Genomic DNA, 144179 nt, shown 5'->3' on the forward strand with positions numbered 1-144179 from the left:
AGCAAACAAGTAGCTCAGGAAATCAAATCCTGTTTCAAGCTTGGCACATTAAGGGAAAGGAAAGGAATGAATGGGGTGTGAAAAATGTCATCTGAAGCCACAGAGGATGCTGGCAAAAGCCAAATAGTCTCCAAACCAACAAGATAGAAAGGTTAGAAGAAGTTAACGCTTAATGTGTGGTCACCTTATATACAGACCTCTAACAATTTTGTAGAATCATCTCTTTATCTTCCCTCAGTCATCCCAAACGTCAAGGAGCTTGCAGGAGATGTAAGCCCAGTGTATCTCCATAGCCATAAAGCACTTAAAAGTTACTGAGAAATCCAAACACCTCCCTATTCCCCATACGGAGAGAAGATACTGCCTTTTAAGGTCACTTTAGCTTTGTTTGGCCTGATATTCTGATTCTTCAGCAAATCTTACATGGACGCAAAAGGAGGAACAGAGAAAAATCTACTGAAAGAGCACAGGACAACAAGGACTGGCAGAAGAAGTCAGAAGAAATCTATAAAATAGCCACAATTTTCTGAACATTCAGGGGAAAAAGCCACATTCATCAGTTTAATAGAAACTTTTTTTCCTTCCCACTTAGAGTGGATAGGGGTTAGAGGGACACAGTAAGGCATATGGTTTTCAACAAAAATTCAAAGAAAGCAACTGAATTGTCTGTTTCAGGAAATCATATTAATATATATTACACATGTAAAAGGGTGAGGGGGCTGAGCCAATGCCCAGGCACCAGCTTGGAAGAAGAGAGCTGAGTGAGGTGGAAGCTGCCAGCCAGGGTGAGCAGGAGGGTCAGTGTTAGGAGTTAAGAGGAAGAGCGCAGCAGGAGAGGGCGAACAGTGCTGAGGAACAGAGAGGAGCAGGGGGGCTACCCCAAGGGCCTTTTTCTCTCTAGTCCCCACACCCCCATGGCCTTGCTGTGATTCTGGCTGGAACTGTGGGGGCTGACAGCACACGCGTGCTCCCGCAGAGCTGCAGTTCTGCTTTAGGGGGGAGAATGCATCTGTTGGTGAGAATGATTTCGAGTCATCATCTGGTCCAACAAACATACAACAGCCTAAGCAACTCGAGCCCTGAGTCAGTTTTCTGCCAAGATGGCCTTAATGTAAAGGCCCTTTTTGGTTTTGTTTTTATATATAGAAAACATATATGCCGTCTCATTTTCCCAACTTGGAATCTAGTTGCAGCTCAAGACTGTTTAACAGAGAGGAAAAATGTTAAGCTCCCATCATTTCTTCAAGATTTTTTTTTAAAAATACAAATCAGAATGACTTGTGCCAAAAGAAGAACATGTCAGATCCTGAGCTTCTCCTGGGCTGGGTTGCCTGAAGAGGACTGTACTGCTGTGTTACAAAAAGTACAGTGCAGTGCTTTCAGCTGACATGCCAGTGTGAAATGAAGGCTTCTCCCTGGAGGTGGGGGCCCCTTTTCCCAGAAGGTTGGGGGCCTCCAGCAGGTTTCCCCCATCACCAACTGGATGTGATAGCTAGAATTTAGCATCTATACAGGTGGGTCTCACAATAGGACAGGGCAGGTAAGGCCAATGGTGCAAACTGTGCCTTAGCACAGGTAGTCATCGTGGGTGAGGTTCAGCCAATAAAACTTGGAACCTGCAAGTGACCCAGAACGTTGAGGCTGGTGAGGGAAGACCCCTCAGGTATGCTGCAATATTATACGGTTCAAAAGCACTGACAAAATGTTCAGTTTTGCCCAAGGCCGCACATGAGAATCCATTCCAGTGAAATGCTACATTCATCGAAGTGCTGTTCACCCCAGAACTGTAGCCCAGAGGACTCAATTCTGGCTGTGCTGGGAAGTGCTGAAGTTTCCTCCGTGTCTCTTTGCACACTGAAGCAGCCCTGTGTTGGGGGGTTGTTTAGATCCTCTCTCAAATTTCAGCATCACGGACGGTGGTAGCTAAAACAAATGATCAGAAAGAGCCAAGTTACCAGATGTTGTGGACTGCTTTGCTATGACAGTTGACTCTTGAACAACAGGGTCCAACAACTGCACAAGTCCAATTTTATGTAGACTTTTTTCAGTAGTAAATACCACAGAACTATATGATCGAATAGGATGTATAGGAAATGGAACCATGGATACAGAGGAGCCACATATAGGGAGGGCAGCTATAAATCATATGTGGATTTTCAAGTGAACTGCTTAGAGGGTTGTGGGCATCCCAACTTCTGCATTGTTCACAGGTCAACTGTATTATCTTAAAAGTAATGAAATGTTATGTTCTAATTAAAAAAAAACTGCCTCTCCTCCACTCTAACCCAACCTGACATTTCTGTAGCATCTGATACTCCTGACCATCTTTTCTTCTTGAAACTTCTTTTGACTTCTGTAACACCATGTTTTCCCTCTTTTTCAATTGCTTTTCCTCAATCTGCTTTCCTGATTCATTTTCTTCTGTCCATCATTTAAATATAAAGCACTTTTCTCTGTAAGAACCACTATCTTTTCTCATAGATTTGAATCTTTGTATCTTTTTTCTCTCCCTGGACTCTAGGCTGAATAGCCAACTGTTTCTAGGCAGCTCCCTTCAATGTGTCACAGGCTCAACATATATAATTGACTTTCTAGCTTGTTCACTGTCTGTCTTCTTTTAGAATAAAAGTTCCTTAGGGATAGGGACTTTACCTTATTCTCTGCTATATCCCAAGCACCTAGCACTGTATCTATCATGTAGTGGGTGCTGAATAAATATTTACTGAATAAGTGTCCTAAACTGTTCACCTGAACTCCTTATCGACTGAACAGTCCTCAAAAATCATGTTAGAAATCGAACAGTCATTTCGATTACTTTCTTTAAAATGTCCCTGTAATCAACAGATTGCCAAATCTGGTTGATTCTACGCGTGAAATGTCTTTCAAATTTATCTTCCCTGGTTTGCACTAGCAGCACACTCACTCTATTTCAGTTGCTTCCTAACTGGTCTCCTTGCTGCTGGTCTCTTCATTCTTCCAAATCCCTTTCCAAACTTCCACCAGGGTTTGTTCCCAAATACACGAACCCCAGAGGTTCCAACATCCTCACATAAGAGTCAAAGCTCTCCTGAACCTGACCATAACCCATCTTGCTAGTCTCACCTTTACCATGCTGCCCCCATCCGTCCTCTGCTCCAGCTCCAGGTTTTGTTACAAAGAGCACACATTTTCCTGCCTCTCAAAGTCCCACTAAAGCTGGCAGGTTTGCTTACAATCTTCCTTCCTTCCTTCTTTTTAATAAAACATTTATGGTGGGGCTAGGTCTTCACTGCCGTGCATGGGCTTTCTCTAGTTGTGGCGAGCGGGGGGCTTCTCACTGCAGTGGCTTCTGTTATTGCAGAACACAGGCTCTAGAGCTTGGGCTTAGTGGCTGTGGCACCAAGCTTGGTTGCCCTGGCGGCACATAGAATCTTCCCAGACTGGGATCAAACCTGTATCCTCTACATTGGCAGGTGGATCCTTAACAACTGGACCACCAGGGAAGTCCCCTTCCTTCCTTCTTGTGCAAATAAATTCTTTTACATAATGTAAGACGTAGCCTAAACGTCACCTTCTTTATGACTTTCTTGTACTGTTGCTCACTATGGTACTTTACTGCTACTACTAATAAAAATAGCTAATACTGACACAGGCAGGAAATGGTGGAGTTGGGACATGAAACCTGACAGATTCAGCCCTCAGAATGATTGAGGCATTTATCATATTGACTGTACAGAGTGGTACACAGGTCTCTTCCCAGCTTAGACTATAATCTCCTTACTGACAAGTATGGCTTGTTATTTGAGGTCATATTACAGTGCCCTGAATGGCATAACTGTTGTTCAAAGAAACTGCCTTCTCTAATTCTGTCATAGTTCAGTACAAAAAAATTCTGTAGTTAAAATAACCATTTGTTCTGTACTTTGATTGAAAAATGTTTAATATTTTGTCCTCCAACTTTGCTTGTTCCTTCTTTTTATAGCAAACTGTAATTGTCATCATACTTTCTTTCATTCAGCCTCTTCTTATAAGTGTTTTGAGAGTCACCTAGATACTTCTACTGATTCCATTTGTGGCTACCTGAGTCTTTAGGTATGGGCTGGGGCCTTAATCACACCAGTAATTCCAAATCAAAATGCTTCTTGGCTGCTTCGTGGCTTTTTTCATGATGTTTATACACTGAACTGGTAAGATCAACTGCTAGAAAGGACTGAAACCAGAGGGGGCAGGTTCCTTTCCAGCTTAGCAACCATCCCGTATCCATAACCTGGGACAGTGAGGTGCAGAAAAGAGAGCACCCAACTGCTTTTAGTCATTCATTCCTTTTCCCACATCCTGGTCGTGCAAGTCAAGCACCTTACTTAACCCTTTTGAGTCTATTTCTCATTAATAAAATGGGGATATGAACACACCTGGTATGTTTACTGCAAGTAATAAGTAAGATATAAAATACATAAAATGCCATACTCCATAAGGCATGAACTATGCCTCTTAGTTCTCATCTCTTTCTCTTAATATAGTCTTTGTGCAATTAACACCAAGTATCGTTCTTTTGTTGTTGGAGAAGGAAATGGCAACCCACTCCAGTATTCTTCCCTGGAAAATCCCATGGACAGAGAAGCCTGGTAGGCGTCCATGGGGTCACAAAGAGTCATACACAACTGAGTGACTTCACTTTCACGTTAGAATCCTTCCAAGCTGAACAACTCTGCCTCGTTTGCTTTTTGGTGGAGTTCTACTTAGCTTCCAGTATTTAGGTCTTACCGTGTAAAATGTTTACTCTCCTCATGAACTTCCATCTCTGAGCTTTTAAACTCATTTAATTCTTTCCTTATGGCAGCCTGTAGAGTAGAAACAAACATGTTTCAGCATCTTCTGTCTGCTACAACAGCAACAGCGTGCTTTGTCATCTGGTCTCTACTGTGCTTAACTCTGACCAGGCAACCCAGGGGGAGGGAGGAAGTCAGGTGAACACACAGTTCTCTGTGCGGCTCTGAGCATGATGCACATTGCCTTCCTGACAACCTTTGTCTCATAATAAACCTGAAATCTCCAGTTAAATCAAAACCCTTGAAGAGCTCAAAAGAGAGATTGTAGCTTTTACAGTTTCCGCAGCATGTAAAAATGCTTTCCCTGTTGTAAAAGTGAAATATGGGTAATTACTAAAATATACCACTAAAATATACAAACTCCTTCCAATGAAACATAACTCCTGTTAAAAAATATGCTTTATTTCCTTGCAGCTTTTTGTACCCTGCAATACAGCAGGGATTTTCTCTTCTGTAAGTTTTGGTGAAGAAGTCCATGTTTTAGTTTGTACCTCTTGGTATTTTGTATCTTAATTAGACATTTAACATTATACAAGAAGTAGAAATTTTGTTTATGGTTCCCCCTTCTAGTTGATGTCTTGTATCCTTCAAATAAAGAGAGACAGACAAATGACAGACACCTTGTCAGCAGGGGTCAGTTTGGTCCAAGGTTTGTCAGCTCGCCGGTCATAATCATGAGCATCTGTTACTTCCACGTATTCATTAAACCTCAGGATCTTCCTGGCAAGTAGTTCAGCCACAGTTGGCCTTTGACTGAGCTGAAAGAAATGGAGGACCTCAGTTCACTATGCCAGGAGCCAGGCATCAATCATGCATTCAAGCTGCCTCTAATCCAGAGCTTCAACTTTCACTGCACAACGGAATCACCTTGGGACCTTTAAACATGACTGATCCCTGGGTCTATCCTCAGATTCTGGGTATCAGGAATTTGTTTTTTTAAACTCCATGATGCACAGCCAAGATTGAGAACCAAGAATTGCTATTAAACCAGTATAACCAGTGCTTCTCAAACTTTAACAGGCACACAAACCATTTGGGGATGTGGTTGAAGTATAGATTTGACTAAGCAGATTTGGGGTGGGGCATGGGATTCTGTAGCTCTTACAAATCCCAGGTGATGCCAATGCTGCTGGTCCACAGACCACATGTTAGGTAGCAAAAGGGTCCAGGCTATAAACTCATATCTAATACACTAGAAGGTGAATACACTGGATATGAAAGCAATATCTATTAATGAGTGACATTAAGGGTGAATTTCCTTTTAACATGAGTAACACCCAAGATACCAGATTCCATAACAAATTAAGATTTAAGGTTGAACAATCAGTTAACCTGCTCAATCTGAAGCCTTTAAAGTCTTGTGATGGCCTTTAGCCACCCCCAATCTATCAAGGATAATTCCTCTGGTCCTGGGGAAGGGGAGAAGTAGGAAAAATCAGGAGGAGAATGTCTATAGTTTCCTCGCTCTCCTGGGGATTCCTGTACATTTTAAAAAATATCTACAGAACTCAGACCAATTCCAAGAATCTACAGGAGGTAATTACCAACTAATAATAATAATGAGGGAGGCAAAGGAAAAATGGCTTACTCCCAGAGTTTAAGGGCTAAAACAAGCCTGCGACAGAAATGATTCTACCCTAACTGATTTGGGACCAATGAGAAAATCTTACTTGGTTTTTCACACTTTACAGGTGTAACTAAGGTCAAGTCAGTTGTTTCTCTCATTAGAATATGACTGGTTTGCCTTGCAAAATCAAACACTACACACTCTTCCTGTTACTGTTTCCATACTTCCACAGGTTTTAGTTGATACCAAAATTCCAGGTCTACAAAAGAAAAGGTCAAAACTTGTGCAAATATTTACTGAGCACCTTCCTGTGCCACGCTTTCTTTAAATAGTTAAAATGAAAAAAAAAAAAGTTCTTATAATGCTGTATTGTTTTCTATACTTTCATCATGTGTTCTATTTTCACAGAAATCTATGGCAATTGAAGTCAAATTCATTTCTTTCCAGTCAAACAGGTCATTCACATACCAGACACAGACTGAGACTGACTACTTGGGCAGCATACCTTTCTAGTGAGCCGACGTTTAATTTCTCGTTTTTCTGCCTGACGATCAGCTTCATTTTTAGCTACAGTTGATATCAGAAACAAAGAATGTTACTTCAGAATGGCAATCGGCATATCAAACTTTTCAATGATTACACACAGATAATTCTTACAGGCTCCAAGTCAGAATAAATACTAACTTTGGGACTCAAGACAATTTTCTTGTCAATAGGTGTAGTCAAACATTGGGTCGGCCAAATGCCCAAGGTAGGTGCAGGATACTATGAGAATATTAAAATACAATTTTCTGGAGCATTCCAGTATACAAAACAGTATCATAATGATTTTCTATAAAGGAAGCTTGGGGAACTATGTTCCTTCAGGGGGAAAAATTATGAATACTTCTTCCTTGGCTGGAATACTCTCTGCTCGGCCCTTGCTGAAAAATGCTTCTCTTTTCTGTTATGTATATTAAAGTCAGATTTACACAAAGAAAATCTACACTATGGAAATCTTCATTTCCATATCTGGACTCACGCTGTAGTATGTTCCGTTGTTCTAGTTCTTCTGGTGTTGGTCTCTGACTCAGTCGTCTAAAAAGGAGATAAATAAGGGTTTTGTCTGTGTTAAATCACCCAATCCTGTTTATATGGATCTGTTCTGGTCTTAGTTTATGTTAGTCCCTACACTAGAAAGAAATCAAAAAATTTTCAAAGTTTTGATATTTTATTTGCTTAACTGATTGTTTATGAAACATTTTTCACACTGAAAGTATTAATACATATATTACAATGTAAAAAGGGCCTGTACCGGCAAACAGGAAACTAGCTTTGATGACAACAAGTTCTGTCACCACAAAAAAGCTTGGACTCTGAGTGAACTCATGTGTAAAATGAACATTTGGACTGCTTTTGTGACTCCCAAACAGATCTGCTCCTTCAGCATATGGGTTAACACAAATCCCAAAGATATTAATAAAGATTCTGATTTTGAGGACTGAGATTTTATATGGGTATGTGTGTATATATACATATATAAATATTTGTAATGCTTCCCATATGACTCTGATTCCCCTCTATTTACTTATTTATTTAAACTTGTACTTTTTGGCCATGTCTGTAGCACGTGGGATTTTAGTTCCCCAACCAGGGCTCGAACCTGTGTCCCTTGCGTTGGAAGCATGGAATCTTAACCATTGGATACCAGGGAAGCCCCTCTCTTTTTTAAATTTTTATTTTGAAGCACTACTTTTTATTATTTATTTATTTTTGCCTGTGCTGGGTCTTCATTGCTGCGAGCAGGCTTTCTCTATTTACGGTGGGCAGGGACTTCTCACTGCGGTGGTTTCTCTTGCTGTGGAGTATGGGCTCTAGGACGCAAAGGCTCAGTAGATGTGGCCCAAGGGCTTGGCTGCCCCAAGGCATGTGAGATCTTAATTCCCTGACAGGGGTCTGAACCTGTGTACCCTGCACTGGCAGGAAGATTCTTATCAATTGGTCCACCAGGGAAGTCTTTCTTTTGATTTTTAAACCAGTGGTTTAGGAACCACTGGAATTTAAGGTTCTCTCTTTTGGAGTTATAGTCTGTAAAACCTATGATTTTAATTTTGGTCCTCTCGGAAATATTGATGAAGTTTCTTATCTCATTCCCAGATCTGAGATGTTATTCACCAATGAAAACTTGTCATTTCTAGAATCAGAAAGTTCTCCATTTCTTACTCTTAATGTATAATTCTCAACAGTATCTAATTTTGTGCTAGTAACTCTTTGGTTGCATGTAAAACTCCCAGGCCCATTTTATATACAATTTACAATTATATGTATTTCAAAGTTTTTCTTTTCTCTCTGAACAAGACCATCTTTTTTCAACATTCATTAAAAAACATAACACCACAGCTTTACTAAGGTATAAATGACATACAATAAATTGCATGATTTGATATTGTGACATATGTATGTACCTGTAAAATCATCACTACAATCATGGGAAGGAACACATCCATCATCCTTGGAATGATTTCCAGGGCTGTGGTAACAAGTTACCACAAAGTGGATGGCTTAGAACAGATATTTATTCTCTCACAGTTCTGGAGGCCAGAGTCCAGAATCCAAGTGTTGGTAAGGCTGGTTCCTTCTGAAGGTTCTGAGGGAGAATTTGTTCCCTGCCTCTATCCTGGCTTCTGATGGTTGCCAGCAGTCCTTGGTGTTCTTTGGCTTTTAGATGTGTCACCTTAGTCTCTGCCTTAGTCACCGAGCATTCACCCTATGTGTGTCTGAGTCTCTTTGCCCCAATTTCCCTCCCCTTATGAGGACACCAGTCACTGGATTAGAGCCTACCCTAATCTAGTAAGTTGTTGTTATTTTTCACTCGCTAAGTCACGTCCAACTGTTTGCAACCCCATGGACTGCAGCATGCCAGGCTCCATTGCATTTCACTTTCTTCCCAGAGGTTGCTCAGATTTATGTCCACTGAGTTGGTGATGCTATCTTATCCATTTCATCCTCTGTCGCCCCCTTCTCCTCCGGCCTTCAATCTTTCCCAGAATCAAGGTCTTTTCCAATGAGTTGGCTCTTTGCATCAGATGGCCAACGTACTGGAGCTTCAGCTTCAGCATCAGTCCTTCCAATGAATATTCAGGGTTGATTTCCTTTAGGATTGACCTGGTTTGATCTTGCAGCCCAAGAGACTCTCAAGAGTCTTCTCCAGCACCACAATTCAAAAGCATCCATTCTTCAGCACTCAGCCTTCTTTATGGTTGCACTCTCATATGTGTACATGATTACTGGAAAAACCACAGCTTTGACTATATGGACTGTTGTCGGCAAAGTGATGTCTCTGCTTTTTAATGTGCTGTCTAGGTTTGTCATAGCTTTCCTTCCAAAGAGCAAGCATCTTTTAATTTCATGGCTGCAGTCACCATCCACAGTGATTTTGGAGCCCAAGAAAATCCAGTATGACTTCATCTTAAATTGATTATATCTACACAGACCCCCTATCCAAATAAGGTCACATTCATAGGTACCAGCTTTCCAGGCAGTGCAGTGGTAAAGAATTCACCTGCAATGCAGGAGACGGGGGAGACATGGGTTTGATCTCTGGGTTGGGAAGATCCTCTAGAGGAGGAAATGGCAACCCACTCCAGTAGTCTTGCTTGGAAAATCTCATGGACAGGGGAACCTCGTGGGCTACAGTCCACGGGGTTGCAAAGAGTCGGACACAACAGAGCACGTATGTACCGTATGTACCAGAGATTAGGATTCATTTTGGGAGGTACAACTCTACCTACTGTGACCTTCCTGACAAAGTCTCATTTCCTTTGTAATCACTACCTCCCTGCCTCTAGGCAAACACTCATCTGCTCTATTTACTCTCAACCCTCCTGCCCCCAGGCAAACAATGACTTGTTTTATGTATAGTTTCCATTTTCCAAAATTATATATAAAACCATACAGTATGTATTCTTTTTGTCTAGTTTTTTTTCACTCAGGATAATTACTGAGTTCCATATAAGCAGAGGTATTATTAGTAGTTCATTCCTATTTACTGCTCTGTAGTATTCTATCCATTCCTTTCCATTTCACATTATGCTCAAAATCCTTCAAGCCAGGCTTCAGCAGTACGTGAACTGGGATTTAGAAAAGGCAGAAGAACCAGAGATCAAACTGCCAGCATTTGTTGGATCATAGAAAAAGCAAGGGAGTACCAGAAAAACATCCACTTCTTCTTCACTGGGGCTTCCCTGGTGGCTCAGACGGTAAAGATTCTGCCTCAAATGCTAGGGGACCAGGTTCAATCCCTGGGTCGGGAAGATCCCCTGGGAAAGAAAATGCCAACCCACTCCAGTATTCTTGCCTGGAGAATCCCATGGACAGAGGAGCCTGGCGGGCTACAGTCCATGGGGTCACAAAGAGTCAAACACGACTGAGTAACTGACACTCACTTTTCTACTTCACTGACTAGGCTAAAGCCTTTGACTGTGTGGGTCACAACAAACTGGAAAATTCTTAGAGATGAGAATACCAGACTACTTTACCTATCTCTTGAGAAACCAGTATGTGAGTCAAGAAGCAAAAGAACCAGACATGGAACAACTGATTAGTTCAAAATTGGGAAAGGAGTATGTTAAGGCTCTATATTATCACCCTGTTTATATAACTTACATGCAGAGTACATCATGTGAAATGCCAGACTTGATGAATCATAAGCTGGAATCAATATAGCTGGGAGAATACCAACAACTTCAGATATGCAGATGATACGATTCTAATGGCAGAAAGTGAAGAGGCACTAAACAGCCTCTTGATGAGGGTGAAAGAGGAAAGTGAAAAAGCTGGTTTAAAACTCAACATTCAAAAAACTAAGATCAAGGCATCTAGTCCCATCACTTTATGGCAAACAGAAGGGGAAAAAGTGGAAGCAGTGACAGATTTTCTTAGGCTCCAACATCACTGTGGACGGTGACTGCAGCCATGAAGTTAAAAGATGCTTGCTCCTTGGAAGGAAATCTATGAGAAACCTAGAGACTGTATTAAAAAGCAGAAACATTACATTGCTGACAAAGATCCGTCTAGTCAAAGCTATGGTTTTTTCAGTAATCATATATGGATGTGAGAGCTGGACCATAAAGAAGGCTGAGCGCTGAAGAATTGATGCATTTGAACTGTGGTGCTGGAGAAGACATTTTTTTTTTTTAGTATTTTTATTTATTTGGCTGCACTCCCTGACCACGGATCAAACCCAGGCCCCCTGCTCTGGAAGCATAGTTTTAGCGACTGGACCACCAGGGAGGTCCCTGGAGCAGACTCTTGAGAGACCCTTGGGCTGCAAGGAGATCAATCTAGTCAATCCTAAAGGAAATCAATCCTGAATATTCACTGGAAGGAGTAATGCTAAAGCTGAAGCTCCAATACTTTGGCCACCTGATAGGAAGAGCTGACTCACTGGAAAAGACCCTGATGCTGGGAAAGATTGAGGGCAGGAGGAACAGGGGGCGACAGAGGATGGGATGGCTGGATAGCATCACTGACTCAATGGATGTGAGTTTGAGCAAAGTCCAGGAGATAGTGGAGGACAGGGAAGCCTGGTGTGCTGCAGTCCATGGGGTCGCAAAGAGTCGGACATAACTGAGTGACTGAACAACAACAAATGATTAATGATGTTGAGCATCTTCCCATATGCTAACTTGGCATCTGTATATCTTTTTTCATGATGTGTCTTTTAACGTCTTCTGCTTCTTCCACCTTTATTTCTGGTATGTTTCTAAATTTTTTAAAAAAAATTATTATTTTGGGCCAAGCTGGGTCTTTATTGCTGCATATGGGCTTTCTCTAGTCGTGGTGAGTGGGGACTACTCTCCAGTTGTGGTGTGCAGGCTTCTCACTGTTGGGGCTTCTCTTGTGGAGCACGGGCTCTAGGGTTTGTGGGCTCCGTAGCTGTGTCGCATGGGCTTAGTTGCCCTGGGGCATGTGGAAAAAGTATTTTTCACAGAACAAAAAATTTTGATAAAGTGCAATTCATCAATGTTTTTCTCTTAAGAATCATGCTTTGAGATCATATCTAAGAAAATTTTGTCTAAACCATATTCTTCTAGAAATTCTATAGTTTCATATTCAAGTCTAAAATAAAACTCAATTTTTAAAATATGATACACAGCATGAATTGAAGCTGCTTTTGTATCAGGTCCATTTGTTGAAAAGATCCTCCTTTCTCAATGAAACTGTCCTTGTACCTTTGTCATAAATGAGTTGTACATATATGAGTGAGTCTCTTCCTGGGCTCTCTCTTCTGTTCCACTGATTCTTTGTTCATCCTCCTTCATGTCAATTTCATAGTGTTTAGGTAACTTTAGCTTTATAATATGGTTAAAACAAGACAGTGTTAATCCTCTAATCCTGTTCTTTTTCATAGTTGCTTTATATTTCTGACAACTGTAGAATCAGTTTGTCAGTTAAAGTCCACTAAGGGGCATTTTGATTGGAACTGCATTAAATCTACTGATGTCTTGATAATAATGAGACTTTTGATCCAAGAAAATGTTATTTCTCTCCATATATTTAGGTTTTCTTTATTTTCTTCACCATTATTTTATATTTTACAATGCACAGGTCTTACATAATCTTTCGTCAGGTTTATCCACAATATTTAAAGTTTTTTTATGGTATTGTAAGTTGCTATTATAAATGTTCATCTCTCATATTTCTGCATTTCAATTTCAGACCATTCATTGCTAATATCCAACAAGCTCTTCTAAGACTATTATGACCTGGGAAAAAATACTCAAAGATGAGCAACTATCTATGCAATAAAGCAAAAAAGTAATATATTATCAAAGATTGCCATTTTTGGATAAAATGTGCAATCTGTCAGGAATATAGTCAATAATAATGTAATATCTTTGTATTGAGACAGATGGTAACTAGATTCATTGTGGTGAGCATTTCACAATGTATAGAAATATTAAACCACTATGCTGTGTACCAGGAACTAACATAGTATTGTAGGTCAACTATACTCCAAAAACCAAACAAATTCATGGAAAAAGAGATCAGATTCGTGGTTACCAGAGGGAGGGGGTGGGAGAGAGGGAACTGGATGAAGGTAGTCAAAAGGTGTAAACTTCCAGTTACAAAATAAATACTAGGGAGGTAATATACAACGTGATTAATATAATTAATATATATGTTATATATATCAAAGTCATTAAGAGAGTAAGTCCTAAGAGTTCTCATCACAAGGAAAAAATATTTTTCCTGTTTCTTTTATTGTGTATCTATAGGAGATGATGGATGTTCATTCAACTTATTGTGATAATCATTTTATGATGTATGTAAGTCAAATCATTATGCTCTATGTTAAAACTTATACAGGGCTGTATGTCAACTATATCTCAATAAAATTAAAAAGAAAAAAAATCCCCATTTTTAACTAATTCCTAATCTTGATGACCTGGTAATACTCAGAGGGCCACAGGTCTGCATTAAGATTGCCATCTTGGCCAACAGCAGAGCCTGGTGTATGAGGTAGGAAAGAATATATTTTAATGAACAGGCATCCTTATGTAATTATTTTTAAGGACTATGCCAAGAGTTCCACCTTCTTTTCCTTACTCTACCAAGAGAAACATCTGAGGTGGGCAAACACTTGTCTGTATACCTGGGCTCTACTTATAGTACATATGCAGGAAGCTGGCTTGCATTCAGTTTCTCTATGCTTTTGGTTCCAGTGACTTGAAAAATATATTAATACTAACACTTTGAAAGGAGGCAGTTACATGGAACATGTGAAACAGGTACAATGGAAATCATGGGTGTGATATTTAACTGGGCTGGGACCTCAGGGCTGAGCAACAGGATAAATGCCAGAAAAGCCTTGCTGTCCTAAGAACCACCTGAATTCTTAGAAACTAAAATAAAAAAAAAACATACTTATGTCTATCTTGGGGCTTCCCTGGTGGCTGAGTGGTAAAGAATCCACCTGTCAATGCAGAAGATGTGGACTCTGTCCCTGAGTCAGGAAGATCTGCTGGAGAAGGAAACAGCAACCCACGCCAGAATTCTTGCCTGGGAAATCCCATGGACAGAGGAGTCTGGCGGGGTACAATCCACGAGGTCACAAAAGAGTCAGACGTGACTCAGTGACTAAACAACAACAACAGCATGTCTATCTTATGGTATAAAGCTGTGAGAGCCATCTAGTTTCTTAATTTCCAAGTTCGTTGAAGATACCCATCTGTGTACAACATGTATTTTTTTTTTTAATTATGCTGTTTCTAAAATTAAAAAAAAAAAGGATATATGAATGCTCCACCATCAAGGAAGTCTCTAATACATTCTCCAGGCTAGAATACTGGATTGGTTAGCCTTTCCCTTCTCCAGGGGATTTTCCCAACCCAGGGATCGAACCCAGGTCTCTCACATTGCAGGCAGATTCTTTACCAGCTGAGGCACAAGGGAAGTCCAAGAATGCTGGAGTGGGTAGCCTAGTCCTTCTCCAGAGGATCTTCCCGACCCAGGAATCGAACCGGGGTCTCCCGCATTGCAGGCAGATTCTTTACCAATTGAGCTATCAGGGAAGCCCACATATACTGGCATAATCAAATCAAATCAATCTATTCTAAGAAAAGGCCTACCTGATCAGTGTGTTCCCAATCTGGTGTCGGATTTCATTCCACTCCTCTTTGCTTTTTCGAGGCCAAGAATTCATGTTCATTTCTGGTTCACTAGGTTTGTGGTTCAACTTCATTGCTAGCGTGTCTTTCCTCTTCACTTTGTTGGCCAGAGCACCTTTGCACAAGAGAAAGAAAAACATGTAGAAGGTTCAGGCTCAACCTTTCCTGGAGCTAGGTAAGAATCTGAACAAACATTATCAGAATCCCAGCTTTCTAGTTGGCCTCCAATGAGTGACCTAACATAGAGGTGGGGGTAAAGCTGATGATATCTAAAAATCTTTGTAGCAGATGGACTCAGATGGGTTAAATATACCTTCTCCCTTCTACGAGTTCTCTCTCTACATTTTCTTCTTAGTAAGAGCTGCTCGAGGAGGGATCATCTAAGCAGGGGACATTCTCTGAATTACAACACAGAGGCATTCGAACTAACACACCTCAGAAGGTTCCTACTCCTACAACTGCTTTCCATTTTCAGGAATCAGGATTCTATTATTCGCAGATGTGTACATATGAACATATATATTTTTTTTTCCTTTGCCCCATGAACATAGTTAAGTTTATCAGGCTGAAGGAGAGTATCACTTTTGGTTTTTCCACAAAGCCCAAACACCGACTTGACTTTACTCCACATTCTTAATACCATCAAGATAAACATTTTTAAAATCAAAACTAATCACATAAAAACCTGATTGACTCAATCTACTGGGCTCCCTCTCACTGGCTTGTATGATGGGAACAGCAGGGATAAGCGTCTTTCCCAGAGGCTTCCAACAGCAGTCAGCCAGACGACTCGGTGGGAGAGAGTGTCTGCATCCATGCATCTTACACTTGCTAAGACCACACATATCTGTCTCGGTAAGAGAGCCTTCTCCTTCTCTTTCTCTCCCTTTCTTACTATGATGGCTTTCATCTTCATCCTCTTCATCTCGGTATTGAATGGGACCTTCTGAATCAGAGTCACTCTCTTTCCCTTCTTCTTCCTCCTGCAGACACTGTGGTAGTTTAGGAACAACTGAGGTAGATGCTACATCTTCATCGAATGCAAATATTCGGCTTTGCTCCTCCTCTTCTTCATCGTCTGGACTAACAAATTAACATAATTACATTTCCCTTTCAGAGACATAAAGAGTAATTGATTTGCAAGTCAAATTATTAAATAACTGTAAAAAGTTCATGAATGAAATAATTTATAGTTCTTTTCCTTATTTTTTACAATCTTGCTAAGAAACTTTTTAGCAGTCATTAATCTGAAGGGCTCTGGTTTCAAATCCCAGAGCTACAACTTATTTACTAGATTTTAAGTGACCTAATTTTTCTGTAAATGGGGATGATACCTACCTTGTTGGCTTGTTGTGAGAATGAAATAGACAAATTCTAGAATGCGCTTGTGTCTGGCACACCAGGACTTCATGATCTATATATAAGATGCAAGTCTGCTTTGGTCTGATTAAATGAGAAGACTACACAGCATCTAACACAGTACTTGGCTCATGGAAGATACTCAATAAAAATATTGAACCCATTTCTTAAACCAAGGAAGCAAAGAGAAGTAAAGATGAAAACTACCTTTTTCCCTTTACATTCTGGAGGCATAAAACTATGACTTAACCTACTTCAAATTCCTAACTGTCTCTTTCCAGGATATGAAATAAATAAGACCAGGAAGTACAAGAATTTACAGCAGAACAAATAAAAAGGAGGATACTGCAACAGCTCTACAACAATTATTTTAGTAAGACAAATTTCCAGCTTGCCAAGAAATGTTACTCTTCAGTCACAATTTGTCTGAATTTTAAAAAGACAGACAAAGTAGGAATAAGTACCAATGCTACTTTGAACAGACTGAGTGGGGACAGATGAACTAGAGAAAAGATGAGCAGTTCCGGTCTATGGGGCTGGAATACTGAGCCATCTTTCAGAGCTCCCTTCTTTTTCTTCAGGCTTCTCTCTGCCCTCTCTACCAAGATCATATGCCAGGCACTAGAGCTTTCAGATTTGTCTAATTGACTCTCACAAGCTTATGAGGTCGGTATTATTCCTGTTTACAGGTTGGACAACTAAAGAGCAGGAAGGTAAAGTAACACACACTACTGTAAGCTAGTGAATAAGAGGCAGAGCTGGGATGTGAACCCAGAACCATCTTACTCCAAGGTCAATGTTCTTAAGCACCATGTTACACTGCTTCCTCTATATGACATAAAAATACACAGTGGTTTTAATTTTGAAGTAGAGAAGTTTGTAATTTATGTATCATGGAAATTTCTGCCATGGAAACAATGTTATAGAAATCAGGAGGGTAAAAGTCCAAATTCAAGAACGTGTCTTATTTGTTGAGTACACTTCTTAATTTAAGTTTATTCACATTTTCTCTGTAAGTAATTTTTCCCAAGAAAGGCTAGCTAGGGTAAAGAGGGAACAAGAAGCAAGCTTGAAAGGCACTCACACTTTTAGCATTTCAATAGTGATGGGAAGTGACCTGGTCCGACCCAGGGTACTGCTGTCCTCAGAAAAGTTGTCACTGTTCTCGAAGAGCAACGAATGAGCTCTATGAGAGCCCTCCAAGGGAGGAGTCATGGGAAGTGGGCTGGTCAGGGCCTGCTGGATTCGGATGTGCAGCGGGACTGGGGGCAGCCTAGGGGGTACTTGGGGCTCCCCAAAGCTGTGGTCCAACATCTTCTTGGGTACTTCCCTTTTCTGACTTTCCTGCTGGGGAATCTCCTGGGGTAGGTCCAAGGAAGGTGGAAACTCAGTTTCTGGCACAACTTGAAAAGTCTTAGCAGGGAATGGAGGGGACCGAGGGGGTTCCGGAGGTATATGAACAGGCAGTGGGGAGGACGGGGAGGGAGTCAGCAGGGGTTCAGAGCCCACAGCGCACGTGCTCTTCTCTCTCTGATCACTTGGTGCTTTTGTGGTGGCAGCAGCAGTAGACTCAGAGGTGGGTACCAAGGCTGATGGAATGCCTCTCTTCGGTGGTAAAGGTGGGGACGGCTTTGATAATAACGTACCACTGTTTATTGCTTGGGACAGTTCAGCTGGAAAAGAGAAAGCAGTACCTCAATTTAAGATGGTTTGACAGTGCTTTGAGGGGCCAGCCCAGGACCTAGAATTAGAGCTGAGTTCAGTCTTCATCTTCTGTGCTAATTATATCATTCTATGGCTTTGCTATTCTCTATCTCATCTTGAAACAAAAAATTAATATTTAAATATGTAGACGGTCCAATAGACATATAGCGGTGTAAGAAGACCACTACCTTAATACTCTAATGAGAAATTTCTTACTTCTTTAATAACAAACATGACAACGTTTTATGACTTGATTTTGGTGTAGATAAAGTTAATACAAAAAGAAACAAAAAAAAAATGTGGCTAATAAGTTCTTTGGTCTAACAACACTCCATATTCTTATATAAGAGATCATCTTCACCATCTTACAGAAGGAAAACCTGTGGCTCCAAAAGTTAGGTGGCTTGCCCAAGATCATACTACAAACTGGTAAGGACTCAGCTAGTTCCCAGGACTCATTCTTATGAGGGTCCATCCTTTGGATTCCCCTGACTTTGTTTTTTACTAGTGTTCACATCTCTTCCTGTCCTTTATGTCCAATCTGCCATCTCCACTCTTTAGTACACCATGGGCTCCTTGACAACAGGGCATCCATTGTCTCCATCAGCATATTCACAGGGTGGGGCACAGTGCCTGGCGCACAGTGGTCCTCAACACATGTCTATTAGATGAGAGGCCCCTCCCCTGCACCATGACAGTATGTATCCTGATGTGATCCCCCCCGCCAAGCCCACATGTCTCAGGTGTCGACTGAGCAAAGTCCCTTTTAGAGCTCCAAATGGCTTTTAAGAAGTGGATCGTCACGTCACAAAAGGTCAACCTGGCAAAATAATTAAACAGTAGTTCTCTCTCTCTCTTTTTTTAACTTTCTAAACAGTAGTTCTCTTGGTCACCAACCTCCGACCCTCTACCCAAACCCCTCACTTTGGTCCCACCAATTGTTTACAAAGGTTTCATATGTCTTACCTAGACAGCAACACCTCAAGTTTCCCTAAAATAAAAAAATTTAATTGCTCTAAATCCCATTCCATTGGCAGTATTCAAAGTAAAAGTCTAGCTAATATGATAATGTTTTAATGTCACTCTTCATAAGTAAAATTTTAAAAGGTATTTCTAGAAAAATACTGCATATACTTATAAAAAAGTATTCAAAAATGGAAATTTTAGGATCAATGAAAGAGATATATTCTGGTAGATTGGATTTTTGCTGGCTGGCTAAAAATTGTTGCTGTTCAGTTGCTGGAAATGGCTAAAAACAGTGGTTAGCTATTCCATCTACAACAAAATCCAACCCTGACAAGATCAAATCTGAGTGTTTTAACAACTGAATTGATAAAGCAAGTTACCTTTAGTGATTTAAGGGAAACATTTACCTGAAAAGGAAAGGACCTCAGGTATACACACTGTGATAATGGCATTTGGCAGGGGAAGGATGCAAAATGTTCACTGGAGGGGTTACAATTTCCTTCATCAGTTATTTATGGAGGTCCTTCCTTAGTCCCAACACTCCTAATTAGTCCTTAGTCCTAATTCTATCATGCCTGTTAGAACACACAGCAATGTCTAAATACTGGGTTCCAAATGTTTGTGTTTCATGGACCAACATTATTAAAAAGACATTCTCAACCAATCTCAGGTTGTTAATCTTTACATTTTAATTATTTTCAACTAAGGGTTTTTTGGCCATGCTGCATGGCTTTTGGGATCTTAGTTCCCCGACCAGGGACTGAACCCAGGTCCCCAGCAGTGGAAGCATGGAGCCCTAATCACTAGACCACAAGGGAATTCCCTCAACTAAGCCTTGATATTCAGTAAACCACTCATGAACATAACCCTTTCATGAAAGAAATGGCCTTTTAACGCCAAAGAATCAAGAAGGTCCATAATTTCAGAATAAAGGATAATTTTTTTTTTGGCCGTGCCCTGCAGTCTGTGGGATCTCAGTTCCTTGACCGTGAATTGAACCCAAACCATAGCAGTGAAAGCCTGGAATCTAAACCATTAGGCCACCAGGGAACTCCCTAAAGAATAGTTCTTTAAATCTATCTAACTTTAATAAAAACTCTGTGAACTATCCTATTTTTCTCTTTCAGCTGAGGACTGCTTATGGACTGCTGTCAATCCCTTAGTCACAGGGCCTATTGCTTTGGGCTATTCACCCGAGGCCAAGAGTGGCCTCTATAGTAGTTTAGCCCAGGATACAGTACAGACAGCAGTGGTTCCTTATGTGTGGTTCCCATATACAGAGCATCAGCATCATCTGGGAACTCATCATAAATGTACATTCTCAGGCACTACCCCAGACTTACTGAATCAGAAACTCTAAGGGCAGAGCCCAGCACTCTGTGTTTTAACAAGCCCTCCAGGTGACCACAATGAGAACCCCTATATAAACAACAGTTTGAAAACACAAATGTACAGACAGAGGCCTGCACTCCAGAGTTGAAAGGCCTGTATTTGTTTTCTATCTCTCACTAACTGCAACCTTGAGTCAATCACAACTTCTTCACTTTCTTATTTCCCTAACTATACACTAGATAAAATAGATAAAACTTCATATGGAGGTTTTGAAAATAAGTATATGAAAGTTCCTTAATCCTCAGAGATAAGTCAACATGGCACTATCTATACAAGGTGGTGATAATAATAATAACCTCCATCCTGTTTTTCTCAAGCTACTCCAACCTGTTATACTCGCAATGAATTCTAACCTGTTTTTCAAGGTTCTAGTCACTCCACCTAATTTAGTTAATTAGCCATTTAATGAGCACACTTTTTCTTTCTTCATTCAATCATTAACAAAAACTTTAAGCAGTACTAAACCTAATATCATTTTTCTTCAGAAACTACTTTTTTCTTCTCCCCCCTTTCTTAAAAATTCCTCTAAATTTATATAAGGAAAACCAATCTAAATATGATTCCTGTACATATAAAAAACTTACTAAAACAATAAAAAGTTACTGTCTTCCCTGCTTTAATTCTTTTTTTTTTTTGCTTTAATTCTTCTACCACTCATTTTATTAAGAGTAGCATCCTTAACTCTCCCAAGACAAAATGTGATTTTATCAGGACAGTTTAAGTAGCTTTGCAGTTCCCCATGAACATACTGTGCTAGATACTGAATCACAAGTTACACAGGCGCCTCCACAATCATCATTTTACCTACTGGGTTTATGTTGAAGGAAGGCATGCATTGGCAGTTTAAAGTAGGTTAAAAACAAACAAAGAAACTTTCACCATATAAGTCAAACCCACTGTGGTCTGTTCATATGTCTAGTCCCCCAACTATAAATAGCAGTTCAGAAACACTGCTTTAGGAAAAATGAATATTAATCTCCTAAACCTTGAACCTAATTTCAGTGCTATCTGACCCCACTCTGTTTCCATTCATAGCCATCTGTCTCATTTTCAAGACTTTTTTCTATACTGAGGGCATTCAAAGGGACAAGCTATGGAGAACTCTCTCACAGACCAAATCAATATTGTACCAATTCTCCAATAAAACAACCATCTAAAACCAAACCAAACCCCAAACAATGGAAAGCTAAAGACTTACGTACCAATGACAGGGTTGCTGTTTCTGTGAGTTGGTTTCGGGGGTGGAATAGGGGGCTGCTTGGCAGGGCCTGTGTGAGTAAGGCTCAGGGTAGCAGTGGTGTTAGTGCTGGCAAGAGCAGCGGGCAGAGTCCTGGGTGCTTGGGAAGGGGGGCCAGAGAAATGGACAGTTTTTGCTGGGTTCGTGGCAGCCATAGTAGCAGCAGGTGCTGTGGTGATGGCAGTGGTGGAGGCGGACGAGTTGGGTCTTGCCAAGCTACCAGAGGAAGTGGCATCCTTTGCTTGCCCTTCATTTGCTTCATCAGAAGAGGACAAGTGTCTTTTAGGGGGAAGTAAAGGCTGTTTGGGTATACTCTCAGGAACGAACTCTGCTTCGGAATGAGGCTGGCTTCCAGTGGAGCCTGTGAAATAACATATGGGATTTAAAAGGAAAGAGAGTTACAAGACAGGCTGAAAAAGGTAACACATCTACCACTTATGGTCAACTCCATCTATTATTTAACGTACAGGTTGGTTTACAGACAAAGTTTCCCAACCTCACACACTTTAGGTATATAACGCTTTCTCAATCAGTAAGAGAGGCTTGTTATGATAGTGATTTTTCACACAAGAGCCAGACAACTGGACACAGAGTCCCTTGGGTGAAGGAGAAGGGATGTTTAGCTTGAAAAAAACCCTACATACATCCGATATTTAATAGCTTCTTCCCAGTTGGCTCATACGGTAAAGAATCTGCCTGCAGCACGGGACACCTGGGTTTGGTCTCTGGGTCAGGAAGATCCTCTGGAGAAGAAAATGGCAACTCAATCCAGTACTCTTGCCTGGGAAATCCCATGGACAGAGGAGCCTGGTAGGCTACAGACCATGGGGTCACAAAGAGTCTGACATGACTGAGCAACTAACACACCTCAGTCCTTGAGAATCACAAATTTAAGTATTTTGTGAATATAAGAACGAGGGGAGAAATTCTATTTCAAGCGGCAACTAGTTGAAGAATTGCTAGAGGGTAACAGAAGTCCCTCTGGATTACTTCTCCCCCGGCTCCTGCAATCCCCCGAGATAAGTGAGAATGACTGGTCCATGGCTCTTAAACTAAAAAATCCAGAGTTGATTACCTAGTCGCTTCTTCGGCTCCTCTTCTGGAACAGGCTTTCTAAGACTTGCTATTCTTCCCGACTCTTCCTCTACCTGGACTGGACTAGAAGATCTGGCGCTCCCTATGAGGGTGGTATGGCCATTCTTCAATGTGGCATGGCTCAACTTCCCTGGATCCTCACCACCTGCAAGGTCCAAAAGAAAGAGCAAACTGGTGGACTGGCATTGTCAGGTAGGGAGAAGAGCTGGCAATTTCTAACCTTTCTTATCCCCTTTATCCAACCCTGTTCCTATTTTAGCTTAGTATTGAGATCTAAATTATTTGGATTTACAGTAGTAATGAAAAGAAGTAATTCCTTTTCCAATAAACATTTGATTGTCTATTGTGTGCTTTGTTACATGAATAAGACAGACTCATTAAACATAGGTAATCACTACACTAAATGTTAAAAGCTGTAATGAGTAAAGTGCTATGGTAGGGATGGAGAAACAATTCTCCTGGGGGTGGCATGGGGTTAGAAAAGCTTCACAGAAAGTGGTGGCTAAACTGGGTCTTGAAGGGGGAGCAGGAGCCTACCACTCAATGGCAAGATGAGGAAAGACACGTAGGAAGAAAGAGTAGCATGTATGAAGGTGTGAGATTATTTGACATGTTTGGGAACTGACAACTAGTTTGGCCTGGTAGGAGAACAGATGCCCAGAAGAAAGCGTTAATAGGAATGAAAACGCAAACAAGAGCAGAGAATGGAAAGGCAAGCAAAAGCCAGGCTATGAAAGGTACCAAACACCAGGTAAAGGAGTCTGGACTGAATCCTGTAAGTAACAGGAAGCCGGAGAATTCAAGGAGGAGAGAGAAATGATCTGCTCTGACTTCTAGAAGATTAACTCTGAGAGCTGTGAGAAGGACGCATTAGGCAGTGATTGGAAGGGGAAATCCTGAAAGATGATGCTGTGAAAGAGCTGCACTCAATATGCCAGAAAATTTGGAAAACTCAGCAGTGGTCACAGGACTGGAAAAGGTCATTTTTCATTCCAATCCCAAAGAAACGCAATGCCAAAGAATGCTCAAACTACTGCACAATTGCAGTCATCTCACATGCTAGTAAAGTAATGCTTAAAATTCTCCAAGCCAGGGTCCAACAACATGTGAACCGTGAACTTCCAGATGTTCAAGCTGGTTTTAGAAAAGGCAGAGGAACCAGAGATCAAATTGCCAACATCCGCTGGATCATCGAAAAAGCAAGAGAATTCCAGAAAAACATCTATTTCTGCTTTATTGACTATGCCAAAGCCTTTGACTGTGTGGATCACAATAAACTGTGGAAAATTCTGAAAGAGATGGGAATACCAGACCACTTGACCTGCCTCTTGAGAAACTTGCATGCAGGTCAGGTAGCAACAGTTAGAACTGGACATGGAACCACAGACTGGTTCCAAATAGGAAAAGGCGTATGTCAAGGACGTATATTGTCACCCTGCTTATTTAACTTATATGCAGAGTACATCATGAGAAACGCTGGGCTGGATGAAGCACAAGCTGGAACTAAGATTGCCGGGAGAAATATCAATAACCTCAGATATGTAGATGACACCACCCTTATGGCAGAAAGTGAAGAACTAAAGAGGCTCTTGATGAAAGTGAAAGAGGAGAGTGAAAAAGTTGGCTTAAAGCTCAACATTCAGAAAACTAAGAATGTCCCATCACTTCATGGGAAATAGATGGGGAAACAGTGGAAACAGTGGCAGACTTTATTTTGGGGGGCTCCAAAATCACTGCAGATGGTGACTGCAGCCATGAAATTAAAAGATACTTACTCCTTGGAAGGAAAGTTATGACCAACCTAGACAGCCTATTAAAAAGCAGAGACATTACTTTGTCAACAAAGGTCTGTCTAGTCAAGGCTATGGTTTTTCCAGTGGTCATGTATGGATGTGAGAGCTGGACTATAAAGAAAGCTGAGCACTGAAGAATTGATGCTTTTGAACTGTGGTGTTGGAGAAGACTCTTGAGAGTCCCTTGGACTTCTAGGAGATCCAACCAGTCCATCCTAAAGGAGATCAATCCTGGGTGTCATTGGTAGGACTGATGTTGAAGCTGAAACTCCAATACTTTGGCCACCTGATGTGAAGAGCTGAGTCATTTGAAAAGACCCTGATGGTGGGAAAGATTGAGGGCAGGAGGAGAAGGGGACGACAGAGGATGAGATGGCTGGATGGCATCACCGACTCAATGGGCGTGGGTTTGGGTGAACTCTGGGAGTTGGTGATGGACAGGGAGGCCTGGCGTGCTGCGGTTCATGGGGTCACAAAGAGTTGGACACAACTGAGTGACAGAACTGAACTGAACTGGAAGGAGAAAGCTAATAATGAGCAGAATGCAGGTGAGAAATAGCAGAGGTGTCTGAGGACATCAGGATTGGACAGCAAGGGGGAGAACTGATAGACAGATCAAAGGTAAACGTAACACACATGACGGATTCCTATAAGCTAAATGGCAGGAATGATCACTGGGCTGCAGGCTTTGGGATGACCATTCATCGCTATTACACTTGTAGGTTAAGAACTTTTCATGGAACAATTAGACAAATGTTCCCGGTTACTGCTGAGGTTACCTAGACTCCTTTGGAGGAGAGAACTGAAAAACTGAGGTTAGAGTCTGAAAACTGTCTCACCTCCTAGCGTCATGGGAACTGGAACTAGTTACTCTCTTCATTTTTCATAGGGAAGATTCTCCTTGTAAACTCCAGCACCCCAACCCAACATTTTGTACGAAGAAATTAGACGGTATCATTCTTTACACAGTCTCAGTAAGAGGTCGAGCTTGGGTTAAAAGTAGTGAAAAAAAAGTCTAAGTCAAATGAGCACTGAATGAAAATGTACTTCTAAAGTGAAAGTATTCTGACAAGTATTTTTTTTTTAATTTTAAAACAGAGGAGGGGGCAAGATGACAACAGCTATGCAAATGTAGTAAGTTACTACTCATGTTAATACAGCACAGCTTTAACAAAAACCAGAACTTTCTAGAATGTAAAGCAATGAATCATTTCAAAGCCAACAAAGACCCCTAGTTTCAAAAAACATGTAGTGAAAGTTTAAGACACATTATTAACTAGTTTCTACTCAGCACAAACCAGCAAAAGTGATCAGTCATTTCTCAAGTTACTTAATCTGGACTGTCTACTTTGAAGTAAAACTTCTTATATTTAATGCAAAAGGTTTGTACTAAATGCTAATGGAGTAGAATAGAAATATTAATAGAATCTGGCCTGAACATCTATGGTGCTTTGCAACCCCCAACTCAGAAAGTCCATGATATATTTTATAATACAGTCAAGTCAGAACCATAATCAAGCCAAAAGCCGTTTCTGAGTATGAAAAGAATTGCAAGGTTCAAACACTGCTTTTAACCTAAACTGGAGATCCATAAGCAGGCCGTAAGGCCCATCTCAGTTTCTTCTTACAGAATAAAGCTTAGGTCAGTTCTCTGGTTAGCATAGGGGCATCTTGTCCAATGGTTACAATTTCTGAATCAACTAGACCTTCAAGCTTGCTTCTAGGCTAAAAATAACTTGGATCAAAAGCCAGTAGGAAGCATATAGCAAAACTGACTGAATGAAGGTGAAAAACAAGAAGGAAGCAATGTACGGGGTTTGGTGAGTGAGCAAGAAAGGTGAGACAGGAGAGGGCATGGGGTAAGGGACAGCTATTATCAAAAAAGCAATGGCCAAAGGTGCTGTAAAAGAGGCATTATAATTGTAGTTACCCACCTAAATACCTAGAAGATTTTGTGTCCTACTGTAAAAAACAAATAGACTCATGAAAAAATAAGTTATACATGCTCATTACCTACCATGCAGAAAATTTAGAATAGAAAAAATCCTCTATACTCCCATTCCAACATCCAGAAATAGCTAATGCTAATAATATTTTAGTATATTTCCTTCAAGTTTGTTTTCTCCACTTAGTTTTTATATAGTTGAGATAATAAATACATAATTTAATTAAAATTTGCAAATAAGCAACACAATCACATGGTTCAAAACCTAGAGTATAATATTCCATCAGTTTGGTTCCTTTCTCCCACCAACCAAAGAATACGATATATTTTTAAAACTTCGCTTTCAGATTTTGTCTTATACAAAGTAGCTCTAACGAAGAGAAATGAAATGCAACCAGTGTACTACAGTCTTACTCTTCTGATAAGCTGCTTCATATAAGTCACACATTGGAGAAAGTTCTGACATTATTGAGCCAGCAGTGAGCATTGAAATACCAAAGCATGATCTTCATGACAGACTAACAAGAAAGATTAGGGCAGCAATATAGGCATGGAGATGTATTTGATAAAAAAAGAAAAGAAAATGACACAGTACTACAGCTAGCACAAAGCTGAGGATGTACAAAGAGAAAGAGAATGTTTGCCCCAAGGATCCTTCACCAACCACTAAACTGCAATTCCAGAGTTAAAGACCACAGGCAGATAAGGAAAGCACTTTGAGGGAAGGTTGAAGGAAGTTTTTTTTTAATTCCCCTTGGTAAGAAAATGGACTTTAATATAGAAAATTAGGAGGTAATTATTGGAAGAAATAAAACCATTTTATGTTTACCCCTTAAGTTGAGATTCTTAAAAAAAAAAAAAAAAAATCAACTATCCTCACTTTTTACGTTTTATTATTTTTTCTTCATTAGATGTTTTCATACCCACAAAAAATATATGCCCACTTATATGCAATAAAGGGGTGGGGAGTGGGAGGTACAAATTGTGGGGTATAAGATAGGCTCAAGGATGTATTGTACAACAAGGGGAATATAGCCAATATTTTGTAATAACTCTAAATGGAAAGTAACCTTTAAAATTATATTCAAAAGGCTTTCTTTAGATAAATAAAATATAGATGGTATGGCATTGAATTTTATAGAAATATCTTAATCATTATTTAGTATTTTTTATTGTCAAGTTTAACACCAGTAGAGAGAACTGTACAAAATAGAAATGTAAATTTCAAAAACATATTACAAGGAAAACACCTGAGTGAGCATCATGGACATTAAGAAATATTATAAAGTGTTTCCAGACCTCGGAAGCATCCCTCTGTCCCTAGTAACATACTTCTCCTTCCCCCACAAAGCAATCACTCTTCTAACTCCTATAATCCTTTCTTTCTGTTTTTATTATAGTTTAACCACATAATCATGTATTTCCAAACACTGTTCTTTCTTTATACTTATAGAAATGATACAATATATATCTTTTCATGACTGACTTCAATTGCTCAGTATTACTGATGAAATTCACATTAAAGGAAATAGGTATAGTTAGCATTGTCATATAACATTTCATTTTATTAATGTATATCCCAAGTTACTTATTATATATTTTACTATTGAGGACATTTGGGTTGTTTCTAGTTTTGCTCTACTGTTAATCAACATTGCGGCTATGAGCATATTTATAATATATCTCCTGATACACATGTATACACGTTTTTGTTCCCTATACACCAAAGATTGTACATAGGTTTACATATTTCGTAGATTAGGTTAAACTATTTTTCAACGTGATCATTCCACTTTAACATTTATAACAATAGTTGTATGTAAATTCCACTTATTTCACACTCTCTCATCAATTCCTGTTCTTGGTCATCTGGTTAATTTTAGGTTTTCTAGTTTATGCCTAGAGCTCTTTTATTTTGGTTTTAATTTGCATCTCTTAATTACTAATGAAGTAAGAAACCCACCTTTTTCTTTGTTTATTGGGCATCTGTATGCACTCTTCCAGTGAACTGTCTGTTCAGTGCTTTTGCTGACTTTTCTACTGATTGCCTTTTCTTTTTTAATGGAAGTTTTAAAAATATATATGCTAGATGATGAAAGCTTTTTAAAGTCCCCTCCCCTCTCAACAACAGCAATGATAAAGAAAGAAAATTCAAATACCTAGTCAGAACCAAAGACCAAGTGTACAGAAACAGGCATAAGCTATTTGAGTATATGCATACTCACCCTGCTCAGAGTCTTCCAACAGAACCCCTCTTTTAACCAGCTCTTCTCTCGGTTTTCGCATAGATATTTTTCTCTCTAAAACTAACATTAAATTAGAAAACAATACTCAGAAATGTGGCAGACAAAAGTTAACACCTTAGGTAAAAGAATAAAGTGGTTCAATTTTCTGTTCTTAGGAAAGAAAAGAATACAAAACCAAACTTCAAATTTTAAAACTTAATTTCTCTGGCATCCTGTGCTATTGGGAAAGTATCATTTCCAAAAGGAACTACACAAGTTCAGCTTATCCCCCCCTTTTTTTGGCCACGCCATGAAGCTTATGGAACCTTAGTTCCCTGACCAAGGATTGAACTCTGGCCTTTGGTAGTGAGGGGAAGGAATCGTAACCACTGGACTGCCAGGGAATTCCTTCCTTTTTTTTAGCATTATTTATTTGGCTATGACAGGGCTTAGTGCTCTGTGGCAAGTGGGATCTTAATTCCCCAGCCAGGGATGGAGCCCGAGTCCTCTGCATTTCAAGGTCCCTCCTTCCTTTTTTTATTGAAATTTCAATAATGAGATATTTATGGACAAACTTTTTCTGGGAGGAAGTAGCCAGAATAGGAAAAAAGAAGCATCTTTGGGCTTCCCTGGTGGTCCAGTGGTTAAGAATCTGTCTGCCAATGCAGGAAACATGGGTTTGATTCCTAGTCTGGGAAGATCCCACACACCACAGGGCAACTGAGTGCGTGTGCCAACACCACTGAGACCAGGCTCTGGAGCCCATGCTCCCCAACAGGAGAAGCCACTGCAACGAGAAGCCTGCGCACCACAACTAGAGAAATCCCATGCACAGCAATGAAGACCCAGTGCAGCCAAAAAAAAAAAAAAGCATCTTAGACTTGCTGTAGTTCAGGAGCTCCATTCACCACTCAAATGATAAACATTAATTCCATCAAAATACTTAGTGAGTGACCACTTGGTTTTTTAATTCTAAAGGATTCAATTTCCTCTTCAAATAGGGGGTTATAGAAAATTGGGAAGAGAATGAAAAAGTTAGGTACTTCCAATGGGGAACTCTTTGACTCAGAACATATACATAAATTTTAACATCTCACCTTCCGATGTCTCTTTGAATTTATCACTTTTTTTTTTCCGCCATTTCCAGGGCTTGAAGATCTTGCCAAAGCCTGAGAACTTGCTCTTCCTTTTGGTAGGAGGCGTTATGTCTCCTGCTTCCACACAGTCCATGACCATGCCTAGGTCTGCAGTGGGCTGACCTATTTCTTCTGTTGCATGAGAGGGAGAGAGGGAAGAGAACAGCCAATTTATTATTTCAACATAATCTTGATAATGTCCCTTCCCCTCTCTTCCTGTGGTAGTTGGAAAGGATCAGAGCAATGATGAATAATCATGCAGACAGACTCCTTGACATCACATGGACACCAGACATCAAAATCCGTAACAGATAAATTACTAAGGGGAAAAAGAACCAAATGGAGCTGACACATCATTTTAGGACAAAGATTCAATGAGATGATCATAATCAGCTCAAATCTCTTAAAGGCACATGCACACACAAATGTGGATCTCTTCCCAATATGCATGAGATCTTGCCTCAAGGTAGGCTTCTTGGCATGGGGGAAGGCCAGTTAACAATACTCACTATCTCTTGTGTCACCGAAGCAGAGAATTCCACCACCAATGAGTGAGTCATTTTCTCTGTTAAACACTGCCCTCTCCCTGCTCTCCTTTCTCAGGACATAAATAGTCAGGGAGGGATAACACTCCCTGCTCTCCTTTCTCAGGACATAAATAGTCAGGGAGGGGATAAGTATTACCACCTTACTTGTATATGTTATCAGATTATTTTCTCCCTTTGCAAAAAAGACCTTAGGTAATTTGGGAGTACTGGAAGGGACTTGGGGGGTGGGACAGGGGTGTTAGAGATGCTTCAACACAAAGGAAAAATTTAAAGTAGAGATGAGATTTCAGTCTGTTTATCACAAGATTGCTTTAGGGACAATCCTGATTCTAAAGATTTGACAAGAAACATAACTGACATGATAAATGTGCAGGACTGAAATGAAAGGCCATGAGTCCCTCATAAATGACCACACATGCAGGGTTTAGTGAGTGAGCTTTAGTGGCAGAGAAAGAAGCAGCCAAGACTGGGCCAAGAATAATAATAATAATAAAAAGCAGGAAGGCAACAACAAAAAAAAAGCAGGAAGGCAACACAATACAACTTTGCACTCCACCTACTGTCCCAGGGCTCTTTGGAGAAGTCTAGAGGAGAAGAAAAAAAAAGAGTCATGTGGAATAACAATCCTGGAATTAAAGTGGGGCCTTTACTTTGTAGAAATACATCAGGGGCCACATACTATATAGTCACACGTAATAAGTTAATATATTTATTGTAAATAACTTCACATTTGAAGCAAATAATGCATTTGGAGGTGGGGAGAAACAAAGGGGCATAACATAGGCACTAAAAAAACTTCTTAATAGATATTTTTTCACCAGAGAAAACATACAATCAACAAGCATTAATTTTTTTTAAGAAACACATGCCCAATTCAATCTTTTTTCAGTTGGTAGATGTTGAGTCTAGGGAAGTCTGTTGATAAAGGTCAGATTTACACAATCGTAATTAGAGTGATTGCAGTGATGGCTGCTGATACATTACTTTGCCTAAAATGACAAGGGGAAAACAGGGGCCTGGTTCCTGAACTGCAAGAAGTGAAAAGGACACCATTGATGTCTTTACTTGAGGGCATCTTGGGTCTTGACTATTCTAATTCTTTACATGAAATGCAATAGAATATAACGCTGGATCCTATTTTTTCAAGGTTGGTTGCTCCTGTCCTGGGACAGACCACCAAGAGTTAGCACTAGCGTGAACACGTGGTACTGCTTTTAAGAGTGAGTGCTTTAACTAAGACAGTATTCTACCAATTATAGAATGTCAGTGAGACCTGAAGACATTGCAGAGCATTCATGATATAATATTTAACATATGTTAATGATAACACTTTCAGGAATGGAGCTAAGTAACATAAGCTGTTCTTTCTCAAATATTAGCCTTCCTTACTGAGGCAAGGATAGACTGAAACTTTAAATCTCTTGCTAACCCACCCAATGACTGAACTTCACTCAGTTACAAAAGACACATAGGAAAATGCCTGTTTGGTTAACAGTAATAGAGAGGATAAAATAAAAAACCAAAAACCAAGCCAAGACAAACAAACAACCCCTCAAACTAACAATGCGAAAGTAAAAATTCTAAAAAACCAAAAGCCAAGCCAAGACAAACAAAAACCCCTCAAACTAACAATGCGAAAGTAAAAATTCTAAAAAACCAAAAACCAAGCCAAGACAAACAAAAACCCCTCAAACTAACAATGCGAAAGTAAAAATTCTAAGTGCTATGTGATGCTTTTACAAAGAAAAATAGCCAAAAAACTTTATAGAAATCTTAGGCAGTAACAAAATCACAGCAAGTTGCTGTCTGTGAAGTCTTAAAATGAAAATACATCCAATCTAGCCAGCTTCCACTATCTTTTTGATACCTAATCACCTTCTTGGCAAATAGATGGGGAAAAATGGAAACGGGCAGATTTTATTTTCTTGTTCTCCAAAACCACTGCAGATGGTGACTGCAATCATGAAATGAAAAGACGCTTACTCCTTGGAAGAAAGGCTATGACAAACCTTGACAGCATATTAAAAAGCAGAGACATCACTTTGTGACAAAGGTCAGTATAGTCAAAGCTATCGTTTTTCCAGTAGTCATATATGGGTGTTAGAGTTGGACCATAAAGAAGGCTGAGCACCCAAGAATTGATGCTTTTGAACTGTGGTGTTGGAGAAGACTCTTCTGAGTCCCTTGGACTGCAAGGAGATCCAGCCAGTCAATCCTGAAGGAAATCAACCCTGAATATTCATTGGAAGGACTGATGCTGAAGCTCCAATACTTTGAACACCTGATGTGATGAGTCAACGCATTGGAAAAGACCCTGATGCTGAGAAAGACTGAGGGCAGGAAGAGAAGGAGGTGACAGAGGATGAGATGGTGGGATGGCATCACTGACTCAATGGCCATGAGTTTGAGCAAACTCTAGGCGATACAGGAGGACAGGGAAGCCTGGAGTGCTGCAGTCCATGGGGTCACAAAGAGTCAGACACAACAACTGAACAACAAGAAATCACCTTCTAAAGTAGGACTTAGTTTCTCCGTTTTAGTCCTTCACTATATTGAACAACATATTCATGTATCCCCTTTTTCTTATACATTCAAAACAACAAAATCATGATATCCTTTCAAACATATTTATGCCTGCTAACATATGAGCTCAAAATAAGTTCAGTTTATATTAAGTCACAGTGTATGTGGAAAATATCAACAGCTCATGATAAAAAGGAATGCATCTGCCATCCAGTCACTGAATACAAAAAGCAAAGACAGTTTTTTTCTTTGATGCTTTATGCAAATGTGCTTAATCTTCACATCCATTAAACTTTTAGAAGCTGGCATGCCTCTTACATCATGCAGTGAGGCTCAGCCACACCCAGTCCTAACCCAGTTATTATTATCCCCAATTCATTCATATTCTCACATTCTCCTTTCCATATTTTCATATTCTCCCTTCTCTCCTCCTCACTTTACATGACAAACAGAACATTATTTCTGTGACTCCCAAATCTGTTCAAATACTTGGAATCAGTTCAGTTGCCTTTTCAAAACATGGAATCTGCAGGAGGTGGGCCCTAGAAATCTGTTTTCAAAAAATTTCCCAGGTGATTCTTATGATCAGTCAGGTTGCTAAATTCAAATCCAGATTCTATCTGGAAAGCTTCTGCATGTTAAGAGAGACAGAGGCAGACATTATCTGCCCGCAACCTAATTCTTTGTTGAATAAACCAGAAAATCATGGCACCATTCCAGAGTTTCCAACTCAGGTAAATTATTCCCACAGAAGAATTGGGAGGATCTTCCCTGTGTTTCCTAGACTCAGACAGAATTTAAATTATAAATAAATAAAAAGTTTACATTAATTTCCCCCTAGATTTTAAAGAGAATTAGTCATTTATTATTAATTTTTTTTAGAGACTAGCCACTTATTATTAATGTTTTTTTTCTTTTCCTTCTCTAGATTTATAACATACTATGTTCCATGTGTACTTGGGAATATAGTGTATTGGTCAGTTAGTGAGTGTAGTGGTCTATATAAGTCAGTTAGGTCAGGTTGGTTAATAATGTTATACAAATCATTAATAAATATTCTTTTTGATATGTTGTCAGCTTGTTCTATCAGTTACTGAGAGAGCTATGTTGATATTTCTACCTATGAAAGTGGATCTGTCTCTTTACTTACTTCTATTAATTCTTGCTTTATATACTTTAAAGCTGTATCTTCCTGTTGAATTGACCCTTTTATCATCATGAAATTCTCTACATTGCTCTAATAACATTCTTGCTTTGTTTTTCTCTCTAGTTTGAAACTGCTGTCGTTTAGAACGTTCAGTCCATTTATACCTAATGCTTTTACACACAGCTGGTGGTTAGAGGTCTACCATTTTGCTGTTTATTTTCCATTTGCCTCATTTGTTCTGTGCATCCTTGACTTACAGTCTACATTTAAGTTAGTACTTTCACAACATATAAAACAATGCAAGAACTTTACATTTCAACTCCATTATTCATGTTGTCATATTTTACTTATACACATAACAATAAACCATAGAAAACATTATTGTAGTTTTAACAAATACTATTCTTTTGTATTTCCTGAATATTTGCTTTTTCAGATATTCTTAATTTCTTCCTGCAACTCTCCACTTCCAAGCAGAATAATTTTATTCCATCTTTTCTGAAGGATATTTTCACTGGGTATAGTAGTTTCAGTTGGGGATTGAATTTTTAAATTTATGTCAGGACTTTATACATGTCATTTCATTGGTTTTTTCTCTCCCCTCCCCTCCACCATCGGACTGCCTTTTGTTGTATGTTTCATTCTTTGGATACTTTCTATCAAAATATATGAAGGGTACAAATAGTAAAGCTAGGTATCTTATTAGAGCTTCCTTATAAACTAATTTGGGCTTCCCAGGTGGCTCAGTGGTAAAGAATCCGCCTGCTAATGCAGAAGATGCAGGAGACTTTGGTTCGATCCCTGGGTTGGGAAGATCCCCTGGAGGAGGAAATGGCAACCCACTCCAGTATTCCTGCTGGGATAATCTCATGGACAGAGGAGGCTGGTGGGCTATAGTCCATGGGGTTGCAAGGAGTCGGACACAACTGAGAGACTTAGCACATAAACTAATTTGCCACCCACTTATAATGACTTCAAATTTCAACAGGTACTTTATCAATCCTTTGTTCATTTCTGTTAGAAGTCATTACTTTGGCAGCATTATTTACAATAGCCAGGACATGGAAACAACCTAGATGTCCATCAACAGATGAATGGATAAAGAAAAACAAGAATGAATAAAGAAAAACAAGTATCGTATATTAATGTGTATATATGGAATCTAGAAAAATGGTACTGATGAAAATATCTGCAGGGAAAGAATTAAGATGCACATGTAGAGAACAGACTTGTGGATACAGAGAAGGAGAAGGTGGGACGAATTGAGAAAGTCGCATTGACATATATATATATATATATATACTATCATATGTAAAACAGATAGCTAGGGGGGAAGTTGCTATATAATACAGGGAAACCAGCCTGGTGCTCTGTGATGACCTACAGGGGTGAGATGGTTGGAAGAGAGGGAGGTTCAAGAGGGAGGGAATAGATATATATATATAACTGATTTGCATTAGTTTTATGGCAAAAACCAACACAACATTGTAAAGCAATTTTCCTCCAATTAAAAAATAAATTTTAAAAATGAACTTATTACTTTGTACTTAAATTGGACACAGCAATCAATTTTTATGATTTAGATCATTATTGTACAGTATTTTTACATTGGATTATAGATTTTTCTTTCTTATTCATGACTCATATCCTGTATTTGGAGTCTTTCTTCACTGACTGTTGCGCATCTTATTTCTTTCCATCTTGCTTCAGGACTTTTCTGGCAGTCCAGTAGTTAAGACTCTGCGCTTCCAGGGAAGGGGGCGTGGGTTTGAACCCTGGTAGGGGAACTAAGATCCCATGTGCCACTGTGGCACAGCAAAAAAAAAAAAAAAAAGATTCTGCTTCAAGCTGAAACAGATTCTTCATGTTGTTGATAAGATATGTGGGAGAGAGGACTCTGAAGTCACACTCTTAGGCATTTCTAGAGGAGACTAGTTTGAAAGTGCTCTAGAAACTCAACTTTTAGCCATTATTCAAAAATAATACCTATAACTGTTTAAAATGAAGTGTTGATAAAGTTATTCCCATGTACTCTTTGCTTAGGTACCTGCTGAAAGATATAAATTCTGAATCAAGGGAGTGTTCTCATAGATGAAAGATTTCAGAAAAAGAAGAAAGAGAAGCAGATTAATCATTCTTAATGAAAAGGGAAAAGGGTAAATCATCTCTTTTCCCCCCAGATAACTATACTGACACCAGAGGAAATTCACAAGAACTTGACTCCATCAAATGTCCTACATACGAACAGTAGGATCTTTCAGTAATTAAACGGTAGTAAGAGGCAGCCAGTCAAGCCTTCCCTACTTACATTCAAGAATATTCCCAAGAAGGAAAGACCTACTCAGCATCTGCCTAAATCCAACTTTGAAGAGTATGAAACAGGTATTAGCCTCCCATTATCAAACTCCACTTGGGCATATATTCTTCTTTAAAAAACAAAAACAAAAAACTAGCAAAGTATTATTTAGAACCAGAGGGGCCAGGATCAAAAAGCTTAAGTCCTCATTAACATTCACACAAAAATCTAGTAGACTCAGCTTTAGAAGATGGAAGCTGCCTGAAGGTATTCTTTCTGGCAGTGTTCTTTAGAGCAGTGTATAACTGTGAATGGCTTAATGTATAACAATGGGTATATAAATACACTGAAAATTTTATGTGAAACAATATATAATCATTAAAACTAGGTTTCTAGAGTACTTAATAATCCAAGGTTAAAAACAGGGTATATACTTACACATATTACATTATCTAAACTCGACTATACGTTTAAAAGGAGAATAGAAGGAACTAGTCTAAAATGTAAACATAATTTGATGGTAGGATTACGGGATATTCAGTTTTCTCCTTTCTAGCTTCTTACATTTTGTGTGTGTTTTTCTTTTACAATGAACATGGATGGCTTTTATAATTGGAACAAAAACAAATTCACTTTGAAAGTGGGAGCCCATGACAGTTAATAAAGTCCACCATATACATACATACACAATGGAAAATAACTCTTCCTAAACATTAAGTTCCTATAAAAATGAATTATTTCCCACATAAAAATCACAGTCTGAAGTATTAAGCAAATTAAACCATTTAAGGCCATTTTCTTTGGTATTTGGAATAGTGATACATGAAGCTAGAGAACAAAGTTAATGGTAATCTAAATTCACCAGGTGTGAGCTTTTCAGCTGTGGAATGAAGGGTTTTAAAGTATGCACAAATCCTTGATAGGGGTGGCTGATTAGATCTAATTGAAGCCACTAATCTCTGTAGCATTCTCGAATCCACTAAAACTGTTCAGGTTTCTTACTATGAATTTTTGTCTGACATGAAGAAAATTCAATTGCACCACTTAGAAAACTGCAATAGAAAGAAAGAAAAACTGATGGATAAATAAATGATACAACAAAAAGTATAATTCAGATGTCTAGAAACCATTTTTAAAAATTTTAATGATACAATTACACCTCAAATATTGTTTCTGCACTTCTAAATGAAGGACTTAAGAGCACTGAGTTTGAAACCACTCATAAGCGAATTTGCACATCAACCAAACATTTGTTCTCAACAACCCTGATTTTATGACCATCTCCCTCCTATTGTCAATTTCACAGGAGAAATACAGGTTTGGGGTCACATTTGGGTATCTCATTGTTTCTGTTTAAATTAATTACGGAACTTAAAATGTGTTTATGGTCCCATTCTGTTTTCCATGAGAGCCAAGAGAAGGTGGTTTCCCTCCTTGTTTCCCTGTGTTTGCCAGAAAACAGGGTGTCGAATGCTGCTTATAGTTTTATGGTTGTGTATTCCAAAGAAGTCACGTAGCTGCAGGCCACTAGGAAAGCTGTGGAGGTCCTGGTGCTTTCTGGCGGGGGTGGAGATTAGGAGTGCAAGATACCTAACTAAATTACAGTCTGGAGTTGGAAGCTTCAGTAGTATCTTGAAACTGTGCCCCAGTGTTTAAACTACTTACTCCCTCCTTCAAGTTGTAGCACCTCACATTTCATCGACTTGTTTCTTTTTGTAAATTTAACTAATTAAGTTATGTATTATTTTTGGCTGTGCTGGGTCTTTGTTGCTGCCTGCTGGCTTTCTCTCGGTGTGGTGAGTGGGGGCTCCTCTCTAGTTGCTGTACACTGTGCGTGTTTTTACTGCAGTGGCTTCTCCTGTTGTGGAGCACACAGTCTAGGTGCATGGGCTTCAGGAGTTGCAGCCAACAGGCTCAGTAGTTGAGGCTCACAGGCCCTAGTGTGCAGGTTTCAGTAGTTGTGGCGCACAGGCTTAGCTGCTCTCTAGCACCTGGGATCCTCTCGGACCAGGGACTGAATCTGTGTTCCCTACACTGCAAAGCGGATTCTTAACCACTGGGCCACGAGGGAAGTCCTAGACTTATTTCTTATGTATGATGTAGAGTTCTAGCAGTTCGCTCTTCAACCCTCAGTTTTTTCCTGGTCAGTATTTAACTCAATGTTTTCAGTTCAGGCTCAGTTGATCCAGATGAATTTCTGAGGTGATTTTTAAATGTATAGTATTATTAAAAAACTACTTAACACTTTTCATCTTCAGATAAAGTATTCATTAACTAGTTGCTGTGGATACATATTATACCTACATTACTTGCTAGAGATAAAGGATAAAACAGGGTTAAACAGTAAGCCTAGTTCATTTTAGAATCTGATTTACAGCCAATTCTTAGTCATCCAAGTTGGAAGGCAAGTTAAGGCACAGGCAACTGTAGTTGACAGATAACCTAGTTTTCAAGATAGTCTTCTTTACCCACTACCCTTCACTAGGTTTAGTAATAAGCAACAAACTTACTGAACTGTCTTAGTTCGAGATCTATTTCTTATACCTTATTGAGTTTTTAAAAATATATAGAATTTAGTGTATAAAATTCTCCTTTTACCCACAAAGCTTTTAATAATCAGTTATTGTCCAAAACTTAAAAATACATAGCTTTGTGCAATGAGGTACACACACTCCATTATCAAGAGGCACCAATTATCTTTTTTTTTAAGTTCAAGGAATACAGCGTAATGATCTGATTTACATATATATTGTGACCAATTACTTTTATAATCTCATGATTCTGTTTAATTTCCTTTTATGCCCATCTAACTTGAAACAGATCTTGCTTTTATACAAGCATTTTAACAGCATTAGAACTCTGTAAATGGAGAACACTAATTTATGGTACTGACACTATTGTACTTATACTTGCTTTTGCCTTTGAAAAGAGGATTATTATTGTATTTAAAAAACTGTTTTAGAAAACTGCAACAAAATTACAGAAAGCAAAACCTGCCACTAATGAACAAAGCAGGCTTTGTCTGCAACAGGCCCATAACTTCCCTTGGAAACACTGCATAGTTCTGACCTTTGGGAAATAGAATTGGGAAAGCACTCAAGAAGACAGCTCTCTTCTGTACCTCTCTCTGTACCTGCAGGTACAATTAGGTCTGAGATTCCAACTCTAGGAAAACAGTTCTTTGACCATAATTGCACCAAGAAATTATGGTGCTTTACTCTGGCAAATTGGATGTGTATAATTTTTTGATAAAAGTTGCAAGTTGAAAAAAAAAAAAAAAAAGTTGCAAGTTGAAAGTTTTTATAGTGAGGTGCCAGATAATATATTCTCTCATGGAAAAAAACTTTAAACCTCCCCAAATTAACCAGCAAGTAGAAAGAAGGAATACATTATTGTGACAATGAGCTATTCAGAAAATAATTTTTGATTGGTATTCTACATTCAATAACAACAGAAAATCCTTTAAGGAGTTCATGACAGACCCCTATCACTTTCTCCTGATTCTTGTATCACATGAAGAAAGTAATCCTGTTCTTTCTTTCTCAGAAGCATTTATTTTTAGATCTAAATAGGTATGAGAAACATCTGATAATTCTGATGACCATGTGCCAAGTGTTCTTTCAAGTCTCATGAAGAAGTTTATTTTTAATTAGTCCATCTATTATTCATTTCTATGTTAATATTGTTATATAACTATATTAAAATTTGTTCATCCACCAATCCCCTTATTGACATTGCTTCCAAATAACAGTATTATTTCTAAAGCACCTTTCCCCAAACCACTCCTATTTTCATGTCTAAGAACACACAACAACAAATTTCAGAGCAAAATGAATCAAATACTGATGGAAAAGGAATGAAGCAAAGAGAAAATATGACAATACAATATCTTTTGATGCAGCATATCCTTATACAAAGGAAAAGTCGCAGGGGGGAGAGGGCAATTAGTGAGTGAAAGGTACATGATGGGGCCAAAAAAAAAAAAAAAGAGCTAGACAGGGGGAATGGAAAGGCAGAAAGAGAAGGACAGTTCTAGACTAAATGGTTGGGTAGAATTTACTGAAATTCTTTGTGCCTAATTTAGGGACATGTGATAATTAGCTGTTTGTTTTAATATGATAACATAGTAAAGGATTCTAGTGAACACAGAAACAGCTTTTACATTGATTGAGAATTACAGAGTATTATTTGAAAGTTTTATCTCAGTAATTTTTATTTTTGGCCACAGAGCATGGCTTACAGGATCTTGGTTCCTTAACCAGTGATTGAATCCGTGCCCCCTGCAGTGGGAGCATGGAGTCTTAACCACTGGACTGCCAGGGAAGTCCCTAACTCAGTAAACCTACAGACCTCTCCTATAGATATATTTCATTTTAGGATTTTTCTCTTAATATGAACTGCTGAGGAAAATTGTTTATTTCCTTGAATGGACACCACAGCATAAATTCTTACTCTGCATCCAAATTCTCTACTGGCTCACCTATTGTTAGAAAGAACCTACAGTAAAAACACTTGTTTTTACATAACATCTCATAAATTTGCATGTGAGTTCTCCTGTAAAGGTTACTTATTGGAAAGCGGACTCTTCTTGGTTAACACCTCAATACTTCCATTATAAGCCCTGGGCATCTGACAACCTTAAAAAATGGAATATGTCTTATACAAATTTTAAAATATGTAAAAATTTTACTTTTAATATTTTACATTCTTTTAAAATTTATTTATTTATTTGTTTCTTTTTGGCTGTGCCGGGTCTTGGTTGCTGCGCAGGCTTTTCTCTAGTTGTGGCAAGCAGGGGCTACTCTAGTTGTGGTACTTGAGGTACTTGGGCTTCTCATTGTGGTGGCTTTTCTTGTTGTGGAGCATGGGGGCTCTAGGTGCTCAAGCTTCAGAAATTGCAGCTCCTGGGCTCTACAGCACAGGCTCAACAGTTGTGGTGCATGAGCTTAGTTGCTCCACGGAATGTGGGATCTTCCCGGATCAGGGATTGAAGCTGTGTTTCCTGCATTGGCAGGCAGATTCTTTACCACTGAGCCATCAGCGAAGCCCAATATTATAAATTCTTAACTAGAAAGTAAACTTCTTAAAGGCACAGACAGGAATTATACCCATATAGTCTGCCACATTCACAGTGCCTTGAAAATAATAAGAAATCAATACATTCATTCATTTATTTTTGCATCACTTGGCTTGCCAAGCCCAGTACCATCAAGTTTGAAGCTCAAAACTAACTACTATAGTACAGGCCGAGAACTCTGAACAAACGACTTAGGTCTTAATTTACTTTCTACATTTATCTTTCCAAAGAACCTCGTAAAATATTCTTACCAGACAACTACCCATTGAAATGCTTTTAAAATTTCATGAAGAAACTGTTATATTTGGTAAAAGACTTTATAGCAATGGTATAGTCCTCAAAGTTGTCAATGTTAAGCCTTCAAGACCTGGTCCTGATTTGCTCAAATAGAATACATCCTGAACTATAAATGATAAAATGATGTCTGTCCATGAAAATAGCTTATCGTTACCTTTGAATTACATAGATAATAGGAAATAAAATCCAAAAATTAAACTCAGAGAATATAAAAGCCTTAGTCAGGTACCCAAGTGATGTCTATTTCTTCTTCATAGGTCTTTTTTTTTTTTTTTTTTTTTTCCGGCTGCACTGTGCGGATCTCAGTTCAACAACCAGGGATTAAACCAGACCATAGCAGTGAAAACCCAGAGTTGTAACCACTAGGCCACCAGGGAAATCCCTACTTCAGAAATCTTTTATTAGGGTTGTTGGTAGGCAGAAAAACTGATGAATGATGAGTCCTACTTTTTTTATAGGCAGAAAAGATTATGAATTTTATCTATTGAGATGAAATATTTTGTCCAGTATTAGATGTTAAATGGGCATTCTGCATAAATATCACCACTCATTAGTAAGTTGTACCTGCTTACCCATTTCTTGCTTTTCAAAGACCTTTCATTTCTATCTCATAGATAAATGCCTGGCATGATTTAACACCATGACTTACTAACAAAGAACTATCTTTGCAGTAGAAACCACAGGAAAATTTAGTGGCCCAAAAGGGAATTGACTAAATTATGGACAGTGGTTACCTCTGGGAGCAAAGAAGCAAAATGCTATCATAAGGGAATGTGGGCATAGAGAGAGGGGGTGGGGGGGGAATATCTCTGTTTTTAATTTCATCTCTTAAGATAAGTAGAAGCCCCAGAGGGTCCCTTATATTTTCCTCTATACCCTTTTCTACCTATAAAATATTTCATTAGGAAAAAAAAGTGAGCTACTGAATTGATATGGACTCAGGCCTGGTGATCAAGGTCAACTCAGTCAAGTTCTGATTTCAGTTCTAAAAATCTGTGGCTGAATGGCTTACTTTGCAATTGACGAGCCAAAGTTTCAATAAAACATGAAAATTACTTTGTAGGAATTTCATCTGGCAAGTTGTCAGGGGAAAACACACCTCTAGAAATGAAATTACATTAAATCACAAGACACACTGGGAGTACCTGTGTTCCCACACTTTATGGCTTTCTTTAAAGTCACTAACATTTTTTATTTCTGGGGGAAAAAAAAGTAGCCTGGGACTGAACATATTTTATGGTGCTTCATAAATCAAAGAGAAGGTATAAGAAGGTATAAACCTTTTTTTAAAAAGTATGTCAAGAAATGATTCACAGATTTTTCCCCACTCTGTTTATATTTAACAATCCTTTAATGAATATCCTCTTAAATCTATCTTTTCCACCTTTCCATCTTCGTCTTATACAAAACCCCACAATGTTAGGAAAATGAGTCTCAGTGGCAGTGAACTTCCATTTCACTTATATTCTTTGAAACTCTGGCTACACTTACAATGATCAGCCTGGTTTCCAGCTATTTCTGAGACAATAACATTTCAAATGCATAGCACTGACTTCAGAAATGTTTATATCAAGTGTTGCCTTATGAGAAACGGAAACACCAGCACAATGGAAGAAGCTTGAGACTTACTTGGAAAATGTACAACTGAGTCTAAAAAATTAACTCAAATCTTAAAAATGGTCCTGTTGGGAATTCCCCGGCAGTTCAGTGGTTAGGATTCTGTGCTTCCACTGTAGGGGGCACAGTGGAACTGGTTCCAGAACTAAGATCCCTCATGCCACGGCCAAAAAAACAAATCAAACCAAAACAAAACATGTCCTGTTTACAGAAGTCAACAATTCTACTTCTATACCACATGTACCTATCAACAGTTAAAGTCCTGTAAAACATCAATAAAAACACCACTGACTTCTAAACACCATGAGTTCTTGTAGCACTTATTTTCTGCAAGGGTAAGAAATTAACAGATGGTTTCCTAGCAATATTATCTTTAAAAAGTCCCAAAGGATCAAGTAAAACAAAACTATGAGTTGTAAATTAATATAACTGAATGAAAAATTAACTTACATTTCTTCATTTATTCTTCAGAAAGTGATTAAACATCCTAAAGTTAAAAATACCAAAATCCTCACATTCAAATTCCTATAAAAAACTCAACTTCACCTGTAAATCTGCCTTGCCTCTGTCAAGATTTTGTTCGTTGCCTTCTATTACTCACCAACTCCATCTGGATTTACCGGTCTGGAGATGTCAGCTTGCCCCATGATTATGTTGTCTGATGTGTCTCACAACAGCAAATTGTCCCGGACCAAAGTAAACTTTTCTTAAATGATAAATCCACATAAGGAGGGGTCGTGCAGTCCTCTCTCAGTGTTACCGCCAGACATCAGGACACGGCACCTCGTCAGTTAATCTGCAGGAGTTTATGTTTCCCTGTATCCCGCCCGGACCAGGCACTGGAGGTTCTCACAAACATGTCTTCACGCTGGCTCTCTTCACACAGGAATGCCTGTCATTCCAGAGGGCACACTGTGAAGAGCTCCGGGGCAGGAAGGGGAGGAGACTGCCGACCACATTCTAGCTGCTGAGAGGCACAGCCCTAAAAGTCCACACCTACTTTTCTTGACACTGAGCTGGGTTACAACTTTCCAGACTCCCAGTCACGAAGCGAGACTACCACAGACTTCAATTTAATTTTAATTTAATCACACAAAAAACATTAGGGTTATGCATAAGCAGGCTAATGGGAGCAGAAGTCCATTCAAAGGTATGTTCTAGACACAGGCTTGCCTCAAAATCAGACCATTCTGACTCTTCACTGCTTGCCCTAAAAGTGTATTTCCTACCTGTGAGAGCATACTCAGAGCAGAATGAGATTTGTGTACTGGGAATTAACAACATTAGGAACAATATTTTACAACCAAATAGATCTTTTCTAAAAATAAAAAGAAATATATCTGAAAATCTGCCTTACTAAAATAGTAAAATTGAAATAAACATTTTTAAGATATTATGTAATACTTCAGGTTTCCCTAGTGACTCAATGGTAAAGAATCTACCTGTCAATGCAGAAGATGTGGGTTTGATCTCTGGGTTGAGAAGATCTCTTGGAGAAGGCAACTCACTCCAGTATTCTTGCCTGGGAAATCCCACGGACAGAAGAGCCTGGAGGGCTTAAAGTCCATGGGGTCGCAAAAGAGTCAGACACAACTTAGCAACTGAACCACAACAACTTGTAGTACTTCTCTTTCTGCTTAAGTTCAATAATAATCTTGAGGAATCAAGATTGCTGGGAGAAATATCAATAACCTCAGATATGCAGATGACACCACCCTTATGGCACAAAGTGAAGAACTAAAGAGCCTCTTGATGAAAGTGAAACAGGAGAGTGAAAAAGCTGGCTTAAAACTCAACATTCAGAAAACTAAGATTATGGCATCCGGTCCCATCACTTCACAGCAAACAGATGGGGAAACCATGGAAACAGTGACAGACTACTTTCTTGGGCTCCAAAATCACTGTGGATGGTGACTGCAGCCATGAAATTAAAAGATGCTTGCTCTTTGGGAAAAAAGCTATGAAAAACCTAGACAGCATATGAAAAAGCAGAGACATTACTTTGCCAACAAAGGTCCATCTAGGCAAAACTATGGTTTTTCCAGTGGTCATGTATGGATGTGAGAGCTGGACTATAAAGAAAGCTGAGCACCAAAGAATTGATGCTTTTGAACTGTGGTGTTGGAGAAGACTCCAGAGTCCCTTGGACTGCAAGGAGATCCAACCAGTCCATCCTAAAGAAAATGAGTCCTGAATATTCATTGGAAGGACTGATGCTGAAGCTGAAACTCCAATACTTTGGCCACCTGATTCTAAGAACTGATTCATTTGAAAAGACCCTGATGCTGGGAAAGGCTGAAGGCGGGAGGAGAAGGGGACAACAGAGGAAGAGATGGTTGGATGGCATCACCGACTTGATGGACATGCGTTTCAGTAAGCTCTGGAAGTTGGTGATGGACAGGGAAGCCTGGCATGCTGTAGTCCACGGGGTTGCAAAGAGTCGGACATGACTGAGCGACTGAACTGAACTGAACTGAGCCCTGAATGCTGCGTACAACATACAGGCAGCATCAGCTAACCACAGGCAGCAATGGAAGGGCCAGCCTGCATGCTGATTTTTCTTTTATTCAGATATAACTAATTTACATACAGCCAAATACATAAATATTAAGGACACAACTTAATGAATTTAACATCTGATGGTAAAGGGGGAACTAATAATTTTGAGCACTATATTAAGGAGTTTTACACTATCTATATCCTTTAATTATCACCACAACTAAATAGGAATTGTGAAGAATGTATTATTTACCTTAATATCAGATAAGAATACTAAAGCTAGTGAGGTCAAATCCTGTGTTTGTCAAAGCCCTAATATTCCTTTAACAAAAGACAGCTACCCCTGAAACTGAGCTTTTAGCTTAAATCTTTGTTCTGCAAACTCAAGATTCCAGGAAGATTTCTAGAATCTGGATTTTCCTTTTGCCTTTCATTAGCACTGCTCTTCTTTCCCCATTATCTGATCTCTATTAAGTGTTTGTTTTTTTTTTTTTAATTTTGTGGCCATGCTTTGCAGCATGAGGATCTTAGTCCCCCCACTAGGGATTGAACCTGTGCCCCTTGTAGTGGAAGTGTGGTGTCTTAACCACTGAACCTTGAAGAAATTCCCTCTATTATCTGCTTTTGATTAAATAGCAAAGGTAAGAAATAAGAGGCTGCCCTCGTAGCTGAATCGGTAAAAGAATCTGCCTGCAATGCAGGAGACCTGGGTTTGATTCCTAGGTTAGAGAAGATCTCCTGGAGAAGGATATGGCAACCCACTCCAGTATTCTTGCCTGGAGAATCCCATGAACAGAGAAGTCTGGGAGACTACAGTCCCTGGGGTTGCAAGAGTTGGACACAACTCAGTGACTAAAGTACCACCAAGGAATAAGAAAATGACAATGCTAAGGCATCAGTAAGAAAAAAATGTGTACACTTGGACAAAAATCAGTTGTTAGTAATAGTAGTAAAAAAAAATCATGATATTGACCATTAAAATTGGAAAGAATAAAAGGAAAAATACATTGAAATTTTACATTGAAAGAATGCTCCAACCTAAGAATGTCAAATACCTTCAAAGCTGGCCCTTACATTTATAAGCCTAAAAGCACACCATGTGCAATAGCACCTCTGACTACTGCAAAATGCAGAAGCAAAGGTGGGAAAAACATTCCCCAAGACCTAGGAGACGCTCAACATATCATAGTTATCATCATCATGAAGACAACACAGCATATAGTTTAAGATGAGCTTTGGAGGCAGACTAACATTTTAATTTCAGCTCTATTACTAGGTGTGAACACTAGGCAAGTTATTTCATCTCCCTGGGCCTCAGTTACCCAATCTGTAAAGTGGGCATAACAATACTTAGCAGTACAAGGCAGCAGTAAGGATTAAATGACACGAACAGAAATAAAGCACTTTATAATGTGTCTGGCTCATGGAAAGTTCTCAATAAATGCAAGCAATACTCATCATTGTTGTTATAGTGAAAAAACAAATAAAAAAGGAGAGCTTAGGTCAGGAACAGCCAGACAAAGTACATGTGAGAAAACCCAGCCATTACCAAAAGGTTAGTCAGAAACGGAAGAGGATGACATTTCTGTACCATGAATCCAGAGAGCAAACTGGAAGCAGCAGGCCAAGGAGGAAGTCTGAACACAATCAGGGTTGGTGCACAGAAACATTCAGCAGATGGGATGGCCCAGACGTGTGGATTATCATGAATTAGTTCAAACCAGGCACATTAAACACACACACACACACACACACACACACACACACACACACACACACACACACACACACACACACACACACACACACACACACACCCCAGAAACTGTACTACAGAATCTAGTTCATGAATTAGTTCAAACCAGGCACATTAAACACACACACACACACACACACACACACACACACACACACACACACACACACACACACACACACACACACACACACACACCCCAGAAACTGTACTACAGAATCTAGTTCATGCTGACAGAACCATACAAGAATAGAACAGACAGGGAGTTTCCAAATGGTCCAGTGATTAAGAATCTGCCTGGCAACGCAGGGGACATGGGTTCAATCCCTGCATCAGGGAACAACTCACATGCCACGGAGCAACAAAGCCCGCAGGCTGCAAATACTGGGCCTGCACTCTAGGGCTCCACAAGAGAAGTCGCCACAGTGAGGAGCCCACGTACCTCGGGAAGAGAAAGCCTGTGTGCAGCAATGAAAACCCAGCATAGCCAAAAATAAATTTTTTAAAAAGAGTAGAACAGATAGATTTGAGGATCCTCATCTCATATGGCTACTGTTTACCATCTGCCAAATTTAAATGCCCAGCTTGACTTGGCTCACTGCTAATCTTGGGTATTTGAAAAGAGTAATAAACCCAAGGCCTCCAAGGTGGCTCAGAGATCAAGAATCCGCCTGCCAGTGCCAGAGCTGCAGGAGACTCGGATTTGATTCCTGGGTCGGGAAGATCTCCTAGAGGAGGAAATGGCAACCTGCTCCAGTATTCTTGCCGGCATAACCCCATGGACAGAGGAGCCTGGAGGGCTACAGTCCATGGGGTCGCCAAGAGTCAGACATGACTGAGTGACTGAGCATGCATGCACAATAAACTCAAAGATTAAAGAAAGAATCTTAGTGATCATCTGGCTCAATCTCCTACTCTTGATAAAAGAAGGACTGAAAGTTCAAGAGGTTAAATGCTTTGCTCAGAGACAGCACTAAAACCCAAGTCTCCTGATTCTAACTCCAGGACTCACTTTGATTCTTGTAAAAATGGCTAAGGATATATTTATTTCCTAAAGATAGAATCATTTCCCAAGGAAGTCCATACTCTACAACAATGACAAATCTCTCAGAAATTCTAATTCTGTCACCTATGTACCAAACCAGACTGGGAAAGGAGTACGTCAAAGCTGTATATTGTCACCCTGCTTATTTAACTTATATGCAGAGTACATCATGTGAAATGCCAGGCTGGATGAAGCACAAGCTGGAATCAAGATTGCTGGAAGAAACATCAATAACCTCAGATATGCAGATGACGCCATCCTTAAGGCAGAAATCGAAGAGGAACCAAAGAACCTATTGATGAAAGTGAAAGAGGAGAGTGAAAAAGCTGGCTTAAAACTCAACATTCAAAAAGCAAAGATCATGGCATCTGCTCCCATCACTTCATGGCAAATAGATGGGGAAACAATGGAAGCAGTGACAGACTTTATTTTCTTGGTCTCCAAAATCACTGTGGATGGTGACTGCAGCCATGAAATTAAAAGACGCTTGCTCCTTGGGAGAAAAGCTATGGAAAACCTAGACAGCATATTAAAAAAGCAGAGACATTACTTTGCCGACAAAGGTCTGTATAGTCAAAGCTATGGTACGGTTTTTCCAGTAGTCATGTATGGATATGAGAGTTGGACCATAAAGAAAGTTGAGCACCGAAGAATTGATGTTTTTGAACTGTGGTGTTGGAGAAGACTCTTGAGAGTCCCTTGGACAGCAAGGAGATCAAACCAGTCAATCCTAAAGGAAATCAACCCTGAATATTCATTGGCAGGACTGATGCTAAAGCTGAAACTTCAGTACTTTGGCCACCTGATGGGAAGAACTGACTCACTGGAAAAGACCTTGATGCTGGGAAAGACTGAAGGCAGGAGGAGAAGGAGACGACAGAGGATGAGACGGTTGGATGGCATCACTGACTCAATGGACATGAGTTTGAGCAAGCTCCGGGAGCTGGTGATTCACAGGGAAGCCTGGCCTGCTGCAGTCCATGGGGTCGCAAAGAGCTGGACACGACTGAGCGACTGTACTGAACGGATGTACCAAACCACCAAATGTTCCCTGACCAGCATGTCTCAGTTTCATTTAACAATCAATATTAATGTTCTTTTTTTTTTGATGTGGACCATTTTTAAAGTCTTTATTGAACTTGTTACAATATTGATTTTATGCTTTGGTTTTGTGGCGGTGAGGCATGTGGGATCCCAACTCCCTGACCAGGGATCAAACCTGTACCCCCTGCACTGGAAAGCAAATTCTTAATCCCTAGATAGCTAGAGTCTTCAATATTTACTCTTTAACAACAAAAGTAGACAAGTGGGGAGAGGGGAAGATACTGGCCCCCTGATGGCTTTAAAATTTAACAATAAGGCCTTGAGTTCATTCTAGTTTTCCATGCATTATATTTTAGAAATGCAAAGGCAACTCTCACTTCAACTTTGTAAGAAGTAGACAACTCTCTCTTAAGAATTACCTAATAAGCTTCCCTTGTAGCTCAGTTGGTAAAGAATCTGCCTGCAGTGCAGGAGACCTGGGTTTGATTCCTGGGTTGTGAAGATCCCCTGGAGAAGGAAACAGCAACCCACTCCAGTATCCTTGCATGGAAAATCTCATGGACAGAGGAGCCTGGTGGACTGCAGTCCATGGGGTCGCAAAGAGTTGGGTAGGACTGAGCGACTAACACTTACTTACTTAATAAGATACTTTCTTTTAGAATACTTTTCTTCCACAGATTACTGCCTCAAGGAATGGGGCAAGTGGCTGATTTAAATTTGTGAATGTCTTCCTATTTTATTTAGGGAAAGAGCAAAGAGGCCTTATGAAGTTTAATATGCAAAGGAATCTAAGCTACAGTTTAGATTTGTGTCTGTGTGTGCTGTCACTCAGTCGTGCCCAACTCTTTGCAACCCCATGGACTGTTGCCCTCAGTTCCTCTGCCCATGGGATTTCCCAGGCAAGGATACTGGAGTGGGTTGCCATTTCCTCCTCCAGGGGATCTTCCTGACCCAGAAATAGAACCTGTGTCTCCTGTGTCTCCTGCATTGTCAGGCCGATTCTTTACCACTGAGCCACCTGGGAAACCCCACAGCTTAGATTTAGAGAGAAACTGAAGCCCTCTAACCAGTCTTACTTTATTGAAGAACTGTTTCTAAGCAAATAAGGGTGAGCACTCAAAACCTTTAATGATGTTTACAATAGGTTCAATTCCTGTTGGCCAGCACATCAGACAATAATGTGACAACATGCTTTATATTTTCAGTAGTTTACAAGATCAAAAAAGTGTAATGCTGTCATATAAATGTACTTTTATGCTGAAGTATCAGTATAAATTGGATTACCTAGGAGAGTGAGCTCTTCACTATTTCAATCACATTTCCCTCAGCTTAATTCAGCATACCACTTTCTTAAGTTTGAGATGTCTCAAGAAGGAACTTTAGTGAGAGGTTGAGAAAAAAATCACTTTCCTCTGGGAAAGGTCCACGGAGAGAAATTAACAGCTCAAACAGACACATATTCAAATGAAAGGCTAATTTTCAACTTTTGGATATATAATTGAGGGAGGGAGCAGCTTTCTATTTTTTATTCCGCCACCTAACTCTATCTACTCTGGCTGGCTCTGAACAGGAGATCAGTTCAGTTCAGTTGCTCAGTCGTGTCTGACTCTTTGCGACCCCATGGACTGTAGCACGCCAGGCCTCCCTGTCCATCACCAGCTCCTGGAGTTTACCCAAACCCATGTCCATTGAGTCGGCGATGCCATCCAACCACCTCATCCTCTGTTGTCCCCTTCTCCTCCCACCTTCAATCTTTCCCAGCATCAGGATCTTTTCAAATGAGTTAGCTCTTCACATCAGGTGGCCACAGTACTGGAGTTTCAGCTTCAAACATCAGTCTGAACAGGAGATAACATCCTACAATAACCTATATCTCAAATTCCATGTGGAAATTAGAAAGCCCTGCGAGTTACTTTAAACACTTCATTGTCTCATCTATTTGTATAAACCTCTCCCTTGGTTTGGAATTCCTTTTCCTTATCCACCTAGGGAAGTCCTACTCATCCTTTAAGAATTGGTTCAACCTGGAGAAGGAAATGGCAACCCACTCCATTATTCTTGCCTGGTAAATCCCATGGACAGAGGAGCCTGGTGGGCTGCAGTCCATGGGATCACAAAGAGTTGGACATGACTGAGCAACTTCACTTCACTTCACTGCTTTAGCTATGGCACTCAAATTTTGACAAAAGCATTTCATTGATTGGGTTGGCCAAAAGGTTTGTTTGGTTTTTTCCATAAGACAGCTCTCGCAACATTTAGTCTTTAACTTCATTCAAAACAGTTTTGTTAGATTGTATCAAGACAGTTGTCATATCGGCCTGCATTTTCAAAAAATTTAGCAAAATTTGTGAATTTTTGTAAAGCTATTTTAATATTGAAGATGGAAGGGAAAAAGCAGCATTTTTGGCATATTGTTATTATTAATTATTTCAAGGAAGATAAAAATGCAACAACAACAACAAAAAAAGAATTGGTTCAAATGTTGCTTCTACTATTACAAGCCTTTTCTTAGTTACTCAACCAGAATTCAAACAAAGATTTACTGATCACTGATTATGTGCCCAGCAATGTGCTGGAACTAAAAACAATAGTTTTTGTCCTTAAGGTGCTTACAGTTCAAAGAAATAGAATCTACAATAGAGCATGGTAAGTACCTAGGTGCTACACAAACACATACTAGTGGACGTGGAGGTATCTACTTTCTCCTGAGTGATCAGAGAAAATATTGTGAATTAAGTGACTTCTAAAATCTGAGTCAGTCATAGAAGAAATAACAGAGGTGAGAAAAATATCAAGGCAGCAAGACATAACACTGTAAGAGTAAAGAGCCAACCATGACTGATCATGCCAGATATATCACCCTAAATTTGCCAACAAAGGTCTGTATAGTCAAAGCGATGGTTTTTCCAGTAGTCATGTATGGATGTGAGAGTTAGACCATAAAGAAGGCTGAATGCCAAAGAATTGATGCTTTCTAAGTGTGGTGCTGAAGAAGACTCTTGAGAGTCCCTTGGACAGCAAGATCAAACCAGTCAATCCTAAAGGAAATCAACCCTGAATATTCATTGGAAGGACTGATGCTGAAGCTGAACTCCAATACTTTGGCCACCTGACGTGAAGAGCTGACTCACTGGAAAAGACCCTGATGCTGGGAAAGATTGAGGGCAGGAGGAAAAGGGGTTGACAGAGGATGAGATGGCTGGATGGTTTCACCAACTCAATGGACACAGTTTGAGCAAATTCCAGGAGGTAGTGAAGGACAGGGAAGCCTGGCACGCTGCAGTCCGTGGGGTTGCAAAGAATGAGAAACAATTCAGCAACTGAACAACTACAACAAAAAACAAATGGCAGTGACCTTGAGACTTCTCTACTGAGCAGGAACCATGATGTATTTATACTGAAACCCTCAGTGCTTGGCACAACTTAGTGCACAGTGGACATGCAAAAAGTATTTATTAATCTTCAGTACAATGGAAGAAACAGCATTCCTCGACTTTAAGCTTTGCTCATAGCACCTATAAGTTGAACAAAAAGTTCATTAGGTCTTTTCCGTAAGATGGCTCTAGTAGCACTCAATTGTCTTTAACTTCATTTGAAACAATTTTGTTGGCTTGCACTGTGACAGCTGTTAAATCAGTATGCACTAAAAAAAAATCAGAATTGGTGAATTTTTGTGTAGCCATTTTAATATTAAAGATGGAATAAAAAACAATATTTTAACATATTATGCTTTATTATTTCAAGAAAGGTAAAAATGCAACTGAAATGCAAAAAGAGATTTGTGCAGTGTATATAGAAAGTGCTGTGACTGACTGAACGTGTCAAAAGTGGTTTGGGAAGTTTTGTGCTGCAGATTTCTCCTTGGACGATGCTCCAAGGTCAGGTAGACGAGTTGAAGTTGACAGCAATCAAATTGAGATGTGACTTGAGAACAATTAATGCTATACCAGGTGAAGGATACCTGACATACTCAAAATATCGAAATCAAGCATTGAAAAGTCATTTGCGCCAGCTTGATTATGTCAATCAATCTGACATTTGGGTTCTACAGAGGTTAAACAAACAAAAAAAACCTTCTTGATTGTATTTCGGCATGTGATTATCCACTTAAACATAATGAAGGCTGGTCTTTTTCCAAAGAACATGATGCTGCATATATAATGAGATTGACAGGGAGTCCTCTATTATGAGCTCCTTCCAGAAAACCAAACGATTAACTACGACGAGTACTGCTTCCAATCAGATCAAATGAAAGTAGCACTCGATGAAAAGCATCTGGAATTAAATCAACAGAAAACGCAAAATCTTCCATCAGAATAACGCAAGACCATGTTTCTTCTTTGATGACTCGGCAAAAACTGTTACAGCTTAGCCGGGAAGTTCTGATTTATCTAGACATTGCATCTTTGGACGTCCATTTATACCTGTCTTTACAAAATTCTCTAAATGGAAAAAAATTTCAATTCCCTGGAAGACTGTAGAAGGCACCTGGGAAAGTTCTTTGCTCAGAAAGACAAAAAGTTTTGAGAAGATGGAATTATAAGGTTGCCTGAAAAATAGCAGAAGGCAGTGGGACAAAATGGTGAACATGTTGTTCAATAAAGTTCTTGGTGAAAATGAGAAATGTGTCTTTTAGTTTCTCCTAAAACTTGAAGGAACTTTTTGGCCAACCCCATAGTAACAAAAGGCAGTTAAGGTGAAAAGTATCACAGGTGAAGGATGGAATAAATATAAAGACCATAGACTAATTCATCATTCCAAACAATCTTGAGAATTGCTGTGAAACTCTCTCAATTCCATGGGGGAAAAATGGCATCTTAGGATGGTTTTTGAGAATTTACTGTTTTGCAAGTGGTAACAACTTTCAAAGAAAACAAACGTGTCAGGTAAATGTTTACATAGATCCTCATATAATCACAACTGCTGGGCTCAAGCAGAAAGCACGTCTACTTCAAGTGGACTAACTAGAAGAACAGGCTGAAAGACAGAGGCTTATTTGAGGGGGAGCCACTGGTACTGCCATCCCTGATTCCCAGTAACACTGCTATCTTTCTGTGACTCGCTCATTGGAGGCAAAAAATGAACACCCCTGCCACCTATTCTACATCAAATACAGCAACTCTTGTCCCTTGCCTGCCCCCTCTTCCAGAAGGCTGCATGGCTTACCAGAGAGAAAAGCAAGGTTTTGGAATTACATATATGTAACTGTGGAAAATTTCAGCTTTTACATTTACTGATTAAGAGACTCTGAACAAGTTACTTAACTTATATGATATAGAGATAATGACACAGAATTTTTGTGAGGATTAAATAAGAGAAATCTCTAAATTATAGTCTGATGATTGAAGGTGCTTAATATATTTGGCTTCTTCTTGCCCCACTTAAGATTCTTTACATATTTAATGACCCCACAATGTTTACATTTAAGCATCACAGTTTCTTAAAAAATGGGAGAGGTTCTAACGTGCTTCTACATCACCAAGGCTATATATATGACAGGCATGAAGTAACGTAATGTTTACAAGCCTACAGTATGTTGGGCTGTGTTTATGGGAGAAAGAAACTGAAATTACGCCAGCAGGACTGCTTTCAGATCCATGGAACAAAAGACCTCAGGCTAGGGAATTGGAGCTATTGAAATTCTTTTTGTTTTCTCTTAAAGGTTTCTTTTTCAAAGACAGTAAGTACTTAAGGGTGCCCTAGTGGTCAGGAGATGTTTCTAGATTTGAGGAGTTAGTTATAGAAATTATAGTGAACAGGAAAGTTGCAGTTAAGAAAGACAAAGGGTTTCTCTCTGCCTGGGTTAAGGGACTAGGTAGGTCTTCACAGTAGAGAAGAGTCAGTGGGAAAGGTAAGCCTAGATGAAAACGAGAATTAGCTGAATGGAGATAAGTGGATGTGGGAAAAAAATAATTGAGCAAAAAGATTCACTTTTTGCTGGTTGTGTGGATGGGGGAAAAAGGGAAATGAGAAGTGGATAAAAACGACACTGATGAAACTTTAACCCACTATGTGACATCAGGTATTTGGATCAAATTATTGCCCAGCTTCCTTCAAGTTCTGAAATTCTACAGCAGAGTCAAACTAATGACTTAACCAATTTAGTGTTCTGTTTCAAATAATGGTCCCAAGAAATGTTTTATTACAGAGAACAGTGGCCACGGTGCACTTAATATAGTTAATCCAACTCAATGCTTGCCATAGAATGTAAAATAAGTGCATAATGAATTGGGGTATTATTATTGGGAAGCCAAAATCCTCATTGATTCATCCCACAAATATTTCCTGAGCACCTCTCAAGTATTAGGTATTGTTCTAGGTTTTGGAAACACTGCACCAGATACAAAGAGGGAAAAATCTACGCCTTCTTTCTAGTGTGTTAGATGGTGATAACTGCTATAAAAAAAATTATTCAGGGAAAGGAAATAGGATGGGCTGAGAGGGAATAAATTATAAACGGTGCAAGCAGAAGGGCCTCTTTGGGAAGATGATATGTAAAGAGACCTTTGCAACACATTTTTCAATTAATGTACTTAAAATAAATATTAATTGCAACTGCAGTATATTTTAATGACTGGTCAGTGAAGTAAGGGTTATCAAATGGACTGGTCAGTTCTCAAATAATTAAAAGATATGCTAACACTGCGGTCCCTCTTACATATGATTATTTATCTACACTAATATTAATACATCTATATTAAACACAATTTGCAGTTCAGTTTCTCAATTGTGTTAGCCACATTTCACACATGGCTACCACACTGGACAGTGCAGATCTAGAACATTTCCATCACTGCACAAAGTTCTATCAGACAGGGCGAACCCAAAGGATTTTCAAAGCACACTTATAAGTCTTCCACTAACAACAAAACAGAGTATTTCATCAGCATGTGGTATCTATTTTCCATGCCACCAACTACTAAACATCAACTACTAAAGGCAGTATACTCTGAAGAAACATTGACAGTTTAAAAAAGTTTCCTTTTATTCAGTTACAAACTACTGAGCTATTTATACTCACAATATTTGATACTCTTCCTTTAACAGCTGAATTACTATTTCCTTTCCTAGTAACACATAAGTAAATCCTTTGACTATTAATAACAACTTAAAGCCTAAAGAAGGATGGTTTTATCTCACTGTAAAGATCTATGTAGAATTACATCCATTTGTTATTGCTTGAAAATCAACAACCTCCATCTTACTGAACATCCATTTAATATTCTTTCTACTCCAAATAGTACTTTTTTCATGTAGTTATAGTGAAAGTGATTGAGAAATCTTATCTTAAAGGCAAAAATATTTTATAAAACCACATAATATCCATAAAAACTAAGTCCCAAATGGCCTCCACTAAGGAACCTGGAGGTATCAATGATGTGTAGAAACTAACCAGTCAGAAATTAAGGAGCTGCCCATCACAGGGTTTTTGACACACTGGATGTTCTCCAGTAAAGTGGCATTCATTGCTGATGACTCAGAGAGATGACTCTGAGCCAATACCACTTCTCTCCTTCCTTCTCTCGCTTTCATAACTCTAACTTCTTTGGCCCTCAGTTTCATTTTAAGACAGTGAGAAAGAAATCTAATTACCAATACTCAGCCACATATCCAGTGGAAATACAATTCATGCCTGATGATAGCTATAACATTTGTAACAGTTATTCAGAAATTTCCAACAGGAAATCTCCTTAAACATTCTTTTCCGGTACATGTGCAGGAGAATACATACTTTATCTTCTACTAAATAAAAATTCTGAGTAATGAACACCTGGCTACATCCTGAGTCAACAGTAATTCCGCAAAAGAACCAAGGGTGACTATACAAATGGTGTTTCTATCAAACTTGCTCCATCCAGTAATTCAATGTACTTTATTCTGTTTTCTATGTAAGAAATATCCTTCTCTTTTATACCATTCTTTTCCTTCAAAACTCGTAGACTTTCACAACCACAGAACCTAGGAGGTGAGGCACTGGAGGAAAAAATTGGTTGTATCTATAATTTCTAAATTCAAAGAGAAGAAGTGTTTTGGATTGCATATACCTTCCCTTCTAAATCTTATTTTTAAAAAAGTAACAGTGAAACATATTAACACTTTAGGGAAACAACGTATGAGGTGAGAGGAAATAGGAGCAAACTGTCCCTGTGTTCATCTGACAAAGCAATGAGACCAATCCTAGTTTTGCAGTTGTTAATTCGCTAAGTCATGTTCGACTCCCTGCAGACCCCATGGACTGTAGAACGCCAGGCTTCCCTATCCTTCACCATCTCCTGAAGTTTGCTCAAACTCATGTTCATTGAGTTGGTGATGTCATCCAACCATCTCATCCTCTGTCACCTCCTTCTCTGGATCTTTCCCAGCATCAGGGTCTTTCCCAATGAGTCAGCTCTTCATATCAGGTGGCCAAAGTACTGAAGCTTCAGCTTCAGCATCAGTCTTTCCAATGAATATTCAGGGTTGATTTCCTTCAGGATTGACTGGTTTGATTTCTTTGCTGTCCAAGAGACTCTCAAGATTCTTCTTCAGCATCACACTTCAAAAGCATCAGTTTTTCAGCACTCAGCCTTCTTTATGGTCCAACTCTCACATCCGTACAGGACTACTGGAAAAACCACAGCTTTGACTGTGGACCTTTGTCAGCAAAGTGATGTCTCTGCTTTTTGACACACTGTCTAGGTTTGTCATAGCTTTTCTCCCAAGCAGCAAGTGTCCTTTAATTTCATGGCTGCAGTCACCATCCACAGTGATTCTGGAGCCCAAGAAAACAAAATCTGCCACTGTTTCCACTTTCCCCCACTATTTGCCATGAATTGATATGATCGGATGCCATGATCTTCATTTTTTGAATGTTGAATTTTAAGCCAGCTTTTTTACTCTTCTTTTTCACCCTCATCAAAAGGCTCTTTAGTTCCTCTTTGCTTTCTCTCTTTAGAGTGGTATCATCTGCATATCTGAGTCTGTTCATATTTTTCTTGGCAATCTTAATTTCAGCTTGTGATTCATCTAGCCTGGCATTTCTCACAATGTATTCTGCATATAAGTTAAATAAGCAGGGTGACAATATACAGCCTTGTCATACTCCTTTCCCAATCTTGAACCAGTCTGTTGTTCCATGTCCAGTTCTAACTGGTGCTTTTTGTCCTGCATACAGGTTTCTCAGGAAACAGGTAGGGTGGTCTGGTATTCCTATCTCTTTAAGAATTTTCCACAGTTTGTTGTAACCCACATAATCAAAGGCTTCAGCATAGTCAATGAAGCAGATGTTTTTCTTTAGAATTCCCTTGCTTTTTCTATGATCCAGTGGATGTTGGCAATTTGATCTCTGGTTCCTCTGGCTCTTCTATAACCAGCTTGAACATCTGGAAGTTCTTGGTTCACGTACTGTTGAAGCCTAGCCTGAAGGATTTTGAACATTACCTTGCTAGCGTGTGAAGTGAGCACAACTGTACACTAGTCTGAACATTCTTTGGCATTGCCCTTCTTTGGGATTGGAATGAAAACTGACCTTTTCCAGTCCTGTGGCTACTGCTGAGTTTTTCAAATTTGTTGGCATATTGAGTGCAGCACCATCTTTTAGGATTTAAAATACCTCGGCTGGATTCCATCCCCTGGACTAGCTTTGTTCGTTGTAATGCTTCATAAGTCCCACTTGACTTCACACTCCAGGATGTCTGGCTCTAGGTGAGTGACCACACCATTGTGGTTATCTGGGTCATTAAGACCTTTTTTGTCCAATTTGTCTGTGTGTTCTTGCCAATCTCTTCTGATTCTATTAGGTCCTTGCCATTTCTATTCTTTATTGTGCCCATCTTTGCATGAAATATTCCCTTGGTATCTCTAATTTTCTTGAAGAGATCTCTAGTCTTTCCCATTCTTTTGTTCTCCTCTATTTCTTTGCATTGTTCACCTAAAAAGGCTTTCTTATCTCTCCTGGATATTCTCCGGAACTCTGCATTCAGTTGAGCATATCTTTCCCTTTCTTCTTTGCCTTTCACTTCTCTTCTTTTCTCACCTATTTGTAAGGCCTCCTCAGACAATCACTTTTTGCCTTCTTGTTTAACCTTTCCTAGTTTAACCTTTCAGAAAAGCTAATCTTTATTAGGGCTACCAAGTCTATAAAAATGGAGTCACTAAATAAAATCTTTCAAGAGGCAAATTTGATTATTGTTTTTTCATCCTAAAAATAAAATAATGTCTTTTGTTGAAAAAGTCCTAAATCAAACAAGATCCAATTAGCTATTAAGTACTTTTACCCGTTTTCATCTTGTTCCCAGACCTAGGCACCAAGAGCCTTCAGAATACCACCTATCCTAAAACCCAATTGCCAATAACCAAATTTACTGTGTTAATTTGTAGTGAATGAAAAAGAAAAAAGATAAAATGATTCTTCTGGGATTTATTCACTTGGGCCAAAAATCTTCTATATCCTTAAAAAAATCTTATAAATCTTTCCAGTCTGACAGAATTTGTGGATCACAGCATTCAAAAGCGACATCTTTTATGTGTCTTTGGGACAGTAATAATTTCCTTCTTACTTGCCTCAGTTTTGTCCCTTTCTGATCTAGTCTCAACAGCGGTGCCACCATGACCTTTATAAAAACACAAATCTGATAGGGTTCTTCACAGTTTATAAAAAAACACTTCGATACCTGGCCCAATGCCTTTCTTTATAGATTATATATTTGTCTTTCTCTGTCTTACTTCTCTCCGTATGAAAATCTCTAGGTCCATCCATGCTGCTACACCAGCCCCTCATCTTTCTACCTAAACTTTTCTCTCACCACTCTCCCATGGCTGCTGTTGTCAGTCCTATTCCAAACCACGTGGAATTCCTAAATTATGACATATTTGCCCAGGTTTTCCTACCCATGCATTTGCTGTTCTAGCTACCTAAAATGTCCTTTCCATCTATTTCTTAATCTGGCTAACCCCCACTCCTACAAAATTCAGTTTATAAACCTCTTCTTCTAGGAAGCCTTCCATGAACATCTACCTTTCTGTACTTTAGATTGACTTATGTACCATTCTTCTGTGCTTCAAAGTCACTTTGTATATACCTCTACATACAGGGGTATAAATCATTTTTGTTATAATTATCCATATATTTGTCTCTCTTATATTCTCTGAAAGCAGAAATTGTCTATATATTCTCAGCAAGTAACATACTTCTCAGGACACAGCAGGCATTCAATAAATATATTTTTTTTAATGGAGGGGGGCAAAAGGAAAAGTAAGATCTTTCACTAGTTTAGCGTCTAAGTGTCCCTTTCAGGTTACGGAATATTTGTGTTGGGAAACATGCCAGGCCTATAGGTACTGAACATATAATAATCACTGAAGTTTCATGACAAACAGGAAAGAAAAAGACATAATTGAGATTATCTTGCTAGCTTGGTTATAAGTTACATGTTATTATAAATTCACTTCCATAGACACAGCAACACAATCTTTTCATTATTGTTGCTTTTAGATTTATAAAAAACATTTTTTAAAAAAAGCTCAGCTTTTCTTCTAGTTCCTAAGAGAAACACAAGGATTAACGCAGCGCCATGCCGTGCCATGCTAAGTCGCTTCAGTCATGTGACCCTTTGGACTGTAGCCTGCCAGGTTCCTCTGTCCATGGGATTCACCAGGCAGGAATACTGCAGTGGGCTGAAAGTAGCACTACTAGTTTCTAATCACTCAAAGCTGATTTCTGGTCTTTGCTTCTTCTCCCCTTCATTCCTGTTTCCTGGTTTCTGATCATTTCACTAAATGGGGCTTCCCAGGTGGTACTAGTGGTAGGGAATCTGCCTGAGAATCCAGAAGATGCAAGAGACACAGGTTTGACCCTTGGGTGGGGAACAAACAGCAACCCACTGAGCACTTCTGGCTTCCTGACCTCTGTGCTTTTCTGCTGTGCTCACTGCTGTTGCTCAGATAATAAAAGTTTCCATAAAAAAAAAAAAATCAAAACATAAATTATACTACACAAAATGGTTTACTGTTACATATGAACATCTCTAACAAAAGATTTGATGAAAAAGAAAGCTAAAACTCAGGGAAGATAAATTAAGTTTAACTTCTTTGCATTCCTTCTCCCCATTCTCTCCGAGTAATAACAACTAGCATTAATTGAGCATGTATTATAATGCCAGGGACTATTCTAAGCATTGAGTTTTGTCTAACTCTTACAACAAGCCTATAAGAAGGATACCATTTATTATCCCCATTTAATAGTTGAGGAAACTGAGTCACTCAGGGGTAAACTTGTCCAAGGAGTTCATAGCTAATAAATGGCAAAGCTAGGCTTCATATCCAAGTAATCTTCATATCTAAACAGTAAGCATAGCTAAGTGGGTGTAAATCTCCACTCCCAACTACTACTAAACAGACTTTGAATTCATACAATATCTCCCAGGTGTCAGATAAGAACATTTATTTTTAACCTTAGAAAAACTTTAGGAGATAGTACTTTAACAAAAGTAAAACTCAGGTACAGAAGAGTTATGTCAATTGCCCAAAATGACAATATTAAATTTAAAAACACCAAAAATTCATTCTCTTAGCTTATTTCTGATATTTTCCAGTATGACACCAACAAGAATAGTGTTTCTTATTTCAAAATCAATTTTAAAGGGATTTCTTAGAAAATAAGTGAAAAGTCTAGAATAAAGAAAAGCGGACTATATGGGAAAGCCATTTCTACTACTCCTCAAACCAAATCTAGAGCAAAAATACTTCAGTCCTAGTATTTCATGAGAAACCCAAATTTTACCACCATGTACCGTCTACCCATACTACCTAAGATACTTAGGGAGCCCCTAGTTTTTCCTATTTTGCCATGTTCACCAATTTTTCCTGTTAGATTCAAGACAAAAACAATAAGACAAACTCTCCATAAAGTCATCAATTCTAAAGTGTTCAAAGAACACAGGTATAGAAAAGGCAATGTTAATGCTATAAAGCAAGTTTTGTTTTAACGATTTCCTTAAGTACAAGTCACGTTGAAAAATGCGGCATGAAATTCCAATAACGCAATTATTTTTATCTATATAAAAACACTCATTCATTCTGCATAGCATTAATATTTTTTAATCTCCTCTTTGAGTGCTGAAACTGTATTTTATTGTCCCCCCTCCCCCTTCATGGCAGCTAGGGTAATTTGCCTAAGAAAATTTATTAAATAAATTAACGAATCATTCAGCCAGCCAATCAACCACCCATCTACTTTTTCTCCTTTTGATTGGTTAGGGTATGTTGTAAGTATGACAATAAGTCATCAAGAAAAACTTAGTGGACTTCATTGTTAAATGTTAAGCTACTGGCCCTGGATGCATTATGAGATTATAACTAGAATAACGAGCACACCCCAAAGTGCTTCACCCCAGCCAAGAATGTCTTTCCTTTGCTGCCACTTTTCTCTTTTACCATTAAGACGTAATTCTACGGGTTCTTGCTACTCAAGAACTTTGATTATTAAGCTCTAGATTGAAAAGGGAAAGGATGGGGGTGGGGATTGAGGGTGGCGGCAAAATGGACAAAACAAAGCAGGCAGATCCATCTGTTTTACAGCATTTAAGTTCTTTTAAGAGATCAAAGAAGAAAAACAAAATATGCAATCATCAAAAGAAACCTGAATATGAAGTTTCAAGATGTTTAAACAGTCAAGTAAAATGTAGTATTTATTTAATCTTATGCAGTGAAATAAAGGAAAGCTATAGCTACTACTGCAATCTGATATGATGTCACTCTGGTCAGCAATGGATATACACTAGTATGATGAGGAAAAAACAAAACACCAGTCTTCAACAAGGAACTGAAGGCCATTAACACCATCCACAAGATAGTCCATTATACTACTATCCCCTTCTTTTAATGGAAGCCTCTGTTACAGGGTGTGTATGTGTGTGCACATGTGTGTGTTCTGGACTCCAATGATGTTTCAAATTGCAATCTTGTAAAACCTATCCTGTCTTTGAGTCAAGTCAAAGGTCTATCATGCAAGGCCATTTTTAATATGACAGAACTCTAGGGGCCCAAGAAGCCAACCATTAAGGTTGTTTTGAAACAAATGGTCCCCTGCTTAATGCGAAATGTTCATACTAGTTTTACTTTCAACTTTTAAATCTCACTGATCATATGTAATCTGAATTTGAAGTAAAGTTGAGAATTTTTTTTTTTTTTGCCATGCCACGTGGCCTGTGGAATCTTAGTATCCAACCATGGATTAAACCCACGCCCCCTGCAGTGGAAGCATGGAGTCTTAACCACTAGACCCCCAGGAAAGTCCCACTTATCACTGACTATTAAACCATAAAAATGTCAAGAACTTTAAAGTTTTCTTTAACAAAAGTAATACACACTTTTAAATGGGAATATGCTAGTACACTGTGCTGTGCACACTGCTCTTTATCAAGGTAAATAGTTAAGGAGAATAGGGAATATTCTCTTAGATCTTAAAATGACTATGATAATAAATACAATGTAGAACTGGTGCAAACACTGACAGTTCAACAGAACAGACTATATAGTCCAAAAAATACACGTGAGACCTTTTAAGACTTAGCTTGAGCAAAATGGCATCATAAATCAATAAAAAGGGGCAGACTAACACTATTTCTTATTAAGATCATTCATAGGCATGTTATAATTTTAGTTGTAAATACTTTCAAATCCCCTCAGTTTTTAAGATATTTATTCTACATATATAAAAAAATTTTAATGATTCATTTTTGAACATTTAATTTGCATTTAGTCAACCATTTTACTGAACTCTTTTTCAGTTGATTCTTTTGGGACTATTTTTCTAAAGAGAGAATAATATTAGCCAATAAGTATATATTTATTCTGTTCATTACTGGAACCATATCTCTAATGATTGCTCATCTTACTGTACCAAGAACCCCCAAAATAATGTTAAATAAAGTAACAGTGGGCATTCTTTTCTTGTTCTTGCTCTAGTAGACATTTCTTCAGTATTTCATCGTAATTGCAGTAGTGTCTCTTGGTTTCACATAGCTGTTCTTTATTAAAGGGTTATATAAGCACATTATAAAAGAAAAAAATGAACTAAAAGGATAGATATAACATTCATGTTATGGGTTGTCACTGAAATGTAGTGGTAAAAGGAGATTAGATCTAATTTTTATAAAACATGTCCTAATGTTACCAATTTAAAAATCAATTGAGTAAAAAAAGAAAAAACTGAGTAAAAAATGTGATTGTTATTTAAAAAAAATTTATTTATTTATTTAGCTGCGCCAGGTCTTAGTTGCCGTGTGTGGGAGCTTTCATTGCAGCATGTGGGATCTAGTTCCCCAACCAGGGATCGAACCTGTGCCCCCTGCATTGGGAGCATGGAGTCTTAACCACTGGACCACCAGCAAAGTCCCTAAATGGGTATATGGTCTATCTTTTTCTCTACTGTGGTTGATATAGCATTATAACTATCTGCTTCTTCAAAATATGAATGAAATTGTCCATAAAACCCACTGTGTTTTACCTTTTTTTATCATGCCTATTAGTCTATATGGGATTTTCATATATTGAGTCACTTTGGCAAACTGTATTTCCCTAGAAAATTACTTATTTCATCAGGAATTTATTAATAAAGGTGTCAAAGTATTCAGGGGACAATGAAGAGTATTTTCAACTTCATACCATATCCAAAAGTTAACTCAAAAAGAATCATTGACCTAAATTAAAACCCAAAACTATAAAACATTTTGAAGGAAAAACAAAAATACCTTTCTGATCTTTAAAGATTTCTTAGAAGACAAGGAACAGTAACCTTGAAAAGAAAAAAACTGGACTTCATCAAAGTAAAACATCTGCTTAATAAGAGAAACCACAGGCTGGGAAGAAACATTTGTATTAACACTTATGAAGAATTATATGTGGGCCATGTAAAAAATGTTCACAACTCAAGAAAATAAGCCAATTTTAAAAAGACCAAGATTTGAACAGGTATTTCATCAAAGAAAAGATATGAGTGGCAAATAAACATATGAAAAGTTACTTAATATTATTACTCATGAGGGAACTGCATATTAAAACCACAATGAGATACCGCTATATACCTATTAATTACTGGAATGGCCAAAATCCCAAAACACTGACAGCACCAAATGCTGGTGAAGGTGTGGAGCAACAGGAACTTGCGCTCACTGATGGGAATGCCAAATGGTACAGCCACTCAGGAAGACAATATGGGATATTATATTTATTTATTTTGGTTGTGCTGGATCTCTGTTGCTGCGCACAGGCTTTCTCTAGTTGTGGCGAGCATAGGCTGCTCTCTAATTGCGGTACACAGGCTTCTTGTAGTGCTGGCTTCTCTTACTGAGGAACACAGGCTCTAGGGTGCGGGGGCTTCAGAAGTTGTGACACACCGGTTTAGTTACCCCGTGGCACATGGAATCTTCCCGGACCAGGGATTGAACCCATGTCCCCTGCATTGGCAGGTGGATTCTTTACCACTGGCCCACCACGGAAGTCCTGGGAGTTTCTTTAAGAAACTAAACATACTCTTATACATTCTAAGTATGGTACCCCTTGGTATTTACCCAAATAACTGAAAACTTATGTCCATACAAAACCTACACACAGATGTTTATACCAATTTTATTCATAACTGTCATAACTTGGAAGCAAACTGATGCTCTTCAGTAGGTAAAAGGATAAATAAGTCACAATACATCCAAACAAAGGAATATTTTTTAGTGCTAAAAAGGAAAGAGCTATCAAGTCACAAAAAAACATTGGAGGAGCCATAAATGCATACCACTAAATGACAGAAGTCAATCGGAAAAAACTATGTATGAAAAAGCTACTGTATGATTCCAATGTTATTACATTCTGGAAAAGGTATGAAAGGAATGAACTACTGATATATGCAACAACATCTATGAATCTTGACAGCTTTATGATAAGCGGAAATACCAGACAAAGGCTACATATTGTATAATACTGATTATAAAAGGTAAGCAGGGGACTTTTGGCAGTGAAGGAAATACTCTACATCTTGACTGTGGTGGTAGTTACACGATTTTATATGTTTGTCAAACAGCACATTACATACTTCAAAAGGTAATTTTACTGCATATAAAATTTATTCTCTTTGTTTTATATATCTTAATTTTTAACAGAGAAATATAAAGAAGGAACTAAAATGCCAATAACCCTTCAATCCAGATAAAATCCTTTTCTACGTTAAAAAACAAAATACATTTGCAAAGCATATAGGAATATATAAAATGTTAACTGAAAACCATCCATCCTTCCTATTCTCCCCCCTCTTTTTTTTTTTGCCATGCTGCGCAGTCTGGGGGACCTTAGTGCCCCGCTCAGGGATTGAACCCCAGCCCATGGTAGTGAAAGCTCTGAGTCTTAACCACTGGATGCTGGGGAATTCCCACTATCCCTCCCTTTTAATTTTCATTCTTATAGTCATTGCCTATGTAGTATCCAAGACACACGGATAAAGCGCTCAGTATGCAGAAATAAATTCAGATGGAAAATCATCTACACATTTAGTCCACCTATTACACTTTCTGTAATTTTCCAGGGAGGAAGCAGCGGCCAGAAGTGATGAAAAGTGGTGAGAGGATATGGGAGATGGTCCAGAAAGTCAGCATCACTACTTTTTTGGCTGGCATTACTACAGAGATGGCTCATCTTTTTCTACTGACAGAAAAAATAGGGCATTTGTGTTATTAACATCCATAGTGTTCTACTACAAACTGGGGTTCTATGTACTCTATTTCCCTTAAGATCGTCAATTCTATTTCATGCTGAAAATTTAAAACCACTATAAGAAATACAGATGAATACTATTGAGCAGTGGGATAGAACAGTAAAAAGATCGTGCCCTCCATAAGTTTATACTCTTATAAGGAAATAATATGACAGAAGATATTTAATTTTATAATAATGCTATATTAAATTTCTACTGAACACCACAGGAGGAAAAAAAAATAGAACTAATGTCATTTTCGGCATTGTTTAATTCCAGAGGCATTTACCTCCTACACCTTAAGAATCTCAAAACTAATGAAGTTCGTATTTTGTCCTTCATTCTTAAAGAGAAGGGAGGAAAGGACTGTGTTATTAGCACATTTTGAGCTTCAAGTGGTAACAAGATGATAATATCACAAAAATTTTTCCCATGAACTTAAGTGAAATGCATTAGTCTTGAGCACGGCTCCTCAACAAATGTTCTTGAAAGGTTAGGAAAACTCCCTTTAAAACATAGTAATAATTTATAAATTCAGATTTAGAATAAGAATAATATTGACTTTAAGTTTGTTTAAGATATGGCTTCTGTTTTCTGCTTCAACAAATTGATTCTCAGATTTCCCACATGATACAAATTCTAATCTAAAGGAGCTATTACCTTGTAAATCTATTCAATCTGTTCCCTGAATACCAAGCATATGAATTAAAGCTTTTGCAGCTAGCTTTAAACTCAGGCTTCACACCAACAATCTTTCTCATTAAATAATTATTTCATCAAACACAACCAAAAACTTTTTTCAACAAACTGTGCTCACTTCTGTGGAAGGGAGGGTATACAGAAACTTAATGAAGTTGTTAGAAAATTTAAAACATTTTGAGAAGTCAATTTAAGCATACACAGATCCTCTTTTCCTCCTGGGTCTGCTATTAAAAGGATGACTGCTAACCCATAAACATTTGTGAAGGGAGGAAGAAAGAAAGCAGAAGCAGGAATAAGCCATTTTTAAAATGCAGTGGGGTAAGAAGCATCACATTAACTCAAACTATACACATATCTTCTCTGGACCCTTCCTTCCCCCAGCACTTACGTACAGTGTAGCCCTTACTTTAAAAAAAAAACACTAGTAGCTTAAACCAATATAAGTTGACAGTTAATACTTTCACTGTATTCTACCACAGGTCCCTTTGAAAGAAAAGGGAATAAAATAAGGAGAATTAGAGTAAAAGCTGTTTGATTCCTTTATCACCTTCCCCATTCCATGATCCTGAATGTCTGTCCCACATGAATCCTGGCAGAACTCTGGAGACTTGTTTTCTGGAAGGGATAAAACTAAACAGTCTCTGGACTGGGGGACTCAAAAGGTGGTTGATGATGGGAACAGAGCATGGAAAACTGAGGGCAATTGAGTGAACATAATGAATACTGATTGCAGCAACCCTCCCACTCACCCCTCACCATCCAGTGCTGAGAAGACTCCACCCCCTGAACCCTTTTACTGATAAAAAGAGATATTCCTCAACAATCAACTGAGCTAGATAGCTCAGTTGGTAAAGAATCTGCCTGCAATGCAGGAGATCCCGGTTGGATTCCTGGGTAGGGAAGATCCCCTGGAGAAGGGAAAGGCTACCTACTCCAGTATTCTGGCCTGCAGAATTCCATGGACTGTATAGTCCATGGGGTTGCAAAGAGTTGGACACAACTGAGTGACTTTCATTTTCACTTTCCTCAACAACAGGGACAAGAAGCTCACTCTACAGTAAGGCCCAAAGGCAACCAGCCTATGCACTTAGAACTAATTTAAAGCTCACTCACCACTCTTAATCATAAGCACACAGCTAATCATTACTAGACTTCAGAAGAAAACTCCTACATGAGATCAAAACAAAGGAAAGCAACTTTGGAGGAAAAGAGCCTATGCAGGGCAAAGGAAATCTGTTGAAAACAATAAAGAATATAATGACAGAAATATTCAGAGCATAAAAGAAACCTCCTAGAAATTAAAAGCATAATGGTATAAAGAAAAATTCAATAGAATATAAAGATGAAGAAATCTTTCAAGAGCTAGAGAAAAAAAGACATGAAAATTAAAGAACTATTTCATGAGGTCCATCACCGAGCAGTTATTGGCAATCAAGAAAGAGGAAGACATGGGATTTAGGAAACAAGAGAGTCAACACAGGAGAGCAGCAGAGTTCCCAGGTGAATAAGGATACCCTAGGATGACAGCTGTCTACCATACACAGGGACACATGTCCATATCGGAGCAGTGTGACCCAAGAGACATACTGAAGGCCGTCATACCAAGATCTCTGCTGCTGTTTTTTCTCTTTTTTAAGGAAGATAATGGTCAAGTGAGCTGGTCTTGACTAAATGCTGGTGAATTTCTTCTCAAAATACTGAGCTTCCTGATGAGATCAGAAGACTCATTTCACCCTACAGAAGTGTTCTTTAACCTATTCCTAAAAGCTGCAGGTCGGACAAGGAAATGGCAGTCCACTCCAGTATTCTTGCCTGGAGAATCCCATGGATGGAGGAGCCTGGTGGGCTGCTGTCTATGGGGTCACACAGAGTCGGACACGACTGAAGCGACTTAGCAGCAGCAGCACCAAAAGCTGCAGGCAGGTCATGATCAACTTAGGAGAGACCACACTTAGGAGAGTTGCTCACTCCCTCTGACCATTCTTCTGCCAAGTGTCCAAGACTGAAGCCCTGCTCAAAACAATTTCAGGACTAAGTCTTGACTCTGTCCATGACTTCCACAGAAGGGACTCGGTGAAAATTAGGAATCTGAAGCAAGTGTGGCCCACTGATGCCTGGGGGTCCCCAAGATCCTTTTAGGACCCAAGAGGTACAACGACCTACTTAACAATACTAAAGAATTAGTTGCATTTTTCACTGTGCTGACACTCGTACTGAGGGTACAAAAGCAATGGCAAGCAAAACTGCTGGTACCTTCACACAAATCAAGGCAGTGGCACCAAACTGTGGTAGGACATATAATCTTCACCACTGTATAATTATAGTTAAAAATTATGTCTTTTTACTGCTTTGCATGATGAAATGATAAATACAATGGTCATCTTCACAAAAGGCACTTGTATAATTGAGTTGCAAGCCAAACCAGTCATTTTTTTCATGAAATACCATTTTTATTGGAAGGATTGAATGAAAAACTGCATTGTTCAAGCTTAGATGTTGCACAGATATTTTCTTAAAAATGAATGGAATCTGTCACTCTAAGTAAAACTGACAGTATTTGTTGCCAGTGAGATACATCAAGCTTTCAAGAGAAAATTTGAATTTTGGAAAACGTACCTACCAGAGTGAGCTTGCCAACTTCCCAATACCTAAAGACTTTGCACTGAGACCAGTGATGGTATTAACAAATGTAATTTTAAAATATAATAAACTGTGTAAACATCTGTCCATGTAAGCAAGAAACGTCCTAGAGGCCTTAGGTCTGTCCCACTTGAATTTGATGGGTAAAAATCTCTCACTTTAATTTTCAGAATGCAACAAGTAATTCTTTTTCAATGTATCTACGTAACTGTTGGTTAATCTAACTGTAACAAAATTCTCAACCATCTTTTAAAGGCTCCATCTTCTTAGAAACAAACTCATTTTGCATTCAGAATTCTTATTCTTTGTCAATGGCACTGAGTAGACCGTAACCAGTAAACCAAATTTTATCATACGTACATTTTGTGAGCAGTTAAAAAAACCCTACAAACTATTCTATAAAAATAAGTTCAAGGATATACTGTACAATGCAGGGAATATAACCAAATTAAATTAAAAAAATAAAAAAATAGAAGGGGAAAAAATCCTCTCACTAGCACAGAGGACAAACTTTTTCTCATATTAGTGATCAAAAGTACATATGAATTTATATTTCAACTGACTACTAGCCAACTATAACGTTCATAGCAACTTCCCCTTTGGAATTCTCTAGTAAGTTTAAGTTATTGTTGTTTAGTTGCTAAGCCATGTCTGACTCTTTTGTGACCGCCATGGACTATAGGGTCCTCTCTCCATGGGATTTCCCAGGCAAGAATACTGGAGTGGATTGCCATTTCCTTCGCCAGGGGATCTTCTTGACCCAGGGATCGAACCTGTGTCCCCAGCATTGGCATGCGGAGTCATTACCGCTAAGTCACCAAGGGAGCTCAAATTTAAGTTACATTTAATTTTAAGTTGAATTTAATTAGTTTAATAGTAAGTTTAATCAGATTAAAGTCCATTTATGATATACTTAAATTAGGTGAGGTAAAGAGGTCACCAGGGCTTCCCTGGTGGCTCAGACAGTAAAGCGTCTGTCTGCAATGCTGGAGACCCAGGTTCGATCCCTGGGTCGGGAAGATCCCCTGCAGAAGGAAATGGCACCCCACTCCAGTACTCTTGCCTGGAAAATCCCATGGACAGAGGAGCCTGGTAGGCTACAGTCCATGGGGTCGCAAACAGTTGGACACGACTGAGCTACTGTACTTTAAAGAGGTCACTCAAAGGGAAAAAAAATTTTCCATAAACGCCTTTGGAACTGTCATATGTTACACTAGTTTATCATATGGACATGTTCTTTAGGATCTGTCACCAGGCAACTATTAATATATCAACTCAATTTACCAAATTGTTCATAAATAATGCCCGAGAAGCTACAAATTTATGAATAAAGTACTGACTGCCCTCTAGTGTTCAAACTAAGAATTTCACTGATGAGCTGCATGTAATGTACATTTCAGAGTGAAAAAAAGCCAAAGTCCTAAAGAAGTCATTTAGGGTCATTAAAATCAGAGGAGAAATTCTGATCTGACAAGGTTCAAAACAGCAGTCTTTTCAAAGCAAGACAACAGCTATTAATCTGAGCAGTCTGATTACTTAATTGTACCAGGAGCCCAAAGAGCCTAATTTCAGTCATCTATGGTAACTGTGGGCTTCCCCGGTTGCCCAGCGGTAAAGAATCCACCTGTCAATGCAGAGGATGCAGGGTCGGGAAGAGCCCCTGGAGAAGGAAATGGCAACCCACTCCAGTATTCTTGCTAGGGAAATCCCATGGAGAGCAGAGCCTACAGTCCATGGGGTTGCAAAAGAGTCGGACACGACAGTGAAGTTTTGCTTCACTGTGTGTGAACAGAACAGAAACTTGGAACACTCTAACTATACTACTTCAAGTTATGGGCTTCCCAGGTGGTGCTAGTGGTAAAGAATCCGCCTGCCAATGCAGAAGACATAAAGAGATGCAGGTTCAATCCCTGGGTTGGGAAGATCCCCTGGAGGAGGGCATGGCATCCCATTCTGGTATTCCTGCCTGGAGAATTCCCATGGACAGAGGAGCCTGCTGGGTTACAGTCCATGGGTCGCAAAGAGTCGGACACAACTGAAGTAACTGAGCACGCACTTCACAAGTTACACTGCCATAAAACAAGATTCAGATTTTTCCCATTTGGTGAAGAATCACAAAATGTTCAAATCAAAACCTGCCTCTAGCAGGCTGAGGTTAATAAAGGAAAACAGTCTCTGGTTGCTTTTTTTTTTTTTTTGCTGATGCATATTTTATTTGTATTTATTTTTTATTATTTATCTTTGGGTGTACTGGCTCTTAGTTGCAGCTCTCGGGCTCTTGGCTGTGGTGTGCAGGCTTCTCTCCAGTTGTGGCCTCTGGGGTCCAGAGTGCAAGGGCTCAGCAGTTGCACTGTGCAGGCTTAGTTGTAAGCTTCCAGGCATGTGGGATCTTAGTTCCTCAAGGACCAGGGATCAAATCCAAGTCCCCTGCATTGGAAGCCGAATTCTTAACCACTGGACTACCAGGGGTACATATTTTAAGTGGAAAGTACTTCCTAACTAGTCTTCCCAGTGTATAGTTTGGGTTTGTTTCTTTTCTTTTTTGGCTGTTATACTTTTAAGGGAGGGAGGTATAATATTCACCAATGTGCAAGAATGTTTTACATACTCATTAGCATAGTGATTAATGTAAATTTAGGGATACACAATGTGTTAAACTGAAAAAAACTGTATCTGCACTCTGTAACTACTGAGCCGGTGAACCACAACCAAGATCCCACCGCTCACCGCAACTAAGACCCAATGCAGGCAAATAAATAAATAAATATTTTAAAAATAAATAAATAAAACTACAAAGTTGCCTGCAACCTAAGATAATGGAAAGGCTCCTTTTAAAGTTTTTACCCATCATCTTTACTTTTAAAGTTCTCAATGGTATCTGGGAGAACTAAAAAATAATAGAAGGCTCATTTTAGCTATGCCTCAAGAATTCTAATGAAGCGTATGGCAATGATACCAGAACTACGGCATCTCCCCTAAAGGGCTTTCTAGATGGCCACGTCACAGACTTTAAAAGTATTTCCAGTAACATGTAGGCAAGTTGAGTGGCTTAATATTTAAAAGCCTGGAAAACAGCTAAGATGTCTCATCCTAGAGAATTATAAAGCATGGTAGTAATACCATTTCTCTCCTTCAGAGACACTTTTTAAAGCATGGAGGTAACCTTAAGGATACTAAAGAGACGTCAATAGTTTTCATTAAACTTCAATAAACACCCCAAGGCACAAATGTTCAAAATGGTCCACTAATTATCCCAGACAGTACCTCTCTTTGTTTTCAATAGGAAAACAGAGTTCAGTACACAGTGACTGACTCTTTAGTCAAAAAGGTAAATATAAAACCTTTGTGTATCTAGATTTATACTCTTTTAGGTGGTGCTAGTGGTAAAGAACCCACCTTGCAATGCAGGAAACTTAAAAGACACGGGTTCAATCCCTGGGTGGGGAAGATCCCTTGGAGAAGGGCATGGCAACCCACTCCAATATTCTTTCCTAGAGAATCCTATGGACAGAGGAACCTGGCAGGCTACAGTCCATAGAGTTGCAAAGAGTTGGATACGATTGAAGTGACTTGGCTAGTCACTAGTTGCTAGTTACAGAATATAACACTTATTTTAACTTGTCAAATGGTTCTTTGCTTTATTTGAAGTAACTAACACTCTAGGGCACCCAGATCTCCAAGTGTGGTCTAGGGACCACTAGGGTGCCTCAGAGCAATGTCAGAATTGTTTTTTATAATACAAAAATGTTATATGCCTTGTCACTCTCATTAGCTCCAAACTGTACAGTCAGTTCTCCAAAGTCTGCCGGGTATGTGACAACAAAATAGATTAAATGCAGGAAGCCAATACATGAACTCAGCTGTCTTCTATTAAACTAGACACTAAAGAGATTTGCAAAAATGTAAAACAATGCCACTCTTCTTGTTAATCTTTTTTACTTGCGGAGCTATTTTTCATTAAAATTTTTTATTTATGTAACATATGAATGGTTTATTAATGTTATTTTTAAATGAATTAATATTCTAAAAATGTCTCTATTTTAATTTTTAATATAGTAAATAGCAATAGATATCTGTCATACAAACAAAGCTCTTTGGGGCCCTCAATTATACATAAGACTATAAAGGGATGCTGAGGTCAAAAAGTTTGAGAACTGATAGAGAGTTTAGCACAATAAATATGAAAAAAAATCAATTTGCTCTCAAAGCTTTAATGGAGGTAAAGATAAAACACAAATATCATTTACTAAGAAAAATGCAGGTGATACTTACCAAATGGATCTTCCATGCCACTATTAACCAGTTTAGGAAGGTGACAAATAGTTTCTAAAGAGAGAAAAAGGCAAATGATATACTTAAAACATAAAATCCATCACCTTTTATATTCCTTAAAAAATAAACCCAATTTAAGCAACACTGATTATAGTTTAAAATGGGGTTTATTTAAGGGAGTTGAGATACATACATATAATATACAAATAACATAAAACAGTCAAGGCTAATTTTCATTTAAAAATAGACATCATCCTCAGTTTCCTCACATAAGTTCCCTTTCCAGTCTCCATCTGAATATTACCAGAGTGTAAGGAAAAAGGCAAGTCAAGAGAAACATTTTTAGGAAGGGGGACAAGGAGAAAAAGGGAGGGGTGAGGAGGGAGAGAAGGAAGGAGAGAGAGAGGGATAGAGAGCAGTGGGAAAAGGCCAAGTTTCTTTTTAAAAATTATGTATTTATTTAATTTTTGGCTGCTTGATGGGTTTCTCTTTGGTTGCGGTGTGCAGGCTTCTCACTGTGGTAGCTTCTCTTGCAGCAGAGCACAGGCTCTAGAGAGTGGGCTCAGTACTTGTGGCACACAAGCTTCGTGCCCTCGAGGCATGTGGAATCCTCCCGGACCAGGAAAAAAACTCAACTTACTCTCAAAGCTTTAATGGAGGTAAAGATAAAACACAAATATCATTGCAGGCAGACTCTCAACCACTCCACAACCAGGGAAGTCCAAAAGTTAAGCATTTATGCCAAAAACAAACAAACCCCACAAAATTCACATAAATATCTGGGAAAGAACATGAGGATATCATAGAATGAAAGAATTGGTTTTGCCTGAAGAAAGTAGAAAGTAGTTTAGTAAGTTAAAAATGCTCAAATGTGAAAACAAAACAAAGTTTTGAAAAAAGTTGAATAAGTACAGATATTCAACATCCCTCACCCTTAATCAAAACAAGGACCAAATCTGCTCAATCTTGCTTTTTATGTCTTTCATAGCTTTGATCCCAAGAGTACTTATTAGTTAACAATTTGAATACTAAACTCCAATTTACAGTCTGCTTTTAAGTGAATACAACTAACAGTTGGGGCCAGCAGTGATCTGACAAAATCAGGAGTGTGACAGGGTTTGGGAGTTGAATCACTCACAGACTAGCTGGCACTGAGGACCCACTCAGTGGTAGGTGTAACAGAAATAATCCCTTGCACAAGGTGCTGGTCCAGTTAAACTTTCACTAGTGGTGAAAAGTGATGATCTATCTGTGGACAGAATGCTCTAGTTGATCGGATTTATGAGGTACTTGAAGAGTAAGGGGGAAATAATAATTACAATGATAATGTAATTGAATTGCCAACAAAGGTCCGTCTAGTCAAAGCTATGGTTTTTCCAGTAGTCATGTATGGATGTGAGAGTTGGACCATAAAGAAAGCTGAACACCGAAGAACTGATACTTTTGAACTGTGGTGCTGGAGAAGACTCTTGAGAGTCCCTTGGACAGCAAGGAGATCAAACCAGTCAATCCTAAAGGAAATCAACCCTGAATATTCATTGGAAGGACTGATGCTGAAGCTCCAATACTTCAGCCACCTGATGCAGAGAACTGACTCATTTGAAAAGACCCTGATGCTGGGAAAGACTGAAGGCAGGAGAAGGGGATGACAGAGGATGAGGTGGTTGGATGGCATCATCAACTTGATGGACATGAGCTTAAACAAGCTCCGGGAGTTGGTGATGGACAGGGAGGCCTAGTGTGCTGCAGGCCATGGGGTCGCAAAGAGTTGGACATGACTGAGCAACTAACTGCACTGAACTAAACTGAATGGCTATTGCTAAACTCTAGTGACTCTCTAGAAAAAGACAACAAAAAGCTAAGAGTGATTAACAGTCAATTGAAAGTCAAATATGGGGAATTCCCTGGTGGTCTAGCTCAGCCGATAAAAAATCTGCCTGCAATGCAGGAGACCTGGATTCAATCCCTGGGTTGCGAAGATCCCTGCAGAAAGGAATGACTACCCATTCCAGTGTTCTGGTCTGAGAATTCCATGGACAGAAGAGCCTGACAGGCTATAGTCCATGGGGTCGCCAAGAGTCGGACACGACTGAGCGACTTTCACTTTCCAGCATGGCCTTGGTTCAATTCCTGGTTGGGGAGCTAAACCCCCATAAGTCCTGTGGTGTTGCCTAAATAAATAAATAAGTAAAAAGAAAGAAAGAAAATCAAATATGAAGGCCACAGGACCTTTTACAAAGAAGTTCTTTAATTTACAAAGAAGCTCTTTTCTGTGGCAGCAGGAGAAGAGAAGAAGCTAGAAACTAGGCCCAGGAGTTAATCAACAGGGAAGCCCAGCACCAAAGAAGGTTAACTCTCGCCCAGGGAGGTATGCTATGCCAACGTCAGGGTCCTGATTGGGAAAGAATGAGACTCTAACACATGAGATGGAGAAAACTGAGTTGATGCCCCTCCAAAATTCTGAATGTGAAAGTGCCCCCTGAAAGGACAAAAGGGGCCCATCATCCCTATATGATCTGGCGCTCTCCCCTCACCTGAAGATAATGCAGAGGCCTTCCCACCCTGCCCAGTAAACAGGGTCTCCTCAGGACCTGCCACCTCCATGCCTCCTAGGCAGGAGGCCTTTAACTTTCAGTAGGTCACAACGAATGTAACCCAGTGCAGATGTGCTGTGCCTGATAAGGTCTGAAACGAACTATAACCCAAGGGCGATGCAAGACTTAGCCAGCATGTCCCCAACAGTGGCCAGCTGAGAGTGAATGTGAATTCTCAGGGGGCTTGAATGTGAGAACCAGAACATAAGGTTCCCTGATCACTCTCCAAAGATAGATATAACACCCTGGCAAAAACCTCAAAATATGGTATGAACTTACCACTAGGATGGTTCCTAAAAGCTGGAAAAGTCAAAGCCCATGATAAATAGCAATGCCAAAACTGCACAGGCAGACGGGAAGAAGGGATTAAAAGGCTCACGTAGTGAAGTTGGCTTGCTGAAGTGGTCAGAAAATCCATCCAAGTATTATGGTACTTGAAGTTTTCAAAGCTGTTCTCCGTAAGAGTTTGTTACAAAACTAATGCCACTGATAGCAACGGTAATGACAGGATTCTAAAACAAAGGAGACCAGGCCGTGGTACTTAATGTTTGAAGCCAGATGGACACGATTACTATAAAGATCAGCAGAGTCAGAGTGGCAGTTAAAGGGATCTGACTCAGATTTGTGGAGATAGTTAATAAAGCCTGATGTCACTAGAAGCAAAATACACTAGCAGCTAATAAGAGCACTTCTCTATCTGTCACATCAAAAGAAATCAGGGATGCAAGATCAAGATGCGGAGGGCAGTCGTCTCAATCAAAAAAAAAAATCAGAATCCATGCCCAATTGCTGAACCTGAGCCAGTTTCAGATTCTGACCCCTATGACAGGAGGAGGCCAGGTACTAAAGAGAAGAGAACTTGTAACACCAAAGCAAGTATAACAATTCCCTGGGTAGTGTTAGTCAATCAGTTGTTTCCGACTTCGCAACTCCACAGACTGTAGCCCGCCAGGCTCCTCTGCCCATAGGATTCTCCAGGCAAGAATACTGGAGTAGGTTGCCATTCCCTTCTCCAATGGCCTAAGAGACCCATATGCTACAGGTCTCATGGACTCCACTCAGAAAGTTCCTGCACTTGAAGTTTAACGCTCTGTAGTCACTGTATTGACTTCCCAGATAGCTCAGTTGGTAAAGAATCCCCCTGCAATGCAGGAGACGTTGGTTCGATTCCTGGGTTGGGAGAAGGGACAGGCTACCCACTCCAGTATTCCTGGGCTACCCTTGTGGCTCAGCTAGTAAAGAATCCACCCGCAATGCAGGAGACTTGGGCTCGATTCCTGGGTTGGGAAGATCCTCTGGAGAAGGAAAAGGCTACCCACTCCAATATTGCGGCCTGGAGAATTCCATGGACCGTATAATCCATGGGGTTGCAAAGAGTCAGACATGACTGAGTGACTTTGGATCTTCCCTGTAGCTCAAATGGTAAAGAATCCGCCTGCAATGTAGGAGACCCAGGTTTGATCCCTGGGTTGGGAAGATCCTCTGGAGAAGGGAATGGGGATCCACTCCAGTATTCTTGCCTGGAGAATCTCATGCACAGAGCAGCATGCTGGGCTACAGTCCGTGGGGTTGCAAAGAGACACAACTGAGTGACTAACACACTTTGTCACTGTCTTAAAATCCTTGATAATTTTATCTATGAGTTTTGGTTCCATAGTGAAATCTGATAGGGAAAATGAAGTATGTGCTTGAAGCCTCAGTTCACACACAGTCCACTTCTTCCTGTCTTTCCAGGAAGGGTATCTTGGCCCCTCCCTCTGGCCCCACCTGGCCATTCTTTCCCTGCTCAGGCTAGGAGCGCTATGGCACTTCTGATGGGCAGTTTCTCTTGACCATTCTCAATCTAGGAGTACCCAGCACACAAATAATGTTGTCAGCTGTCTATGGTGATTTACTCAGGCAACTGTAAACTGCAAAAACAGGAATGCTAACTTTCTGAGGGAAAGTTGACATCAACATCTGGAGTCTGAAAATATCATGGACTTACAAGGACCAGGAAATAAATGATCCAGTTCACAACAGGCCCGCTGGGTGTGTGGACCTCCTGGTGGTCATTTCCCTGGACCCCGAATGTATACTGAATTAGACACACTTGGAAATTAGTTAGTCCTTGGCCTAAGGGGTAAGAGTTATTACACTGGGAAAGACCAAGTGGAAGAAAGCCTCTAAAAGTGGGTGTCCAAGATAATACATCTTGGACAAGTTGTCTGTGTATTTCCAAGATAACACATAAAAAAGAAGACAATATTGTATTCTGGGGGCAAGGAGGGGAGATGACAGAAATTAGTGCTACACTCTTACAGGATGCAGGATTTACATGTGGCTTCTGCAGGAACCAGACACATCCTGCAGGAAGGTAGGAGATTATCACAAAATCTAATAGTAGCCACAACTGCAGCTGCCATGCCAGATGCGGTATCATTGCTAGAGCCGATTAACATAGCCACAAGCATAGTAAGCAGACAAACATGGAAGGATTAACTCTTTTTCTCTTACTCCTCCAAGGAAGTAGGATCAAAAACAATTCACGTGGAATGGATTACACCATACTTTTACAGGACTATGTCAATTTTGCCACCATCTCATATAGTCCAGTCCCATGATAATACGGCCTTCCTGAAAAATATCACACTGACTTACTATATTAATGGTAGTGGTAGTTTAGTTGCTAAGTTGTGCCTGAATCTTGCAACCCCATGGACTGTAGCCCATCAGGCTCCTCTGTCCATGGGATTTCCCAGGTAAAAATATTGAAATGGGTTGCTATTTCCTTCTCCAGGGGATCTTCCAAACCGAGGGGTCAAACCTATGTCTCCTGCCGAGTCGATCAGCACAGAATAAGCTCTTGATGCATGAGAAATTCTGTCCAGGTTGGGTGAGGTGGGGGCAGGGACTAGCAAAGCTAGGCCTAGCCCTGCCTCCAGAATCCAGTTATTCTGCTGGAGAGTTTATTAATCAGCAGGTATAGAACACCTGATGATGTGATACCAAGTTGACCAATCATCCAGAATCATCCACCATGACCTAGATTCTATGAGACACACCAAGTTGTAAGGTTGGTTGGGCCCAGCAATAATCTGGCCTTTAGGTGAAGCTGATACATCCAGTATCAAGCACAAGTAGGACCAGAAGTCATGGGCATGAGCAGACAGCCCAAACCCTCATATCATCTACCACTGCTGCAAAGTGCCCCTGCCTTAGCATATACCTTTGGCCACTGGGGGCGGGGGGGGCGCTCAGAGCCAGCTGACAAAGGAAAAGATCTCACCTTCTTCACAGATGGCTGTAACAGAGTCTAAGTCAAAACTGGACAGTGGCTACACTACAGTCTCATCAGGACGTGGCACTGAAAGGCAGTGCCCAATGGGCAGAGCTTTAGACAGCAGCTTTGCCAACAAAGATCCATCTAGTCAAGGCTATGGTTTTTTCAGTGGTCATGTATGGATGTGAGAGTTGGACTATAAAGAGAGCTGAGCGCCGGAGAATCGATGCTTTTGAACTGTGGTGTTGGAGAAGACTCTTGAGAGTCCCTCGGACTGCAAGGAGATCCAACCAGTCCATCCTAAAGGAAATCAGTCCTGGGTGTTCATTGGAAGGACTGATGTTGAAGCTGAAACTCCAATACTTTGGCCACCTCATGCGAAGAGCTGACTCATTTGAAAAGACCCTGATGCTGGGAAAGATTGAGGGTAGGAGGAGAAGGGGACAACAGAGGATGAGATGGTTGGATGGCATCACCGACTCGATGGACATGAGTTTGGGTAGGCTCCGGGAGTTGGTGATGGACAGGGAGGCCTGGCGTGCTGCAGTTCATGGGGTGGCAAAGAGTCGGACATGACTGAGTGACTGAACTGATACTGCCTGATACTGATTAGACAGTAGCTACAGACAGACTGTCTACTCTATGTAGGCAAAGAATTGGTTTGAGTTAGAATATATGTGGATTCACAGGTACACGTCCTGACATGCTGGGCACAGAGCATAAAAGGAGAACAATTAGAAAATTAGAGGAAAGAGGTCTTAGGGTAAAGGCGTGTGGGAGGATACAAGAACAGAGACATCTGAAGATCTTCCTATCACATGTTAACAGTCATCAGAGAATATCTACTCTGAAAGAGGCACAAAAACAACCAAGGACTCAATCTGTTTACATCAGCAATCTTTTTTCATGGCCTCCCCCGTGCTGGAAAACTGAGCACCTTCAAGAAGGCAGTCATGCGGCAGATACACTCTATACACAGGATGAACTCCTACTTACCAAGGATGCCCTAGCTACTGAGGACAGCAAAAGCCCCAATGGTCAGCAACAGAGACACACATGAGGCTTCCAATAAGACATCTTTTAAGGAAACAAACCAGCCTTTGGAGGGCAAGTTGACTATATTTGGCCCCTTCTACTCTGAAGGAAACAGGGATATTTTCTGGGTGTACATTTGCCTTTCCTCCAGTGAACAGTACTGGAAATGTTTAATGTACCAGCTCACTATGAACAAAGCTAGTGGAGGTGATGGAATTCCAGTTGAGCTATTTCAAATCCTCAAAGGTGATGCTGTGAAAGTGCTGCACTCGATATGCCAGCAAATCTGGAAAACTCAGCAGTGGCCACAGGACTGGAAAAGGTCAGTTTTCATTCCAATCCCAAAGAAAGGCAATGCCAAAGAATGCTCAAACTACCGCACACATGCACTCATCTCACATGCTAGTAAAGTAATGCTCAAAATTCTCCAAGCCAGGCTTCAGCAATAGGTGAACTGTGAACTTCCAGATGTTCAAGCTGGTTTTAGAAAAGGCAGAGGAACCAGAGATCAAATTGCCAACATCCGGTGGATCATCGAGAAAGCAAGAGACTCCCAGAAAAACATCTATTTCTGCTTTACTAACTATGCCAAAGCCTTTGACTGTGTGGATCACAATAAACTGTGGAAAATTCTGAAAGAGATGGGAATACCAGACCATCTGACCTGTCTCTTGAGAAACCTGTATGCAGGTCAGGAAGCAACAGTTAGAACTGGACATGGAACAACAGACTGGTTCTAAATAGGAAAAGGAGTATGTCAAGGCTGTATATTGTCACCCTGCTTATTTAACTTATATGCAGAGTACATCATGAGAAACGCTGGTCTGGAGGAAGCACAAGCTGGAATCAAGATTGCCAGGAGAAACATCAATAACCTCAGATATGCAGATGACACCACCCTTATGGCAGAAAGTGAAGAAGAACTAAAGAGCTTCTTGATGAAAGTGAAAGAGAAGAGTGAAAAAGTTGGCTTAAAGCTCAACGTTCAGAAAACTAAGATCATGGCATCTGGTCCCATCACTTCATGGGAAATAGATGGGGAAACAGTGGAAACAGTGGCTGACTTTATTTTTCTGGGCTCCAAAATCACTGCAGATGGTGACTGCAGCCATGAAATTAAAAGACGCTTACTCCTTGGAAGGAAAGTTATGACCAACCTAGACAGCATATTAAAAAGCAGAAACATTACTTTACCAACAAAGGTCCGTCTAGTCAAGGCTATGGTTTTTCCAGTAGTCATGTATGGATGTGAGAGTTGGACGGTGAAGAAAGCTGAGCGCCGAAGTATTGATGCTTTTGAACTGTGGTGTTGGAGAAGACTCTTGAGAGTCCCTTGGACTGCAAAGAGATCCAACCAGTCCATCCTAAAGGAAATCAGTCCTGGGTGTTCATTGGAAGGGCTGATGTTGAAGCTGAAACTCCAATACTTTGGCAACCTCATGCGAAGAGTTGACTCATTGGAAAAGACCCTAATGCTGGGAAGGATTGGGGGCAGGAGGAGAAGGGGACGACAGAGGATGAGATGGTTGGATGGCATCACTGACGCGATGGACATGGGTTTGGGTAAACTCCAGGAGTTGGTGATGGACAGGGAGGCCTGGCATGCTGCGATTCATGGGGTGGCAAAGAGTCGGACACGACTGAGTGACTGAACTGAACTGAAGCATCATCCCAAGGCTTCCTAGGTGGCTCAGTGGTAAAGAATCCACCTGCCAGGACAGGAGATGTGGGTTTGATCCCTGGCTGAGAAGATCCCGAGGAGTAGGAAACGGCAACCCGCTCCAATATCCTTGCCTGGGAAATCCTAAGGACAGAGGAGCCTGGCAGGCTACAGTCCATGGGATCATAAAGAGTTGGACACGACTGAATGACTGAGCAAACAAGCATCAGCTCACGTAACATCATTTCATGACAAAGGGCCCACTCTGTAGTAGAGTAAGTACAAGAAGGGATGGGATCTACTGTTTTATTACATACAACATCTAGAAGCTGCTAACCTAAAAGAGTATTGGAATGGCCTGATGAAGGCACAGCTGAAGCACCAACTCAATGAGATATTTTATGACAGAAGAATATAATCTTCCAGGGTATAATATATACACCAAATCAAAGACCTTCATATGTTACTATGTCTTCAAAACAGGTAAAATAGATGGATGTGGGAAATGGCGGGGAGTGGGGTAGGGTGAGGGGGGCGGTGGTTGAAATACCATACCCTGTTTATTATCAATCCCCAAGACCCACCTGGGATCCCTGCAACTCTGAGTTCTGCAGAATTAAAGATCAAGGTCATCAAAAAAAGGACTACTTCCACAGGAGACAAAAAGAGTCCCAAGAGGCTATAAACTATGACTGTTGCCTGGGCATTGTGGAGTCCTTGCATCCAGGAATCACCAGGCAAGAAGAGGAACTACCATCTTTGCAGGGGTAACTAAACCTCCTTATCAGAAAGAAGGTTGCTATTCCACACTACAGAGGAGACAGTGAAAATATATTTAGAATCTAGATGATCCACTTGGGTGCCTACTGGTATTCCTTTCCCAATTCTGATAGTATGGTAAACAGACAAGCTGGAAAACTAATCTGAGAAAAGCATGTATGTAACCAGTGGTTCAGATTCCTCAGGAATGAGGGTTTGGGTCCTACCACCAAGCAAAGTCATTGAGACTGGCAGAGATGATAGCTGAGGGCAAGGGGAATCCAAAATGGAGAGTGGAAGGAAGTAAAAATTACCAGTTCTAACCCTGAGACAGCTGCAGCAGCAGGAGATAAAGTACTAACCTTTCTATTCTAAGTATTTCCCAGGAAGAGAGGCCCTCCAGCTACACTCTCAACATATACAAAGTAGATGAGAGGAATGAAAATGAAAACACAAAATACCAAAACTGACAGGATACAGCTAAAGCAGAGCTTGTGTTTGTGTGCTCAGCTGCTCAGTGCTTAGAGGGAAATTTATATCTGTAGGAAGAAAAACAAAATAAACCAAAAGGAAGGAAATAATTACAGTGGAAATCAATGAAATAGAAAATACAAAAAGTAACTCAAAATAGGACTTCCCTGGTGGTCCAGGGATTGGCTAAGACTCCAGTCTCCCAATGCAGGGAACCTGGGTTCGATTCCTGATCACAGAACTAGATCCCACATGCCACAACTAAAGATCCCATATACTGCAACAAAGACCAAAGGTCACGTATGACACACCTAAGATGGGGCACAGCCAAATATATAAACAAAATAAAACAGAAAAAATTGAGCTGTGCCTATATACAAGTGAAGTGAAGTCACTCAGTCGTGTCCAACTCTGCAACCCCATGGACTGCAGCCCACCAAGCTCCTCCATCCATGGGATTTTCCAGGCAATAGTACTGGAGTGATCCACACAGTCAAAGGCTTCGGCATAGTCAATAAAGCAGAAATAGATGTTTTTCTGGAACTCTCTTGCTTTTTCGATGATCCAGCGGATATTGTCAATTTGATCTCTGGTTCCTCTGCCTTTTCTAAAACCAGGTTGAACATCTGGAAGTTCACGGTCCACGTATTGCTGAAGCCTGGCTTGGAGAATTTTGAGCATTACTTTACCAGCATGTGGAAAATTCTGAAAGAGATGGGAATACCAGACCATCTGACTTGTCTCTTGAGAAACCTGTATGCAGGTCAGGAAGCAACAGTTAGAACTGGACATGGAACAACAGACTGGTTCCAAATAGGAAAAGGAGTACGTCAAGGCTGTATATTGTCATCCTGCTTATTTAACTTATATGTAGAGTACATCATGAGAAACGCTGGGCTGGAAGAAACACAAGCTGGAATCAAGATTGCCGGGAGAAATATCAATCACCTCAGATATGCAGATGACACCACCCTTATGGCAGAAAGTGAAGAAGAACTAAAGAGCCTCTCACCTTCATCAAGAGGAGAGTGAAAAAGTTGGCTTAAAGCTCAACGTTCAGAAAACTCAGATCATGGCATCTGGTCCCATCACTTCATGGGAAATAGATGGGGAAACAGTGGAAACAGTGTCAGACTTTATTTTTGGGGGCTCCAAAATCACTGCTGATGGTGATTGCAGCCATGAAATTAAAAGACGCTTACTCCTTGGAAGGAAGGTTATGGCCAACCTAGATAGCATATTGAAAAGCAGAGACATTACTTTGCCAACAAAAGTACGTCTAGTCAAGGCTATGGTTTTTCCAGGGGTCATGTATGGATGTGAGAGTTGGACAGTGAAGAAAGCTGAGCGCTGAAGAATTGATGCTTTTGAACTGTGGTGTTGGAGAAGACTCTTGAGAGTCCCTTGGACTGCAAGGAGATCCAATCAATCCATCCTAAAAGAGATCAATCCTGGGTGTTCATTGGAAGGTCTGATGTTGAAGCTGAAACTCCAATACTTTGGCCACCTCATACGAAGGGTTGACTCATTGGAAAAGACCCTAATGCTGGGTAGGATTGGGGGCGGAAGGAGAAGGGGACAACAGGATGAGATGGTTGGATGGCATAACCGACTCGATGGACATGGGTTTGGGTGGACTCCGGGAGTTGGTGATGGACAGAGAAGCCTGGCGTGCTGCAATTCATGGGGTCGCAAAGAATCGGACACGACTGAGTGACTGAACTGAACTGAACTGAGTACTGGAGTGGGTTGCCACTTCCTTCTCCAGGGGATCTTCCCGACCCAGGGATGGAACCCGGGTCTCCCACATTGTAGACAGACGCTTTACCATTTGATAACTGTTGAGCTAAGCAAGTGACTATTAAGAGCCAATTACATGCTAAGTACCATGCCAGAGAGTACACAAAGAAGAGTAATTTTATGCTTCTTAACCTTAAAAGCAATACCAGTAGAGAAAAACAGATGGTCAGATTAAGGAGACGGTATTAATACAATATATGTGTAATAATGGAAATACAGATAGTGAAGAAGAGAGTCTTCCCTTTCTAATCAGATGAGAAATAGGGCTGTACTTCTACATAATGCTAAAGCTCACCTCACTCCTTGATTTTAGTTCCAAAACAAAACTCAAGGCAGATTTTAGCTGGAAAGAGGTCAAACTTGATCAAAATGAGTAGTATCTAAAAATATTATCAAGATGATGAAACCACTATACATTAGCAGAGAAGGGACAATTCAAAGTAATATTTCCATTTATTTCTTGGACTTGACTGAAAAGCAAACCATTAGAGGAATAAACAAGATTAAGAAACAGTGGCCTTTTCATGAAGATGGCGTTGAAGTCAAAGCAAAGGCTCTGAAGACCAAGAAAGCAATGTCAAAAGGAGTTCACAGCCACACATACACAAAAAAGATCCAAACCACAACACTGCAGCTCAGGAGGCAGCCCAAATATCCTCAGAAGAGCACCCCTAGGAGAAACAAACTTGACCACTATGCCATCATCAAATTCCCCCTCACCACCGAGTCAGTCATGAAGAAAATAGAAGACAACAACGCACTGGAGTTCACTGTGGACGTCAGGGCCAACAAGCACCAAACTAAACAGGCTGTGAAGAAGTTCTGTGACACTGACGTGGCTAAGGTCAATAGCCTGATCAGGCCTGATGGAGAGAAGAAGGCATATGTTCAAGTGGCTCCTGACTATGATGCTTTGGATGTTGCCAACAAAACTGGGCTCATCTAAACTGAGTCCAGCAGACTAATTCCAAATATAAAAGTTTTCACTATAAAAAAAGAAACAGTGTATCAACTTCTCTTCTAGAGTGATCTATAATTGTTCAGACAGTTGCTACTACTTAACACAAAGAGTTAACACTGTAACCTACATGTACCTTTATCATCAGTCACCACAGAATCTACCCTTTTGATTGGAAAACTTTTGGTTTCTTAAAATACCTTTCTTTGCTATTTCTCAACTGTTTTTGTTAATACTACATGGAAATTTGGTAGCTACAAATAGTTCATAAGAACTTCATTTGTTTTTGCTTTTTTGGGAAAATGGAACATTATAAAGAGATATATAGATAAATTAAAAATGTAAATGGGATTTTGCAGAAATAAAAAATATTGAAAGTTTTAAAACAGAGATTAACAATCACTCTCAGCAAAACAGTTTCACAAATGTCTTTTAAAAGGTCTGTTCAGGGACTTCCCTGGTAGTCCAGTGGTTGAGAATCTGCCTTACGATGCAGGGGGCTTGTTTGGGTTCGATCCCTGATTGGGGAACTTCCGCATGTCCCATGGTGTGGCCAAGAAAAAAAAAAAGATCCCACATGCCTTGGAGCAACTAAGCCTGCACGCTACAACTAGAGAGTCCATGAGCCACAACTCAAGATTCCCCTTGCTGCAACTAAGACCCAATGCAGCCAAATAAAATAAATATTAAAAAAAATAAAATCTGAAGGTCTGTTTAGTAAAAGTTACACGTGCAAACAGATTACTTAATTTTAAACACATATAATGAACATCTAATGTTAATTAAGGGTAAAGACAAAAATGAAACTAATTTTCCATTTCAAGAAAAACTGTGACCTCCTCCTCCTGGTTGAACAGTCCTCTGTCACACTAAACAGCATGAATCAGCTTTGAAACAGAGGTGAGGCCTACTGATAAGCAAAAGTACTCTCAGGAAATATATTAGTGAGTTATAAAGGACAGGCCTCAGCAAAGGCAATTCATCATCACTGACCATGACAAAATCGACACCTAGAAAAATGTAACATGGTTTCTTCTTGGCATTACATGTATATCACATTATGAGAAAATCCCCCAGAACAAAACATATTTTTTAAAAGCTACAGTATTCAGTGACATGTCAAATCTTTCCAAAAAACAATTTTGGCAGTAAACATTAACTCTGATGAAAATATTATTTATAAAATCTCCAAAAATAATTTAACCCAAAACTAAACATGTAAAGAAATGAAATTTCATATTTGTTGTCAACTTAACCTTTTAAAATAGCTATGTAATTGACACACGTGAACAGATAAATGGGACCGATGAGAAGGAATTCACTGAAGACATACAAACGGTTAATAAAAATGAAAATATGTTCAACCTGATTGCTAATAAGGAAAATGCCAGTGTAAAGTGAGTTTTACTTTGATTTTTCTTGCCTATCAGAATGGCTAAAAATGTGAGACTTCCCTGCTGGTAAAGTGGATAAGAATCCGCCTGCCAATGCAGGGGACGTGGGTTCCATCCCTGGTCGGGAAGATTCTATGTGCCGAGGAGCAACTAAGCCCACATGCACAGTTACTGAAGCCCAAGTGCCTGGAGCCTGTGCACCACAACTGGAGAAAGCCTGCGCGCAGCAACAGAGACCAGTGCAGCCAAAAATGAATAAATGAATAAAAACAGGATAAAATGTTTAGTTTGGGGGGAAGAGAAAGGAGAAGAGGAAAGGCACAGATGAAAGGGTATAAGATGAGTAAGTTCTGGAGGCCTAAAGTACAGCATGATGACTATTAGTTAGTTACTTAGTTCAGTTGCTCAGTCGTGTCCGACTTTTTGCGACCCCATGAACCCCAGCACACCAGGCCTCCCTGTCCATCACCAACTCCCGGAGTCCACCCAAACTCATATCCATTGAGTCGGTGATGTCATCCAACCATCTCATCCTCTGTCATCCCCTTCTCCTCCTGCCCTCAATCTTTCCCAGCATCAGGGTCTTTTCAAATGAGTCAGCTCTTCGCATGAGGTGGCCAAAGTATTGGAGTTTCAGCTTCAACATCAGTCCTTCCAATGAACACCCAGGACTGATCTCCTTTAGGATGGACTGGTTGGATCTCCTGGCAGTCCAAGGGACTCTCAAGAGTCTTCTCCAACACCACAGTTCAAAAGCATCAATTCTTCGGCGCTCAGCTTTCTTTATAATCCAACTCTCACATCCATACATGACTACTGGAAAAACCATAGCCTTGACTAGATGGACCTTTGTTGACAAAGTAATGTCTCTGCTTTTTTAATATGCTGTCTAGGTTGGTCATTACTTTCCTTCCAAGGAGTAAGTGTTTTTTAATTTCATGGCTGCAATCACCACCTGCAGTGATTTTGGAGCCCCCAAAAATAAAGTCTGACACTGTTTCCACTGTTTCCCCATCTATTTCCCGTGAAGTGATGGGACCAGATGCCATGATCTTAGTTTTCTGAATGCTGAGTTTTAAGCCAACTTTTTCACTCTTCTCTTTCACTTTCATCAAGAGGCTCTTTAGTTCCTCCTCACTTTCTGCCATAAGGGTGGTGTCATCTGCATATCTGAGGTTATTGATATTTCTCCCGGCAATCTTGATTCCAGCTTGGGCTTCCTCCAGCCCAGCGTTTCTCAAGATGTACTCTGCATAGAAGTTAAATAAGCAGGGTGACAATATACAGCCTTGACATACTCCTTTTCCTATTTAGAACCAGTCTGTTGTTCCATGTCCAGTTCTAACTGTTGCTTCCTGACCTGCAAACAGATTTCTCAAGAGGCAGGTCAGGTGGTCTGGTATTCCCATTTCTTTCAGAGTTTTCCACAGTTTATTGTGACCCACACAGTCAAAGGCTTTGGCATAGTCAATAAAGATGACTATAGTTAATAATAAAGTATTGCATACTTGAAATTTGCTGAGAGTAGATCTGGGAAGCATTACACATTTTTAAATATCTTATATTAATGGACATATAGGGAATTTAGACTGGAGAAGGCACTGGCAACCCACTCCAGTACTCTTGCCTGGAGAATCCCATGGATGGAGGAGCCTGGTAGGCTACAGTCCATGGGGTCGCTAACAGTCAGACAGGACTGAGCAACTTCACTTTCACTTTTCCCTTTCATGCATTGGAGAAGGAAATGGCAACCCACTCCAGTGTTCTTGCCTGGAGAATCCCAGGGACAGGGGAGCCTGGTGGGCTGCCATCTATGGGGTCGCACAGAGTCGACACGACTGAAGCGACTTAGGAGCAGCAGCAGCAGGGAATTTAGAAAAATGGTATCGATGATACTACAAGCAGGGCAGCAAAGGAGACAGAGACATAAAGAACAGACTTTTGGACTCAGTGGAAGAAGGAGAGGTTGGGATGATTTGAGAGAATAGCACTGAAACATATATTCTGCCACATATAAAACAGACAGCTAGTGAGAGTTTTATATATGACGCAGGGAACCCAAAGTCAGTGCTATGTGACGACCTGGAGGGATGCGGTGGGGAGGGAGGTGAGAAAAGGTTTCAGGAGGGAGGGGACACACGTATGCCTATGGTCGATTCATGTTGCTGTACGGCAAAAACCATCACAATATTGCAATTATCCTCCAATTAAAATAAATACATAAATTTAAAAAAAAAGAAATAAAATCAAGGAGTTCCCTGCTGGCCTGGGTTAGAATTCCAGGCTTTCACTGCTGTTATCTGGGTTCAATCCCTGGTGGGAGAACTGTGCAGCATGGCCAAAAAAAAAAGAATTAAAAAAAAATTTAAACAACGAAGCTCTATATAAATGTTCATATCTGCTGATCCAGTAATTTCATTCTTTTTTTACATTTATTTTTATTGCAGTATAGTTGAATTACAATGCTGTATTACTGCTATACAGCAAAGTGACTCAGCTATATGTACATACATACACATACATTATTTTTCATATTCTTTTCCACTATGGTTTATCATAGGATATTGAATGCAGCAGTAATTTCATTTTAAAAGAAGAAAGTAACATGTGCAAAATCTCTGTGGCAGCATTAAGCCTAATGGTTAAATAATTTGAAACCAACAACAAAGGAATTCTTAGCTCAGCTGTTAAGTTTTTTGGGGGGGCCATGACACGTGGCTTGCAGGACCGCAGTTTCCCCACCAGGGATAGAACCTAGGCTGATGGCAATGAAAGTGCCAAGTCCTAACCACTAGACCACCAGAGTATCTCCCTTAGTTCAGTTTATTTTCATAAACAGGCACTGTTCAGTGGGGAGAATAAAGAGGTAAATAAGCTACAGAGGGAAAAGTGCCCTGCAGAGACATGGACAAAGTGCTTTGGGATCACTCAAGGTAAGGATGAATCATTAACCTTTTCTGCCAATTTCTGACACTGTATTTCCAACCTAAGTACAAAGAAGAGAGTAAGCAGCTGGGTAGACAGAATCAAGTATTTTGGTTATCTGCTAGATGAGACTTGCAGGGTCATTCATGGTGGGCTAAGAGTTCTCTATAAGAGATGATGTTGAGTTCCATCAGAATCAGCCATCCACAAAAGAAACAAACAAACTAAGCAGTGTAATTAAGTTCTGTCAGATAATCATAAAATTGCTATTTACCCTTAAAACACAGTCAAGAGCTATTTTAAAAATACTCCTGGAAATGTGGCTAACAGGTTCACATTTGAGAGACTAAATACAGAGAATATTTAACAATGGAGGCTGTTTTTTTAAGTCACAGATTTGATTCAAGATAAAATTTGATTTTAAATGTACACTTGAAAAAACATCCAGTAACATCACATACTACATATAAATTTCTAAATTCAATGCACTGACAGTATGTACCCTGAGAGGTTTCTCTTGCCACTCAGCACCCTGGAACTGAAGGATGCACTTTAAACCAGAGTTCAGCCCTTGCACAGCACTGATCACAGTATCACTCCTTCTCCTTGCCAGGTATAATCATCTTTTCTCATATTTACTAAACACTCTACGGTTTTACAAAGACCTCCACATACATTATCCTGACACTTTTGAAGAAACGGTTACTAGCTCCATTTTATAAATGAGGAAACTAAAGGTCAGCTGACTTGGATATTCACATCTAGGAAGTGAAAGAACTGAAATTAGGATCCAGGTTTTCAGACTCCAAAGGTAGTAAGTACATTACATTGAATAAGTATGTCAGAACTTTCAGACTGTAAAAACAAACATCTGGTACTTTAAATATAATAGAGAAGTCAAATTGAAAACTAAGCTTGAATCTGAAAGCTGTGTGGTTTCAACCACTTCTTCCCTAAAAACATCAATCACTAGACACACTTCCTCTCTTAAAACTCCTCGGAATACCATAGAAGTCCTAGAATTTGAGAAATCAAGTAACCCAGACCCTTATAGAGATGAGAAAATTGAAGCACAAGACATGTGACTTGCTCTGAGCCTCCCATTACAACATAGTGTGTCTTCTTCTCAGGCCCACATCAACAGAATTCAGAAACGTCTGAGATTGGTGCAGACAGAATGGACAGCTGACTGGGTAATCTGTCCAACCTCAGTAGGGCCCTGAGGTTCGATAGCCCTTTTGCTCATCTGCTCATCTCTGGTGGCTCCCTTCCTTTTTCCATGACTGCTACTCCAAACTTGTAACACTCTTTGGAGTCCTCTGAAGCAGTGGCCTGCCTCAGGGTCGGAGGCACTGAGTGCAGCAATGCATGCATGGGGCTTTTTGAAGGAGGTCGCCATTATCTTCATCACCTCCACCATAGTTTGGCCTCAGGTCAAGCAACAGGGAAGGAACACAGCTCCGCCCATCAACAGAAAATTGGAATAAAGATTTACTGAACATGGCCCTGTCCATCAGAACAAGATCCAGTTTCCCCCTCAGTCAGTCTCCCCATCAGGAAGTTTCCATAAGGCTCTTATCCTTATCCATCAGAGGGAAGACAGAATGAAAACCACAAGCACAGAAAACTAACCAAACTGATCACATGGACCACAGCCTTGTCTAGCTCAATGAAACTATGAGCCATGCCATGTAGGGCCACCCAAGATGGACAGATCATGGTGGAGAGTTCTGACAAAACGTGGTCCACTGGAGAAGGGAACGGCAAACCACTTCAGTATTCTTGCCTTGAGAACCCCATGAACAGTATGAAAAGGCAAAAAGGTATGACACTGAAAGGCGAACTTCCCAGGTAGCTAGGTGCCCAATATGCTACTGGAGAAGAGTAGAGAAACAACTCCAGAGAGAATGAAGAGACGGAGCCAAAGCAAAAACAACACCCAGTTATGGATGTGACGGGTGATGGAAGTTAAGCCTGATATTTAAAGAGCAAAACTGCATAGGAACCTGGAATGTTAGGTCCATGAATCAAGGCAAATTGGAAGTGGTCAAACAGGAGATGGCAAGAGTGAACATCGACATTTTAGGAATCAGTGAACTAAAATAGACTGGAATGGGTGAATTTAACTCAGATGAACATTATATCTACTACTGTGGGCAAGAATCCATTAGAAGAAATGGAGTAGCCATCACAGTCAACAAAAGAGTCCGAAATGCAGTACTTGGATGCAATCTCAGAAACAACAGAATGATCTCTGTTTGTTTCCAAGGCAAACCATTCAATATCACAGTAATCCAAGTCTATGCGCCGACTAGTAATGCTGAAGAAGCTGAACGGTTCTATGAAGACCTACAAGACCTTCTAGAACTAACCCAAAAAAGATGTCTTCATTAAAGGGGACTGGAATGAAAAAGTAGGAAGTCAAGAGCTACCTGGAGTAACAGGCACATTTGGCCTTGGAGTACAAAATGAAGCAGGTCAAAGGTTAACAGAGTTTTGCCAAGAGAACACACTGGTTATGGCCCTACTGGTCAAAACCTCTTCCAAGAACACAAGAGAACACTCTACACATGGACATCACCAGATGGTCAACACCGAAATTAGACTGATTATATTTTTTGCAGCCAAAGATAGAGAAGCTCTTTACAGTCAGCAAAAACAAGACCAGGCGCTGACTGTGGCTCAGATCATGAACTCCTTATTGCCAAATTCAGACTTAAATTGAAGAAAGTAGGGAAAACTACTAGACCATTCAGGTATGACCTAAATCAAATCCCTTACAATTATACAGTGGAAGTGACAAATAGATTCAAGGGATTAGATCTTATAGACACAGTGCCTGAAGAACTATGGACAGAGGCTCATGACACTGTACTGGAGGCAGTGATCAAGACCATCCCCAAGAAAAAGAAATGTAAAAAGGCAAAATGGTTGTCTGACAAGGCCTTCCAAATAGCTGAGAAAAGAAGAGAAGCTAAAGTCAAAGGAGAAAAGGAAAGATATACCCATCCGAATGCAGACTTCCAAAGACTAACAAGGAGAGATAAGAAAGCCTTCCTCAAAAAAAAAAAAAAAAAAGAAAGAAAGCCTTCCTCAGTGATCAGTGCATAGAAATAGAAGAAAACAATAGAATGGGAAAGACTAGAGATTTCTTCAAGAAAATTAGAGATACAAGGGAACATTTCATGCAAAGATGGGCTCAATAAAGGACAGAAATGGTAGGGACCTAACAGAAGCAGAAGATATTAAGAAGACATGGCAAGAATACACAGAGCTATACAAAAAAGATCTTCATGACCCAGATAACCACGATGGTGTGATCACTCACCTAGAGCCAGACATCCTGGAATGCAAAGTCAAGTGGGCCTTAGGAAACATCACTAGTGGAGGTGATGGAATTCCAATTGAGCTATTTCAAATCCTAAAAGATGATGCTGTGAAACTGCTGCCCTCAATATGCCAGCAAATTTGGAAAACTCAGCAGTGGCCACAGGACTGGAAAAGGTCAGTTTTCATTCCAATCCCAAAGAAAGCCAATGCCAAAGAATGTTCAAACTACCGCACAATTGCACTCATCTCACATGCTAGTAAAGTAATGCTCAAAATTCTCCAAGTCAGGCTTTAACAGTGAACCGTGAACTTCCAGCAGTACATGAACTGTGAACTTGAAGATGTTCAGGCTGGATTTAGAAAAGGCAGAGGAACCAGAGATCAAACTGCCAACATCCACTGGATCATAGAAACAGCAAGAGAGTTCCAGAAAAACATCTACTTTTGCTTTATTGACTACACCAAAGCCTTAGACTGTATGCATCACAACAAAGCTGAAAATTCTTAAAGAGATGGGAATACCAGACCACCTGACCTGCCTCCTGATAAATCAATATGCAGGTCAAGAAGCAACAGTTAGAACTGGACATGGAACAACAGACTGGTTCCAAATTGGGATAGGAGTACGTCAAGGCTGTTTATTGTCCCCCTGCTTATTTAACTTATATACAGAGTATATTGTGCGAAATGCTGGGCTGGATGAAGCACAAGCTGGAATCAAGATTATCGAGAGAAATATCAATAATCTCAGATACACAGATGATACCACCCTTATGGCAGAAAGTGAAGAATTAAATAGGCTGTTGATGAAAGTGAAAAAGGAGAGTGAAAAAGTTGGCTTAAAACTCAACATTCAGAAAACTAAGATCATGGCAGCCAGTCCCATCACTTCATGGCAAATAAATGGGGAAACAATGGAAACAGTGACAGAGTTTATTTTTGGGGCTCCAAAATCACTGCAGATGGTGACTGCAGCCATGAAATGAAAAGATGCTTGCTCCTTGGAAGAAAAGCTATGACCAACCTAGACAGCATATTGTAAAGCAGGGACATTACTTTGCCAACAAAGGTCCATCTAGTCAAAGCTATGGTTTTTCCAGTGGTCGTGTATGTATGTGAGAGTTGGACTACAAAGAAAGCTGAGCACCAAAGAACTGATGCTTTTGAACTGTGGTGTTGGAGAGTCCCTGTGGTCTTGAGAGTCCCTTAGACTGCAAGGAGATCCAACCAGTCAATCCTAAAGGAAATCGATCCTGAATATTCACTGGAAGGACTGATGCTGAAGCTGAAACTCCAAAACTTTGGCCAGATGCGAAGAAAAGACTCTGATGCTGGGAAAGATTGAAGGCAGGAGGAGAAGGGGACGACAGAGGACGAGATGGTTGGATGTCCACTGACTCAATGTCCACTTACCAACTCAATGGACATGAGTTTCAGTAGGCTCTAGGAGTTGGTGATGGACAGGGAAGCTTGTCATGCTGCGGTCCATGGGGTCACAAAGAGTTGGACACAACTGAGTGACTGGACTGAACTGGAGTCCTCTAGCCCACTCTATCCTTTGATCATTCTGCAGATAACTCGTTCATTCAGAAAGAAAATTTTAAAAAAGATGAAACCATCAACATTAACAGACCCTATAAGGCAGAAATTGTTATTCTAAACTTTGAAGTCAATATATATCTGGGTTCCAGATTTCTTCAATTCCATAAAGGTGTCTTTGGGAAATTTAATCTCTCTGAGCCATACTTCCCTTCAGCTGTCAAATGGGAATATCCAACCAAGCTATGGGCCTCCCAGGTGGCGCTAGTGGTAAAGAATCTGCCTGCCAATGCAGGAGACACAAGAGACATGGGTTCGATCTCTGAGTCGAGAGAGATCGACTACTCTAATAGAGATCTCTCTCTAAGAGAGATCAACCCACTCTAATATTCTTGCCTGGAGAATCCCATGGACAGAGAAGCCTGGCGGGCTACAATCCATAGGGTCGCAAAGAGTCGGACATGATTTAGCATGCACGCACACACCCAAGCTATAGAATTTTTGTAAAATTAAATGAAATAGCACACAGAAAAGTACCTAGATGAGTGTCTGGGTGAAAAATAGGCTGATGGGAGGACTTCCCTGGCAGTCCAGTGGTTAAGACTTTTTCTACCAGTGGGAGTCCAGCTTCAATCCCTGGTTGGGGAGCTGAGATCCCAGGTGTCTCTCAGCCAAAAAAAAAAAAAAGAACCAAAAACAGAAACAATATTGAAACGAATTAGAAATTAGCTGTTGGTAAGGTATTCCAATTTCAACTTCCACCTTGATCATTTCCAAATATATCTTCTTCCATCCCTTCATGTTTCCTTTTCAAGGATCACCTCTCTATGAGCTTTGATTTTATCTCCTCCCAAGGTTTCTCTATTATCTTCCTTTTCTTTTGTGTAGATCTTCAATACCTGCTCCTCTGCTGGCTCCTTTTCCTTTCTTTAAACATGTCAAGTCTCTCTCATCCTTTAAAATCAAAACAAAACCAAAAAAAAAAAAAGACCCTCAATCCTGCCTCCTATTTAGCACTTACTCTAAATATGCTCCAAAACCCTCTAACCTATCCTGAAAATAGCAAACAATTGCCTGTCAAAACAGATCAGATTATATCCATTTCCTGCTAAAAAACTTTTGATGGTTTAGCAATTCCTTGATCATAAAGGCTAACGTTATTTTATTTTTTTTGGCCAAGCCTTTGCACAGTTTGCAGGATCTTAGTTCACTGACCAGAGACTGAACCCAGGTCACAGCAGTGAAAGTGCTGAACCCTAACCACTGAGCCACCAGGGAACTCGCATAGCCTGAAGTCTTCAACAAGCATTCAGAATCTTTCTCAGCATCCAGCCATCAATTGTTCCTTTCACCAGCCATTGCACTTTTCAACTTCTCAGTCCCACTGGTCCAGAGATCCCTAAGAACTGCATAACTTTCTAGAATGATGTGCATATGCTTGCTCATATGCACTTTCCTGGGATGAAAAATCTATTGCTATTTTCAAATTTTCTAGAGGGGGAGGGGTACCTGAACCAAAAAAAAAAAAAAAGTAAAAACTAACTGTATTTACCTTTAGCCATATTAGACACACACCTTGTACTTTAGCATCTCCATTCCTATGCTCAAACTGCCCCTTTTGGCTGGAATAACTTTAACAGTAACTGTTCTTATTAATCCCTCCAGAACAAGCTCAAAAAAAAAAAAAAAATTACTCCCTCTCTAATGCTTTCCTTCACTGTCTAAGAACAGAATTATTCAGTCCCTTATCTATAGTATCAATATAGCACACCTCTATTTAACACTCACCAGACTATTAGGTGTTGTAATGTTGTAAGCTTTAAGGCAGAAGCTATATATCTTCACATCTTTGTACTGCCGGAACGTAACCCAGGTCCAAGCACATGATGGGCAAAACAAAAATATCTGCTGAGTAAAAGATCCATTTTGGCACTCAACTGTTGTCTATTTTTGTTACTCATTCACTCATTCACCAAACATTTATGAAGTTCCAATGCAATACCTGAAGCTGTGTGCTAAGCAGTAAGGATGTAGACTAGGGCATGGTCCCTGACATTAAGACAGTTATTAATAACTGTGATAATATAGATTAACAATGGTCTTATTTGATAGGCGCTGTTTAAAAAGGCCTACATGAAGGGTTATGGTAGCCCTGTGAAGATGTGTCTAACAGTCACAGAAAGTTTACCAATACAACATAAGATTCTCTCAGAACAGAGAATCCAGCCATTCTGTCTTTTCTTTACAAACAACTTTCCCCTAATGTTCCTTTTCGTTTTCTAATAGTAACAATAACTTACCACAGGAATGTGGAAGGGTACAATGCAACCAAATTTTTATCCTACTTGATTCTGGAAACAATTCCACAAGCTAGATAGACTAGGAATTATTACATCTATAGTAAAGATGAGAAAACTAAATATCAACGAGCTTACTGCTCAAAACTGCACACCAAATAAGAGAGGATTTATTTAATATTTATTTACAGTCTTACTACTACATTCTGATCACCACCACACCCCTGGCCAATCCACCCCTAATCAGTTTGTAAGCCCCAAAGAAAAAACATTTTTGTTCTCATTGCTTTCTTCTCAGGCACTATAAAAAAGCTTAAAACACAACAGGCTTTCAATTAATATTCATTCACTGAATTGATTTGAAACAGAGTAGACCAACAGCAAAAAACACAAGGTAAAAAAACTCCTTTCCTAGATCCTTTCCATTATGATGGTTTAATAAAAGAGAGATTTAAAACAGGCTTCTACTAGTTAGAAAGGCTAGACTAATTGTATTGACTCAATTCCACTGGCATGTAATGCATTTTATCTAAGAAGAATTTAAGGAGGTGAAGTAGGTTTCTATTTCTGATGTCACATTCATGGCATGTACTGACATAAACCCAAGGCTTAAACTGCAAGTCTGAAACTGATCAAAAGTTTTATTAAGAGTAAATACTAAGAAAGCACTTTCTTGAGTCTTGACTCTTTGACTAGAAAAATATCTGAATGTCAGTCTTTCTTCAATAGCCAAAGCTGCTGTATATATGTTCTTCAACATACTTCTTAATATGTGTTTAAGCAAAGATTAGTCAAAACCTTTTAGTAAATGAAACTTTGAATAACCATTAGTCAAAACCACAGCTCAATAACTCACCATCCTTCCCCACCTCCAAGGCCCCATAAAATTGCCATTATGTCTAGGCACAAGGATCCCAGCAGACCATAAGACAAAGTGACAGAAGCAATGTTCAGCATGTCTTTTCAGTATGACATTGTGGTTCTGAAAACTCCAGTTCCTTATAAATCAGGTGCTCCAATTGAAAATATTTCCATTATTTTTCTCCGATATTTAAATTTCAGCAAATTGCAAGCTGTTGGCAGTGTTCTGATAAATAACTACAGTAAGTGTGAGGTAATGTATGACAGAGTACTGGATCTGGAATAAGGTTCACTCGACTGTATCCTATCCAGGTTAACTGTGTGACCTCCAGCAAGTCATTTAACATTTCAGAGGCTGTAAACTTAACGCTTTATAGCTGTAAAATGAGAGAACCATCATCTCGAAGTGAGAATTCAACCATATAATGTAGGATTTTCCTGGTGGTACAGTGGATAGGAATCTGCCTGCCAATGCAAGGGACATGGGTTCGATCCCTGGTCCGGGAAGATTCTATATAACTCAGAGCAACAAAGCCTACAGCCCATGCTCTGCAACAAGAAAAGCCACTGCAATGAGAAACCCTCACACTGTAATGAAGAATAGCCCCCGCTCACTGCAACTAGAGAAAGCCTGTGCGCAGCACAGCCAAAAAAAAAAAACAACTATATAATATATATGAACTGTTTTTAACAAACAGCACTGTAGGAATTCCCTGGCGATCCAGTCGTTAGGACTCTGCACTTCCACTGCAGGGGAGCATGGGTTTGAGTCCTGGTAGGGGAACTAAATCTTGCGAGCCAGGTGGCGAGGCCCCCCAAAAAGGCACTGATAGCACTGTCATGTTAGAATAAATAATTAACAGTCAACTTCTAGAGTAACTCTGTGGATGCTTCTTGAAAGCAGAGTCAGAAAAACACAATCCCCACTCATTGACAGATTACAAATGGAACATTTCCTATTTCCAGTAGTCAGGTATGGATGTGAGAGTTGGGCCATAAAGAAGGTTGAGCGAGGAAGAATTGATGCTTTCAAACTGTGGTGCTGGAGAAGACTATTGAGAGTCCCTTGGACAGCAAGGAGATCAAACCAGTCAATCTTAAAGGAAATCAACCCTGAATATTCATTGGAAGGACTGATGCTGAAGCTAAAGATGCAATACTCTGGCCACCTGATGCGAAGAGCCGGCTCATTGGAAAAGACCCTGATGCTGGGAAAGACTGAACAGGCAGGAGGGGAAGGGGACGACAGAGGATGAGATGGTTGGATAACATCACCAACTCAATGGACATGAATTTGAGTAAACTCCGGGAGATAGTAAAGGACAGGAAAGCCTGGCGTGCTGCAGTCCAAGGGGTCGCAGAGTCCTACCGACAGAACTTAGCGACCAAACAACAACAAACCCCTACACAGTATCAGTAACACAATTTGGGATTCTCAGCGGTAGATCGCTTCTATTATAAGACTTAGCTTTCTAGAAGCCACTAGGTTTCTGGTTTCTCTATAAAGCAGGTCCTTCTACTAATGGACGTCTGCTTTCAGCTTTTGTTTTAAGCAGAAGTAAAACATGGATGTGAGGGGAATAGGGGGCGGTTGGATGAACTACCGTAGGCATTTTCTGCGTGCTGTGATGAAGAGGCTGCTCGCTGCCCTAGAAATCACTTTCTCTCCTCCGAGATTCTAGAGGTATGTGAACTACCATTCTGGCCATTCGCATAGGTTCTGTGATTTCCTCGATCACAGCCGCGACCCATACAGACAGAGCAGCAAATCCGATCCTCTCCCGGTTTCTCCGGGAGTAGGGCTCACTTCTTTCCCATAGGCCCATCCCCCTATCGAGAAAAATGCCTGGAGGAGATTAGTGTCGTGAAGCCACCCGGGGCTGACTTTTAAGAGTTAGACAATAAACTCGAGGTTTTCGGCAGAAACTCCGTCTGCCGCGCCTGTGCTCCGAAGCCTTCGAGCTGCCCAGCTGGGATGCAGAGGTATGAGGGAGGGCAGGTTTGAAAAATGGACTTCGACCCGATCTGGTTACAGTGACCGGATTCCCAGGGACCGGCCCCCATCAGGGAATGGCCCGGCGGGCTCCCCCGAGGAGGTGACTCCACGCCCGGGCACAAAGGGGCGCAAAGCTGCCGAGACAAAAGGGCCCCGCCAAGTCGGTGGGCGGAGAGGGCAAGCCCGTGCGGGGCGCGCCGCAGGCGGAGAAGCCACGGGGGACGGTTGTGGGAGGGCGGAGGAGGAGGCGGCGGCCATCGCCCGCCCCGCCCTGGCTCTAAGCGACCACGGCCCGGCCGTTACCCTGACCCGCACCGCAAGCCCCTCGCGGAGCCGAGAGCGCGGCCCGAGCCTACCAGGCACCCGCACACCGACCCTGCGCACTTCCCGCTAACTTTCCTTTACTCGCCGAACTTACCCGGGACGCCGCCGCCACCTCCTCAGCCTCCACAACAGTTTCCCCCGGAAATCCTACCTGGCCTTCTGGCCACCAGGCTGCAGCCACAGGCTTCGGCCCCCAGGAGGGGGAAAAGGCAGCGGGCGGGACAGCGAGGGGTAGGAAGTGCCGCCGCGGGGGCTCATGGGACTTGTAGTCTCCGAGAGGAGCCGGCTACGTCGCGGGCCGGACAAAATGGCGGGAACTTCTCTCGGCTCTGGGCTGGTCGTTCCCATACGGCGTCTCGCAGCATGCGCCGCCCGCTGCGTGTAAGAGAAGCTGGGGGCACTTTTCCTGGTCCGGAGGAGGACAAAGGCATTTGGACTTGGGAGGAGAGAGTTCAATGCTGGGCTTCAGGGAGCGCTCAGGGTGCAGGTGTGCTGTGACAGAAATCTGTGTCCAGCCCCTGTCCGGCTGAATTTCAACTATGAACTGAAGTCGCTCGGTCGTGTCCGACTCTTTGCGACCCCATGGACTGTAGCGTACCAGGTTCCTCCGTCCATGAGATTTTCCAGGCAGGAGTACTGGAGTGGGTTACCATTTCCTTCTCCAAGAGATCTTCCCGACCCAGGGATTGAACCCTGGTCTTCGGCATTGTAGACAGACGCTTTACCGTCTGAGCCACCAAGGAAGCCAATTTCAATTATAATCTCCCCAGAGTGGCGAGGCTGGGGGTGGGGGTGAAACAAAACTATTGAGGGTCAGTTTGAAATGCAGTACACTTAAAAGCAAGTTACCCGCAATTTTGTGCATAAGGAAGAAACCCAGGATTCATTTTTATTATCTCCTTCAGCCGCTTAAGTCCAGTCATCCCAGTTCCTTATCAGTTTTCCTACTACTATCTAGGGGAACGCACCATCACCTTTCCAAATTTCTTTAGTTTCAGGCCTCCAGGCAGTCGACACCCTTCAAACACCTTCCTTCCCACAGTGGCCAGAGGATCCTTCTAAATGCCAAACCCATTGTGTCACAAACCAAGTTAGACCTAAATGTAAAACTTAGAGCTACAAAACTTCTAGAGTAACATACAGGAGAAAATCCATGTGACTTTCAAACACACAATAAAGGAGACAAATTGATAAACTGCACATCATCAGAATTAACACTTCTGCTTTTTAAAACACAGTTATAAAAATGAAAAGCAAGCCAAAGACCTGGGTGAAATGGTAGCAAAACCTATAGCCAACAAAGGACTAGTATCTAGAACACACAAAGAACTCTTTCAACTCAAGACAAACAGCCTAGTTAAAAAAGAAAAAAGATTTGAACAGAGACACTTTATCAAAGATGATAAATGAATGACAAATGCATAAAAGATGTTAAGGAAATGCAAATTAAAACCACAGTAAGATAATGTTACATGCCCACTGAAATGGCTAACATTAAAAAGACTGGCAGTTATGAAGTGTTAACAAGACTGTAGCGCAACGGGAATTCTCATTCATTGCTGGTGGGATTGTAAGATGATACAGCCACTCTGAGAAACAGTCTGGCAGTTTCTTTAAAAATTAAATATACATCTACCATATGGCTCAACTATTTACCTACGTTAGGTATTTATGCAAGAAAATCAAAGCGTACATGTGCAGAAAGACTTGAAGGTGAATGTTCACGGCAGCTTTATTTGTAACTAGCCAAAGACTGGAAACAACTCAAAAGTCCTCCAAAAGGTAAATGGAAGGACTTCCCTGGTGGTCCAGTGGCTGAGATTCCATGCACCCAATGCAGAGGGTCCAGGTTCAATCCCTGGTCAGGGAACTAGATCTGACATGTTACAACTAAGAGTTCTCATCTGCAACTGAAAGATCCTGAGTGCCACAACTAAGGCAAGGCACAGCCAAGTAAATACATGTATATTTTTAAGTAAATGGGCATTTCCCTGATGGTACAGTGAATAAGAATCTCCCTGCCAATGCAGGGGACAGGGGTTCAATCCCTGGTCTGGGAAGATTCCATATGCTGCATAGCAACTAAACCTGGATGCCACAACCACTGAGCCTACATCCTGAAGTCTGTGTGCCCAGAGCCTGCACTCAGCAACGAGAGAAGGCCTTGTAATGAGAAGCCCTCGCACAGTAACTGGAGAGTACCCCGCTTCTCTGCAACAGAGAAAAGCCAGCACAGCAACAAAGACTCAGCACAACCAAAACATAAATAAATACATTTATAATAAAAAAGTAAATGAATATTTATACAATGGAATACTCTTGAGTAATAAAAAGGAGTGCGCTACTAATACATATGACTTAATGATGAATCTTAAAATAATTACTGAGTGAAAGAAGTCAGACATAAAAGAGTATATCTGATATGGTTACATTTACATAAATTCTAGGAATTATCCTGAAAAAAAGCAGAATAAGTGGTTGCCTGGGGCCAAAGAAGCAGGAGCACAACAGGGTGGGATAATAAAGGAATTGAGGAAACTTTTTGGGTGATAGGTGTTGACTGAAAAAAAATGCACAACATGAAAGTTGACATTAATGTTGTATTTGGTGGAAAAAACTGAGGACTTAACCCTGGGACACAATATCTCAGATAACTCTGAGAGACTGTTCTGAAGAGGCAAGGAGGGAGCCAGGATATACAGGAGTTTTTGCAACAAAGACTGAATAGTGGGAACATCAAAAGATTCAGTTCAGTTCAATTCAGTTCAGTCACTCAGTCGTGCCCAACTCTTTGCAACCCTGTGGGCTGCAGCACCCCAGGCTTCCCCGTCCATCACCATTTCCTGGAGCTTGCTCAAGCTCCTGTCCATCGAGTCGGTGACACCATCCAACCATCTCATCGTCTGTTGTCCCCTTCTCCTCCTGCCTTCAATCTTTTCCAGCATCAGGGTCTTTTCTAATAAGTTAGTTCTTTGCATCAGGTGGTCAAAGTATTGGAGCTTCAGCTTCAGCCCTTCCAATGAATATTCAGAACTGATTTCCTTTATGATTGACTGGTTTGATCTCCCTGCTGTCCAAAGGACTCTCAAGAGTCTTCTGCAACACCATGGTTCAAAAGCATCAATTCTTCCGTGCTCTGCTTTCTTTATGGTTCAACTCTCACATCCATATATGACTACTGGAAAAAACATAGCTTTGACTAGATGAACCTTTGTCGGCAGAGTAATGTCTCTGCTTTTTAGCATGCTATCTAGGTTGGTCATAACTTTTCTTCCAAGGAGTGAATGCCTTTTAATTTCATGGCAGCAGTCACCATCTGCAGTGATTTTGGAGCCCAAGGAGAGAAAGTCTCTCACTGTTTCCATTGTTTCCCCATCTATTTGCCATGAAGTGATAGGAATGGATGCCATGATCTTAGTTTTCTGAATGTTGAGTTTTAAGCCAACTTTTTCACTCTCCTCTTTCACTTTCATCAAGAGGCTCTTTAGTTCTTCTTCACTTTCTTCCATAAGGGTGGTTTCATCTGCATACCTGAGGTTATTGATATTTCCTCTGGCAATCTTGATTCCAGCTTGTGCTTCATCCAGTCCGGCATTTAGCATGATTTACTCTGTACATAAGTTAAATAAGTAAGGTGACAAGATACAGCCTTGACGTACTCCTTTCCCAATATGCAACCAGTCCATTATTCCATGTCTGGCTCTGTTGCTTCTTGACCTGCATACAGATTTCTTAGGAGGCAGGTAAGGTGGTCTGGTATTCCCATCTCTTTAAAAAATTTTCAGTTTGTGGTTATCCACACAGTTAAAGGCTTTATCGTAGTCAATGAAATAATCAAGATTACTGTTAATTAAAGAAAGTCAGATGTCCCAAGGAATTTAGTGGTTTTCTACATATGGGAAGATGAAAGAGTTTGGGCCCACTGAAATCATTTCTTTGATCAGCACTTCAGGTTTCTAGGGCTAGCATCCTGTGCTTTCTCATCCTGCGTTGCCTCAGGGTGCTAGATGGCTGGCGGGCATCCTGTCTCTATTCTGAGTTCCCTCGGGGCTCACCATCCAGGAGACTTGATGGCAGCAACATCCTTTGTTCACTGATATGGCAGGCAATAGTTTTCATTCACACAGATGTGTTAACTTTCTTGATTGTGGTTATGGTTTCAAAGGTATATGATGAATTTTAAATAAAGAAAAACTAGAAATTCTGACTCTGGGGCTTTCACTGTCTAGGGTGCAGGTTCAATCGTTGGTGGAGGAGCTGAGATTCCCGCAAGCCTCACAGTGTTAGGAGGGGGTGATAAAACAACTCATCAAACTGTGTGCTTTAAATATATGCTGTTTATTGTTTGCCAATCATGTGTCATTAAACCTGAAAAATAATATAATAAAAAATTGTTTTAAAAAAAGAAAAATTTCTTCAGTGGCTTCCCAGTACCCTAGGACAAAAGCAAAAGTCAGGAGATGTGGATTCAATCCCTGGGTTGGGAAGATCCCCTGGAGAAGGAAATGGCAACCCACTCCAGTATTCTTGCCTGGGAAATCCCATGGAGAGAGGAGCCTAGCCGTCTACCGTCCATGGGGTCACAAAGAGTCGGACATGACTGAGCGACTAAGCGTACACAATAATGGTGGTAACAGTAGTAGTAATAGTAATAATGAAACCGCTACTTTTTCTTGAACATCTGCCATGAACCAGCTATTTTACATATGTCTTAATTAGAATTTCCCCCAGAAAACGGAACCCAAGACAACTGCTAGTTGCTGATAATTTACTTGGAACATGATCTCAAGGATTTAATGTAAAAATAAAGAGTAAGATAGGGAAAGAAGAAGAGTCAACACAAAAATTCATTACCAAAATGTTCACTGCTGCGGATGCCTGGGGCTAGATCCTACCAATGTCATCTGAGGATTTCCTAGAATGCTTCTCAGTGTAATCCACCTGAGCACTGCCACAAAGAAGCATTTATCCATTGATTCCCATCCCCCATTGGCTAGGATGGCCCAAGGGCATCAACTCCCCTCCCACTTCCAGGTAGGCTCCCACCAGTATCCTGGTTTAGGGCAAGTTCCAGAACCAATTGCAGAAGGAGCCGGGAGAGTTGAAGCTCCCACTCAACTGTTTTCTGCAGTTTCAGCTAGAATCTAAGGTCAGACTGAGATGACAGGAGGCAGAAGAGGTCCCACACCATCCGTTGCAAGGCTCAGATTTGCCCATTCTCTTCATTCGAATCCATTCTATCATCTCATCTTCAGTTATAGCTGGCTACAATCTCATCGATGCTCATAATTCTTTGCAAAATGTACGTTGCCCATATGCCTTTTGTGCCCTTTAACACACTATACTCAACTATATGGATGATTCTCACAAATAATATTAAATGAAAGAAGCCAGATCAAGTTGTATATACTTGTATAATTTCACATTAATAAAAAACAAAGCAGGCAAAACTAGTCCATTGAAAGCTGGGATAGCAGCTACCTTTCCAAGTGGAAAAGCAGTGTCTGGAAGAGGGTGAGAGGAGATTTTCTAAATGCTGATGATATTCTGGCTTTTGATCTGTGTGCTGGTTACATGTGTATATTCAGTTTGTCAAAATTAATCAATAGAATGTGTATGCTTTTCTGCACACATATACTTCTGATAAAATTTTAAGTGGGAGGTGGCCCAAGCAAGTCCTCTCTTGTCTTCTGAGTGATGAGTTAACAGTAAAGACTATTTCCAACTATTAGCATTTCTTGATTTGGGGCTTTGGGACACTGTTGGAGCATAATATTAATTTAACAGCACACGCTTTGGCAACAGAGACCTGTTCAGTCACTTTCTATTTGGGTGCCATTGGCCAAGTTATTTAAACCTATAAAGATTCAGTCTCTACACTCCTGTTTCTACTCAGATCAAATAAATTTTTTTAAAAGAATTCAGTTTCCTCATTTTACAATAGGAAACATAATACTAATAGTACCTAATATATAGATTGGTGTGAGAATTAAAGTAACAAATATAAGGTACCTAGTACAATACCTGGTTAAATAATAATATTTATTTATTAATACACAGTACCAGCTCAAAAAATAGTAACTGTTATGATGAGTAATATTAGTTCTAATCTTTCTATTTTTTTTAAGCTTCCAATTTTTCAGCAGAGAACAATGACACAGGCTACAGGTGCAAACACGATCACTGTAGCACTGTTAGAAATAAGAAAAAAAATGGAGACAATCTAAACATCCATCTGCCTGGAGAATGGGCAAATTAATTGTGATCTATTTGTAATCCAGAATACAACAAAACAGTTAAAATGAATAATCTGAAGCTAGTGGTTATCAATATGGATAAAACAAAATATTGAGGGGAAAAAAAAGCTGTAGAAGGATAGATACATCTTGATACCTTGTATATAAAATTTTAAAATGTGCCAAACAACACTATGTACTGTTTGTGTTCACATATACACTGTCAAAATACAAAATCATATGTGTAAATAAAATATTCAGGTAAGTGATTATTTTTGTAAACCCTGTTCTACCACCTTAAAAATTTATTTATTTATATATGTTTGGCTGTGCTGGGTCTTTGTTGATTGAGTGGGCTTTCTCTAGTTTCAGAGAGCGGGGGCTACTCTCTAGTTGCGGTCCTCGAGCCTCTCTCTCTCGTTTCAGAGGACGGGCTGTAGAGCACGTAGCCATTAGTAGTTTCGGCACATGGGCTCAGCAGCTGTGGTGTGTGGGCTTAGCAGCCCTGAGGCATGTGGGATCTTCTCAGACCAGGGACTGAACCTATGTCCCCTGCATTGGCAGGCAGATTCTTAACCACTGGACCACCAGAGAAGCCCTGGAAAGTGATTACTTCTTGATGAGAAAGGAAAGGGGTAGGTGAAAGGAAGGCTACTTTGGGGCTTAAAACATGTCTCTGATTTTTTTTTTTTTCTCGAAAAAGCTGCAAGGAAATAAGTCAAAACGCTAAAATTTAACAAAGTTGGTGAAGGGTACTTGAGTGTTACATAAAAGGCTGAAATATTTCTCTATTTAAAAAAAAAAAAGCAAGTGTAACCATTCAAAAGAATGAAATAACGGCATTTGCAGCAACATGGATGGATCCAGAGATTCTTATCTTGAGTGAAGTAAGTCAGACAGTCACAATATCATGTGATGTTGCTTACATATGGAATCTTAAAAGAAAAAACACACACACAAACAGAAACAGACTCGGAGACTTCAGAGAAGGAATTTATGGTTACCAGAGGGGAAGGAGGGCAGGGAGGGATAGATAGGAGTTTCGGCTTGACATGTCACACACTCTATGTGTAAAATAGGTAACTGGGGAATTCCCTGGTGGCCCAGTGAGCTCCAAGCTTCCCCTGGAGGAGGTGCAGGTTCAATTCCCAGTTGGGGAACTAAGCTCCTGCAAACTCCCGCAAAGGCGCAGCCAAAAACAATAAATAAATACTGCATACATATAGAGAGATACACACACACACATATATACATGTTGTTGTTCAGTCGCCAAATCGCGTCAGACTTTTTGTGATCCCGTCGACTGCAGCACACCAGGTTTCCCTGTCCCTCACCATCTCTCAGAGTTTGCCCAAGTTCACGTCCATTAAATCGGTGGTGCCATCCCACCATTTCACCCTGTTGCCCTCTTCTCCTCCTGCCTTCAGTCTCTCCCAGCATCATGAGTCAGCTCTTCTCATCAGGAGGCCAAAGTATTGGAGCTTCAGCCTCAGCATCAGTCCTTCCAATGAGTATTCAAGGTTGAATTCCTTTAGGATTGACTGATTTGATCTCCTTACTGTCCAAGGAGATCCATATACATATACATACATAAAATAGATAACCAACAAAGACTTATGGTATAGCTATTTACAAAAAAAGCTGTTAATTAAAAACAAAAACTAAAAAACATGGACTTCTTGGGTGGTTTAGTGGAAGACTGTGCTCCCAATGCAGAGGGCCTGGTTTCAATTCCTGGTTGGGGAACTAGATCCCACATGCTGCAACTAAGACCAAGTGCAATCAAATAAAAATAAATAAATTTAATTATTTTTTAGAAAAGCAAGATGGGAGCAGATGAGTGTGCAAAATACTTTTAAAAAACATTTCTGGTAAGGAAAAACAATTTATTTATATCAATAAGTGCTGTTAAACCAACTTCAAATCAATGACTTTGGTGAGGAGGTGAAGTACGAGGTTTTGTCTTATTTTGTTCTTTAAAAACATACAATAAATTTCATGCACTTTTGTGTTCAGCTCTATGAGTCAAACACTACCATATAGTGTTTCCACTACCATAATAATCTAGTTAAAAACTGTCCATCACCCCCAAATTTTCCTTTGTGCTGTCTTTTGTGGTCAACACCTTCTTCTCACCAAGCCTGTGGCATCTACTGATTTGTTTTCTGTTCCTATAATTTGGGTTTTCCAGAAAGGATTCTCTGAGGTGGGAAAACAGTGTGATTTGAATGTGATAGAGAAACTGACTCTATCTGTAATGTGTACTCTTTTGTGCTATTGAATTTTTCCTTAAATGTACACATGACTTTGCCTTAAAAATAACAACAAAATAAGATTTTTGTAAAAGAAAAAGCTAAGATCTCAGAAGGGGACGACAGAGGATGAGATGGTTGAATGGCATCACCGACTCAGTGGACCTGAGTTTGAGTCAGGTCCGGGAGTTGGTGATGGATAGGGAAGCCTGGCGTGCTACAGTCCATGGGGTCGCAAAGAGTTGGACACGACTGAGCGACTGAACTGAACTGAAGATCTCAGAAAGTGTTGGGGACCACTGAAAACCAGTTCCACCTAACAGTTTAAAATCCCCAACCGGGCGGAATGACTTCACCTCAGTTTCAAATCCTGAGATCTTTTCTTTCACAAACTGTGAAAGTTTGCCAAAGCCCGGTAGTCCTTTATGGGCTGAGAACCGAGTCCAATTAATTGGCAAAGAATTAACTGGCCAATCAGAGAACAATATGCAAATGAATGAAGACTAAAATTTCCTCACCCTTGCTTTGTACATTGCAGAATTGAGGTTGTGAGTGTTGCTGCCACCTGCCGGCCACATCTCTCAACATCGGGTTCATGGAAATAACTCAGGATCCCACTCTCAATTAAGACCTCTGTGGGGCTCTGGATTAGAGAAACAAGGACTTATAATAATAATAAACTTCACTGTTTGCCGCTCAGACCACTATTCTGCCACAAACATAAGCTGGTAATTATTGTTGTTCAGTCACTAAGTTGTGTCCGACTCTGCAACCCATTGGACTGCAGCATGCCAGGCTTCTCTGTCCTTTCTCACTGTCTCCCAGGAGTTTTCTCAAACTCATGTCCACTGAGCCGGTGATGCCATCCAAATGTCTCACCTTTGTTGTCCCCTTCTCCTGCTTCCCTCAATCTTTCAAAGTATCAGGGTCTTTTCCAGTGAGTCAGCTCTTTGAATCAGGTGGCCAAATTTACTAGAGCTTCAGCTTCAGCATTAGTCCTTCCAATGAATATTCAGAGTTGATTTCCTTTAGGACTGACTGATTAGATCTCCCCACTGTCCATTATATCTACTACTGTGGGCAAGAATCCCTTAGAAGAAATGGAGTAGCTCTCATAGTCAACAAAAGCATCCGAGATGCAGTACTTGGATGCAATCTCAAAGATGACAGAATGATCTCGCTTCGTTTCCAAGGCAAACCATTCAATATCACAGTAACCCAAGTCTATGCCCCAATCACTAACATTGAAGAAGTTAAAGTTGAAAGGTTCTATGAAGACCTACAAGACCTTTTAGAACTAACACCAAAAAAAGATGTCCTTTTCATCACAGGGGACTGGAATGCAAAAGTAAGAAGTCAAGAGCTACCTGGAGTAACAGGCAAGTTTGACCTTGGAGTACAAAATGAACCAGGGCAAAGACTAACAAGACTTTTGCCAAGAGAATGCACTGGTCATAGCAAACACCCTCTTCCAACAACATAAGAGACAACTCTACACATGGACATAACCAGATGGTCAATACCAAAATCAGATTGATTATATTCTTTGCAGATGAAGATGGAGAAGCTCTATACAGTCAGCAAAAACAAGATCAGGAGCTGACTGTGGCTCAGATCATGAACTCCTTATTGCCATATTCAGACTTATATTGAAGAAAGTAGGGAAAACCACTAGACCATTTAGGTATGACCTAAATTAAATCCCTTATGATTATACAGTTGAAGTGACAAATAGATTCAAGAGATTAGATCTGATAGACACAGTGCCTGAAGAACTTTGGAGGTTCGTAACATTGTATAGGAAGTGGTGATCAAAACCACCCTGATAAAAAGAAATGCAAAAAGACAAAAGGGTTGTCTGAGGAAGCCTTACAAATAGCTGAGAAAAGAAGACAAGCTAAAGGCAAAGGAAAAAAGGAAAGATATACCCATCCGAGTGCAGAGTTCCAAAGAATAGCAAGGAGAGATAAAACAGCCTTCCTCAGTGACCAATGCAAAGAAATAGAGGAAAACAATAGAATGGGAAAGACTAGAGATGACTTCAAGAAAATTAGAGATACCAAGGGAATATTTCATGCAAAGATGAGCACAATAAAGGACAGAAATGGTATAGACCTAACAGAAGCAGAAGATATTAAGAAGAGGTGGCAAGAATACACAGAAAAACTATACAAAAAAGATCTTCATGACCCAGCAAACAATGATGGTGTGATCACTCACCTAGAAGCAGACATCTTGGAGTGGGAAGTCAAATGGGCCTTGGGAAGCATCACTGCCAACAAAGCTAGTGGAGGTGATGGAATTCTAGCTGATCTATTTCAAATCCTAAAAGATGATGCTGTTAAAGTAAAGTGCTGTACCAACATGCCAGCAAATTTGAAAAACTCAGCAGTGGCCACAGGACTGGAAAATGTCAGTTTTCATTTCAATCCCAAAGAATGTCCAAACTATCACACAGTTGCACTAATTTCACATGCTAGTCAAGTAATGCTCAAAATTCTCCAAGTTAAGCTTCAGTAGTATGTGAACCGAGAACTTCCAGATGTTCAAGCTGGATTTATAAAGGCAGAGGAACCAGAGATCAAATTGCCAACATCTGTTGGATCATTGAAAAAGCAAGAGAATTCCAGAAAATCACCTCAGTTCAGTTCAGTCGCTCAGTAGTGTCCGACTCTTTGCCACCTCATGAATTGCAGCATGCCAGGCCTCTCTGTCCATCACCAACTCCCAAGAGTCTACCCAAACCCGTGTCCATCCAGTCGGTGATGCCATCCAACCATCTCCTCCTCTGTCGTCCCCTTCTCCTCCCGCCCCCAATCCTACCCAGCATTATGATCTTTTCCAATGAGTCAACTCTTCGCATGAGGTGGCCAAAGTATTGGAGTTTCAGCTTCAACATCGGTCCTTCCAGTGAACACCCAGGATTGATTTCTTTTAGGATGGATTGATTGGATCTCCTTGCAGTCCAAGGGACTCTCAAGAGTCTTCTCCAACACCACAGTTCAAAAGCATCAATTCTTCGGCGCTCAGCTTTCTTCACTGTCCAACTCTCACATCCATACATGACCCCTGGAAAAACCATAGCCTTGACTAGACGTACTTTTGTTGGCAAAGTAATGTCTCTGCTTTTCAATATGCTATCTAGGTTGGCCATAACCTTCCTTCCAAGGAGTAAGCGTCTTTTAATTTCATGGCTGCAATCACCATCAGCAGTGATTTTGGAGCCCCCCAAAATAAAGTCTGACACTGTTTCCACTGTTTCCCCATCTATTTCCCATGAAGTGATGGGACCAGATGCCATGATCTCAGTTTTCTGAACGTTGAGCTTTAAGCCAACTTTTTCACTCTCCTCTTTCACTTTCATCAAGAGGCTCTTTAGTTCTTTTTCACTTTCTGCCATAAGGGTGGTGTCATGCGCATATCTGAGGTGATTGATATTTCTCCCGGCAATCTTGATTCCAGCTTGTACCTCTTCCAGCCCAGCGTTTCTCATGATGTACTCTGCATATAAGTTAAATAAGCAGGGTGACAATATACAGCCTTGACGTACTCCTTTTCCTATTTGGAACCAGTCTGTTGTTCCATGTCCAGTTCTAACTGTTGCTTCCTGACCTGCATACAGGTTTCTCAAGAGACAGGTCAGATGGTCTGGTATTCCCATCTCTTTCAGAATTTTCCACAGTTTATTGTGATCCACACAGTCAAAGGCTTTGGCATAGTCAATAAAGCAGAAATAGATGTTTTTCTGGAACTCTCTTGCTTTTTCGATGATCCAGCGGATGTTGGCAATTTGATCTCTGGTTCCTCTGCCTTTTCTAAAACCAGCTTGAACATCTGGAAGTTCGCGGTTCATGTATTGCTGAAGCCTGGCTTGGAGAATTTTGAGCATTACTTTACTAGCATGTGAGATGAGTGCAATTGTGCAGTAGTTTGAGCATTCTTTGGCATTGCCTTTCTTTGGGAATGGAACGAAAACTGACCTTTTCCAGTCCTGTGGCCACTGCTGAGTTTTCCAAATTTGCTGGCATATCGAGTGCAGCACTTTGACAGCATCACCTTTGAGGATTTGAAATAGCTCAACTGGAATTCTATCACCTCCACTAGCTTTGTTCGTAGTGAGGCTTTCTAAGGCCCACTTGACTTCACATTCCAAGATGTCTGGCTCTAGGTGAGTGATCACACCATCGTGATTATCTGGGTCATGAAGATCTTTTTTGTACAGTTCTTCTGTGTATTCTTGCCACCTCTTCTTGATATCTTCTGCTTCTGTTAGGTCCCTACCATTTCTGTCCTTTATCGAGCCTATCTTTGCATGAAATGTTCCTTTGGTATCTCTAATTTTCTTGAAGAGATCTCTAGTCTTTCCCAATCTGTTGTTTTCCTCTATTTCTTTGTACTGATCGCTGAGGAAGGCTTTCTTATCTCTCCTTGCTATTCTTTGGAACTCTGCATTCAGATGGGAATATCTTTCCTTTTCTCCTTTGCTTTTCGATTCTCTTCTCTTCCCAGCTATCAGTAAGGCCTCCTCAGACAGCCATTTTCCTTTTTTGCATTTCTTTTCCATTGGGGATTGTCTTGATCCCTGTCTGCTGTACAATGTCACGAACCTCTGTCTATAGTTCATCAGGCACTCTATCAGATCTAGTCCCTTAAATCTATTTGTCACTTCTACTGTATACTCATAAGGGATTTGATCTAGGTCATACCTGAATGGACTAGTGGTTTTCCCTACTTTCTTCAGTTTAAGTCTGAATTTGGCAATAAGGAGTTCATGATCTGAGCCACAGTCTGCTCCCAGTCTTGTTTTTGCTGACTGTATAGAGCTTCTCCATCTTTGGCTGCAAAGAATATAATCAATCTGATTTCGGTGTTGACCATCTGGTGATGTCCACGTGTAGAGTCTTCTCTTGTGTTGTTGGAATAGGGTGTTTGCTATTACCAGTGCGTTCTCTTGGCAAAATTCTATTAGCCTTTGCCCTGCTTCATTCTGTACTCCAAGGCCAAATTTCCCTGTTACGCCAGGTGTTTCTTGACTTCCTACTTTTTCATTCCAGTCCCCTATAATGAAAAGGACATCTTTTTTGGGTGTTAGTTCTAGAAGGTCTTGTAGGTCTTCATAGAACCATTCAACTTCAGCTTCTTCGGCGTTACTGGTCAGGGCATAGACTTGGATTACTGTGATATTGAATGGTTTGCCTTGGAAACGAACAGAGATCATTCTATCGTTTTTGAGATTGCATCCAAGTACTGCCTTTCGGACTCTTTTGTTGACCATTATGGCTATTCCATTTCTTCTAAGGGATTCTTGCCCAGAGTAGTAGATATAATGGTCATCTGAGTTAAATTCACCCATTCCAATCCATCTTAGTTCGCTGATTCCTAGAATGTCGATGTTCACTCTTGCCATCTCCTATTTGACCACTTCCAATTTGCCTTGATTCATGGACCTAACATTCTGGGTTCCTATGCAATATTGCTCTTTACAGCATCGGACTTTGCGTCTATCACCAGTCATCTCCACAGCTGGGTATCGTTTTTGCTTTGGCTCCATCCCATCATGCTTTCTGGAGTTATTTCTCCACTGATCTCCATTAGCATTTTGGGCACCTACTGACCTGGAGAGTTCATCTTTCAGTGTCCTATCTTTTTGCCTTTTCATACTGTTCATGGGGTTCTCAAGGCAAGAATACTGAAGTGGTTTGCCATGCCCTTCTCCAGTGGACCAGTAGAAAAACATCTACTTCTGCTTTATTGACTACGCTAAAGTCTTTGACTGTGTGGATCACAACAAACTGTAGAAAATTCTGAAAGAGATGGGAGTACCAGACCACCTCACTTGCCTCCTGAGAAAACTGTATGCAGGTCAGGAAGCAACAGTTAGAACCAGACATGGAACAACAGATTGGTTCAAAATTGGGAAAGGAGTATGTCAAGGCTGTATATTGTCACCTTGCTTATTTAACTTATATGCAGAGTACATCATGAGAAATGCCAGGCTGAATGAAGCACAAGCTGGAATCAAGATTGCCAGGAGAAATATCAATAACCTCAGAGATATGCAGATGACACCACTCTTATGGCAGAAAGTGAAGAGGAACTAAAGAGCCTCTTGATGAAAGTGAAAGAGGAAAGTGAAAGCTGGCTTAAAGCTCAACATTCAGAAAACTAAGATCATGGCAGCCAGTACCATCACTTCATGGCAAATAGACGGGGAAACAATGGAAGCAGTGACAGACTTTCTTTTCTTGGGCTCCAAAATCACTGTAGATGGTGACTGCAGCCATGATATTAAAAGATGCTTGCTCCTTGGAAGAAAAGCTATGACCAACCTAAACAGAATATTAAAATGCAGAGACATTTCTTTGCTGACAAAAGTCCATCTAGTCAAAGCTATGGTTTTTCCAGTAGTCATGTATGGATGTGAGAATTGGACCATAAAGAAGGCTGAGCATTGAAGAGTTGATGCTTTTGAACTGTGGTGTTGGAGAAGACTCTTTAGAGTCCTTTGGACTGCCAGGAGATCAAACCTGTCAATCTAAAGGAAATTAGTCCTGAATATTCATTGGCAGGACTGATGCTGAAGCTGAAACTACAATACTTTGGCCACCTGATGCAAAGAACTGACTCATTGGAAATGACCCTGATGCTGGGAAAGATTGAAGGTGGGAGGAGAAGGGGATGACAGAGGATGAGATGGTTGGATGGCATCACTGACTTGATGGACATGAGTTTGAGCAACCTCCGGGAGATGGTAAAGTACAGGGAAGCCTGGCGTGCTGCAGTCCATGGGGTCGCAAAGAGTCGGACATGAGTGAGCAACTGAACAGCAACAACAAAGCACGATGCCTGGCACATAGTGAGCATGCAGCCAGTATTAATAGTTGTTAGGCAAATCTTCAGGCTTCCCACGTGGCATTAGTGGTAAAGATCTGCCTGCCAATGCACGAGACACAAGAAACCCGCATTCGATCCTTTGGCCAGGAAGATCCCGTGGAGGAGGGCATGGCAACCCCACTCCAGTATTCTTGCCTGGAGAATCCATTGACAGAGGAGCCTGGAGGGCTACAGTCCAGGGGTCACAAACAGTCAGATATGACTGAAGCGACTTAGCACACAGGCAGGCAAGCCTTCAGAAGCCTCTCCCATTCTAAACTGACAAATTGTCCTTGACACACAGTAGTGCAGTGAAAAGACTTTCAACACTTACGATCTTGAGTAAAATTATCTTAACCTCTTTGTGCTCTGTTGACCTCACAGGTGGTTTCGGATGTAACATGACACCATCTATGCAGAGCAGCAACCACAGTGCCTGGCATGGAGTGAACCCTTAATAAACAGAGTGCTGATTAACACAGGAAGAGTTACCAAGCCAAAGTTTGAACAGCTCTTGTTGCAAACAGGCTGGTCACAGGTGGTCACTCTCTTGTATACATTTTGGGCTGGCCCTCAGTGTTTTACAAATTTTTAAGTTGCTTGCCAGCATTAGAAACAGAAATTTCACATATAAGCCCAGATTCTTCCATTTTTAATGTGAAGCTCTGACTAGGCGTCACACCAGACCTATAAGGAAGATGGCATATAGCAGTTGTTGCTGTTGTTCATTTGCTCAGTCGTTCCCGATTCTTTGCGACCCCATGGACCGCAGCGCACCAGTCTTCCCTATCCTTCACCATCTCCATATAGCATATAGCAGAGAAACCTAATTTCTTGCAAAGGAGCCAAGTAATCCCTGAAGAAGTGATGTTAAAGCTGAGACATGAAAGTTGAGTAGGAGTTAATCTGATAAAGAGGGTGGAGATGATGTTCCCAGCAAAGGGACTGGCAGGTCTAAAGACCCTGATTCAGGGACATTAGTGCCTCCAGGACACTTCAGGGAAGCCTGGCTGGAGCACAGAGGAGGGGAAGGTGGGAAGATGAGACTCCAGTTGACACCTTATGGATTTTGGACTGTATCGTGGGGGTGAGTGTAGTTCAAGGCTGGAAGCTGGGCGGTAGCCAACTGGTGTAACAAACTGATGGGGCTAGACAAGGTCAGAATGGATTAGGGTCAAGGGTCAAGACTGAGCAGATGAGAAAGCAGAGCAGTACTAGAGCCCCATCTAGAAACTCTGGGCAGACGCAGGATAGCCTGTCAGGTGTGGTCTTGCAAAGGGTTGACTTTACAAGGACCAAGCTAAGCTGGACACCAGGGTGAATTTCTTATGTTCATTTTCAGAAAAAAATGAGAAAAATAAAGATTTGGACAAGGACATATAACAAATGAGATATAGAACTAGACTCACAACACCTACCTCTAGCTTCCTGCTTATCTCACTGTATTAATATTCTCAAGGTGAATAATCTCAGTACCAATACTGTGTTGTCAATAATATAGGTCCTTCATCAAGAGCTTGCTAAATGGTAGGCTCTGTGTTCATGTGCATTATCATTCTCATTATTTCATTTAGTTAACAGCTATAGTCCACCCAAAATAGTATGTACCAGGGGACTGCTGGGCACTGGAGACACAGGAATGAATGAGACCGACACATCCCTATCCTGTGGGAGTTCACCATCCGGAAAGGAGGTAAGTAGTCGAGGTAATGACAAAGGGTAATTGGCAGGCATTGTAGGGAGAGTGTAAGGGTGAACGCATCCTACCACTGGCAGCTGGGAAGGCTTTCTGGAAGAAGTGACAGCTGAGCTGAAAAGGCAGGAGTGAAACTCAGAGGAAGATTGTTCCAAGAAAAGAGAACAGCACATGGAAGTCACTATTCTCACCATAAGCTGATGAGACAAGTGCTGTGGTTATCCCCTCTTCACAGATGAAGAAACTGAGGTCCTAAGAGAGATGAAGTAACTGACCCACTAGTGCTGGAGCCAGGGGATAAGCCTGGATCTGCCTGGACCAAGGCTCATTCTCTTCGCTGCTAAACTGGATATTTCTCTTAGTTGGTCTGTTCCTTCTAAGGGTCATGTGAGTGAAGTGGAATATTAACTGAGGTGCCTGAGATGCAAGAAGTTGAAATCATGGCTTACAAACTATGCAAGCATGTCCGTGTCAGGGTTGGCTGTCTGTTTGGGAATGACAGCTATTCAGTGACACAGCTCCTGTGCTAACATCTGAATGGATGTTTAGTTCAGCTGAATATGATTCAACAGCCATTTATTGAGTGCCTACTATGTGCAAGGAAGGGTGCCAGGCACTGTCAGAGTTACAGAGATGATGAGGAAAGTGCCCAGGTACTAGGCTAAAGATCATGTTTGTTGTTTAGTCGCAAAGTCATGTCCTGCTCTTTTATGATCCCATGTTAATCACTAACAAATTTAAAAACTTAAATAACAAAGCCATAAATAACCCTGGCAGTTAGAAACCACAGATAATATCATAATAGCTACCAAGTTTTGAGACCTTAATGAAAATAAAACTGATCATGAAATCATAGCTAAAAACTAAAAGCCCATTCTGTGAGATTAGGTTGAGGAATTTGCATGTATTATCTCTTTTAACCAATGCTCATTCTATAAAGCTAATATCACAGTGTCAATGGTACTAATATAGCCCATTTTATAGATGAGGAAACTGAGCTTCAGAGGTTTTTGCCTGAAATTGCAGGGCTTCCCAGGTGGAGCACTGATAAAGACTCTGCCTGCTGATGCAAGAGACACAAGAGATGAGAGTTCAATCTCTGGGTCAGGAAGATCCCCTGGAGAAGGAAAGGACAACCCATGACAGTAATTTTGCCTGGAAAATTCCATGGACAGAGGAGCCTGACAGACTACAGTCCATGGGGTTGCAAAGAGCTTCTTGTAAACAGAAGAACTATAATTCAAACCCAGGTCTGCCTGACTCCAAAACTTGGACTCTAGAGCATTGTACCACACCATCTTTGCAAGAAGAGTCAGCTTGTGAAAACCCAGGGGAATGTATGATCTGCATTTAGCCAAGCACACGTCCAGACAGGAGAAATAAATATCAGTGCTTTAAAAACCCGTCAGAGGAGTAAAGAAACAGGGGAAAAAATAAAACAAGATGTCTAATCATTTAAACACTAGTTAATCCCTAAATGGAGAAGGCAATGGCAACCCACTCCAGTATTCTTGCCTGGAGAATCCCAGGGACAGAGGAGCCTGGTGAGAGTCGGACACAACTGAAGCGACTTAGCAGCAACAGCAGCAGCAGTAATCCCTAAATGGAGAGCCCACCTCAAATATTTATACTGCTCTTTTTATCACTTAATTCTACTTAAACTGGCCTCTAGAAGTATCTTTAAATTTAATTAGTAGTTAAAGCTTCGAATTTTTGGTATCAAGATATACCTCTTTGAATTTTTAAAATAATTAATTAATTAATTAATTAGGCTCTCCTGGTCATAGTTGTGGCTCTCAAGATCTTCAATCTTCTTTGTCGCATGAGGGGTCTAGTTCCCTAACCAGGGATCAAACCCAGGCCCCTTGCATTGGGAGCTTGGAGTCTCAGCCTATGGACCACTAGGGAAGTCCCACCTCCTTTAATTCTTGTTTTACATCTATATGAGAAAGAAAAGAAACTATTTCATAAAAATCAGTATCAAGCAAATAAGAGAACCTCATTAATGGTGAGCTGGATGACTCACAATCTGGAATCAAGATTCCCAGGAGAAATGTCAACAACCTCAGATATGCAGATGATAACTCTTTAATGGCAGAAAGTGAAGAGCGACTAAAGAGCCTCTTGATGAAGAGTGAGTGTTAGTCGCTCAGTCATGTCCGACTCTTTTGAATCCCCATGGATTGTAGCCCACCAAGTTCCTCTGTCCATGGAATTCTCCAGGCAAGAATTTTAGAGTGGATTGCCATTCCCTTCTCCAGCAGATCTTCCTGACCCATGGATCAAACCTGTGTCTCCTGCATTGCAGGCAGATTCCTTGCTGTCTGAGCTGAAGAGGAAAAGAGGTGAATGCAAAAGATGGCTTAAAACTCAACATTCAAAAAATGAAGATCATGGCATTCAGTCCCATCACTTCATGGCAAATGGGGGGGAAACAATGGAAACAGTGACAGATTTTATTTTCTTGGGCTCCAAAATCACTGTGAACAGTGACTTCAGCTACAAAATTAAAAGATGCTTGCTCCTTGGAAGAAAAGCTATAACAAATCTAGACAGTGTATTAAAAAGCAAAGACATCACTTTGCCAACAAAGGTCCGTCTACTCAAACTGACTACTGGTTTTTCCAATAGTCATGTACGGATGTGAGAGTTGGACCATAAAGAAGGTTGAGCACCAAAGAATTGATGCTTTCAAACTGTGGTGCCTGAGAAGACTCTTGAGAGTCCCTTGGACCAGTCAATTCTAAAGGAAATCAACCCTGAATATTCATTGGAAGAACTGATGCTGAAGCCGAAGCTCCAATACTTTGGCCACCTGGTATGAAGGGCTGACTCATTGGAAAAGACCCTGATGCTGGGAAAGATTGAAGGCAGGAGAAGGGGATGACAGAGGCTTAGATGGGTGGATGGCATCATCGATTCAATGGGCATGAGTTTGAGCAAACGCTGGGAGATGGTGAAGAACAGGGAAGCCTGGCGTGCTGTGGTCCATGACATTGCAGAGTCGACACGACTGAACAACAACAACAATAGTTAAGGATGTGGGTACAAACTGTGCTATGCTTTGCAAACTGGGGTAAGAACATCCCTTGCAGTAGGCAGCCATCAACCATGGGACATGAACATTCTGTCTCTGATTATTTGTGGCTGTAGGCAGGGAGATATGCAGCCTCGTTCCAGATGTTCAGATACAGCCAGAAGTGAAACCTATGCAGCTAAGGAAGTGCCCCGAATTGCCTCTGTGACACATGGATCAGGAAGATCATTGATGTGTTCAAACATATGATGTTTAAACTGTTGTGTTTAAACATATGGATGCTTGCATTTCCATCTGCTTATTTACCCTTTGACCTAACATAAAAAAGGCGTGAAATAAAACTAATGCTTACTTTATGCTACTTTGAATATGCTATGTTATTGTCTCTTAACAGTTCATTTAATCCTGTAAAATGAGTTCAAAGAGGTAGAACACACAACAGCTTCTATCACAGCAACTGTAACAAGTTACTTATTACAACTATCGTATTAGTAGAAAAGTATAATGATAGCTTTCATTTATTGAGTGCACACTATGTTCCAGGCACTGTACAGAGCACTCCTCATTGTTATCTTTTTTCAAGCATAAAGTGTTTTTATTTAATTTTAAATATTTATTGAAGTATGGCTGATTTACAATGTTGTGTTAATTTCTGCTGTACAGCAAAGTGAATCATATATATATATTTATATCAACACTTTTTTTAGATTCTTTCGCCGTATATATAGGTCATTACAGAGTATTGAATAGAGTTCCCTGTGCTGTACAGTAGGTCCTTATTTGTTATCTGTTTTATATAGAGTAGTATGTATATGTCAGTCCCAATCTCCCAGCTTATCCCTCCCCCTCCCTTACCCTCTGGTATTCATAAGTTTTTTTATATCTGTAACTATTTCTGTTTTGTATTTAAGTTCATTTGTACCCTCTTTTAGATTTCATGTATAAGCAGCATCATATGATATTTGTCTTTCTCTGACTTACTTCATCAGTATGAGAATTTCTAAGTCCATCCATGTTGCTGCAAATGGCATTTTTTATGGCTAAGTAATATTCCATTGTGTACTTTATCCATTGTCTTCTTTATCCATTCATCTGACGATGGACATTTAGGTTGCTTCCATGTCTTGGCTATTGTAAATAGTGCTGCTATGAACACTGGGGTGCAATATCTTTTCCAATAATGGTTTTCTCTGGATATATGTCTAGGAGTGGGATTGCTGGATCATTGTGTGTGTGTGTGTGTGTATTAGTCACTCAGTCATGTCCAACTCTTTGCAACTCCCTGGACTGTAACCCACAAGGCTCCTCTATCCATGGAATTCTCCAGGCAAGAATACTGGAGCGGGTAGTCATTTCCTTCTCCGGGAGATCTTCCCCACCCAGGGATAGAACCTGGGTCTCCCGGATTGTAGGTAGATTCTTTACTGTCTGAGCCACCAGGGAAGCCCTTGCTGGATCATATTGTAGCTCTGTTTTTAGTATTTTAAGGAACCTCCATACTGTTCTCCATAGTGGCTGCACCAATTTACATTCCCAGCAGAAGTGTAAGAGAGTTCTCTTTTCTCCACACCCTCTCCAGCATTTATTGTTTGTAGATTTTTTTTATAATGGCCACTTACATCAGTGTGAGGTGATACCTCATTGTAATTCTGATTTGCATTTCTCTAAAAATTAGTGAAGCTATGACAAACCTAGACAGTGTATTAAAAAGCAGAGACATTACTTTGCCAACAAAGGTCCATCTAGTCAAAGCTATGGCTTTTCCAGTAGTCATATATGGATGTGAGAGCTGGACCATAAAGAAAGCTGAGCGCCAAAGAATTGATGCTTTTGAACAGTGGTGTTGGAGAAGACTCTTGAGAGTCCCTTGGACTGCAAGGAGATCAAATCTGTCAATCCTAAAGGAAATCAACCCTGAATATTCATGTTGGCAGGACTGATGCTGAAGTTGAAACTCTAATACTTTGGCCACCTAATAAGAAGAGCCAACTCATTGGAAAAGACCCTGACGCTGGGAGAGATTGAAGGTGGGAGGAGAAGGGGAGAAAGAGGATGAGGTGGTTGGATGGTATCACTGACTCAATGAACATGAGTTTGAGCCAGCTCTGGGAGATGATGAAGGACAGGGAAGGCTGGAGTGCTGCGAACCACTGGGTTTGCAGAGTCAGAAATGACTGATCGGCTGAACAACAGTAATTAGTAATGTTGAGCATCTTTTCATGTGTCTCTTAGCCATCTGTGTGTCTTCTTTGGAAAAATATATATTTAGAGTCCCTTGGACTGCAAGAAAATCCAACCAGTCCATCCTAAAGGAGATCAGTCCTGGGTGTTCATTGGAAGGACTGATGTTGAAGCTGAAACTCTAATACTTTGGCCACTTCATGCAAAGAGTTGACTCATTGGAAAAGACCCTAATGCTGGGAAGGATTGGGGGCAGGAGGAGAAGGGAACAACAAAGAATGAGATGGCTGGATGGCATCACCGACTCGATGGACATGGGTTTGGGTAGACTCTGGGAGTTGGTGATGGACAGGGAGGCCTGGCGTGCTGCGATTCATGGGGTCGCAAACAGTTGGACACGACTGAGTGACTGAACTTAACTGCCCATTTTTTGATTGGGTTGTTTGTTTTTTTTAAATTTTGAGTTGCATGAGATGTTTGTATGTTTTGGAGATTAATCAATCCCTAGCTGGTTGCTTTGTTTGCAAAGGTTTTCTCCCATTCTGAGAGTTGTCTTTTTGTTTTGCTTATGGTTTCCTTTGCTATGCAAAAGCTTTTAAGTTTAATTAGGCCCCATTTATTTATTTTTGTTGTTATTTTCATTACTCTAAGAGGTGGATCAAAAAAGATCTTGTTGCCATTTATGTCAAAGAATGTTCTGCCTATGTTTTCCTCTAAGAGTTTTATAATACCTGGCCTTACATTTAGGTCTTTAATCTCATACATTATTTCATGTACTCTTCAGAACAACCCTATGGTCTGAGGACTATCACCTATTTTACAGAAAAAAAGCTGACATTGAGGAGGTTAAGCAACTTCCCGAGGTCACACAGAGAGCAAGTAGCATCTGAGGCAGACAGGTCCTCAAGGCTCTCTGAGAGACTAACACCATATATAGGCATCAGGCTTGTCTTCCCCAGGCAAGCTTTTCTCTTTTTCCTCATCGATAGAGACTCCTGATTCCCCTCCCCAGTTGTGGTTGCTGTTCAGTTACTAAGTCCTGTCTGACTCTTTGAGACCCCATGGACTGCAGCAAGCCAGGCTTCCCCGTCTCACTCTCTCCTGGAGTTTGCTCAAACTCATGTCCATTGAATCGATGATGCCATCCAACCATCTTATCCTCTGTCACCCCCTTCTACTCCTGCCCTCAGTCTTTCCCAGCATTAGGGTCTTTTCAAATGAGTCAGTTCTTTGCAACCGGTGGCCAAAGTATTGAAATTTCAGCTTCAGCATCAGTCCTTCAAATGAATATTCAGGGTTGATTTCCTTTAAGACTGACAGGTTTGATCTCCTTGTTGTCCAAGCAGTAAGAGAAGTACCTCATAGCAATTGAGCCTTGAGAGGATATGTCTGCAGTCAGGCAGCCTAGGCTAAAACCCATTTCTACCTCTTACAGCTGTGACCTTGGCTGTATTTCTCTGTGAGCCCCCGTTTCCTTATCAGTAAAATGAGGATAATCATGTCTATCTCAGAAGACTGTTGAAGTGTTTAAGATGTGTTTTTTATTTTTTACTTCTTAAAAAATATTTTAAAAATTTATTTCTGTATTTATTTTTAAATATTTTGGGCTGTTCTGAGATTTCATTGCTTCCCACAAACTTTCTCTAGTTGTTGTGCGAAGGGGCTACTCTCTAGTTGTATTGTTTCGGCTTCCCACTGTGCTGACTTCTCTTGTCACAGAGTGAAGGCTCAGTAGTTGTGGCCCATGGGCTTAGTTGCTCCGAGGCATATGGAATCTTCCCTGATCAGAGATGGAGCTGGTGTTCCCTGCATTGCAAGGCAGATTCCTAACCGCTGGACTACCAGGGAAGCCCCTTTCAAAAATATTCATTTATTTGGCTGCATTGGGTCTTAGTTGTCTTATATGGGATCTTTCATTACTATGCACGGATTCTCTAATTGCTGGCTTATTTGCTTTGTGGTATGCATTGCAAGGCAGATTCTTAACCACTGGACAACCAAGGAAGTCCCCTGTAGGTTTTTAGTACAGAGATCAGTTCAGTTCAGCTGCTCAGTCGTGTCTGACTCTTTGCGACTCCATGAATTGCAGCACGCCAGGCGTCCCTGTCCATCACCAACTCCCGGAGTCTACCCAAACCCATGTCCGTCGAGTCAGTGATGCCATCCAACCATCTCATCCTCTGTCGTCCCCTTCTCCTCCTGCCCCCGGTCCTACCCAGCATTAGTACAGAGATCAGAACATAGTAATTGCTTAATAAACAGTAACTCTGATTATTACCTGTCAGCCACCAACTTTATCAGGTACATCTAATAAGGACTGAATTTCAGGAGTGGACCCAACTTAAGGTCAGACTGGGGCCCAAAACACTATTATGCCTGATTCTTTAAAAACATAGCACAACTTATGTGAACAAATGAATTGTTACCAAGTTGTCATCGCCTTGGGGGCAGTGCACTTGTTCCAGGGACGCTTCCACTCTCCAGAACATTCTGGGGGTACCCAATTCAGAAATGGCTTTAGGGCCTATGACACATTCTTTTGAATATCCTTATCAATAGCAAATCTTTACCCTCTGTAAAGACAATTCAGTGTTTGAAATAATCAGAAGTTGCTGAATAAGGGGAAGATGAAGTAAGACTAATTTTCCAGTATGACTTTTAGATGGATTTTGTCCTTTTATTTTATTTTATTTTTGTCCCTTTATTTTATTTTTGACTTGATGAATCTTAGTTTTCCCACCAGAGACTGAACCCGAACCCTCAGCAGTGGAAGTGCAGAGTCCTAACCACTGGACCACCAGGGAATTCCCAAGGATTTTATCCATTTAAAATAAACTAGTTTTTCTTATCTTTCAATTAAAAAATAAATTAATTAAAAAAATAAAAATAAAAAAACTAGTTTTTCAAAGGTAAAAGCAAATGAAGTCCAATTAAATTAAAACAAGAAAGAAAATTACCCATAGCTTACAATACATGCATGTTAAGTTGATTCAGTTGTGTCCAACTCTTTGCGAACACACGGACTGTAGTCCGCCAGGCTTCTCTGTTCATGGGATTATCCAGGCAAGAATACTGGAGTAGGTTGCCATGCCTTCCTCCAGGGAATCTTCCTGATCCATGGATTGAACCCACATCTTTTTTTTTTTAATTTTTTAAAAATTTATTTATTTTAATTGGAGGCTAATTACAATATTGTAGTGGTTTTTGCCATACATTGACATGAATCAGCCAGGGGTGTACATGTGTTCCCCATCCTGAACCCCCCTCGCACCTCCCTTCCCATCCCATCCCTCTGGGTCATCCCAGTGTACCAGCCCTGAGCACCCTGTCTCATGCATCGAACCTGGACTGGCGATCTGTTTCACATATGATAATATACATGTTTCAATGCTATTCTCTCAAATCATCCCACCCTCACCTTCTCCCACAGAGTCCAGTAGACTGTTCTATACATCTATGTCTCTTTTGCTGTCTTGCATATAGGGTTATCGTTACCATCTTTCTAAATTCCATATACATGCCTTAGTATACTGTATCAGTGTTTTTCTTTTTGACTTACTTCACTCTGTATAATAGGCTCCAGTTTCATCCACCTCATTAGAACTGATTCAAATGTATTCATTCTTTTTAATGGCTGAGTAATATTCCATTGTGTATATGTACCATAGCTTTCTTATCCATTCGTCTGCTGATGGATATCTAGGTTGCTTCCATGTCCTGGCAATTATAAACAGTGTTGCGATGAACACTGTGGTACACGTGTCTCTCCACTCTCAATGCAGGGGGCATGGGTTCGATCCCTGGTCAGGTAACTAAGATCTCCCCATATGCTACATGGTGTGGCCAAATAAATAAATAAAAATAAAATTAAAAAAGTCAAATTGGTTTGACTTCTCTCTCTCCCTCCCCAAATCAAAAAATATATATATTTGAAAAAAATTACAAAAATATGTGTGTAGTTTCTCAAAACTAGTACTTTGAAGGGAATCACTTATTTAGATGTTTGTCTTCTGATATTTTTGTTTTTTTAAAAAATTAATCTCATCACTTCACATTCACACCTCCAAAGAAAAACACAGGAGCAATTATAGTCCACTTGACAAAAACACCATTGTGATGACTTACATCCTGTCCACCTTGAGTTTGGTGCTGCTGCTATACTGTTGGGCCCCACACTGCTGGGAACCTGCCATTGCCTAGAGGCTTCTGGGGGTGGGATTGTCTCTCCTTTGAAAGAGGAAGGATCACCTTTTAAAGTGAGTGGAGAAGACTGACTTCTTTACCCTCTTATACCAATCACACCAGCTAAAAAGGGCACAGAGTGGAAAATTCCAGATACCCATTACTCCCCTACTAAAGCAATGATCTTTTGTTTTGTTTTGTTTTTAATTATTATAACTTTTCAGTTACATAAGAAACCTACATTCATTGTAAATATATACATAAGACAGGCAAAAACAATAAAAAGTACAGCGCATTTCCCAATACCAAGCAAAAACCATTAAGATTTTGAAGTATTTACCCTCACACCATTTTCTCTACAGTACATGTTTTATCAAAAATAGCATGCCACGTGTGCTCAGTCCCTCAGTCGTGTCCGACTCTGTGACCCCATGGACTGTAGCCTGCCAGGCTCCTCTGTCCACGGAATTTTCCAGGCAAGAATATTGGAGCGGTTTGCTATTTCCTTCTCCAGGGGATCTTTCCCTACCCAGAGATCAAGCCTGTGGCTCTTGCATCTCTTGCATTGGCAGGCAAGTTCTTTATCTTTGATCCACCTGGAAAGCTCAAGGAGACTGAGGAAGAGAAGTAATTTGCCTAAGGTCACAAAGTTTATAAGTTAACTAACTGGAATATTTTTTCCCATGTTGTTAAATTGATTTCCATACAATTTTTTGAATGGCTGCACAGTATCTCACTCTGTGGATGAAGTATCATTTAATTGTTCCACTTCCTTTTATGAGACATCTAGATTATTTCCATTTTTCAATGTTATACACATCACTAAGATACCTACTATGTGACCTTTGTGCACATCCTTGATTATTTCCTTTTAGGCTAAATGCCCTCAAGAAGAGTTGCATTGATTTTTATTTCTTTCAAAGAGATGTTCCTTTCTCTATGTTTTTCATGATCTTAAATGTTGTGAATTTTACCACTTTTGCCTACAGCAATATTTTAAAATTCATTTTACCAGTTCTGAGAAATGAATTCCAGTGCTAAAGGGCGAGTCATTTCTCTAAAGTAAAAGAGCCAGGGCCTTATATCTCCCCCCTTTCCACGCTCTCTTGCTTTTTACAGGTGCTGAACTTCATGGCTTATCCACTTGTTCATCGGAGAGGAATGAGGAGTGTTAACCTGGGACAAACCAATTTATGCAGGCAAGATGCTTTTGGTCTATGAGTCAGCATTTACTAATTCACTCATTCATTCATTCAGTAAATATTTGAATAGTTACTTTATGAGTAGTACTAAGCAGAGGTTATGGGGTTCACAGAAAAAAATATTTAGAACATGCTAAACAACATTTAGCACATTATCTGGCACACAATAATTGCTCGAGAAATCAATATTTATGCCAGGCACTGTGCTAATTGCCCAAGGAGTGTATTATCTCCTTTAATTCCTACATCAACCTGCAGAATTGGGTTCTTTTTTTTAATATTTATTTTTATTTATTTATTTGGCTGCACGGGGTCTTAGCTGTGACATGTGGGATCTAGTTCCCTGACTGGGATTGAACTGTGCCCCTTGCATTGGAAGTCATTCTTAACCACTGGACAGCCAGGAAAGTCCCGGGGGTCTTTTATTATTCCCATTTTGCAGATGAGAAAATTGAGGCCTAGAAAGGTTTACCCAGATTGAGCAACGTATATGTGGTGGTCAGATTTGAACTGAAGACTCCAGAGTCTGTGCTCTGAACTATTATGCTGTACTACAAAACACAATTTCTCCCCTTAAGACACATGCAATCTTAACAATGCTAAAACTGAAAACAGCTAACTTACATGCCAAGCACTCTGCTAGGCCTTTATGCTTATCAATCATTTAATTGATATGACAGCTCTATGAAGTAGATACCATTGTAATTATACTTGTTTTATAGATGAGAAAATAGACATTCTGAGAGTTTAAAGAACTTGCATTTAAATTCTACAGTAACTACTAAAGGGTAGCACTAGAAGCCAAGATAGACAAACAAATTACTAGGGCTTGCCTAGTGGCTCAGTGGTAAAGAATCAGCCTGCTAATACAGGAGATACAGGTTCGATTCCTGGTCCAGGAGGATCCCATATGCTGTGGAGCAAGGAAACCTGTGCACCACAACTACTGAGCCTGTGCTCTAGAGCCCAGGAACCACAACAAGAGAAGCCACCACAATGAAGGGTAACTAAACCCCTGCTAACTAGAAAGTCCATGCAGCAACAAAGACCCAGCACAGCCTCCCCCTCAAAAAGAAAGCAACCCAAAGAATTACTGTATAGGGAACGTGATGAAATGTAAAACAAGTGTTGCTACTGAGCTGTCATCAAATGTCAGAAGTCACAGGAAGGAAACTTCATGACCTTTTTGTGTTCTAGGAATGATCACAGAACAACAGAAAGGGAAAATCCTGGCTGCTTGTGAGGCCTGGTGTTGAAAGCCTTCACAGAGATTATTTCATTATATCCTCTACGTGACAAAGATGTCAAATTTCCTCACTTTGACAGATGAGGAAATGGATTCTCTAGAAAGTGATGCAATATGTCCAAGGTCACACAGCTGGTAAATGGAAGGGCTAGAACTAGAACCTATTCTGTCTCTCAAGCCTGAGCCCTTAACCACTATGTTATCTGCTTTCTATTATTTGATCTTGCTTTTTGGTTGTGTGGGAGTCACATAGCCAGAAATGAATGGAAAAGTCAAAGCTAAATGGATATTAAGGAAGATAATGTATAAGCAAGAGTATTCAAGTACATTCAAGCAAAAGGAAGCAGATCTGCTTGGTCAGTGCTAAAGATTCATTTGTTTTGGGAAGGAGTCCCTTGTTTGCATACCTTTGATGACTACAGGAACTGTATAAATGTCTGTTTCTGCCATTGTATTGGGAGCTATTAAAGACAGGGACTGTATCTTGGACACTGTAAGCCAGTGTCTAGCATTGTTGTTGCTTATTCGCTAAGTCCTGTTCGACTCTTTTGTGACCTCATGGACTGTAGCCCACCAGGCTCCTCTGTCCATGGGACATTCCAGGCAAGAGTACTGGAGTGGGTTGCCATTTCCTTCTAAAGGGGATCTTCCCAGCCCAGGGATCAAACCCACGTCTCCTGTGTCTCCTGCATTGGCAGACAGATTTTTTTACCACTGTGCCACCTGGGAAGCCCACTGGAATGGCAGGCAAACTTCCCTTGCCACAAGGCAAAGCCTAAGGAGTTTATCAAGAAAAACACTAAACTCTGTTCAAGGACATAAGAAGACCTGGATCAATGTCATGATCCAGATAACCTCAGTTGTGTAAAAATTTCATTCATTTAACAAATATTCAGAGTGACTATCACAGGCCAGGCATTGTTCTGGGTACTAGGGGTACAGCAGAGAACAAAACAGAGCACCTATCCTCACGAATCTTATATTTTTAGTAGAGAAGCAGTGATTAGATAATCTAAAGTTGGATAGTAATAAATGCTATGAAAACGATTAAATAAAAGAAAGAAAGGGTAATGGGTAGTGAGTGTGCTACTTAATTTAGGATGGTTGGGGGTGCCTATCAACATTTTAACAGAGACCTGAAAGAGATGAAGGAAGTCTGCCACATTGAATTCTGGCAAGGTAGCACTCCATGCAAATGTCAGTTCTCCTGCATGAGAGAAAAACAAGTCTATGAAAGCTAAGTCTATTTTCAGAGGGAAATAAAAGTAGGGAGACCTGCCCTACTGGTAGAACTGGCTCTACCACGAAGCCACAGTAATAAAAATATTGTGTTGACACTGAAACAGAGAAAATGATCAATGGAATGGAATGGAGAGCCTGGAAATGGGAACTTAACATGTGATAAAAGTGACATCATGAAATACTGGAATGATTGTTTTTCCCTTGGTAATAGAAAAATGACTTCACTGTGTAGAGAAAAAAGCTGAATTTTTCCCTAAATGTGAAAGTTAAAACTATAAAGCTATTATTACACAGTACAGGAAAATCTCTGTTACCCAGGTATAAATAAAGACTTCCAAAATAAGACTCCAAACTCTAAGGTCAAAATTTAGGACATCTACTAAATTAATGACTAACAAATTTGCATGAAGGTTGCAGACTGGGAGAAGGTATCTGCAGTGTTTAAACAAGGAGGGACTTCCCTGGTAGCCCAGTGGTTAAGACACCATCCTCTTGATGCAAGGGGCCCAGGTTCAGTCCCTGGTCAGAGAACTAGATCTTGCATGTGGCAGCAAAGATTGAAAATCCAGTGCGAGACAGCTAAGACCTAGAGCAACCAAAAAAATAAATAAATGTTAATAAAACAAACAAGGAATAATGTCTAGAAAATACAAACAATTGCTACAAATCAACAAGACAAGAAATCAAGTAGAAAAACAAGCAAAGGATATGTAATACCTTAGTTTTACATATAAAGCATACAGAAAAATGAAAGTGTCAACTTTAATTATAATCAGAGAAATGTGAATCAAAATAGCTGAGAACTGCCACTTTACTGCTACCAGACTACCAAAATCAATAGCACTTGTGTTTGTTTTTGTTTAGTCTGTGGATAAAGACAGGTGAGAAAAGAAATCCTCTTTCGCAACCCAGAACTCATTGTTTAGTATGAATTTTGAGACAGATATGAAGGATCATGATACCTGAGAGAAATTCAAGTGGTGCAGGTATTGATAAACACAAAGGTTGCTTCCAGGACTATAGATTTTATCATTTAAAAGCTTAAGATATGAAGGAAATTACCAACTACATTGATTTAGCACTCTAATTTTAATGTTGACATAAAACAAAGATGGCTTCCTTTTTTGGGGCTTTTATTTTGAGAACCCAGGGTCTGAACCTTAAAAATGAATTGTCATATCCCAGTGATCTGTACTATTATCCTTTTTTTAGTTTTATTTAATACTCTCTATTTAATTTTATTTATTTTTGGCTGTGCTGGGTCTTTCTCTAGTTGTGGAGAACAGGGTTTACTCTCTAGTTTCAGTGCCCGAGCGTCTCATTGCAGTGGCTCCTCTTGTTGTGGCGTACAAGCTCTAGGGCTCCAGGGCTTCAGTAGTAGGGGCCCCCGGGCTCTAGGGCACAGGTTCAATAGTTGAGGCACATGGGCGGCATATGGGATCTTCCTGGATCAGGGATTGAACTAGTGTATCCTTCATTGGCAGGCAGATTCTTCACAACTGAGCCATCAAGGAAGCCCCACGTGTACTGTTCTGAGGTGTGATAGCTTAAGAGTAAATCTGATTTGAACTAAATGCATGTTTAGAGGATGTCTAAAATTCAGAACCAGGCAGATCCATCTCCTCTGACCCTAAACATTAGTTCAGTTCAGTCACTCAGTTGTGCCCGACTCTGTGACCCCATGAATCGCAGCACTCCAGGTCTCCCTGTCCATCACCAACTCCCGGAGTTTACCCAAACTCATGTCCATCAAGTCGGTGATGCCATCCAGCCATCTCATCCTCTGTCGTCCCCTTCTCCTCCTGCCCTCAATCTTTCCCAGTATCAGGGTCTTTTCCAAAGAGTCAACTCTTTGCATGAGGTGGCCAAAGTATTGGAGTTTCAGCTTCAACATCAGCCTTTCCAATGAACACCCAGGACTGATCTCCTTTAGGATGGACTGCTTGGATCTCCTTGCAGTCCAAGGGACTCTCAAGAGTCTTCTCCAACACCACAGTTCAAAAGCATCAATTCTTTGGCGCTCAGCCTTCTTCACAGTCCTACTCTCACATCCATACATGACCACTGGAAAAACCATAGCCTTGACTAGACGGACCTTTGTTGACAAAGTAATGTCTCTGCTTTTTAATATGCTATCTAGGTTGGTCATAACTTTCCTTCCAAGGAGTAAGCGTCTTTTAATTTCATGGCTGCAATCACCATCTGCAGTGATTTTGGGGCCCCCCAAAATAAAGTCTGACACTGTTTCCATTGTTTCCCCATTTATTTCCCATGAAGTGATGGGACCAGATGCCATGATCTTAGTTTTCTGAACGTTGAGCCTTAAGCCAAGTTTTTCACTCTCCCCTTTCACTTTCATCAAGAGGCTCTTCAGTTCCTCCTCACTTTCTGCCATAAAGGTGGTGTCATCTGCATATCTGAGGTGATTGATATTTCTCCTGGCAATCTTGATTCCAGCTTGTGCTTCTTCCAGCCCAGCGTTTCTCATGATGTACTCTGCATATAAGTTAAATAAGCACGGTGACAATATACATCCTTGACATACGCCTTTTCCTATTTGGAACCAGTCTGTTGTTCCGTGTCCAGTTCTAACTGTTGCTTCCTGCCCTGCATACAGGTTTCTCAAGAGACAGGTCAGATGGTCTGGTATTCCCATCTCTTTCAGAATTTTCCACAGTTTATTGTGATCCACACAGTCAAAGGCTTTGGCATAGTCAATAAAGCAGAAATAGATGTTTTTCTGGAACTTTCTTGCTTTTTCGATGATCCAGCGGATATTGGCAATTTGATCTCTGGTTCCTCTGTCTTTTCTAAAACCAGCTTGAACAACTGGAAGTTTGCAGTTCACATATTGCTGAAGCCTGGCTTGGAGAATTTTGAGCATTACTTTACTAGCGTGTGAGATGAGTGCAATTGTGTGGTAGTTTGAGCATTCTTTGGCATTGCCTTTCTTTGGGAACGGAACGAAAACTGACCTTTTCCAGTCCTGTGGCCACTGCTGAGTTTTCCAAATTTGCTGGCATATTGAGTGCAGGACTTTCACAGCATCATCTTTCAGGATTTGAAATAGCTCAACTGGAATTCCATCACCTCCACTAGCTTTGTTCGTAGTGATGCTTTCTAAGGCCCACTTGACTTCACATTCCAAGATGTCTGGCTCTAGGTGAGTGATCACACCATCGTGGTTATCTGGGTCGTGAAGATCTTTTTTTGTACAGTTCTTCTGTGTATTCTTGCCATCTCTTCTTAATATCTTCTGCTTCTGTTAGGTCCATACCATTTCTGTCCTTTATCGAGCCCATTTTTGCATGAAATGTTCCCTTGGTATCTCCAATTTTCTTGAAGAGATCTCTAGTCTTTCCCACTCTGTTGTTTTCCTCTATTTCTTTGCACTGATCACTGAGGAAGGCTTTCTTATCTCTCCTTGCTATTCTTTGGAACTCTGCATTCAAATGGGACTATCTTTCCTTTACTCCTGTGCTTTTCGCATCTCTTCTTTTCACAGCTATTTGTAAGGCCTCCTCAGACAGTCATTTTGCTTTTTTGCATTTCTTTTCCATGGGAATGGTCTTGATCTCTGTCTCCTGTACAATGTCACGTACTTCCGTCCATAGTTCATCAAGCACTCTGTCTATCAGATATAGTCCCTTAAATCTATTTCTCACTTCCACTGTATAATCATAAGGGAGTTGATTTAGGTCATACCTGAATGGTCTAGTAGTTTTCCCTACTTTCTTCAATTTAAGTCTGAATTTGGCAAGAAGGAGTTCATGAGCTGAGCCACAGTCCGCTCCCGGTCTTATTTTTGCTGCCTGTATAGAGCTTCTCCATCTTTGGCTGCAAAGAATATAATCAATCTGATTTCGGTGTTGACCATCTGGTGATGTCCATGTGTAGAGTCTTTTCTTGTGTTGTTGGAAGAGGGTGTTTGCTATGACCAGTGCATTCTCTTGGCAAAACTCTATTAGCCTTTAATCTAAACATAGTCTAAAGCTACTTGCTTGAGGAAATTGAATCCCCAAGACCACAGCTGGGGAATTTTGAAGTATGTCCCTATTCCACTGAATATCAAAGAAGCCCAACTGAAAAACTGTGGACTGAGCAAAAATTCTTTTTGAAAGGGTTATCTTGAACAGTATGACTCAAACAGAGGAATTAAGGTGATTGGCAGTGAAAAGGCATCAGAACGTGAAATCACTTAAAAATTTATTGACAAATAATTTTGCTTGTTACACATTAAAAAAATCTTTTACACTTAAATAAAATACTGGCAAAGATTAGAAAAATGGTAACACTGAAGATTGATGAGGATGTGGTTATTAAGATTTCTTGTGTACTGTGATAGTAATGTAAATAGCACAGCTATTCTGAAAAGCAACCTGATAATTTTTGCCAAAATTGAACATTCCCAATTACATAGTGTAGGGGAATTATTCATGTCAATATACAAACTTGCTTATTTTTGCAATTTTAATAGTAATAGAGTGTTGACGGCAATCTAGGTTTCTATCATCAAAAGAGTGAATGAGTACAAACGTGGTAGATGCACAGTATTTATGTGCCTGGATTCTGAAGCTAGACTGTTCAAGTTCAAATGCAAGCTCCAACACTTACAGTGGAAGTAAAAATTTGAGTTATCTGTGCCTCATTCTCATCTACAAAATGGGAGTAAAAATATCATAGGGTTGTTGGGAGAAGTATATGATTTAAAACTTAAAGCATCTGAGACAGAGTTAAACATTGTTGTTGTTCAGTCGCTAACTCATGTCCAACTCTGCAACCCCATGGACTGCAGCACGCCAGGCTTCCCTGTCCTTCACTGTCTACCAGAGTTTGCTCAGATTCATGTCCATTGAGTCAGTGATGCTCTCTAACCATCTCATCTTCTGCTCCCCTTCTCCTTTTACCTTCAATCTTTCCCAGCATCAGGGTCTTTTCCAATGAGTCAGCTCTTTGCATCAGGTGGCCAAAATATTGGAAGCTTCAGCTTCATCATCAATGCTTCCAGTGAATATCCAGGGTTGATTTCGTTTAGGATTGACTGGTCTGATCTCCTTGCAGTCCAAGGGACTCTCAAGAGTCTTCTCCAGCACCAGAATTCGAAGGCATCAGTTCTTCAGTGCTCAACCTTCTTTATGGTCCAACTCTCACATCCACATATGACTACTAGAAAAACCATAGCTTTGACTATACGGACCTTTGTTGGCACAGTTAAGCATTATTTAAGTACTAATATTACTGGTAATATGAAAGCCTATGCAAGTGCAAAGTTAGGTTTATGTGTAGCAACAAGAGAATATCACAAAAGCAATAATAACTTTAAAAAGAAGAGGAACATTTATGGCACATCACTTATGTGAATATGCTTACATAACTCTACATAGTTTATAAGACAAGCATCAGAGACATACATTGAACATATACGAATGGGTGCCTATAATAGAGTCGAGTTTAGGAATAAAGTGGAAGACTACAAAATAAGAAAGGGGCCTGCTTGAATTATCTTGCTAATATGTTATGAAAGGGGGAACAAGACTTACTCATGCAACTGAAGCAACAGTTAGAACCGGACATGGAACATGGACTGGTATCAAATTGGGAAAAGGGTACGTCAAGGCTGTATATTGTCACCCTGCTTATTTAACTTATATGCAGAGTACATCATGTGGAATGCCAGGCTGGATGAAGCACAAGCTGGAATCAAGATTGCTGGGAGAAACATCAATAACCTCAGATATGCAGATGACACCACTCTTATGGCAGAAAGTGAAGAGGAACTGAAGAGCCTCTTGATGAAAGTGAAAGAGGAGAGTGAAAAAGTTGGCTTAAAACTCAACATTCAGAAAACTAAGATCATGGCATCAGGTCCCATCACTTCATGGCAAATAGATGGAGAAACAATGGAAACAGTGAGAGACTTTCTTTTTTTGGGTTCCAAAATCACTGCAGATGGTTACTGCAGCCATGAAATTACAAGATGCTTGCTCCTTGGAAGAAAAGCTATGACAAACCTAGACAGCATATTAAAAAGCAGAGACATTATTTTGCCAACAAAGGTCCGTCTAGTCAAACCTATGGTTTTTCTAGTAGTCATGTATGGATGTGAGAGTTGGACCATAAAGAAAGCTGCTGCTGCTGCTAAGTCGCTTCATTCGTGTCAGACTCTGTGCAACCCCATAGACGGCAGCCCACCAGGCTCCTCTGTCCCTGAGATTCTCCAGGCAAGAATACTGGAGTGGGTTGCCATTTCCTTCTCCAAAAAGAAAGCTGAGGGCCAAAGAATTTATGCTTTTAAACTGTGGTTTTGGAGAAGACTCTTGAGAGTCCCTTGGACTGCAAGGAGATCAAACTGGTCAATCCTAAAGAAAATCAGTCCTGAATACTCATTGGAAGGACTGATGCTGAAGCTGAGGCTCCAATATTTTGGACACCTGATGGGAAGAACTGACTCATTGGAAAAGACCCTGATGTTGGGAAAGATTGAAGGCAGGAGAAGAAGGGGACAACAGAGGATGAGATGGTTGGATGGCATCACCGGCTTGATGAACATGAGTTTGAGAAAGCTCCAGGAGTTGATGAAAGACAGGGAAGCCTGGCATGCTGCAGTCCCTGGGGTCTCAAAGAGTCAAACACAACTGAGCAACTGAACTGATGCAACTGAAGCCAGTAAAAGCTATGTTGAAAATATGCAAGGTTAAGTCAAGAAAAGGATCCCAGAACCAGAGAAATAACCACCAAACCAACTTGGAAGCTATCCTATCCTTGATTTTACCCTTAAATCAGGTAATATCATCCTTACTATTTAAGTCAACTTTGGATAGGTTTTATTAACAGAGTATTTGTATAATTTTTTGAGTCCAACGAGAGTTGTGATTTGTCAAATGTTGGTCAATTGGGGTATTATCTAAGTGAGAGGTTCCAGAAGAAAATGAACATTTTGAGTGACCTACAATTTTTAGCAAGCCAAACTCTCTCTGGTGTATTAAAAACTCAGCAAGTATTAAAATGACCCACATTTATCTCATTCAGAACTATTTTAAAAAATTCACTAAGTCAAATGATCAATGGGAAATTATATAAAAGCTCTTTACAAATGAAGATAAGATGAAAAATGAAGAAAAGGAAATTCATGTAAGGAAAAAAATGTCCAATAAACATAAAAATTTAAATTTTACTGATCATGTTTTTTTTAATTAAAACCAGTCACCATTTATCATCAAATGGGAAAAATGTGTTATCATGGTCACACCCAGTTTGGGCAACTGTGTTGGAAACCTCACTTACAACTGGTGGGAGTGAAAACTGGAACACTTCTGGAAGGCATTTGGCAATACATGGCAGAAGACGTAAAACAGTGCATACTCTCTGACTCAGCAGTTCCCTAGAATTTATCCTAAAGAATGATTACACAGGACAAAAAAATTTTAATTAAAAGTACTAGCAACACCGGATAGTTTATAAAAGCAAAAATATGGGACCTAACGAAAAATCCCTAAGTAGAGGAATCAATTAACTTTTGGAAAATCCAAATGATAGGACTTTGCCAAAGCCTCTGACTGTGTGGATCACAATAAACTGGAAAATTCTGAAAGAGATGGGAATACCAGACCACCTGACCTGTCTCTTGAGAAACCTGTATGCAGGTCAGGAAGCAACAGTTAGAACTGGACATGGAACAACAGACTGGTTCCAAGTAGGAAAAGGAGTACTTCAAAGCTGTATATTGTCACCCTGCTTATTTAACTTCTATGCAGAGTACGTCATGAGAAACGCTGGGCGGGAGGAAGCACAAGCTGGAATCAAGATTGCTGGGAGAAGTATCAATAACCTCAGATATGCAGATGACACCACCCTTATGGCAGAAAGTGAAGAAGAACTAAAGAGCCTCTTGATGAAAGTGAAAGAGGAGAGTGACAAAGTTGGCTTAAAGCTCAACGTTCAGAAAACTAAGATCATGGCATCTGGTCCCATCACTTCATGGGAAATAGATGGGGGAACAGTAGAAACAGTGTCAGACTTTATTTTTCTGGGCTCCAAAATCATTGCAGATGGTGATTGCAGCCATGAAATTAAAAGACGCTTACTCCTTGGAAGGAAAGTTATGACCAACCTAGATAGCATATTAAAAAGCAGAGACATTACTTTGTCAACAAAGGTCCGTCTAGTCAAGGCTATGGTTTTTCCAGTGGTCATGTATGGATGTGAGAGTTGGACTATAAAGAAAGTTGAGCACGGAAGAATTGATGCTTTTGAACTGTGGTGTTGGAGAAGACTCTTGAGAGTCCCTTGGACTGTAAGGAGATCCAACCAGTCCATCCTAAGGGAAAGCAGTCCTGGGTGTTCATTGGAAGTACTGATGTTGAAGCTGAAACTCCAATACTTTGGCTACATGATGCGAAGAGTTGACTCATTTGAAAAGACCCTGATGCTGGGAAAGATTGAGGGCAGGAGGAGAAGTGGACGACAGAGGATGAGATGGTTGGATGGCATCTACGGCCATACCACCCTGAACGCGCCCGATCTCGTCTGATCTCGGAAGCTAAGCAGGGTCGGGCCTGGTTAGTACTTAGTACTTGGATGGGAGATGGTTGGATGGCATCACCGACTCAGTGGATATGAGTTTGGGTAAACTCCGGGAGTTGGTGATGGACAGGGAGGCCTGGCATGCTGCGGTTCATGGCGTCGCAAAGAGTCGGACATGACTGAGCGACTGAACTGAACTGAATGATAGGATACAAATAATAACTACAATTATCAATATTTAAATACAAGCTCTGCTCATTTGTAGCTGTATCACTAAAGGAAAGCTAATTACTCTTTCTGCACCTCAGTTTCCCTGTAAAAAATGGGTCTGTTGTGAGGGTTAAATTAATAAACATACCCAAAGCACTTACGGTAACACTAATAAGAACTCAATAAAAACTTTTGTTTTAAGTAGAACACTGTAGCCTAATATCCTAGAAAAATGTTACTGATAAAAAAAAATGATTACAAACCAGTATATACACAATATTTTTCTAAAATATATCTCATATACATACATTTCTAAAAATAAACCCTAGAAGGATATAAAACAAAATAGAAACTATGTCTCAGGACTTCCCTGGTGGTCCAGTGGTTAAGAAACTGCTTCCACTACAGGGGGCATGGGTTTGATCCCTGGTTTGGGAACTAAGTTCCTGCATGCCACGCATGAGGCACACCAAAAAAAAAAAAAAAAAAAGAATAGCACATCTCTTTAAATAATAGGATTATAGATTATCTTTCTTATTTTTGTTTGTATTTAATTTTTTCAGCAACAAACATGTGTTACTCGTACAAAAGGTATAAGCTATCGATCATCTACCAAATTTAAACAAAACACTGTCATATTTTTGCTCCAGTTGGTAATGAGTCCATCCCAAATTAGTAGGGTAGTACAGTAAAGAATCAGAATGATAGACATTTCTCCTTACAGCTTTTATTACTGCACAATACAAACTTGGTCTCTATTTTACAAACCTTATACACAAAAAGTTTTCTTCCCGAAAGCTACTTTATTCCAGTTTCCCCTCTTCCTGCAGAAGGATGATCTAGATTCTCCATGTTATTCTTAGAGTTTAAATTAGAAAGGCTGTCACAAAAGTGAACTGACCACATGAGGAAACGATTGCAAAGAACCAACTGCGTTCTCACTGGCTTCCATCCTGAGGGAAGAATGCATGGCTGGGAGTGGTGAAATGGGGCAATTATAACATCTTTTCTTGTAACAGCTGAGGACAAGCCCCAGTGGTGGACAGATTGTCTTAGTCACATGAGCCTTTTGGGGTCTATTTTCTCTAGGTGAACCAGAGGTTTCAGCTGCTCCGCAAAATTCCTCATGTCATCAGAGACCATATCCTGCCCAGCTGGTGCAACAACACTTAGTTCCACGAGATAGGACAGTGACAAGGCCTCAGTGTTGTCTGTGTTCCCTGGCACCAGGATGCGGAAGATCTTGTACACCACGATCTTCATGATGCCTTTTCGGAACAAGTGTCCCCTGGCAACAAACTCGTGGTCCATGCGAAAGCCCATTTCCATGAGGAAGTCAGTGAGGTTCTCAGATGTTGCAATGTCCACGCAGTTACGCACCAGGGCATGGCGGTTCTTGTCTCCCATCTCTGGCTGTCCCACGTAGCGAAGATGCCAGGGTGCCCCTGCCCTATCCAGAGAGCGTCGAGCCCTTAGAACAAATGGACTGGCCTGCTGGCCCTTAAGGAGGAATACCATCTCGTGGTCAACAAAAGTCTCGGGTTCCATGTTGTCACACAAACCACGAAGGCGGTGGATGAGGCTTTCCAAGCTATTATCTAAAACACTTCCTGAAGAAGGAAAAAAGCACTATTGAGTTCCATCTTTCATTTGGGTAATGGAATTAGTGAAAGATTGAAAAAAACTTAAATGAAAAACCAAAATAATTTAGCGCAGTGTTTTGTAAACCACAGGTCCAATACATGAGATTTTAGAGGGGTTACGCTGCCAGGATATTACATACCAAGTTAATCTCTTTTGAATTTTTTGCACTGTCTTATTTGGTACTAGAAGTTAGCCTTGTTTAGTAATGCTAACCTCTAGCAGACTTTGGGCTTTAACAGGCAACAGTATCTACCTAGAATAATTATTTTATTCTATTCCATTATAAAATAATATATATATTATTTTATATAAGACAAAAAATAATAAATAAAACACCGTGTGTGTGTGTGTTAGTTGCTCAGTCATGTCTGACTCTGCAACCCTGTGGACTGTAGCCTGCCAGGCTCCTCTGTCCATGGGATTTTCCAGGCAAGAATACTCAAGTGGGTGGCCATTTCCTTCTCCAATAAAATAGCATAGTTCCCTCCATTCTCTTTTCACTTTCCCGCTTTATTTTTCTTTAGCCTAGCACCTCAATTCTTTAGTCATCTTTCAACATATCAATTATGTATTGACTTTTTAATCATCTTTCTTTCTCTAATGCTGATACTCCAATGCTAGGAACATATTCCTTTACTGACTAAATCTGTAAAAGTAAATAAAAATATATTACTGTAACTACAGTAAATATTGACAGTGGCACTCAAATGACTAAATTTTTAGAAAAGCAACAGAGTGGGTCCCAGTTATCATAGGACAGAAGATCATGGGAGTAGAGAGTGGGTCCTACATTCAGCACAGTGTCAGACATGTTTTTTCATTCTTCAAACATTTAAGGAGCTTTGTAAGTGCTGGTTCATATACTTACTTACTGAATGGCACCATGCTAAGAATCAGGGGGCCTGGCCTCCCTAGAGATTATAGTTTAGTGGGGGAAACAAAAAAAAATAAATATGTAAACCAATAAACAAGAGATAAATGGAAATAAATAAGTACACAAATAAACAAGAGATAAAAGGGATATGGAATACAGAGCAACTGTTAGGGGTGGAGAAGAGGAGACCTCTTTGAGGGCTTGGAGTAATCAGAGAAGATCTCTAAGGGAATGACAACTGAGCTGAGGCCTGAGGGATAAAAAGGAGATGGCTTTTTGAAGGGCTGGAACAAAATATAGAAGTTGGGGGATCAGAGGTAGGGAAGAGCTTGGGGAATACAAAGAAATCAAAGAATCACAGTGTGGCTGAAGTATGGTAAGCAAGATGGAAGATGATCATGAAATGAGTATTTGGGATGGGCCAAAGCATGCAGGCCTTATGTGTCGCCCATGTTAAAGGCTGTATTTTATTGTAAGGCCACTGGGCAGTTATCAGACCCACACTTTATTCTCCAT

General features: G+C 40.3%; 2 protein-coding genes, 1 long non-coding RNA gene and 1 other non-coding gene across 23 annotated transcripts in view; 1 reads left to right on the forward strand and 3 right to left on the reverse strand.

The window, feature by feature from the left end:
- Positions 1–662: 662 nt before the first annotated feature.
- Positions 663–102476, reverse strand: PHACTR4 (phosphatase and actin regulator 4). 15 transcript variants are annotated; one of them, XM_081586216.1, is made up of 16 exons: positions 101550–102254; positions 98576–98641; positions 75061–75114; positions 30983–31010; positions 29840–30010; positions 28743–28823; positions 22760–22924; positions 21650–22045; positions 17470–18058; positions 15922–16109; positions 14988–15141; positions 7397–7452; positions 6881–6942; positions 5429–5566; positions 4744–4820; positions 663–1923 (listed from the first exon to the last, which is right to left on the reverse strand). In XM_081586216.1, the coding sequence occupies exons 1-16, from the start codon at positions 101556–101558 to the stop codon at positions 1908–1910; spliced, it is 2250 nt and encodes a 749-aa protein (XP_081442342.1). In that variant the 5' UTR covers positions 101559–102254; the 3' UTR covers positions 663–1907. The 15 variants fall into 15 exon arrangements, with proteins under 15 accessions (XP_081442342.1, XP_081442351.1, XP_081442345.1 ...); XM_081586225.1 differs by lacking the exons at positions 98576–98641; positions 101550–102254 and adding an exon at positions 102417–102476; XM_081586219.1 differs by lacking the exons at positions 98576–98641; positions 101550–102254 and adding an exon at positions 102360–102476 and having other exon boundaries at positions 30987–31010.
- LOC145543727 (uncharacterized) lies at positions 46360–55738 on the reverse strand. Its single transcript, XR_014081005.1, has 2 exons — positions 52859–55738; positions 46360–49506 (listed from the first exon to the last, which is right to left on the reverse strand). It is a non-coding gene; the product is annotated as an uncharacterized LOC145543727 (long non-coding RNA).
- A 30775-nt stretch (positions 102477–133251) lies between the features above and the next one.
- On the forward strand, positions 133252–133370 carry LOC145544023 (small nucleolar RNA SNORA40). Its single transcript, XR_014081248.1, has one exon. It is a non-coding gene; the product is annotated as a small nucleolar RNA SNORA40 (small nucleolar RNA).
- An 8482-nt stretch (positions 133371–141852) lies between these two features.
- The window catches only part of MED18 (mediator complex subunit 18), a 6218-nt gene continuing 3891 nt past the window's right edge, over positions 141853–144179 (reverse strand). For all 6 annotated transcript variants that reach the window (XM_081586231.1, XM_081586233.1, XM_081586230.1 and 3 more), the window contains one exon: positions 141853–142755. In XM_081586231.1, the coding sequence (XP_081442357.1) occupies positions 142202–142755 (554 nt within the window). In that variant the 3' untranslated portion in view covers positions 141853–142201. The remainder of the gene's footprint in view (positions 142756–144179) is intronic.

The sequence above is a fragment of the Giraffa tippelskirchi genome, chromosome 3 (assembly GCF_054371585.1).
Source record: "Giraffa tippelskirchi isolate mGirTip1 chromosome 3, T2T-mGirTip1v1.2.pri, whole genome shotgun sequence".
In the NCBI taxonomy this organism is placed as follows: Eukaryota; Metazoa; Chordata; class Mammalia; order Artiodactyla; family Giraffidae; genus Giraffa; species Giraffa tippelskirchi.

Coding starts and splice junctions, on each gene's coding strand:
- PHACTR4 (XM_081586212.1), bottom strand. Junction 6,943..7,396: donor ACAACGGAACATACTACAGC/GTGAGTCCAGAT, acceptor TATCAACTGTAG/CTAAAAATGAAGCTGATCGT. Junction 5,567..6,880: donor AACGTCGGCTCACTAGAAAG/GTATGCTGCCCA, acceptor CATTTCTTTCAG/CTCAGTCAAAGGCCAACTGT.